This window comes from Mytilus trossulus, chromosome 7, assembly GCF_036588685.1.
Source record: "Mytilus trossulus isolate FHL-02 chromosome 7, PNRI_Mtr1.1.1.hap1, whole genome shotgun sequence".
Lineage (NCBI taxonomy): Eukaryota > Metazoa > Mollusca > Bivalvia > Mytilida > Mytilidae > Mytilus > Mytilus trossulus.
The window spans coordinates 69,104,777-69,248,955 of NC_086379.1; the positions used below are offsets into that span (position 1 = coordinate 69,104,777).

At 31.4% G+C, this 144,179-nt stretch overlaps 4 protein-coding genes across 6 annotated transcripts; 3 read left to right on the forward strand and 1 right to left on the reverse strand.

Moving 5' to 3' along the window:
- The first annotated feature begins 2,827 nt into the window (after nucleotides 1–2,827).
- On the forward strand, nucleotides 2,828–91,809 carry LOC134726624 (caskin-2-like). Its single transcript, XM_063591036.1, has 20 exons — nucleotides 2,828–3,157; nucleotides 11,502–11,553; nucleotides 13,539–13,636; nucleotides 14,376–14,521; nucleotides 23,129–23,224; nucleotides 23,989–24,116; nucleotides 24,543–24,651; nucleotides 25,460–25,568; nucleotides 35,049–35,143; nucleotides 49,474–49,582; nucleotides 50,510–50,650; nucleotides 52,645–52,688; nucleotides 70,264–70,440; nucleotides 75,827–76,021; nucleotides 77,549–77,659; nucleotides 81,739–81,840; nucleotides 83,553–83,691; nucleotides 84,772–86,841; nucleotides 87,245–87,287; nucleotides 88,151–91,809. Exons 1-20 carry the CDS (start codon nucleotides 3,061–3,063, stop codon nucleotides 88,245–88,247), a joined length of 4,158 nt encoding a protein of 1,385 aa, XP_063447106.1. The 5' UTR covers nucleotides 2,828–3,060; the 3' UTR covers nucleotides 88,248–91,809.
- Nucleotides 91,810–99,857: 8,048 nt separating this feature from the next.
- LOC134725684 (uncharacterized) lies at nucleotides 99,858–107,638 on the reverse strand. Of its 3 annotated transcripts, none has more exons than XM_063589702.1 (4): nucleotides 107,570–107,638; nucleotides 106,168–106,456; nucleotides 104,521–104,643; nucleotides 99,858–102,225 (listed from the first exon to the last, which is right to left on the reverse strand). In XM_063589702.1, exons 2-4 carry the CDS (start codon nucleotides 106,418–106,420, stop codon nucleotides 102,047–102,049), a joined length of 555 nt encoding a protein of 184 aa, XP_063445772.1. In that variant the 5' UTR covers nucleotides 106,421–106,456; nucleotides 107,570–107,638; the 3' UTR covers nucleotides 99,858–102,046. The 3 variants fall into 3 exon arrangements, with proteins under 3 accessions (XP_063445772.1, XP_063445771.1, XP_063445773.1); XM_063589701.1 differs by having other exon boundaries at nucleotides 107,512–107,605; XM_063589703.1 differs by lacking the exon at nucleotides 107,570–107,638 and adding an exon at nucleotides 107,181–107,201.
- An 84-nt stretch (nucleotides 107,639–107,722) lies between these two features.
- Nucleotides 107,723–122,236, forward strand: LOC134725685 (WW domain-binding protein 2-like). The gene is made up of 7 exons (XM_063589704.1): nucleotides 107,723–107,904; nucleotides 110,003–110,105; nucleotides 110,866–111,004; nucleotides 111,359–111,451; nucleotides 112,102–112,245; nucleotides 119,850–119,948; nucleotides 121,532–122,236. Exons 1-7 carry the CDS (start codon nucleotides 107,849–107,851, stop codon nucleotides 121,654–121,656), a joined length of 759 nt encoding a protein of 252 aa, XP_063445774.1. The 5' UTR covers nucleotides 107,723–107,848; the 3' UTR covers nucleotides 121,657–122,236.
- A 4,011-nt stretch (nucleotides 122,237–126,247) lies between these two features.
- LOC134725686 (transmembrane 9 superfamily member 3-like) lies at nucleotides 126,248–143,393 on the forward strand. Its single transcript, XM_063589706.1, has 16 exons — nucleotides 126,248–126,474; nucleotides 128,664–128,859; nucleotides 129,447–129,569; nucleotides 130,172–130,332; nucleotides 132,184–132,261; nucleotides 132,638–132,769; nucleotides 133,323–133,489; nucleotides 133,738–133,832; nucleotides 136,118–136,248; nucleotides 136,789–136,928; nucleotides 137,384–137,452; nucleotides 137,896–138,042; nucleotides 138,700–138,783; nucleotides 139,737–139,813; nucleotides 141,018–141,260; nucleotides 142,289–143,393. The coding sequence occupies exons 1-15, from the start codon at nucleotides 126,394–126,396 to the stop codon at nucleotides 141,083–141,085; spliced, it is 1,749 nt and encodes a 582-aa protein (XP_063445776.1). The 5' UTR covers nucleotides 126,248–126,393; the 3' UTR covers nucleotides 141,086–141,260; nucleotides 142,289–143,393.
- The last annotated feature ends 786 nt before the right edge of the window (nucleotides 143,394–144,179 follow it).

The window sequence follows — 144,179 nt, forward strand, 5'->3', positions numbered from 1 at the left end:
ATAACTCGAAATTACCTCTATTCCCATTAATTTTAAAAGCAATCAAGAAATCAATATAAAAATGGAGATGTGTTATGATTTGCAATGAGGCAGCTGTCCACAGAAATTCAAATGAAGCGGATGTAAGCAACAATACAGCCAAACGAAATGAGACAACAATGAGAAAACCACATAGAGTACTTTAAAAGACCGTCGACATGAAAACAATTGTAAAATAGAAAACTAAGGCTTGATTTATTAAAAAAATGGTTATTACAACAAAAATTATGAAAGGCAAGAACCAACGATAACCTTTGAACCACAGACTCCTGATTTGAGATAGTTACAGATAGGTGTTTCCAGCTTAAACATGGCTTGAGCGCTCAACTGTTTTCAATAAAGGCAACAGTAGTATACTGCTGTTCAAAACTCGGAAATCTATGGACAAAAAAAACAAATTCGGGGTTAAAATCTAAAACTGAGGGAAACGCATTAAATAAAAGAGTAGAACAACGACACAACATTAAAATGTAACACACACAGAAACGGACTAAGCATAAGACAAAATCCGATGAGAATAACAAATGTTAGATTTAAACCAAATGCATGAATTTGGGATAGGAAAGTACCGTGACACGTCTTATAGTAATGTGAATTCACACTCAAATATAAGAGAATTAACACAAACGACACAACGGAAACACAACGTTAAAATGTTACACACATGCACAATAACGAACTATAATATATCAATGACCATATTCCTCACTTGGGGTACAGGCCATTTTTAAAGAAAAAAATGGTGGGTTGAACCTGGTTTTGTGGCATGCCAAACCTCGCACTTTAATGGCAATATTAAATATAACATTAAAATGACAACATAATATTACAGGACTTCAATACAAACAAATAGGATAACATATTATATAAAGAAACAGACGAATAATAGATAACAAAAGGTTTAAAATTCAATACTCCAAAAACTCGTCTCGTCCACACAGGACTTACCAGTGACACCAGATATAAAGTTCGAAAGTAAAAAAAAGTACTAAGTTGTACAGCACTGAGGATTAAAAGTTGAAAAAGGTTGTTCCAAATACGGCTAGGGTTTTCTGCTTGAGATATGAACAACCTTATTATTTAGAACAATTTATACTATTTTATTGCAAACAGTAAATTTTATCAAATGAATATAAAAGATATATATGATAAAACCGTAAGTATTAACTAATTACAGAAAACAAAACCCGGATACATAATACAAAGACCAACACAAACATTAGACACATCCGACTTAGTCCAGGGCTCAATACTGTTTTAGAAAATTTTCTTTATGAAATACTAATAGTTGCTGGTGTTTAATTTAAAATTCAAAACTTTTTGGTTATAAAAAGACTCGAAGATGATGCTAAAAAAACTAGCATAGTGTGAAAAGTCAAATAAAGTACAAATTAGAAAAGCATAAGGCACCATGCATATTGTCAACTGAAAAGAAAAGTACATTTATACAGATTTTTTGGGAATCAGATATGAAAACAGTTTTTTTTGTATATTATAAGATACACCTTTTCCAAAGACTGTTTGCCCAACCTAAATTGTTTAGAAATATGCTGATCTTAGCAAAATTTAAATCAGAAGGGTAATATGTATTTGTTTAAGGTGGTATGGGAGTCTAAAATAAAAATGATAGAATTTGTTCATACTTTGCCAAAACGTAGTATCTATTGATACATGTTGAAAAATATAATAAAAATGATAGGTCACCGCGCATTTTCTCAAGCTACAGGACGGGACAAAATGCCACAATTTGTATGGATCATACAGGAAAAAGCACCATTTTGTTATAAGAAACTAAACAAACTGATAGAATTGTTGAATACTTCAGGAAAAGATAGCTTTCAGAATATTAATAGAAAAGATAGGGTCACCGTACGTTTTTTTTCCGGCTAAAATACAAAATAGGAAATTCCATGTAGAATCCTTCAAAAAATTTACTGTTTTAGAGTAACATCCCCTTAAAATGCTAATTAAAAAAAAACAAAAAAAAAAACAACCAAAAATAATTAACCTTTGCAAAAATATTAATATTTGTGAGTTATATTCTTATAAATTGGTTCTTATAAATGAAAATTCACATTAAATATCTGCATTTCTGCATCAAATTTTGCTAACTTGATGGAAAATCTGGACTTTTGGTTCTCTGTTTTTCAAAATCCAAGATGGAGGAAGACACCCACACCACCTTAAACAATAATGATTCCTGTGTGATATAATTTAATCATGAAAATGCAGGGGACTTGGTTCACCCTCATGTTCACCCTCATGTCCACCGGGCCATTCAATTTATTTTAGCCGTTGTTTCCCCCCCACATGTCACCCCATATTTTCGCGCGTGCTTAAATTACATATGAAGTTGTATCCCCTTTCTGGTTTCAGTGGCGGATCCAGAAATTTTCATAAGTTGGGGCCCACTGACTGACCTAAGAGGGGGTGCGTTTCAGTGATTCCCTATATAAGCAACCAAATTTTTTCCCAAAAAAAGAGGGGACCCGGGCCCCCTGGTCCCTCCCTAAATCCGCCTCTGTTTATCATAAAAACATAAAATATAGAAATAAATATATTACTGACATATCATAGTTTAGGTCCATAAATTTAGTAATTACGAATAAAATAGCGTTTCCGACACCAGAGATTGCTTTAAAAAAATATGAGACTCCCTGCACAGAACCCCTTATTGAACCTTACTGTGTGGAGTGATATCGGACGAGACATCAAAACCACACCCTCTGACCTTTTTGAAAAATCGCGCGCTTCTTATTGTTTACAACACATGCGCAATTCAGGTTAAAAAAAGGTCACTGCCAACTCAGGTGTGAAATTATGACTAAGGACGAAAGGTGCTACAAAATGATTTGTTTATGTTATGTGATGATTAGATAACGGTGGAATACATATAATTAATAACATTGATAATTAACTTAAAATTTGAAATTATTTTTCTCTAAGAAAAAAATGGATATGTGACTTTTAATGATGTTTAACTGTGTGAAAATGTGACACATTTTTCAACAACTCAACAACATGGGTAAAGATCAAGATTTCTTACAGGCTGTTAAAGATAGGGATATTTCTCATTTGCAGAAACTGCTTGCTAAAGCAGGAAAGCATGGAAAAACAAGTAAGTCATAAAAGTATGTCTACGGTTTAATTTAAAATGAAACATCGAATAACATAAAACATGTAAATTACTATTGATTATCTCCCCTGAATTACAGGTATGTAAAGGAGCTTTAATATCAATTGCAGTTTCATCATACACAATATCATGTATTAGGATTAAATATAAAGTTGCAATAACTTGTTTCCCTATTGACTATAACCTAATATTATGTAAAGTTAGAGGTGATTTCTTTATTTTCTAAGTTGTTTAAAAAGTTTATATTTTCCCATCTATAATTTATAATTGATAAATTATCAGGCATGGGATTAGGTTGCCCAATGTTTTTTCAAGTTATGAAATATTTATTTCATTTCACATTTGTATTCTCAAAATATCACATGCAGTACATGTACATATAACCAGAGACATATAATACAATTATATTTTATTGTATTATATGTCTCTGATATAACTTTAAAAGAAAAGAGTTTAATTTATTTAATCAGGAATTTTTTAAGTTACAAGCCTTAAAAACTTACCAAATTTGAAAGGTGATAAACTTTTTAAAACTGCAGTCAGATTATTTTTTTATATAAAAAATTTCAACTTTTATAATTCGTTTACTATAAGAATAAAAATTTATAAAACATTTTGAATGCTTAAAAATATATTGCAAATTACTGATACAGTTAGTTGAACTTTCTTCAATTGATAGTTACAATGATTATGACAAACCTGATTATGGTTTTGCAGCTTTTGCTGTATGTTTTTTTTTTATCAGGCTGAAACAAATTGACATGATCATGCTGATGGGATGAAATAAAACTTGTTTTGCAATATATATAATTACCAAAACAGAATTTTAAGGGATTTGAATAAAGTACAGGAAATTATTAAATATTTCAGAAAATTGCCAAAAGATTACTTGTGTATACACACAAATATAAGATGATTGCAAAAAAGACAACTCTTCAGATCATCATCAGAGACTAAATGACAAAGAAGTATATTAATAAAGGTCACTGTTCAGCCTTCAACAGTGAGCAAATCAGTTATCAGCATGATCCAAATAACTTTAAGTAACCTGACATGGGCCTGATCTAAGTATTCAAAATGTTTTTAAAGCTATGTATTGCCTTCAATAGATATTAGATAGGTAAAGAAAGGATATGGGGTATCCAATCCATCCATGACCTCAATCAATACATTTACAATGTGCAACAAAACACACAAAAACCAGAGGAACATCACTTTTATTGTTGTTCTCATTTCAAATTGAGAGTTTGATAGATCTTAGCCCAGACAAATTGTGTAGAAAATTAACAGATACCATCAAGTTTATCCCTTCAACACAACATAAACAATTTCTTATTTTGGGCAAACAACTCCAAACATAGGATAACTAGCATACATGTAGTTCTATAGCAACTTTGCATTTGGATAACTCCAAGATCTCATTAATAAAATTAATAAAGATGTATTCACAAACTTGTATTATAATTAACAATACATGTATTATTTAGCATTAGTCATGTTTACATACATGTATGCATGTTGTCATAAAGTACATGTATTAATTTTAATACTTAGATATAAATATATACATGTAGCTAATCAAATGTAACTTAAAAAAATGTTATTTTAATGATAGATAAATATATAATGTACCTTCAAAATACAATGAAATACATGTACAAATGTATGTACCAAAAATGTACTTGTAAAGATACATTAGACTGTGGTTTTTCCTTTTAAATTATTTTACACTAGTAATTTTTTAGCCCTTTATACATGTACATGTAGCTTGTTGTTCGGTGTGAGCCAAGGCTCCCTGATGAAGGGCGTACATTGACCTATAATGGTTTACTTTTATAAATTTTTATTTGGATGGAGATGTACTGTATCTTTACAAGTCACTGGTGGGACTTGTTTCTAGTCGGCAAACCGGCATGACACTTGTTTGTAAAAATATTTTGCACTGCGCATGCCCGGCTTACGCCGCTCGAGCTGGTTTGATTTGACCGGCTAAGCGGCGAAAAACATGGCCGACTGTTGTTAGAACCAAATTTGTGCATTTAAAACTATCATAAATCATCGTGAAGTAGCCAAAATGCGCTAAAACGGCATAAAACCTAACTAAACAAACTAACATGTGTATTTTTATACTGTACTAGAATTGCCGAGGTTTCAGGGAAGATAAGTATTTGTTCATAATTGAGCTTACTTTAATAAAATATTTCGTTTTTCGTAACTCATTGTAGTCACCCTTTATAAATAAATTATTTATTGTTATTATTATTATCATATTTATCCTGTTGTTAATTGTTAATAAGTTATCAACGTATATCTATGCTTTCTCGCTCTTGAGAATGTTTTTGTTAAAAGAAGGACGAAAGATACCAAAGGGACAGTCAAACTCATAAATCTAAAACAAACTGACAACGCCATGGTTAAAATGAAACAAACAAACAGAAAAACAATAGTACACATGACACAAACATAGAAAAATAAAGAAAAACCCCACGAACCCCACCAAAAACTAGGGTTAAGTTGCGAACGTTTAATAAAAATATCACAATTCAGTCTGTGAGAGATATAGTTGCAATTTTCCTTCTTCATCGTCTTCAAACAGCTGGAATAGGCCATTACCTATTATAGCTGGTAGTAATGGTCCTTGAGCAGCTATGTTAGATTTGCCGGTATATAAGCCGTTCCACTTGTTTCTCGCACAAATAGGCGTACGCCGTTCACATGAACGGCGCATGACCGGCTTACTAGAAACAAGTGCACCCTCAATTTGTAAAAAGTAAACTGTAAGGGGTCAAAGCCCAGCTTTCAACATGGAACCTTGGATCACACTGAAAAGCACCTTCTATACTAAATATAGAATCCCAAAATGACAAGTGTAAGACAATTTGAACAGAAAATGCATGTTTTGAGTCCCATTAACATTAGCAAATTGCCTACATATGTTTGTAGTCCTTATTTGTTCTAGTATACCATGTATACATGTAAGAATTTAGAGTTCCCTTTAATTAACTTCTCTGTGTTTTACAATTGTAGGAACTTTGATACACTTGAACATGTAGTACATCCCATTATTCAAATACAATGTACATGTATGCTTTCACGTACATGCATAGCATGTAAATGATAAAGGCCAAGTTATTTGTGGCTTTCAGCTTCATTATCATATTTGTCAGTCAACATACATGTTTGGCCTTAGTTTCATATACATGTAACTTCATTGAAAGGTATCTGAAATTAACATAACTATCTGTCCACTGATAGGGTGTCCAAATGTAGAAACATTAATTAGGTTGTATAACACAAAATATGTGATAAACTAAATGACTTAAGCAGTATAAGGTCTAGTGATATTTTCTAACAATATTTAATTGTAAGAAAGATGACATGATTTATAGAACTTTACCATATTTTCAACTGATATTTAATTGTAAAAGAGATGACATGGTTTATAGTTACAGCAATTTTTAAAGAAGGTAAGATATATGTACATTGTCAATTTTGTACCAAGAAGCTGCTGCAGGATTAATATTTTGTTTTGATTGCTTTAATATGGAAATGATTTTGTTAAAACCACTTTGAAATATATATATATGCAGTTGTTTTAACCAGTAAAAATGTTATAACCACTGAATAAACCTAACTTATTTTTGATGGTGCAGGGGGTATTGTGATATTATCTATTAGAGTGTGTGTGTCCAGTGGCAATTGAACAGTATATTCAGGACCAGCACATGTAAATGTGATATAAATATGGGCCGATACACTGGACTGGATTTTAATGTGCTTGCTGAGATTGCGTTTTTTTCATGGTAATTCAGCATAGGAAGACATGTCACACCACTCATACACATTATTTTGACTCCTGGTCTACCAGATTTTGCTCTTACTCTATAAGTGATAAGCACAGAAATAGCTAATTCTAATTTGATATGCTCTATAGACAGCACTTGAGAATTGTACTCTACCAAATGACCAGTGAGGTGGTAAAATTGAACTTGAAAAAGAAAGGCGAATGAAACTAGAGAAACTTTCAAAATCAGAAGTTGAAAACAACCAAACAATGCCACAAGGTTAAAAACAAAAAAGAGAAACAGACAATAAACAACAATACAAAAAACACAACTTAGAGAACTAAAGACTGAGCAAGGCGAACCCCACGAAAATGGAAAGTTCAAAATTGTGAAGCTAAAATCATCTCTTTTGTTTTAAACCTTTGATTTCAACTGACTCTCATGTGTAGTGTAACTGTATAAGGTGTTTAAGATTATTTAGACAGCAGAAATGTATAAGTAGATAAATCTAAGCTAGTTTAGAACCTTTCATATTTGATCAGTCTAAAAATCCTTGTCCATTCCAATAAATGCATTCATTGATTGTAACCATTCCGTGAATGCCAGTAAAAATGTAATATTTACCTATCTATTAATCTGATTGGTGCAGCAGATGTTATAACACACATCATCTGGTTTTAAGATTTTATGCCTTGCATCTGCAGTGCTTTTTCTTTATGATGCAATCATCATATTACATACTTTTTCATCTTTTAGCGAATTGTTTGAACTTTTAATTGATGAAACATGACGTTAATTGTGCCTTAGAATGTTTCAAAGTAGATTTCAAGTATGAATACCCTCATAACTTACAATATATTTCTTCATTTTGTTGATGGTTCCATTAAAATTCTTCACAAGATTCTCCTTTCTTTGCCAGATTGTTTTGTAAATTATTTAGCAACTGATATAGGTACACATAATTGCCCTTTACTTTCACACTAATTAAATATTGATGTTTTATATAGACCAGAAAATTGTGTATTATACTACATATATATCACATCCATAAGAAAATGGGATTTGTGCTTTTAAGGTTTATATAACCAAGGATTAGTATAGTTAGATTGTCAAGTACCCTTGGCATACCAGTCACATGAAACTTAAAAACTCAATATCAGAGACTTCATACCATGATTTTGTTGGGATCAGATTGATACTTTTGTGGTTTTCATGAACAACATCAACGAACTGCAACCACTGAACTTCAAACAGGTGCATTTAAATTCTGCAGGTCTTTAATGTTTTAATAGGTACCAACCTTCACCCTTACATGAAGCAATAGTGTAACAATGACATCCCAACATAGTATACTGATATACATGCATGTGTGATTTCTAAATGTCCTACCATGCACTGGGGTAAAGCTGATGACCGTAACTGCATTCACGGTCATCCCAAGATGTCAGCTGAAAAATTAGGTCAGTATTTTTATTGTCTGTTAAGGTGTTTCTACATCATTTTCTTTATAAAGCATACTTTGATATGATGTAGATTTATAAAAGATTTACACAGAAGTCACAAATCTCTACCGAGGAACGCGTATAAAACGGGAATTTGGATTTGAAAAATTCGCTAGGATGACCGTAAATCGTAATCGAGATGACCGTAACAGGATTAGCGATTCATAACAAGGCTGACCGTAATTGTTTAAAAGATGACCGTAAATTATTAATGATGACCGTAATTTATAAAGAATGACTAAATTTAAAAGGATGACCGTCAATTGAAAGAAATATCCATATATGTATGCATTGTTTTTTGGTGAGTTTGTCACGATAGGGGATCGGTTAGTTCTTTTTAACTATTTGGCGTATTTTGAGTTTATATGAAAATGATAGTAAATATTATAATCGATGTTCTGAGTAGTTTTGATTTAAATGGACACTATAGAAAATAGACACCTGCAAACAATATGTGATTTTAACTGTGTAACTCAGTGGACCGTATTAAATGAAACCGTATTAAATGAAACTCGTTTGTCTGTTTATTTTGCTATCTTCTGCATATTTAAAAAAAAATGCAACTCAAAAACCAGTTAAGTTAGTTTTTTTTTCTCAAACATAGACTTTATATAACTTTTACATATATAAAGGTCCTGTCATGCTTTAAGGTTTATGTACCCTTCTGTAGCAGTTTTTGTACGAATCTTTTTTTAAACATCAATTGTATCAAAACTAAAGATATAATGAATAATAGATACAGTCCATTTTAAACATATACTAGGGGGAAACTTGATGCAAAGCATTATTATTTACTGTTGCATTGCATTTAATAGAAAAATAGTACTGTCTGGCAAATAAACCATGATTTTTACAGAAAATCCACAGCCTTTAATAAAGAGATTTTTGTTGTAAAATTTGAAACATAGATTACTCACTTGCTTATCTATGATATGCTAGTGTTTATTTTTCACCAAAAGTTCTAACCAACCTGTACGGGAGGAAGGTAGAAAGACCAGTCACAATTGGTTTTACATTCGTCTTTTCTCTTTTAATTAAATAAAAATAATAATAAACCTTTTTGGACAAATGTAGAGTTCATAAGATAAAAATATTCCCTGTTGAACACCTCTCCGCCCCCCTTTTTGTACTCTGTATTTTCAATCCTCGAATTAAGCTTTCCAATCTAATTAAAATTAAAACCTTGCTTTCTAACCAATCTGTTCACGTACCGGACTGGCAACTTTCTTTATTCTATACAAAAATCTACAGTGCCGTTATACACATGCATGTTGTTTGCTTGGAGTATACGCCCCGAAGATACTCCAAGATACTATATTCCTGCATCACGTGATTTTTACCACGTGGAGCTAACATTAGAATAAATATTGAATATGGAAAGTGAAACTACAATTCAAAACATAAAGTCCGAAGGCACAAAAGAGAAAAAAGAGAAAAAAGAAGGGTGTTTTGGCAAAGGGTGTCGGGATAATTCTCTCTGTGTTCAAAATATACATGAAATATTTGCCAATGCATATTTTTTGTTCTATAAACTCTAACCCAGAGTTTCCTATCTGTTACTCCATGCCAAGAAATCCTCGCTAAAAATTCCGGTCGACCTCCTACGGCACCCATTAATATTTAAAGATTTGATTTCATTCAACAAATTAATTTATGACCTTCATGTACGTGTCGCTTAGAACACAGCCATATACCAAATGGTCAATATTAATCATCCATGTAATTTGCTCTATGGTGTGTTTGCAGAATTTCAAGGCAATTTCTTGGCATGAATTTCAAAATACCTCGTGCAGAGTAACGAAAGTCAACCGCACCCTAAAAGGTGTACTTGATTTGGTCCATATTTTTATTTGTTCTAACCAATAACTACATTAATAAAATTGTTTTAAGGAAATCAATGCTAGCACTGCATGCAATAATCCTATATCTATCGGTCATCAATTTTTTGTCTATCTTTATGATAATGTTGTCTGATAAATACGTCTTACAACAACACGATTAATTATTTGATACAAAAAAGTTAATACAATTAATACGGATATTTCTTAGAAATGACGGTTATTCTATGAAAGTTACGGTCATCCTTTATAAATACGGTCATCCTTTCGAAATTACGGTCATCATTTTACCAATCACGGTCATCCTTATTATATGTTACGGTCATCTTGAAAATATTTTAAAGATGATTTACGGTCATCTTGAAAATATTTTAAAGATGATTTACGGTCATCTTAGCGAATTTTTCAAATCCAATTTCCCGTTCTATACACCTTCCTCGGTAGAGATTTGTGACTTCCGTGTGAATCTTTTATAAATTTACATCGTATCAAGGTATGCTTTGTAAAGAAAATTATGTAGAAACACCTTAACAGACAATAAAAAAACTGACCTAATTTTTCAGCTGACATCTTTGGATGACCGTGAATGCAGTTACGGTCATCAGCTTTACCCCAGTGACCATGGTTAAATGGCAACAGAATGGAACCTGAAATGTTGCCGCTAACTGTGAAGCCTATTTTATAATTTTGATTACAAAATTGCTTCAAATCATAACACCATAGATGTGCATTTGAAGTTCTTTTTGTTAAAGTTACTACTCTTTATATATTGTTGTGGAAGGAAGCGAAGTAATAATTGTATATATATTAGTTCTCGGATCTAAAACAAATTTGACTAAACTTTAAAAATTTTAACAAAACGAAATCACACTGATTCAATGGATATGCATAGTGTTTATAGACTTATAATTACAAATATGTAAGATGTTAGCTACCTCCTTATTCTAAATAAATTAGACATAAATCTGTACATAATGTAAAGTACATACAAATGTATATATAAAAAGGTTATGGGTTCTGAACAAAAGCTAGACATTAACCATGTTTACATGATATGATATGAACATTGGAATTTTGAACTGGTACAATGTACATGTCTTAAAAGACAAACTATCTATTTTCAGAGTTATTTTGGTCCAGTAACTTTGGGATTTTGAACTTTTACCATGTACATTTTAAAACACCAACTTTCTATTTTCAGAGTTACTTGGGTCCAGTAAAAGAATCAACATTGACTACCAAGATAGTGATGGGTAAGGTCCATTTTATAATTAGACCAAATGAAAAATAAATAAGGCCCAATAAAAAATACATGTAGTTAGGATTTCTCTACCTACACTTTTTTTATGCCTAAAAAACACCTACCCTTAAGTTTTTATTGATACTCTTGGTAGTGAATTGTGACAAAATAGCAAGGCCTTCTTGATATACTCAAGGGGTAATAAATCTAGTTAACCGAAGGAGGAAAAAATGATTACACATGTATACTTCTTTTGTTTTGGCCTTTAATGACTTTAATACATGCAATGATGAATATTGATGAATAAAATTTATAATAGATGGTAACCTGCTTGTTACAAATGACTATTACTCTATAAAGAAAGTTCATGCAAAAATTAAATATTGTAAGGTAGTGCAAAGAACACAATGAATACTATAAAAATAGATGTGTCATTTATATCAATGACATCAACCCAAGAAGACATGAAACAAAAACTGATATCCGAAATATAGCTTTAAACAATAGACAAGTATTTATACCATATGTCAAGATTTAAACTTTCTTGAGTCAAGTTACAAATTGTGAAAGTTATACTTTGGGGTCTCATTAAGTACATGCTAAATGGTGTGTAGGCTCTATATTGAAAGTCATTGCAATGTGTTAAGTTATAGACAGTCTTGAAAGACAACCCTAGTTGAACTTTGTCTGTATACCAAATGAGTGAATGTAGATAATTTGTATACTAGATTATGCATATATAACAAGCAGAATTATGTCAGACACTTCAAAATTTTGAGGACAATTTCAATGTAGAACTTCAGCCTTGTTTCATTTAAATGTATGTCACAAAAATCTAAATCAACTTATATTTATCCAAATTTGTATGACTGATATTCTGTCAATACAATATGTTTATAGTATATTGTCAATATTATTTTTCACACATTGATGAAAATATTAATGGTATTTAGTTTGTGAAGTACTATACTGTTCATCAAGGTCTTTAAAGAAAACCTATAATATATACTTGATGAAAAATTAAGAATTTTATTTTGAAGTCAAATTAAAAAGAGAGAAAAAAGTATTCAAGAAAAATATACATGTAGATGCATATGAAACTTGCTATATGATCATTCTGTTAATAATCACTTTTTTCTTGTGGACAGAAGAATATCCATGTTATATTGTATAAACTAAAATATGGCATTGATATTTTCTTGAGAAGTAGGAGAAAGATCTAAGTGAAAGAAAAGTTATGAGTAGTAAAGTTATTTGTGAAGTGCACTCCTCTAAACCATAATTGATATTGGTGTTCACTTTTATTCTATACAATTATGTGTTTCAAAACATGTGTTTGCAGCAAGCATTAATGAAAATTCTGTTTAGAATAATAATTTTCTAGAGAATTCTGTATTGGAGCAGAAACATCATTACTTGTAAAACTTGAGTCGTAGATTGAAGTGAATTTTAATAACATGTAGTAAACTTTTCAAACCTACCTAAAGACCCAACAAAGGGTGCACTTTAACACTACTGTATAAAAAAGTCTTCTCCTTTCATATAGAAGTACAATGTAAAACAAAATTAACAAGAAAAGGGATCTCAAACAGGTGTTACAACATTCCACATCTGTTTTAAGGTTTATGTATATTTTGTATTATACAAATCAATAAAAGACTTAGACAATGGCTGCACCTGAAGAATCTTCAACCAAAAACAGGTCACAGTTACCTACAAAATGTACATGTCATGCTTTATAAATGTAAACTTTTAAATTAAGTCCAGTTCAGAAGTGAGAAATATTTGATTACTTACAAAAATATATTGTCTTGATCGCACTTGACCTATAAGAGAAGTTAAACAATTAGAGATCATAATAGTCCAACGGAAAAATATTAAAATTTACTACATTTTTGGTCACCCAATGTATATCCCTATATGATATATATTAGCTGAAGGAACTTCCTATGGAGTTTGTTTCATATTCATGATATTAATGTAAATTGTTGTTTTCAGAATGTCTGCTTTGCATCAAGCCGCCTTAGTTGGTAGTTTGGAAATGATGGGTATGCTGTTAGAGCAAGGAGCTTCTGTTGGTCTGTCAGACAATAAAGGTATGATATCAGCTGATAGGCCTTATGGATAAGTCTTTTTTAGGTATATCGAAGTGAGTGGATCACACTGAAAATAAGAATATTGTGACAAAAACAAAATACTGATATTTAATGCATTTTAAAAGGGGGCAAATCAATTTTTAACCTGAGAAAATCAAGAGCTCAATTGCCTTAAATGCAAAAATTATTTCAAGGCTTTTATTAATGTTAATAATGTAATTTCTAGAGTATTGCAATTATAAAAAAGATATTGATACCAGATACATATAGCTTTATGAAGTTTTCCTGAAATCCGAGGAATTATAAAACTCACATTTGTCTTTCATTCTTTAAAAACCGAAATAATGAAGGCACACAATAATTTCTGAATTAACATTTTTTTCAAAAAGTGAGATAAACCTGATTTAATCGCTAGCTAAGCGTTCTGCTTCTATGGTTGATGTTTATAGTCCCATTATATTTACAGAAGTATGTGAACAACCAAAGCAAGCCCACCTCTGGGTGCATGATTTCTCACTGTGTTGAAGACCCATTGATGGCCTGGGGCTGTTTCCAGTTCCTTGGTTGGCTTGTTGTTTCTTTGACACATTCTCCGTTACCATTTTATTCTATTATATACATGATTGGTTAACTAATTATTATTCTTCAGTTATTTCTATTAATGATTTTATTTTGGAAGCTGATTTTTCAATTGTTTTTGATTCATAAAATAAACGGCACTGCTATTATTATGTTCTAGGAATGTTAGCTCTTCACTATGCTTGTTGGCAAGGGAAAGCAGAACCAGTTCACATGCTGTTACAGTGGCGATCCCCAGTCAGTAACCAGTCGTATGATGGTGCTACACCTTTACATCTAGCTTGTCAACATGGACATTTTGATGTGGTAAGATTGAAAAACCTGCTGGAAAAAATAGCATAAAATTAATCATCATTCACCACAATATGTTAGAAATACAAAACAATATTGATTTAGGATGATGATTAATTATAAATAAGACAGTATGATTAAGAGATGAATGAAGTGATAGGAAAACTTGTTTTATTCAATAATTAAGTTTGTCAAATACAATGTAAAGGAAAAGCAAGATCACAAGTTGGACCAAATCTCAATACATGTTTATGATCTATATGCCTAAATCTTGTGACTGAGTATCTTTAAGTATATATTTTTTTGCTATTAAAGGAAAGATATTAAACTTTAACAATCTTATTCATAATAAACACATCATTTTGCGCAATTTAACAGCTGTTATATGCAGTTTAAATTGTATTTGCTAATGTAGTAAATATTGAAATATGTATATTCTACAAAAAAATTATGCATTGCATAAAATTGATCTTTTGCCAAATAATTTTTTGAATGTTTGCTGTTTACATTCCAGTAGTAAAGCCTTGTTTTTATTTTATCAAGTTTGAGAATAAAATTTGTATTGGTAAGCAAAGGCAGACAGCATGACAAGAAATTGAAATGGAGTGATGCATAAAATCTTTATTCAGTAGTGAAATTTGTCTAATCCAGTGGAAAATGAAGCTAAGATCAAAAGTTTGTCAAGTTTGCACAAAAAAAATAATCACATATATGAATTTAGAATATTAACAGACTTTCAAATTGTTTGCTCACAGAAAAGAAGTGTCATTGCTAATAAGATGTGAAACTTTATCAAAAATTTCACAGTATATTCAGTTCTACTGTCATAAATAGTAATAGATAATATTATCATACCTGTTCAGGTGAGAATCAATCATCAAAGAAATTAAATTGTCATTAAATCATGTACCTTGGCCTTACCTGCACAAAAAAATCAATGTAATAGATTACATCAAGTGATGGTCTTCTTTCTCTTGTATGACAATCTCAACTCAACTCAAGGGTTCTTTAGTCCTTCTTGTCAAGGATATAGTGAAATTTAAAGACTTTCAATCAGTCAAAATCTCCAACAAACTTAACAATTTATATTTGTTGTAATTGAACAAAGTTATTTTTAAAAGTATTTAGGAATTCAGTTTGTTTCTTTGTTAAAAATGTTTGTGTATGTAGCCTTCTAAGTTTTCTGCACACAAAAATAGATGACACAAGTGGTTATAGAAATTAATACAGTGACAGATCAAGAGGGTTTGGAAGGCTGGAACCCACTTTTTTTTTTTACGATAAATGCATTTGGGGGCATATGATTGGAACCCTCCTTTTATCCTGAGTTAGGAACCCCCATTAAAAAATTGGCTGAATCTGCCCCTATAATATTTAGTTATAGTTGTATTTGAAGAAATAAAATGAGAACATGTAAACTCCTTATTATGAATCTTGTTATACAAATCTTAGGCAGATTGTTTTGGGACAAATTTATGCTTGTACATGTCCTTCATATGCCTTTGTTGTAAAGGATGGGTTGGTTTTCATTAATCAATCCTTAATGAAACACCAAAAGAACGTGTATTGATACATCCTGACATAGATTGACAAAATAATTGACATACAATGTGTAAAGAAGTGTGATAGTTGTCACCTCTGGTTAATTAGAATAACAAAATTAACATCAGTTTTACATGCAGGTAATATACAATACATCACATTAATGTCACCGGATTCTCTTCCTTTCGGATGTCTTTTGTCCTGTGTCTTTTTTTTCTAAGTGAATGCTTGAAATATTCAATTGCATAACAAAAGTCATCATTCAATTATTTTCCAAAGATTATAAATGATTTTACTTAAAAGTAAATCCTTTTAGGAATAATATTTTCATATTATATGATTTTGCATTTCTAGTGTATATTCTTTAGGACCTCAGGATTTCGTGTTTTAAGCCCGGGATTTTGGTATCAGGACCCCTCCTATTCCTCCCTAAGTCTTCAATCTTTTGAACAATTGGTGTAATAAGTACATTTCTGTCTCCTCCTACGTTATGAGCGGAGGAAAAGAATGGTGACAATTAGTCATTACATTGAAATACAATCAAGATTAAAAGATTTAATCAATATAAAACCCAAGGATCACAGTTTGAAGCTGTTAATATCTGATAATTATACGCAATCGCACAAAATTGACCCATGTTACTTTCAAGTTCAGATGTGATTTTGCGATTAAGGATACTGTTGTGTTTGGAAACAATTGATTTTATTCTAAAATAAAGTATTAAATGCATAGAAACATAGATAAACATTGATTTTCTAAACTTAAGAAATATTATGTTTCAGCGTCAAACAAAAGATTAGTCTTTTCTTTGTCACAAAAAATGTAATGATTTTAAGATAAAAATGTGAGAAAAATATTTTTAAAAATTAAAATATTTATGATAAATTTTAGGTTCCTTATGTATGTTATGCAAAATAATATTTGATCAAATATCACAAGATAAATTTCCTTTTATTATGCATTAATGTTATTGACTTTATACTTGACGACTGTTTCCTTCTATCGTCATTAAGACAATCTGTGATCATGATACTAAATCCTTATAGGTGGTGATGACGTACTTTTTCATCAGCTGTACAAAAGGCTTTCGTTTCCTTTCATAACACTATTGTTGACAAAAATTTCATACAATTATGAAAATAAGGAGATTTTGTATGATTACCATTGAGACAGCTATTCACTAAAGTTCAAATGAAGTGGATATAAGCAATTCTAGGCCATCACATATCCTTCAACAATGAGAAAACATTGTAAGGTTATATTTTCTAATTACTTAAGAATCCTTTTAGAGCTTTGACCCCAATTTCACGGTTCACTGAACATACAAAAATGATAGTGCGAGTGGGGCATCCGTGTACTATGGATACATTATTGTTTGTTACTTAATACTTATGGCAGGGTATCATTAGTTAGCAATATCTCTCAGTTCAAATTGTTTATTTAGTTTTTCAATATTTATATTTAAAATAAAATTTTATGATCCCATATCAAAGTATTTCTTTCTTGAAGTATAAACAAGGTCTAACAATACACCACATAGTAATACCTAGACTTAACAATATACCTCATAGTAATAGCTACCAGCTTATTGCCAATAAAACAGTATTTTTATGTACGAACATCTGTAGAAGGGATTAAGTCGAGTTTTATGGTTCAGTATAACACCTTAAATATAGGCTCATACATTGTATACTTATTGTTACTTACCTACATTCTCTCCTATATTTAGAATAATAGGTTAATTTTTCTGCAGTTAATTTTGAATGAGGTTGTTGACATGTTTAAGAGTTTAGTATGACATCCATTTTTACTGAACTAGTACACATTTTTATTTAGGGACCAGCTGAGGCCCACCTCTGGGTGCAGGATTTTCTTGCCACATTGAGGACCCATTGCATGGAATCATTCAGCTGTTATCTTCTCTTTAGTTGGGTTGTTGTCTCATTGACATATTCCTCAAATCCATTCTCAAATTTATTATTTTAAATAGACATGTACTTTGACATTTATAATACGAAGCTTATATAAAGATGCTCACTACCTGTTATATTTTACATACTCATACAATTTATAATCTCAGTAAATTAGACATTTTATTGTCGTTAAAGTTTGAATTTAATGCTTCTGTGATTTGTATCCATCTCAAGTCAATTTATAGAATAGATGACCAAATATAAAAGGACAACATAATTACTGTGTTCAGTGACCATGGTTCTACCTATTGTAAACATCTCAGGACATGGGTGGATCAATACATGCTGAGTCATTGTTCAATACAGAATGCATTGATGGGTCAAAGATCATACACAAAGCTACACTTATTTTGTCTGTCACTCTGATGGCTTATTCAGAACAATCCTAATTGGGGGTCTTTCCTCAGTTAGTCAGTGTCATATTTTTTGGGGGTTTCAAACATACAAACAGTAGTTTTTGTGTCAAGTTACTGTTTATAGAGGTTTTTTTCAAGGTGAAAAGCAGCACTAATTTGGCAAAGTAAATAGTATATTTTGAGTAATTTTCATAAGATCATAATTGTAAATTGAAAATAAATTTGTTGCTACATTCTTAACAGTTCCATTACTTATTAGCAGGAGTCTTCATTTAGATTTAAGTCTAGAGAGAATAATTAAGAAATGTACACCTCCCCCCACAAAAAAATAAAGATCAGCCTACATAATCCTGGTCTTAAAATTTACTACAACTAGTGACTATCATTTTGATCTTACAAGTGGACAAAAGTTACAATAATGTCAATTGATACCTAAAGATGTTTAAATTTTGTATTTATCGACAAAAGAAGAAATTTTGTCCTATCTGATCTATTGTTATTAGGTATCCTCTGGGGTTATTTAACCCTTACTATACAATTTATCCTTTTCATATGCCTAGTAAAGGGAGTTTAACTGTAGGATTTGTTTAATAATTGCAATTAAACAGGTAATATATATTTGTCACACATTAAAGATTTTACGACAGTAATATATATATGCTTTATACGAATGATAACCTTTAAATATAGATGTATATTAAAGTCCTTGAAAGCCATTGAGCCATGTCCGAGGAGAAGATGTTATCTTTTGCCATTCATGGAGATACTTCACACAAATAATGTGTGGTCTTTGAATTTTCTTGTATTTTTTCCAAATTTTGGACCAGTTAAAAAAATGTGTCTTTTGACTTTAAATTGTTACAGAAAAGTGTTTTTTCAGGACATTTATTTTTGAATAGACACTTATCAATTGAGTCCATCATGGTCACCTCTGGATGATTTTTGACCTATTATATGACCAAGTCAATGTAAATTAACGCATTGATTTTTTCTGATGATAAATGGTTGCTATTTTAGAAAAAATATTTTTTAGACAGCTGTAATAAATTTGTTATATGATGTACGTCAATATAAGAATTACATTTTATTTGGCAAGAGTTCCATGTGACACACCCACCCTGTTATAACCATAACGAACCCTTACAACTTATTCTGTGGTGGTGCCTAATTAAACTCGTTCAGAGTAAAGGGTCTTTTACAATTTTTAATTTTATAGTGTTCATTAACATGATTAAAAAAATATAGATTGATGAAGCCAACTTTTTTTAAACAGATCTAATGTAGATTTAACATTTCATTCGGTAGTACCGGTTATCCAAAGGAAAAGATTTAATTTTTATTACATTTTTATAAGCATAATTTATCCAGTCGGTTGGTCAGTTTGCCTGTCTGTTATTCTCATGCTCATGAGGTCTTTTAAAGGTTTCATATTGTTGGGTAGCTGTCTTATTGACAAGCTTGTCTGTCATTCCCATACTCATGAGGTCTTTTGAAGGTTTCATATTGTTGGGTAGCTGTCTTATTGACAAACTTGTCTGTCATTCCCATACTCATGAGGTCTTTTGAAGGTTTCATATTGTTGGGTAGCTGTCTTATTGACAAGCTTGTCTGTCATTCCCATACTCATGAGGTCTTTTGAAGGTTCCATATTGTTGGGTAGCTGTCTTATTGACAAGCTTGTCTGTCATTCCCATACTCATGAGGTCTTTTGAAGGTTTCATATTGTTGGGTAGCTGTCTTATTGATAAGCTTGTCTGTCTTTCCCATACTAATGAGGTCTTTTGAAGGTTTCATATTGTTAGGTAGCTGTCTTATTGACAAGTTTGTCTGTCATTCCCATACTCATGAGGTCTTTTGAAAGTTTCATATTGTTGGGTAGCTGTCTTATTGACAAGCCTGTCTGTCATTCCCATACTCATGAGGTCTTTTGAAGGTTTCATATTGTTGGGTAGCTGTCTTATTGACAAGCTTGTCTGTCATTCCCATACTCATGAGGTCTTTTGAAAGTTTCATATTGTACGGTAGCTGTCTTATTGACAGGCTTGTCTGTCATTCCCATACTCATGAGGTCTTTTGAAGGTTTCATATTGTTGGGTAGCTGTCTTATTGACAAGCTTGTCTGTCATTCCCATACTCATGAGGTCTTTTGAAGGTTTCATATTGTTGGGTAGCTGTCTTATTGACAAGCTTGTCTGTCATTCCCATACTCATGAGGTCTTTTGAAGGTTTCATATTGTTGGGAAGCTGTCTTATTGATAAGCTTGTCTGTCATTCCCATACTCACAAGGTCTTTTGAAGGTTTCATATTGTTAGGTAGCTGTCTTATTGACAAGCTTGTCTGTCATTCCCATACTCGGGAGGTCTTTTGAAAATTTCATATTGTTGGGTAGCTGTCTTATTGACAAGCCTGTCTGTCATTCCCATACTCATGAGGTCTTTGAAGGTTTCATATTGTTGGGTAGCTGTCTTATTGACAAGCTTGTCTGTCATTCCCATACTCATGAGGTCTTTTGAAGGTTTCATATTGTTGGGAAGCTGTCTTATTGATAAGCTTGTCTGTCATTCCCATACTCACAAGGTCTTTTGAAGGTTTCATATTGTTAGGTAGCTGTCTTATTGACAAGCTTGTCTGTCATTCCCATACTCGGGAGGTCTTTTGAAAATTTCATATTGTTGGGTAGCTGTCTTATTGACAAGCCTGTCTGTCATTCCCATACTCATGAGGTCTTTGAAGGTTTCATATTGTTGGGTAGCTGTCTTATTGACAAGCTTGTCTGTCATTCCCATACTCATGAGGTCTTTTGAAAGTTTCATATTGTTGGGTAGCTGTCTTATTGACAAGCTTGTCTGTCATTCCCATACTCATGAGGTCTTTTGACGGTTTCATATTGTTAGGTAGCTGTCTTATGGACAAGCTTGTCTGTCATTCCCATACTCATGAGGTCTTTTGAAGGTTTCATATTGTTGGGTAGCTGTCTTATTGACAAGCTTGTCTGTCATTCCCATACTCATGAGGTCTTTTGAAGGTTTCATATTGTTGGGTAGCTGTCTTATTGACAAGCTTGTCTGTCATTCCCATACTCATGAGGTCTTTTGAAGGTTTCATATTGTTGGATAGCTGTCTTATTGACAACTAATGCTTTATCTAAATATGTTCATAGATAAAAGAAAGGTTTGAGTAAATTATATATTGAAAGTACATAATTCACATTTTGTGTAAATGTATTTAAAAATAAATAAGATATCAGCAAAAAACTTTATGGAGACATAGATATGAAATAAAGTCGTTTGAAGTGGTGAACAACAGAGCAATCTTTGATAATGGTATAGCTGGGTACAGGGTGGGTCTGGTGTTAAGTTCCTGTAATGTTTTATTTGATACTGATAGTGAGATAAATAAAGAAATAAAACCATAACAATGGAAAATAAGACAATCAAGGTTAATAAATAAGTGAATTTTGTATTTCTTATGAAGAGCTGGGTGTTTTTTAATCTTGACAAATGTATTGTTGACAGCACACATATTGAGAAAAAAGAAGTTACGTTTTCCCATACCCTTCTTACTGACCTGTTGTCCCAGAATGAATACAGTGTTGATTTGTCAATTAAAACTTACAAAAGATAGAAATTTTAGATCTACCTGCAGTATATAACAACAATGATCATTCCATCTCACAAAACGTGATGTTACTGCTTAATTCCAAGTTTAGATTAAATAAAAACTTCTTGAATTTTCAATTTAATTGTGAAAATTTAAAAAAAAAGATTGTCTGATTATTTTATAACCTTTTATGCTTTAACTAGTAAATAGCCAGAATGCAGGTTGTATTGAAAGCTAAAAACATGTAAGTGCATAGAGGTTGATATTGTTACTATTTTCCCATTTCAAAAAAACATATATAAATATGTACATTTATACCTATTTTATTGATTGACAAATCAATTCCTGAAATATAAGCAAGTCTTGAAACTAGATACTGTGTGTCATATTCTGATACCAAATATTGTAAACAGAATTATTTTTGTTAAATTTTTATATAAATAAGGCCGTTAGTTTTCTCGTTTGAATTGTTTTACATTGTCATGTTGGGGCCTTTTATAGCTGACTATGCGGTATGGGCTTTGCTAATTGTTGAAGACTGTACGGTGACCTATAGTTGTTAATGTCTGTGTCATTTTGGTCTCTTGTGGACAGTTCTCTCATTGGCAATCATCTTCTTTTTTATAGTTTCCATTTATGTGTTACATGTAGTACAAGGTTTATAGTAAACATTCATTCATTTGCTCTTCTTTGCTGACCAATTTGTGAAGTTGTCACTTATTTTCATAGCTTGTAATAGAGCCTGGTCCTAGTGAACATTGAACAGAATTACATATTATACAAGTAATGGACTACTGTAAATTCAGAAATTATTGTTTGCATTAATTATTGTGATTCTTCAAAACTGGACAAGAATGCGAGTTTAATTATTATGATTTAAAAAAAAATTACATACCTATCTATATTTTGGTTATCAAAATGCAAGTTCTTATTATTGCGATACTTATCTAGTCACATTATTCGAATTTATAAGAAACTCTCAATAATTCTGAATTTAAAGAATTATATCAATAAATTGGGCTTTTATATTGAATTTTGTTATGTTAATCTTCGCCGCTTGGTAAAGTTTAATCACATAGAATACAAGTTATTTGTCACATACATTTTGTATCAATAAACATTGTCATTACTTTTGTTTAATCTTTTTCAGGCAAACTTATTACTGTTACACAACGCTGTGCCTGCAATTCTAAACCATGAGAATAAAACACCATTAGATCTGGCCTGTGAGTTTGGAAGATATAGGGTAAGAGTATGCAACTTCTTGAAAGATATGTAGAAAACCAACAAATTATTTTAAACAATAATGAACAAAAAAATATACCAAAATAAAAAGAATCAGGCTAATGAACCCACTTGCCTATACCTTCACTTGTAGTAATTGCTAGAACAGCTGATAATGTGATTTCTTCAAATAAAGATAACAATCCAATTCTGGTACATGCAACTTTTGTAGCCTTATTAAACTTTTGGCAATGCAAGCTAAGGAAGATAACTCTGACTAATTGTACGATGATGGCACAACAATACTTGTAATTTATGTAGAATTGTTAGAGAGTTATGATTTCTTACAAAAATAAGGAGTTGCGGTATGATTGCCTAATAGATAATATATTTACTAAAGTCAAAATGATGTAAGCAGTTGAAGGTCTTTTTTAGAAAAGAAGTCTGCATAATTGACCATGAGGATAATTATAACTTTACATATACTGCTACATATAAATTGTCCTGGACAGCAGAACAGTTTATTATGGGTTCTAAAGTACTTTGGTGTACTCAGCTTAGGCATTCTTGGGAAACACTAGATACCCATTTTTAATGTATGATTACCGGTATTGTACCTCTTTTTATTTTTTAGTTAAATCTTATGAACAATATTTTCTAATCAGAAAATTAGATATTGATATAAATATTAAGCTTAGCAGTATGATATCGGTATACAATTATGATTGAATGTGTAAAGATGAACTGATTATTTCTTTTATTCAAAGTAACCTATTTCTTTTCCAGGTTGTAGATTTATTACTGAGAAGTAATTTATGTGCTTCTTTGCTGTTTGAAACACCTCTTGATATGGTAGATGGTAATACTACTTGTTTACATCTGGCTGCTAAGAATGGGCATGTAGAAATTCTCAGGTAGGTAACACAAGAACAATCTGAAATAAGAAACGTTGCAGATAAAATGGTCATGTAGAAATTGTGAGATACAAATTATTACATGAGAAATTTTCCTTCAAGTTTAAAACTGTTAGACAACATGCTCTCATAGATTTCTGAAAAAAAATACTTTTTGGATACTTGATTTTTTGGTTTCAACAAAGATTTTAATTTTGAATATTTGACAGATTGTGTAGTTTCTTTTCATGGTTCACTTATAACTTTAGAATCTCAAAAAATAGTTCCCCACAAATCATAATGAGTTTATTGAATTTGTAATATGTTATATGTGTTTATCATTTTATCCATTTTTTATGTGGAAAAATGTGCCTCTAACTTCTAAGTTGAGTAAACAACAATCAATCTATTTCTATCGGCTGATACTTTATTTTATATTTTCACTAGATTATTACTGCAAGCTGGTATGGATATAAACAGATTAACTCAACAGGGAACCTGTCTCCACCAGGCTGCATTGTGTGGAAAAGTAGATGTTGCTAAATTACTTCTTGATGTAAGTAATAGATGAAAAGTAAAAAAATAATGTAATCAAGGGATGCTCATTTCTATTTAAAGAAGTATCAGAAAATAAAGAATAAAAATTAACATGAAAATTTAAGGTTCATCCTTGACCTTATTTTCATGGGCCAGTGATCAATGTTAAGTGTTCATGATTCTTGATTGTTTGTTAAATACTTAAAGTAACAGGTCAACTTAATTTGGTGTATGGAGTTATTGTAATGTACACATTATTGTCTGGCTTTGGTACACATACATCAGATCTTGCCTTTATTTTCATCACTAGGATTTCTAGGTTAGGTCTGTTTTTCAGATATTATAAGAAATAGCTTAGCTATATTTGATAAATAAATGATTGTTTGACATGCCATCTTGTTAAATTCATTTGTCCTCAGTATTATGGATCATTGATCAAGGTCAAGATTTTTGTGATTAGGTCTGTTTTCTAAGATACAAAAAGTAAGTCAATTTTTCTTTGGTGAATGGAATGATTGTGTAAATGTCTGTCTTGCAGGGTTCATCTGACCTTGACCTCATTTTCATAGATCATAGATTATGTTAAATATATGTACCTGTAGTAAAACCATGATCTATAAAAAACATGAAAAGAACTCATGATCTGTTAAGTGTTGCTCAAAAGAAGTTTCTTCTTGTTGAAATTAAGCTGTCATTGAAATCTGAGCACTATGAAATTTATTATGGATCTTTTCTTACTTATCTGTTTGCTGTGTTTACAGGCAGTTATTCGCCAATAAGATATTTTTGGTAAATATAGTATTGTTAAAACTGAGTTTTCTTTACAGTGTGGTGTAGATGTAAATAGGACAAACTCTCATGGGGAGACTGCCTTAGATATAGTGCTAAAATATACACCATGTCGTGCTGCCAAAGAACTCAAACAACTTCTTACAGGTAGGTTTATATAGTGCTAAAATATACACCATGTCGTGCTCCCAAAGAACTCAAACAACTTCTTACAGGTAGGTTTATATAGTGCTAAAATATACACCATGTCGTGCTGCCAAAGAACTCAAAGAACTTCTTACAGGTAGGTTTATATAGTGTTAAAATACACACCATGTCATGCTCCCAAAGAACTCATAACAACTTCTTACAGGTAGGTTTATATAGTGCTAAAATACACACCATGTCGTGCTCCCAAAGAGCTCAAACAACTTCTTACAGGTAGGTTTATTTAGTGCTAAAATATACACCATGTCGTGCTGCCAAAGAACTCAAACAACTTCTTTCAGGTAGGTTTATTTAGTTCTTAAATTAATACACCCTGTGTCGTGCTGCCAAAGATCTCAAACAACTTCTTACAGGTAGGTTTATTTAGTTCTTAAATTAATACACCCTGTGTCGTGCTGCCAAAGATCTCAAACAACTCCTTGCAGGTAGGTTTATATTGTTCATTTGTGCTACACCCTGCCTAGTTTGCCTATATTTATAAGCCAAAATAGGTAATTTTTATTCAAATAATGTAGGCAAAAAGTTTTTGTAAGCTATGATTTTTTTTTTGAAAATATGAGTTATCTCCCTTTGGCTGAAACTTTAACTCTGGAAATGGAAGTTTGTCAACACTCTTATAGCAGCACATGAAAAAGAGTACCGGTATTCAAATATGCATAGATTAGGGCTTAAATAGACAGAGAGTCCAAACAATTTCATAAATTTGTTTTTGGAACTGTTCTTTCAACTTAACCTTATGAGATCTGTAAACTGTAGTAGTTGAGTATTTGGGTATTAAGTAGTCCTTTGTCTGTTTATCAGTTCATTCGTTTTATTGTCTGATGTTCCAGATTAATGAGTTTTTAGCCTTAAATTTAATTATATTTTACTCATATGACACACATATTGTTACCCATATCTATTGAAGATTTGTTCCAATTATTGTTTAACTAAAGTTTTAGCCTTTCAAAGGATTGGATGTAGTTGAAAAAAGAATTGAAAAAGCTTGCCAATGAATCAAATCTGTATCAAAGGATGTAGATGTGAGCAACTATAGGTTTTTTCACAGCATTCAAAAGCTTATACTGCATAGCAAGTTATAAAGGTCCCAAATCACTAATGTAAAACAATTAAAATAAGAAAACTAATAACCTGATAACACACATTACACAAAAATATATATGCTCTTTCCAATCACTCTTTATTTGCAGTTTAAAATAACAACTCAATGGGTCGTCTTCATCAGTGGTCAGTGGCGGATCCAGAGGGAGGGTTCCGGGGGTTCGCACCCCCCCTTTATTTTGGCCGATCAATGCATTTGTATCGGGACATATGTTTTGCACCCCCCTTTGCCCTGGGATAGCTCCCCCTTTGGAAAATTCCTGCATCCGCCCCTGGTGGTGTCAACAATTGTTATGTTTTCTGCTTAAATTAGCTTGTTGAGAACTGCTTGTGATACGTAGATTGATGATATTTTGTATCAAGTTGCATTACTTTTAGTTCCTATAAGTTTTATACTATTTGCGGCCTTATTCCTTGGGTCATGATCCAGTGACTTTCAATAAATGAGGAATTTTCACTGATAGTTTTCTGCTTTGTTCAGTTTGATAGGAACTAGTCCTGATAGATTAATGATATATTGCGTTACTATCACTACATATCAGTTTGAAAACATAGGTCATGGTCTTGTGACTTTCAATTAATAACCAGTTTTAAATTTTTTCTGCTTATGATAATTTGATAGGAACTAGTTGCAAAAGACAACAATATCTTCTTTAGTTATTTACTTCCTGGGTTGACTCTTCTGTAAATAAGATTTGTCTTAACTAGATATCGTAGAAAAAAACAAACACAGTATAGGGTTGTGCCTTCACATCAGTCAAATACACCTCAAATCTCCCTTATTTACTAACTGCTAAAATCGTCTGTGCAGAAAAGAATTTGATGGGTATTACCCCATCTCATTTAAATATAGAAAGACTGTTATATATAAAACGTATTTACATGACTGTCTGTACATCTCAGTTTGTTGACAATTTCAAGACCCTGCCCACTGGTTCATGGTCCAGTGACTTTGAATTAATTGGCAATGTTGCTGTCCACCAGATTGTCTTTTTGGGAGATTTCATGCAGACAGATGGGACACGTCTCTGTGTCAACAGTTCATTACATCTGCTGGGTATCCACTTCCTGTTTGCTGATAGTTGCGTAAACCCCTGAGGGTTTACGCAGTATATATTGGACGAGTGATGTAGTCTTTTGGAACACCGGATGTTATTCGGAACACTTCTGTTCTTTCTATGACCACCTTTCAAATACATGCGCAATAGCTATGACCACCTTTCAAATGCATGCGCAATAGCTTACTAATCTGTTGAATATGCATTAGCATCTTGAGTTGCTATAGAGATAGTTTACGTATGATCTGAAATTAATTATGATATAATATTTTCTTACACACGATAACAAGCTGCTAAATTATATTAACCTACATGCGTAGTATTTTAATTAGTCAAACGATGTAACCAGCTGTGTTTAGATATGAGATTAGAATTCATGTAAACAGTGCGCTTTATACTCTGAACGAGAATAATTAAAAATAAAATATTTAGAAAGAGTTTTAGTAGCATTTTATTTTAGATTTTACGTTTAGTGAAGATGTACATGTTGTAAAAAGCAAGCTATTTATTTTTGTTATACTGAAACTATATAAAGGGAAGTCTTTCTTGCATATGATTACATTACAGTTATTTTTTTTGGTTAAATATTGCAACTTTAATAAATAAAAAAAAAAGGTTATTAAAAATAAAATTAAATAGATATTGAATATGAAAAAATAAAATAATTTGAAGGAGAACAATTAAAAATAACATCTTTAAAAAAAGTATTAGCACTTTTTGAAATTTTACGTCTAGGATAGACCGAGGACATGTAAAATATAATCATGAATACGTGCCTCAAATAGGTGTAAAAACGAGGATTTTTCCAAAAAAATAATCGTTTATTGAAAATAACGTTAAAATTAATCATGAAAGTTATGTCCGTATTTATTTTCATTAATATTGCAAATTTAAAGTTATTTTCTTTGTTTAAATATTGCAACATTATTTACTTTTTTTTTAAACAAGGAGGTCACATAATAACCTCTGAATCCTTTTCGTCATTAAAATGCGACTGATAAGTATAGATATTCAATATGAAGGGGTAAAAAATAACCGTGACTGAAATCTAAATCTTAAATTTATTTTAAAAAAATACACATTTGACCATGCAGATGTAAGAAATGATACTTCAAGCAATGAAACAACGAATTAAAATGTGCCACTTTAATTACGACTGATAACCTAAAAATGAATCATGCATGCATTTTTAGCAGACTTAACCAGTTCGGCGATAAGATATCGAAATATAAAAAAGAAGATGTCAATGAGACAACTATCTACAAGAAACCAAAATAACACAGAAATACAAACTATGGGTCACCATACGGCCTTCATCAATAGGCAAAGCACGCACCGCATAGTCGGCTATAAAAGGCCCCGAAATGATAATGTAAAACAATCAGTCAAAAAAGAAAATTAACAAAGTCCGTATCATCGTATGCGTAACTTAATTGCTCACCAGAGGAACGCTACGCAAGCGTTTAAATCCGCGTTCCATAAGTTTGAAGTACGTCGAAATGCAAAGGTATACGCTTGGTGAACGCTTTTACTTCATGAAAATTTGAATGGAACATAAAAAATTTCATTCAGCTCGAGCGTCAAGTTGTCAAGCGTATACCTGTAAACTGCACACACATAATATACACGCTACACGAGCGTTGAAAACGTTACAGATAAGTTTGAGACACGTTAAGGGCACATTGCATACAAAAATACTCGTCGCCTTAAAGCTTTCATTCAGGAGAAGAAGTCCGATACGGGTGAAACTTCATCAAACCTACAGAAGATATTACACCCTCTCCAACCATGCAACATGGGACTAGACATAAAGACATAGAACAAGTTTAACGGAACTATTAAATCCTTCAGAAGCATGCGTTTAGACAAGGGCAAATAAAAGAAAAAGGGGTTGTAGCTAAAATCAGAGGCATGTAATACAGTGTTGAGAAAGAGCAAACCTAAAACTAGTAAAATGCTAGGATTCCGTGTCAACCGTTTCTCGCCTTGCCATTATCCTCTTAAATAATCCCTTCCAAATAATAGATATAAACTATATGGAGGTCCGTATCTACAAAAATGAAAAAAAAACCACACTATTTAGTCGGCTATTAAATGCCCCGACTATTAAGATTTAAAAACAAAAATCAAACAAAACTAAAGAGCCTTATTGATATCAAAAAAAATTACGAAAAAAAACTTGACCGACATGAATTATGAACAACAACCACTGTACTACATGTTCCTGGCTTTAGAATGGACATTTGCACATAAACAATGTGGTGGCCATAAACCCAACCCTCCCACATGAACCAAACCTTAAGGACAACACATCGCAAGAAAAAATGTAAAATATCAGTTGCAATTCGCGTCCCTCAAAATATGGGTACGGTGCACAATAATCGATTACATAAAAACAATAGACACAAATCACTGAAATAATCGCACTTACCGAAAGCTATTTCAAAGCTAGTGAACATGTAAACGAACCAGTGGACATAGACGGACTGGTAAACATGTAAACATACGGGCGAATGTGACAGACTTATTGACAAACATTCACATATCTAGACAGACCTGCAGTTGGGAATGTAGAAAGACTGAGTCTACGCTTAGGTACGCTTTACGCACATCCAATACACGCTTTAAGCTCGTTGTGCAGCTCGTTGAGCACACGATACATAATATGATTGACAGGTTGGATGCATCAAAATGACTAGCGTATTGGTAGCGTGCATGATTTTTTTTACCATGGCCGACGTACGTCGGATCTATACGTTAAACAATTGTCTTATATATATTTATAATACCAAACAAGCATTTGGGTTTACGATTGCATTTCTTTTTTTTAAAGAAAGCAACTTGTTTGAACTTTCTTTAGTTATTGTACAAGGCAAATTTTTCGTCTGTTTCCTTGGCATCAGTAGAAGCAAATTATTAATATATGCCCCAGTATACATAAAACCTCAATCAATTGTATGCAGAAATGCAGGTCAAGACCAGGTATTTGTCTTGTATTTACATGTGTCTTATGAATATATATTTCTTGTTACTTGTATTAATGTAAAGACAAAAGTTGGATTGATTAAAAAAGGCACGAATTAATTTTGTTTTTGGATAATATAGATAATATAAAAAGAGCTGTATCATACAGTGAACATAATGTTTTAAGCTTATATCAGTAAAATGTTACATTTTTCAATAAGAATTCAAGTGTAAAAAACACATTTTTGAATTGTTTTACACTAGTCATTTTTTGGGCCCTTTATAGCTTGCTGATCAGTGTGAGCGAAGGCTGTGTTAAAGATCATACTTTGACCTATGATGGTTTACTTTTACAAATTGTGACTTGGATGGAGAGTTGTCTCATTGGCACTCATATCACATCTTTTTATATCTAAATATTTATTGCGATCTGAAATAAATGATAGCAAAGGTGAATGGAAAAAAAAAGATATATCTATATCACCTAAACAAACTAATACAAAATTGTTGATGCCTACGCAAACACAAATATTTTTTTCTGTTCATAACCCCTACTGGCAAAATTAGGATAAATTGGTTTGGATGTATATACATATGTCTGCCCTCCTACTTTATGTCAGGAAATGTAAAATGTCATGTCAAAGTTCAAACAACAAAAAGTTCATTTCATTGAAATTATATGTAAAAGTAAATAATGTTATGTAGTTTATAAAGGATCAAAGAAAGGGGAGACAAAACTAAGAAACAATGTTATATCTTTGGGGAACCAATTGAATTATGATATACATTGTATCTGCAAGCAAATCTGTAAGTTGCATCTGTTTTGATGTTTAGTATAATACATTTTTTTAAAGAAAGTTAGGTCATAATGACCTACATTTCACCCTTTTGTCCTTTACTTTCAGTGATGTAATACTGCACAATGTTATTTTTGTTCCTTACTATGTGCATTTTATATGTTCATGTCATGATGCACGTACACTTTGTATTTTAATCATGTCTTCAGTAACCCATGTTTTGCAAAAGTGAGACCATTTTTATCAACATTTCATGATATGAATTGAATTAAGTTTGGCTTTATTGTCCATTTTTTCAGAAACCATTGGTGATACATGTATTGAGGGTGATTTTATTGCATAGTTGAAACATAAAACATGGGAAAACAATGGTTTGTTATTCACCCACCAACCAAAATATGTAATTGAACCTTCTTTAAAGATTTGTAAAATCATCTTCTTTTGAAAAAATAATTATTTTCCAGTGATATATTTTCATATTTTAGATTTATTCACATCAACTTAAGTTGAATTATTTGTCAAATTCACGACTTTGTATTTCTGAACAGCACAGTCATTGTAATAGATCTTTACATAGTTTTCTGTGGTTATAAACATATTGAATGTGTCAATTTAAATATCGAAATTAAAAGTGAAATATGTATCGGCATAAAAAATGTATATTTTATGGAACACCTACAGGCTTTCTAATACATGTTTTATTTCTGATCTAAAACATGAGCCTCTATTATAACAAACACACCCTTATACATAAAATATACCATAAACTGGGATTTAAATAGATCCATCAAAAAATGGCACCTATTGTATAGTATTACAAAAATAGTGTATAAAGATGGCAATTTAATTTAAACACTCCTAAAATCAAGTCTCGTCTTACTGACTCTTCGGCCTGGGAAAGTATTGAATCTCAATCACATATTTGACCACTTTGTCTAGCCTTAAAGTTTAATGTTTATTATAGATGAACATATTGCATGGTTATTGACTGAAAATGATATATATATCTTGACATTATGGACATCAGTTATTATGTTATTTGTTTTTTTGATAGATTTATTCTGCTGAATATCAAATTCATTGTTATGACTATGATCATCCTTTTACCAAGCATTCACCAAACCTCATGTATGTCATAATTATTCCACATTTTGTCAGAACAGAAATGGCAAAACTACTAAACTTCAAAGTATAGTGTATAAATCAATGTTCTTATATTCTGGCTAGTCTTGAGAAAATCTCTTGAAACTATCCATGTATAAGCAGTTGGTGATTGAATGCTGTAGTCATTTGTTAGTCTTTGAACAAAGTTTTCTTTAAGTATAGTAAACTTTGCATTTGTATTACAATCATGCCCATAATTTTAATAAGGGTAACTAATTTATAAATTCATATTTAATCTCCATTTAACATTAGTATTCCTCCATTTTCTCATTTTTAATAAGAAAAAGAGATTACAAAACATTGCATTTTAATTATTTCAAGAGTGATTTGGATGTAACATAGTCTAAAAGTTGTCATGTGAAATAAACGATAACATGACAATTAACTTTTCCACCTGTACTTCTTAGTTATCTCCCTTTAATAATTGTTTACATTGGAGAAGTTATTTAAATTAAAAAAAAGTCAATTCAATCCTATGTCTCTATAGTGGGTGTTCTGTATTTCAAAGATATTTTATGGTATTTACATTACAATAAAAAGTTTAGAATTTCAACCTTGTACAAAAAGGTTAGGTCAGGATAGGTCTTTAGATTACTATTTTCAATACAATTAAATTAAAAGTTACTAAATCCGAGAGTTAACTGATAGCTATATAAGTAAGAAAGTTGATGAATTTTTATCAGGTAAATACAGGTAAAAGTTTTCTCAGGTGTATTATCTATGTGCATAAATTGACTATTATGGTATGTAGGCCACTTTTACTTCATGACATAACCTTGTATAACAGGTAAATAATACTTTTATCTTTCAATTAAAAAGTTACATTGTCATCTGTGTATTATAATGTCATTTATTGAAGGGAACTAGAAAACAAAATTGAAAAAAAACCCCAAATAAACAAAGACGAATTTGTGTTTTGATGAACTAGCTAATGTTTGTTTTTCTGTAATATTTATAGCTGGGAGGAGATTTTCACATGCTTCAGTTATCAATTAAAATTTTGATCAGAGATTTCAATGTTAACATTTCTTTTGATGCTGTTAATTTATTTCGTAGTCAGGTGGGGAAATGTCCGTCTTATTCATAGGTTTTATTTTCTGTGTCAATCTTTTTATATCCTGAGATGTATGTTTTTTGTTTCACCTTTGCCTTTGTGGTAGAAAAATTATTTGATAAGTAAATTAGCTGAAGGTGTTGTATTATGTTAAAGACAGAAATGAAAAATACTTTATATGTAACATAAACTATAAAGTATATATATATATATATACTTGGGTATATATATATATATACTTGGCAAGTCCTTATTTGTAGAGTTATACAGCTATAAAAGGTTCTGTAATTTTAATGTTTGTGTAAATATACTAATGATGAGTCAAGTCCAAAGTTCATCAGAGATTTGTTTAGTGATTAATGAACAGGAATGATAATTCCTCAATTGTATTCATAAGAGTGGCAGGATTCCATGACAGTTTGTTCACACATCTAGTTTATTGATAGCATTCACAAGGTGGTTGTTCTGCACTAACAGTATAACTTGACAGTTGTTCACTCAATCCATCCATAGTGTTCCACAGGTTGTTGTGCACGTTCAGGGATAGATGATAGGTAGTTCACTGAAAGTGTTCATAAAGTGGCTGTTACTGGCACCAACAGGATTACTTGATAATTTGTTCACACATTTTGTTTATTGAAAGTGTTCATGTTCACAAGGCAGTTGGTTTAAACAATATTTATTCAGATAAATCAACTTTTAACAATATTATACAAATGAAATAATATTATGGATTCAGAAACAAGCAATTTGCAAGGCAGTTGTTATGCACTTGCAAGATTACAGAACAGATTGTTCACACATATTGCTCATTGATAGTGTTTATAAGATGTTTGTGAGCACTTACAGGATTACTTAATAGTTTGTTCACACATAGTGTTCATAAGATGTTTGTGAGCACTTACAGGATTACTTAATAGTTTGTTCACACAATGTGTTCATAAGATGTTTGTTAGGACTTACAGGATTACTCAATAGTTTGTTCACACATAGTGTCCATAAGTCTTGTTCATGATTAGTAGGATTACAGAACAGTTTTGTCTCTGGTAAAAGACTTGACATGTAGCTTTATACCTTATATTAGACAAGCTCAGTTTATAGGAAAACTGATACAATGTATGGTTAAAACACTAAAGCTGTTAAATCTTTATTAGCTGTGATATAGGATTTTTTGATAACCACTGATTTATTTGAAAATTATGTTTGATTTTATTGAACTATCTAATGTTTATTGTATACCAATTATTAAGTTCTTACAATATTTTTTTCCATTTTTTTCCAGAAGCTAGTTTTGCTGTACAAGCTAGAGCTATAAAGGATTATTTTAATGTTTATGATCCACAGTCATTGACGTTTAAAGAAGGAGATATAATACGGGTAAGTGTTCACTCTTAACCATGCATGGGGAAATCGTAATCAGTAATCATAATCAGCTGTAATCAATAAAAGTAATCTAATGTAATTGATTACTTTTAAAATAGGGTGTAATTGTAATGTAATCGATTACATTTTATTAGCAAAGTAATTGTAATTTGATTGATTACATTTTAAAGTAGTCGACCCCATCCCGGCTGTTAACAGGACAGGAATCCACTTTTTGGTTGTCATTAACTTAAGTCTTTTCCTACATGAAGGGTTATGTTGAAATTTATTATTGCAAACTAACTTTATTATTAATTCATCTGGCTAAGATGAACTATTGTGAATGTTTGTTGTCTGTTGTTGTCCATTGTAATCTTTTTCAAAGATCTTCTCCTAAACTACTCAAACAATGCATATATATATACCACATCTTCTTATTCTATATATGATTGATTAGAATGTTAAGATTTTCTGAAAGTTAAATTTCTTACAAAAGGTCAGCTTAAGTTGTTTTATGGAATGGTTTTAAGGTATAAAAGTCTGGATGGCAGGTTTTGTCCAACCTTGACCTCATTTTGATGTTGATTGGTCAATGTTAAGTCTTTGTGGTTAGATCAGCTTCTAGCATTCTATAATCTTTAAGGTTACAGTACTACATTTGGTGTACCAAATGATTGTATGGTGTACATGTCTTTTTGGTAGTGCTTGTCTGACCTTGACATCAAATTGAATCATTGATAATAATAATGTATGTTTATGTGATACTTGTAGTAAAACCTTTATCGTAAAGACTTTCAATATAGCTTCAATGATGATCAGTAAAGCAGCACTGTTGTGTTTATTGTTGGTTACTACTGCATGTAGAAGTGGCAGGGTAAATCCTCCCGTCAGTTGTAATTGGTTTATAATATATGAATATCATTGTAGAATAGAATTATATAGAATTGATACATGAAGTTTCCTTGAACTGTGATACTACCAGATTAGTGTAAGGCCTTTTGTAAATATCATTATAACTAGTTATCATACTGGACCGTAGTAGGCATCGTCTTAAGTGGTTGTTGTGTACCGTTCAAAAATAGTTTCCAATTTGAGGTGTTTATTTTTCAAGCTTGCAAAGATGAGATATTTCTGCCTAAGATTGTTTTGGATGATGAATTGAACCAGTTTTGCATTTTTTTCATTAACATGAAGAACTTCCTTTATTAAAAATGTTTGACAGTCTTATCAATTAAAATGTTAAAGGTGAACTTCCAGTTATTAAATAATGTAAATTGGTGAATTTTGTTATCTATTTATGGGATGTCTAATTAATATATAAGGTATCAGAGTAAGAGATAATTGTGGCTCCAATTGATTTAATTCATTTTTGATTCGTTCCAAATAGAACTAAATTATCTCCCCTTTGCTATCAAAATTTCATATATTTGTGTTTTATGTGAAATAGCTTTTGTAAGTTGTCAGGCACCCTCTTTTTTCAAGTGAATTAATCTTCTATGCTGATTTTCTGCCTTTTATCCCTATTTTCACTAAAAGATGCAAAATTCATTGGTATATTAGAGAAGAGATGTTAGTTTTTATACGACCGCAAATTTTGAAAAAATTTTCGTCGTATATTGCTATCACGTTGGCGTCGTCGTCGTCCGAATACTTTTAGTTTTCGCACTCTAACTTTAGTAAAAGTGAATAGAAATCTATGAAATTTTAACACAAGGTTTATGACCATAAAAGAAAGGCTGGTATTGATTTTGGGAGTTTTGGTCCCAACATTTTAGGAATTAGGGGCCAAAAAGGGCCCAAATAAGCATTTTCTTGGTTTTCGCACTATAACTTTAGTTTAAGTTAATAGAAATCTATGAAATTTTGACACAAGGTTTATAACCACAGAATAAAGGTTGGGATTGATTTTGGGAGTTTTATTTTCAACAGTTTAGGAATTAGGGGCCAAAAAAGGGCCCAAATAAGCATTATTCTTGGTTTTTGCACAATAACTTTAGTTAAAGTAAATAGAAATCAATGAAATTTAAACACAATGTTTATGACCACAAAAGGAAGGTTGGTATTGATTTTAGGAGTTTCGGTCCCAACAGTTTAGGAATTAGGGGCCAAAAAGGGACCCAAATAAGCATTTTTCTTGGTTTTCGCACCATAGCGTTAGTATAAGTATATAGAAATCTATGAAATTTAAACACAAGGTTTATGACTATAAAAGGAAGGCTGGTATTGATTTTGGAAGTTTTGGTCCCAATAGTTAAGGAAAAAGGGGCCCAAAGGGTCCAAAATTAAACTTTGTTTGATTTCATCAAAATTGAATAATTGGGGTTCTTTAATATGCCGAATCTAACTGTGTATGTAGATTCTTAATTTTTGGTCCCGTTTTCAAATTGGTCTACATTAAGGTCCAAAGGGTCCAAAATTAAACTTAGTTTGATTTTAACAAAAATTTAAACCTTGGGGTTCTTTGATATGCTGAATCTTAAAATGTACTTAGATTTTTGATTATTGGCCCAGTTTTCAAGTTGGCCCAAATCGGGGTCCAATTGAAAACTGGGCCAATAATCAAACATTGTTTGATTTCATCAAAAATTGAATAATTGGGGTTCTTTGATATGCCAAATCTAACTGTGTATGTAGATTCTTAATTTTTGGTCCAGTTTTAAAATTGGTCTAAATTAAAGTGCAAAGGGTCCAAAATTAAACTAAGTTTGATTTTAACAAAAATTAAATTCTTGGGCCTCTTTGATATGCTGAATATAAACATGTACTTAGATTTTTTATTATGGGCCCAGTTTTCAAGTTGGTCCAAATCAGGATCTAAAATTATTATATTAAGTATTGTGCAATAGCAAGTCTTTTCAATTGCACAGTATTGTGCAATGGCAAGAAATATCTAATTTCACAATATTGTGAAATAGCAATTTTTTTTTAATTAAGAGTTATCTTTCTTTGTCCAGTATAGTAAGCAAGAAATATCTGCAAGAATTTTTTTTAATTGGAGTTATCTTTCTTTGTCCAGAATCAACTTAAATCTTTGTTATATACAATATACAATGTATATTCTCTTTTTACTACCAACTGATAAATTTAAATAATCTTTACCATTCAGTGATAAGGCCACCCTTAAAAAATTGTTTGTTTGGCATTGCCGACTCACACCATCAGCAGTTGGGTAGGTAGGTAGGGATTTTATTTTTTTTATTTCATTCAAAAACTATATATATATTGCAACCATAATCATTTTGACTCTAGATCACAGCCAAAAGCAGTGCAGCATTTTGCAGTTGTGTGCCCAAACTGATGGTTTCTTTGATAGGGGATAATGTCACATTCTACAACATATGGGTAATTTCATGTCAGACGTTCAGTGTTTTGGGAGGAGTAAACCAAAGTACCCAGCAGAAACAGATCTGTGGTAGTGAACTGACATTAACCATATAACATGTTAGACCTGAAAATTGAATCTTAATTGTGGGACTTTCTATTGAACAGAGTCTCAATGTCACATCTTGAAGTTGCCTTCAGTTTGGTAAACTTGTCATATCTTAATCAGTTTGACCACTACAGCTCCCTGTAAAAATAGATGATTTAAGCTTTGATTCATTGTTTGCTTGTTTGATGGGATTTGAAATTAACTTTCTACACCATATTGGCAAGTTCATGACAATCAGTTTATTAGTGGATGAAAGTGTAGTGCACAGAGGAACCTTAATATCATAAATGTCTTTGACAATATAACCTTAATTTTGTGGTTGCAAACTTATACCTAGAGGTGATAGACTAGCATTGATACATGTAAATTTTGTCAAACTAGAAAACAATCAAAGCCACTGCAGCCCCTGATCAGCTTTTGAGGGTAGCAAAATATTACAAATTAAGAAGGTTGGCACAAGAACAGACATGAATGCCAGACAATATTTATAGATATGTTGCTTTCAGATATCTTTTCTGTTTTAAGTTTGTGATACACACAAGAGGTTAGTCTTTAAAAATATGTATGTTTTGTACCAGGCTAACCTCTACATGTACAAAATTTCTATAAACCTGTAAATCTGGGACCATACATGAATTGGTCTTTAAGCTTTGGTGCTTTCATGCAGCACTGAGTGAGTCACCTGAAGATTTCATAATTAGAGCAATTTTTAGTAGTATTAATTATAGTTATAGCGAAAAAATGGGGGAAATAAAATATTTTTAGAACTACGTATTCTACATAATAATTAATACTAATAAAGTAAAAATATTTTATTTACCCTATTTTGTTAACTATAATTATGAAATCTTCAGGCGACTGTGCATGCAGGTACACCTTTCAACCATCAAGCCAAGGTATCATTTTGAATAGATATAAGAAGAGTGGTATATGAGTGCCAACGAGACAACTCTCCATCCAAGTCACAATTTGTAAAAGTAAATAATTTATAGGTCAAAGAATGCATTGTTTTGGAATTTACATGGCAACATGCTTTGTTATCTGGTTCAAGAAAAATGATAGATTTCACATATTCAAGAGATCTTTCAAAGGTTAAAGCTACAGATGTTTATTCTGTCATGTCTTGGTGAAAAGCTTCTATCCCATGAAGTGAGGATGCAAAGCAGACAGCAACAATAGTGTCACTGTCTGCTTTACCAAAGACGACATTTATGTTCTCTAAAAGGCCTTTCAGAACATCAATCCATGTTGCATGTAAAGATTAGCTGAAAATATTATGTTTTAATAAAACACCCTCTCCATAATTAATGGAGCATTAGGGGATGCTATCCACTGCCTGTCTTTTTGACATTTTTGGCAGACTTTTTTCTAATCTATGTCATTCAAGCGCTTGCTCTGAATACACTGTACATCAAACACTTTAAAGATCATGATTTGAAAAAAGTAAAGTCTGGAAACAAACTCCGCGGATATGATCTAAATTCCTGGAATTTTCCGATTTTTTAAATAAAAAAAATACGAATTTTGAAACACCAATAAAATTATTTGGGCGGCAAGATTTTCAGTGGGTCGGGCGGCAATGCCAAACAAATGAAATTTTATTTTAGGCCTAACAAGCAGTTTTTTTACATCATGTATTTAAATGAGTAGTAATTGTTGCAAACTCCATTAGAATATTTTAATTGAAATTAGTTTTGGAATAAGGGAAAGGGGGATGTGAATAAAAAATTGGGTTAAATTTTTCTCATTTGAAATTTCATAAATAAAAAGAAAATTTCTTCAAACATTTTTTTGAGAGGATTAATATTCAACAGCATAGTGAATTGCTCTAAGAGAAAACAAAAATTTTAAGTTCATTTGAATACATTCATTCTGTGTCAGAAACCTATGCTGTGTCAACTATTTAATCACAATCCAAATTTACAGCGGAATCCAGCTTGAATGTTGTGTCCATACTTGCCCCAACTGTTCAGGGTTCAACCTCTGCGGTCGTATAAAGCTACGCCCTGCGGAGCATCTGGTTTGTGTTTGAATTATTTTATATTTGCCATTTCGTATCCTTTTAAAGCTTATTTTGCGGTATGGGTTTTGCCCAAGCTGAAGACTGTTCTGTGACCTATAGTTGTTTTAAATTTCGACATCACTTACTCTGCAGTGGATAGTTGTCTCAATTTGGCAAGCATCCTACATCTCATTTGTATACTTATGATATAATCTGATGTTGTTCAGATAAAAATGATTGCTTAGTTTAAGTCTATTTTAGTGACATGTCACTTATTACAAATGATATAAAGATACATGTTAACATTATGTCATGAACATTACTACACTTTTACTATGAGTAATACAACTTTTGACTGGTTCCCTGATGATGAAATCACAGAAGTTTTGTATGTCCAGTAAGTCTGGCTGAGATTTATTTGTTTATGGTCAAGTGTTATCACTTTTTAAGGTCAGTGTTCTATGTATGATAACTTTATGTATTGTAAACGTCATGTCAAGTCAAGGTCAAACTAGATAACTGTTAAATGAAGGACCTAGACCTAGTTTAAAGATGGACCTGTGTTTCATGTTTAGAGCATCTTGGTTGTATGTTTAGGACTATTAAGAAGTATGTGTTTTTATAATTTGGTTTTGCAAAGTTTACATGGCACTGTTTTATTGTTTAGATTAATTTATGCAGGTAAATTTCATCTTTCATTCAGATTTGAATAGAATAGTGACGACAATTTTTGAATACTTATTTCATAATCAGTGTGTTTTTGTATTGTGTCTTATAGAATTTGTTTGAGGCATCACATTGAGTTATTCTGTATCTGTATTAGGAAATCCCTCCTTCAAAGAAGCACTTCAGTGTTTTACATGACAAAGTTTGGTTTTAGGTTCAGCTGCTGTGTGACTGGAATTGTAATTAGGGCCCCAACTTTAGTCGGGTCGCCCTATAGTGATCAGTCTGTCCTTCTGTCTGTCCGTCCGTCCGTAACACTTTTACTTTGTGTCCGCTCCATATCTAGAAAACCATTATGATTTCATACTTTATACTTTACATGCTTATTAACCACCACCAGAGGGCGTGGCATGACGTATGTACAACTTTCTAGGTCAAAGGTCAAGGTAAAAAGAACTTTGGTTTCAGTTGACAACCCTGTGTCCTGTGGTGTGATCGTGTCCGCTCTATATCTGGATAATCTTTATGATTTCAAAGTTTATACTTGACATCCATTTTAACCACCATCAGAGGGCATTTCATGATGTATGTACAACTTCCTAGGTCAAAGGTCAAGGTAAAAAAAACTTTGGTTTTAGTTTACAACCCTGTGTCCTGAGTTGAAGATTGTGTCTGCTCTATATCTTGGGAACAGTTATGATTTCAAATATTATACTTGACATCCATTTTAACCAACACCAGAGGGTGTGTCATGATGTATGTACAACTTCCTAGGTCAAAGGTCTGTCTGTCTGTTGGTCTGTCCATCGCTTACAATTTTGATTCACACTATATTTATTTACCCAACGTTATTGACAGCGGGGCCCACAGAGATGGCTTCCATCTCAATGATATCTAGTTCTAATTGTTTCTAGAATTCCTATGAAGAGGCAAACTACAAATTTATGATTATTCCAAAGGCTTCTTAAAAGAGCAACACAGTATGTTTCAAATGAACATCTATAAGATTTAGACTGTTGGATGGGTTGAGGTGAGGTGGGGATGGAAGAAATTTAAACAGAATATTACTTCATGTAAAATAAACCTTAAAAATGATTCTAAGACTTAGCCACACAATTCTTCCTGATATGGCACTTTTATCCTTTCAGTACAACTTGAAGTGAATACAGAAAATAATCTCCACAAAAATGGAGTTTTAAAATCCAACTTTTTCTTAACATGAACTATGATGGTTATAAAATATTGAATCCATAGGTGTCTAAGTTGAACTCATCATTGTTTCAAATGCTCTTTTTTGTGTACTTTAAACATGAAAGAACAACTCCTGGTTTTAGTGAATCAGTAATTCTAAAAGTAAATATTGTCGTTGTACCAAAAGATTTTCAGTGTTGCTATTACTTTTGATGTCTGTTGCCCTTCACAGTATTTTAATATTATTGATTAAAGATTAGGTAATGCAATAAGGTTTTTTCCAAAGTCGTTTTCCTACTTGACATAAAATTCCAAAGCCATGACAAATTTTCTTTAACTATTGATAGTACTCAAACAAACCTTGTAAGGTTTTTTAAATGCACTAAATTCCACTGTACTCCAAGTTGAGTATATAGTGTTCAGTATTCCTTTCTATTTTGAATTAATGGAACAATTGTGACAAATTTTTAGGAGACCACCAAGTGTGATCAGGTTTTAATATTTTCGCACCTTCAGTTTCCTTATTTACATAAAAAGTTCAGTGTAAATATGCCATTCTTCTCACATTTTTCAAATTTATGTGTCTTTTAACATGTAATCAGTATCTTGACTGCAAATTCCTTTAAAATGAAATTTAAAGAAGTAACTGAGGAAAGGAACAAATTTGAATAAGGATCTGCCTTTGGACCAAATATTACTAAAATGTGTTACTTGTTTGTACGTTAACTGGGGTGTCATCTAAAAAATAGGATTAATTGATCCGAACAATAATTCTTGGAGTGTCCACAAGTAATTTTACAAGTTTTCTCCATTATAAAATCATTATGGTGAATAGATATTATACTACTGACTATGGGAAAGAACCAAAAAAGTCTGTTGAATTTAATTTTTGAACTAAAAAATATATGTGAGGTTAAAAAAAACCAAAACAATTGTAGTATATTTCTTAAATACTTCTTGTAAAATACAAATGATTAGAAAAATAATTAAAAGATTTTCATTTTTGTCTTCTTTTTTTTTGTGTTAAAACATATACAGTGCTCATCTTTTTTAGTTTAATTCCAAGACATTTTAAAACTAAGTTATAGCTTTGAAAGACAGTTCCAATTTCATCATTTTCGGACAACATTTTGTCCTTTATATCTTCAAGTAATTGAGAACTTTTCTGACCACAGAATTAATTAATTAATGGTTACCATGGGAAATCTATGTAATTACAATAAGTATCATATGCAGGATTAATTAAGTGTGGAATATAACACTATACAATGGTAAATGTGGAATATAACACTATACAATGGTAAATGTGGAATATAACACTATACAATGGTAAATAAACAGTCTAGACAAGGATAAACAGTACCACCATGGAGATGTATCTTATTTCAGGGTACACATTATAATGAGAAAAACAAATCTTTGTGGGAAACAAAAAATCAAATTGGGATAGCCTTACTTTACATTTTTTTTCTTCAGATTGTTGATTCAGAGTTTTATGCATAGGAGAAAGTGCACTTAGTCTATAAAGGTTCAACATTTAGAATCTTTATAAACCTTCAGCTTTCAGTGCAATGCTTCTTAATGAGATTGGATTAATTTAAAAATAATTTGAACATTTTTTAGTCTTTTCAAAAATAACTGGCTTTTGCATTGCTTTCGGTTAAAAAAAATTGTCTATATTCAAATAACAGAATATTTTTTTGAATCATATTTTCTTGTCATATCTAATCACTGTTTGTTTCTGATGTTCAGATGTATATGAGTATATATATACATTTGAAATTATACATAACATCATGAGATAGAATACAGGGCCACAATTACTTCTCATGGAATATTGTCCACATAAAGTTAGTTATCACACCTACCCTAACCAAACTTGCCACAGTTAGAATTGTTTTGGACTAAGCTTTATTTGGATTTGTGAATGGACATGAGAATTGTTTTGGACTAAATTTTATGACAGAGGTAGATTTGTGAATGGACATTACAGAGAACCATTAAGATGTACTTGACACCCACAGAGTGGCATGTGTATCTATAGTATGTGTAAACAAGAACCTGTTGTTTGTGTATGTAAACATTGGTCAGCTGGTCTCTAATCTTCTCATGCTGTTAAAGTCTACAATATAATATCTATTTCTTATTGATAAAAACTCTATTTTTATATTTTTGTTGTCTGAAAAAGGGGTCTTAGGATATGAAAACAATGTTGATATTTTAATAATAAACTTCAAAAATAATCTGTTAGAGTCAACAACCAAACAAAATCATATAATTTAATATTTTGAATTTTACAAAGGTATTAAAATACCTTACGTATGCCCCCACCCTACCCCCTCAAAAATTGTAAATAAAAAAGTTAACTGATAATTCACAGTACATAAGGAAAAATTGAAGAAAAAATTGAAAGATTTATTATTTTCACAACACAAAACTCTGAAATAAAATAAATTAATCAAGTCTTCACCCTTTATTTGGAACTATCATTTAGAATTATCTAAAGTAGCACTTTATAACACTTCAATTAAAAATTAATCGATAGAATCAAAATAATTTCTTTTTAAAGAAAAATTATCAAACACAGCCTTCACTTCTGTATTTAGAATTATTATTTAGTGTCCAAAACACCAGCATATAAATTGAATTTGTCTGGAATGTTTGAAGAAAAGTTGAAGTGTACCTGTAAATGGTTACATAACTGAATGTTTACAGTAAACACTTTATTAAGAGATAACTTTTAAATGTCCTCTCTGTTGGCACGATACCAAACAGTGCATTTCCTAGTTTATTTATGCAACAGTCTGTGCCTTCAAATGATGGGAATTCATAGTTTTTCCTGGACATAGATTGACAAACTATCATTTTGTTTCTGTACGTTTGTTGATTTTATAAGGAAATTTATTAGGTGTAACTTAAGTATTGGATAGTATTAGGATGTAAACAAATATATTTACTATATTGATCAAAAGGTGATATTTTTAAGGTCTTTCCCCTAGGTGAGGAAAGACCTTATTGTTTTTCTAATGTTTTTTTTTCTTTTTCTTTTTAAGGTCTTTCCTCTCCGTGAGGAAAGACCTTATTGTTTTTCTAATGTTTTTTTTTCTTTTTTTTCTTCCAGCATTTGTTTGGCTCGCCCTCCTACCGCTTCTATTGGAGTTATCAATACCAAAATTAAACCATCAATAGACCTCAACATGAACTTTTACCAGATGAACTTTTGTAGGATTTCACCTTCCCCTTAAGAAGTTATCTCCCTTTTGTTGATTTTTTTCAACATGGTCCCCCCAAAATGTGTTAAAAGATATCACGACTTTATTTGGACAAAAGGTAGATCTCATCATAATGTATTACCATATGAGGCTGCATAGGATTTCATCATCTACTTTGAGAGTTATATCCCCTTGAATCAATTTCTTTTATTTGCATTTTTTTCAAAAAGTATTAGAGATAGAATTTAATTGAAAATGACAGCATGTATTAGAACAGATGGCAATGTTTATAAACATAAACAATTTATTTGTTATTAACCCTTATAAGGAGTTATTTCCCTTTAGAAATTAAAAATATATTTTCAAAAATTTATATTCGAGAACCGGAAGTCATAGAGACTTGTAACCTTCACCAATAATCTTAAATTCATATGACCTTTAATATGCACCCAAGGTCAAAGGTCACCGAGTGCAAACAAAAATTACGCTGCAATTTCAAGCTTACATATTAGGAAAACGATAAGACTTTGCTGCATACATACAGCGTATGAAATGTTCTTCTCGACAAGCTCTACATTTTATACAATAAGCCCAAAAATGTCCGACCGTCTGTTCAAAAGTTACAACGGGATGATTCTTAAAAGTATAGTATTGTGTGAATATCTTTTTAAAGGTAACAGATATCAACCTACTATAAACTGCAAAGATGATCAGTAGTTCGAGACCTTCAATTTGAGGTCAATGTCAGGTCATGATGAAATTTCACCTTGACCTTCACAGTATACTATGACCTTGACCTTGTGATAGTTGAAAGGTTAAGTGGTCCTGAGTTGAATGGTGCTAGTCCCATGTTTCTACGACTTCCGGTTCTTAAGTTTAGTATTGCATCATATATTTGATGATAAATTGTGACCTTTATGAACTTTGAAATTGTCCCAATTCTTTTTCTATAATGTTGTTGTTCAACTGTATATCGTTTATCATTTAACATATTTGAAATATCTATAGTCCTTTTAGAGATAATGCAGTTTGAAGTTTTGCGAGCGGAGGCATGTATTTCTGAATCATCAAGAGTTTACCACTTAAAATGTCTTAGAAATTGAAGAGGTTGACATAGTTATATGTTTGACCAAATACCAAAAACATTCCATGGAAAAAAACACCAAAAAATCAATTTGAAATTTTCAAGTTTTGCATTGACTTTGTAAGTTTCATAACTTCTATTTATATAGTTGATATTGCATCATTATTTGCACTTTGTCAAATGGGGTCATCTGATATATCAAATTGAAGGTCTCAATAAACTCTACTTAAAAATGAAAATTTTAAACCTCCTTTTCATCCCAGGGGGACGGGTGGGGTCATTTAGTGCAAACATTCAAATTTCTCAGATGGTAAGGTTGTTGCATATCAAATGAAAGAACATAAAGCGTACATTTCAAATTTCAAATTGACGTCTCCAAAAAATTGGTTGGATGGGGTCATTGAGTGCAAAAAATAAATTTTCTTTTAAGGTAGGGTTGTTGTATATCAAATGAAAGGTCATGATGTGTACATTTGATATATCAAATTCCCGACCTCCAAAAATTAGTTGGATAGGGTTATTAAGTGCAAAAATCAAACTTTTTAGAACATGGTGTTGTCGCATATCAAAAGAAAGCTCATCTACTCTGTTCCATGTATCATAATTCCGATCTCAAAAATGTAGGCGGATGAGGTCATTAAGTGTAAAAAGCGAAAAGTTTCAGAAGGTATGCTGTCTTATATCAAACGAAAGGTCGTACAAATTACAATACGAAAACATCACTTTTACAGGAAAGACCTTTCAATTGTTTTACAAACAATTGAGATACTAGTTTTTCTTTTTTTTCTTCCAACATTTGTTTGACAAGGCCTCCTCCCCTTTCTGTTGAAGTTATCAAGACCAAATATGGACCATCGATAGACCTCATAATGAACTTTTACAAGATGAACTTTTGTAGGATTTCATCATCCCCTTTAGAAGTTATCTCCCTTTTATTGATTTTTTTCAACATGGCCCCCCTTAAATGTTTTAAAAGATATCATGACCTTATTTGGACAATAGCTAGATCTTATCATGATGTGTTACCATATGAGGCTGCTAAGGATTTCATCATCCGTTATGAAAGTTATGTCCCTTTGAATCCATTTCTTTCTTTTACATTTTTCTCAAAAAGTATTCAAGCTAGAATTGATTTGAAAACAGCAACATGTACAAGAACAGATGGCAATGTTAATGAACATGTACAATCATTTTGTTATTAATCCTTATAAGGAGTTATTCCCCTTGAAAAATTGTACATAATTTTAGAAAAATTGTATTTCGAGAACCAGAAGTCGTAGAGACTTGGGACCTTCACCAATAATCTGTAATTCATGTGACCTTTACTATGCACCCAAGGTCAAAGGTCACTGAGTGCAAAAAAAAATTACGCTGCAATTTCAAGCTTACATATTAGGAAAACGATAAGACTTTGCTGCATACATACAGCGTATAAATTGTTCCTCTCGACAAGCTCTACATTTTATATGATCAGTCCAAAAATGTCCGACTGTCTGTTCAAAAGTTACAACGGGATGATTCTTAAAAATCTAGTATTTTGTGTATATCTTTTTGAAGGTAACAGATATCAACCTACTATAAACTGCAAAAATGATCAGTAATTCAAGACCTTCAATTTGAGGTCAATGTCAGGTCATGATGAAATTTTACCCTGACCTTCACAGTATACTATGACCTTGACCTTGTGATATTTGAAAGGTCAAGTGGTGCTGAGTTGAATGGTGGTAGTCCCATGTCTCCACGACTTCCGGTTCTCAAGTTTGGTATTTCATCATATATTTGATGATTAATTTTGACCCTGGTGAACTTTGAAATCATCCCAATTCTTTTTCTATAATGGTGTCCTTTAACTGTAGATCATTTACCTTTTAACAGATTGGAGATATCTATTGTCGCTTTAGAAATAATGCAGTTCGAAATTTTACGTGCAGTGGCATATATTTCTGAATCAACAACAGTTTAACACTTAAAATGTTTACGAAATTTAAGAGGTTAACCTAATTATATGCTTAACCAAATACCAAAAACATTCCATTTAAAAAAACACCAAAAAAATCAATTTGAAATTTTCATGTTTTGCATTGACTTTGTAAGTTTCATAACTTCTATTTATATCGTCGATATTGCATCATTTTTTGCACTTTGTCAAATGGGGTCAACTGATATATCAAATTGAAGGTCTTAATAAACTCTACTTAAAAATGAAAATTTTAAACCTCTTTTTCATCCCAGGTGGAAGGCTGGGGTCATTTAGTGCAAAAATTCAAATTTCTCAGATGGTAAGGTTGTCGCATATCAAACGAAAGAACATAAAGCGTACATTTCAAATTTCAAATTGACGTTTCCCGAAAATGGGTTGGATGGGGTTATTGAGTGCAAAAATTATTTTTTCTTTTAATGTATGGTTGTTGTATATCAAATGAAAGGTCATGATGTGTACATTTGAAATATCAAATTTCCGACCCCCAAAAAAAAGTTGAACAGGGTTATTAAGTGCAAAAATCAAACTTTCTAGAACATGCCGTTGTCGCATATCAAATGAAAGCTCATCTACTCTATGTTACATATATCATACTTCCAATCTCAAAAATGTAGGCGGATGAGGTCATTAAAAGTTAAAAGTGAAAAGTTTGAGAAGGTATGCTTGTCGTATATCAAACGAAAGGTAGTACTAAGAACATTACGAAAACATCACTTTTACAGGAAAGACCTTTCAATTGTTTTACAAACAATTGAGATACTAGTTTTTCTTTATTTTAGGTTTTAGAACAGAGTGAAGGATTGTGGAAAGGATGTGTTATAACAGACGGACGGACAGCTAAAGCTGGATACTTTCCTCCCGATCATGTCGTGCTTATTGACAAAAGTGGTAAGTTTAACAGCTAGATTTTCTACAATCTGGATCACTTGGTGTTAGGTTACCTCTAATCTGAAAGTGGAGTGCTTATTTGACCCAATATTCTCAAGAAGTTGGGGGAAAATGTTTTTTACCTCTATGGCATTAATTTCATTCAAAGGGCTGCTGAATCCTATACTCTATGTGGGATTTAAACCATTCTTGGGTATTAGTTCACATATAATGAGATGAAAATCCCAATTGATTTTGAGGTCAATAACTCTCAGGTCAAGGCTACATTCACTTAATAACTCAAAGGTCAAGGTTACAGTCACTTAATTACTCTTAGGTCAAGGTTACAATCACTTGCTGTCCCTTCATATATTTTTTGTACCTCCAATATAAATAAGGGATGTATACTGGTTTACCTATAGTCTTCTTTCTGTCCATTCATCTATCCCTGACTTAATGTTCACCAACGTTATATATGTATACATGTACTACTAAGTTGAAATTTGGTTATAAACTTCACATTTGCTAAACATGTGCTTGTCTTCTTTCTCTTGTCTGCTACCACTTTGTTAGGTATATGTATTTGTATTCAGCAAAAATTATATGATATTAAAAGTAAACAGTTTATTTAAGGAAAATCATATTTAACTACAGCCTCTATAAAACACCCAAGTCAAGGCTATAACAGCTGATAGCAAAGTAAATAAATAACACATAACTTTCTCATTTTAATATAAACATAATTTAAACAAAGATTGTATCAGGTTAGACGTACAAGATCCTACATTGAAACATATTTATTTTATATCCAAATAAATTTGCCACCGCATATTTGATGCATTAGATACTTATGCAATGCATAGCTTTCAATGAAGTGTTTATATTTTGAAGGCAGGTTTTTTTGTGCACAGATTATTGAGTAAATAGTATTTTGGGACATTATTTCAGCTATGATGTCAAGTTATTCTCCTGGTAAGAAGGTGGGAATGCCACAAGTACCAGACGTTATAAGTCGTAACCAACATGTGTTTTCATCAGACGATGGTTTCCCGCCACCTCCACCATCAGTTTTCTTCCCCCCAGAACGAGGTGAGTTAAATTAAATTTATATCAGAATAATTTAATTTGGGATGTAATATGTTTTTTGATTGGCTGACATTTTTTTTGTTTATCAGCTCATAGGCATAATTTTATCAAATTGACCAAAGTTTTTTCGTAATTTATTCCTTAAAAATTGAATTAAAAATTAAAATTAACATATGGGATTGCTATAATATTTTTTATGTCTTTTTGCAATAACCTAAAATTTGTGGTGCACACTTTTAAATAACCTGCTACACAGATTATTCAGTACGCACCACATTTTAAGGTTAATTCTTCTTTATATATATAGAAAGTATACAGTCATTTCTTAAATATAAAAAATCAAACACTGATTAGTAAAAAATTTGGTTCATGCAGTATATCCTAAACAAAATAGAGGGGGATAAAGTGTAGGTGGGACTTCCTGCCTTTCCACTAAATTATAAAGTTTGTACACATCTTCATTGTTGAACAGGTATGCATTAATTCATTATCTGATGTCTGATATAAAGTGGCAATTATTCTAATATATTTGGGTTGTATTTTTAGTGCAATCTAGTGGTCTATTTATACTGTGAGAAAAACTCTTTAGAATGCATACCTGCACCATCGATCTATTTAAACATGATGTATTGGTTATAAAAACTAATTATATTTAGGTATTTCATTTTTCCTTTCATCTTAATTGCAGTTTTTATAGAATTTGATGTATTATTATGCCCAGTATAAAATATTTAATGATAAATCATAAAGATTTAGGTATAAAGTAAGCATTAAAGGGGGCAGTCTACATCAAATTCCAATTTATTCCTCTATTATATCACTTTCTTGGTTAATTAAATATTCACAGTATTATAGTGTATAGTGTTCTTGTATTACATAAATTGAATGTGAAACTGTAATGTAGTTATTTTATGGTTGAGTTATATTTAATGGGATTAGATATCAAACAGTGGGACCCCTTTCTAAGGGATTAGTGCGAAATAGACTCTGTAAAGGTGATAAATGGCATCACCTAAAATTAAATGATCAATTTATCAATGGATTGTACAAAATGAGAACAAAAAAGTATGTCAACATTAAATTTATTTTGACCATGTGGGTCTTGATTGAAACAAATGATTTTTGATGTATTATAATTTTTCTAAAAAAAAATATAAAAGGAAAAAAGCAACAAAATTGTGTATTATGTTAATTATTATCTTTTACTGTTATTAGAAAGATTTTAGACAAAAGTATTGTTTAAAACATTGTCTTGAGGTTGTATTTTAATGGGCTTCTGCTATTGATGTTGATCAAACCATTAACATTTGTACAAATTTTATGAATGATTTTTTTTATATATTTTTTTTTTATTTATTAGTGCATAAAATATTACATAAATTAAGGTAAATAAAAGTGACAAGTATAATTAAAGGTAAAAAAAAAACCACATAAACTTATGTTAAGATATGCCACATGTTTGGGAACATAATGATAAATTGTTCTTGCATTGTTATAGTGTAGATTCTATATATTTTTCAAATGATAATTATTAACTCTCTAATGTTTCATTTTTTTGGTGATTTATTTTCTTCAAAGAAAACATTAGTAACAGGAATTTTGTTAACTAGGTAAACATAACAATGCATTTATATTTGGCATCTGATAAAAATTAATATTGATATTAATGGAACATTAATGAATGAACCTCCTAGTCCTGATAATGGTCATTGGTAATTGTTCAGCTCTTCAGCTAGCAGCATTTAAGAAACAGACTATAACAACAGCATCAGTTACTTTGGAAACAGGCTATACAACCATCAAGTGTGTAGGTCATAAATATATTGATGGAATGTCTTCTCTTAGCATTGATCTTTTTTTCTGACCAGTTTATAATTGGAGAACTTTGTTAGGAATATTGATGCAGCAGTATTTAAAGTGAGAATATTTGTACCATACCTGTGGGAATATCAGTACATTTTTTTTCTTTTGATGTTTGGAATTTTCTTATCTTACAGACCATGATGTGAGGTATATATCACCACACTACAGTTCTTATGAGGTAAGTTGAATATAAAGCATGAAAAAAACATACATGTAACACAGATATTCAAATATTTGATGCAGAGTTGTAGAATAGATCTACCATGTCTTTGGTGATTAGATAAACCCCCCTCCATGATTGTAATCTGGACTTTAGGATGAGTACATGTTCTCTGCAGGATACCCAACCATTCTGACATTTTCAAGTTTTCTTTATGCTTTGTAGGTCTGAAGGAGAACCCTGGTAATTAATAGAAAGATAAATTAGCTTTCATTGCAATCTTTTGAAAAATCAATTCCTTTAAACTGCATCACTTGAAAAACTCACAAATAGATCACTTCACATGAAATCTAGCGATATCAGATTGTATTGTAGGCTGTTGGATTTTAGTAAACATGTCAGGTAGGAATTTATTTCAGGTCTGATGCTCAGAATGAATTAGTTGTTGATTTTAGCTTCTCCAAGTCCACATATTTATTAATCTTTGGTTCCAAACAAATACAGATAAGAACATGCTAATGACATGGTTGTACAAATTCATGAATTGAATTTTGAAGCTTTTTAGCATGACATTTTCCATTAATATATTGTATGTGTCTCATTTGCATTCAATCCATAGCTCCATCAATATGTTCATAGAGGACAGTAACAAAACGACATTCAGATTTCATATGGTTTATTGCATGTCGCCTTAGAAATGGGTTATTTATAAATCCTTTCTAGATATCTCTGAGATTAGCTGAGTCAAAGTATTTACATCAAATTATGCAAGGATCAGCAGAATTTTGAATTATTAATTGGTTTTATATTCATTCTCAAAGTTATGATTCTGAAGAGTCCAGAAGTATATTTACTCCACTTGAATCTGAATGCATGATTTTAAAACAAAAAGGTCAAGAAAATGATCTATTAAAAAATGGCTATGTTCATGATGTTGAAGTTTGTTCAGTAGATTGTTGTCTAAATGGAAAATCATACCACATCTCCTTATTTTTATATGGAGCTTTTGAGAACTATCTGTTTCAGTTCATTATTATTGATAATAATGGACAAGTAATTAACGTCCAGTGTCAAATATTTCATGCATATCAGGAAGAATACAAATTTAAAAATGAACATGAACCCTGCTTTGTACTATAAGGACACACTGAGATGGATTTTTAACTAGTTCCAAGTACATAAAAGGACAGGGCACAGGAAGACATGTCAACCTACCAGACGCAGTATTCTTGAACCAACCAGCCTTTGCTCTTACTTCAAAACACTGCATGCTTCCGAGATAAAAAGCAATACAATTTTTCAAGTCTTTGGTTTGACATGGCTAGGATTAAACCAAAGACCTCCCACACTTTAAGAAGCAAGCTTACCACAATACAAATACTTTCTTAGCAGTTTGACTTTTGATTAATCTCAGTTTCTAATATACAGGAACAAGGCTATATTCCCCCATTGCTTGTATTTTCACAAATACAACTTGTAAAAAGACAGTCAATGACGATAAAATAATGCTTTTCTTCATTGGACAGAAGAACAATTCTATCTTTTTCAGTTCTTAAATATTTTCTGCCAGGGATGGTAGTAGTTATATATATTAGTTTGTAGTGACTAATTTGTACCATCAATATAATAGTACAGTTCATGCCATGTGCTGACACTATTATTGGGCATTTGAACTATGCCATCTTTTTCTGCTGTGAATATTCTCTGTCTGAATGTTAGTCGTTACATTAGTTTGTAGTGACCACAAAGTACCTACAGTAATTGTTTGTGCACTGGTAATTAACTTTTGGCAGGTAACCAGATGACCTACTACTTATCGTATTAATTGTTACATGGTAATGTTCTCATCATGTTCTTTACCAATCTAGTAGGTGGTTGTATCTACACACCATGCTGTCTAATTTGATCAAATTCTACAGAGATCAACAAGTAGTTCCTCTAGTTAACAGTGAACTTTCTCTACTCTTATATCTCTTATATCTCAAGAGTAACTCAACTATACAAAAATGCCAGAATAAGAAGTTTAAGGTTGGTTGCTTGTGTCATCAAAAAGAGACATGTTTTTACCATATCCGATCTGTCCTTGTTTTAAAGAAATCATTTGATTAGCTCTTCATAGATATAGCATTATTCATACAACTTAGTTCTTAGTTCTCATCTTTGCAGTAGACGTATTTCACTCTTGAAGGATATGCCATATAACATACAATTTTAACTTGATCATTTCCAGTTCATTTAGAACTATACTACCCTAAATGTGAATTGTCCATATATGCCTTGTTGAATCTTGTCTTCCAATGAAACTTTTGAATGATTTTGTTATCCAATGCAGTTTCTTTCATTTTCTGTCTTAAAATATTTTATAGTCCTTTGAGCACTTTTCATTTCTCGCCTCAACAAAATTGCAGATGTGAGTCTAAAGTGTTGGCATCAACAAATCTTACAGTTTGTGATTCGGTCAGGTTATGAAACCACTAATTGTAAGTCAATGATTTTCAGTAGGCAGTTGCATTACCGATGGCCCATTCCATTTCCATGATGACAATATGACCCTGCCCTTTCTACCATGGTTGCCTTTGAAACTTTTATGTTTTAGTCTAGTAAGATTAAAAAGTCTTTACAAAACAGTATTTCAGGTCTATATTTTCTATGATTTAACTTTCCAGGTAGAGATATTTTCTCATTTTGGTTTGTACATTTTGTGTGTTTTCTTTAATAGATCATGACTCAGGGCTGCTTACTTAAATATTTGTTTCTCAAGACCAGTAGTTGATATAATTGATATTCACCTTTATTTGTATGTTGCATATTCAATGTTTCTGATAGAACTTTATGACTATAACTAGTCCATGTATTTCATCCATAATAATAGAGGAAAACTTTCTGAGAACCAAATAGCCTACTGCAACCTCTAAAGCAAGTATCATGACGTGTGACATTTTATGCAGCTAGACTAGTTCTTCCATAAAAGAAAGGATGTATGGGATATAATTCATTTATAAAGCAACCTAGCAACACAAAAAGAACCCCAGAAAAAAAACCATGTTTCACCTAAAAATGGCCTTGAATTCTAAGCAATTTGTAGCCTTTATATCTGCTCTGAATCTTCTAGTCAAACATCTGTTATTAGAAATTAAATCTACTCATCTTTCCTGAAGAACACAGTTGTATCTATGCAACTATTTAATATATAATGAAATTAAATACTTAAGATTATATTGCCTGGTTTTATTCTAACATAAATGTTCAAGTGTTCTTGGTAAATGTGTTGCTCCATAGATTTGGTAAAAAATTCAAAGCATGCATTTTTTCAAGGTTATCGTTTTTCATTAATGGCTTAGAAAGTGTTTAATTTTTGGTGCCTTGATGTTTACAATTAGATTATTCTATAAGTAAATGTAGGTATGATTGTTATGTAACACCTGTTTGATGATTGACATGTTACTAAGTAGAGTTCAGTCCCCTACTTTATAAACTGTCAAGTAATTAAAACTCCTTAATAAATTACACTAGGTACTAGGCAGATTTATAATATGATATTATTTAAATTTAGTATATTTTTTTCTCAAATAGATTACATTTTCAATTTATCATGTGTTGATAAAAACCTATAGAAATAGTTATCTGCGTTTATGTATGTTGTGACGAAAAGCATTGCATCTTAAAAAGTGTAAATTTCAGGATTCAATACCAATTTTTTGCATATCTATTTTCTCAAACATGAATATTAAATTCAACATGATGCTTACTACATGTTTTAACTGATTTACAGACAAAAATCTACTGGATATGTTGTATGAAATTTAATTGGTTCGTTAAGATTTTACTTCCTGTTGTCCAAATTGATTTGCATCATTATACACTGATGCCCCGATGACCACATCCCATAGTTGTGATAAGTAGAGCTAAAACAGAGTAAACATAAATCCCTAACTCAAAGTTTATACTATGAAACTTAATACACAATTGTTTCTGAATGTCTGTTAATGAATAGTGTACAATCATTACTCTCTCAATAGATCTTGTTTTACATCAATTAACTAATTGATAAAGATCTATCTAAAGAGAATCAATAGACTTTAACCATCTGTCACCCTCTCTGTCTCTAATGTAAATACAGATATTTTTACTCATATCATTTACCCAATTGATTGATTCATTAAAACCTATAATTTTACGCTCCATTGCACATATTAGTTTTCAATTAATATTTATTCATCATTTGTTTGGAGTTAAATGTGCCAATTTATGGCAAAAAGTGATTGATAAAACGATAAAATTCAGAAATTTTTTAATGTTTTTTGGGATGATAGTGGTGTGGGATGTTGACAACCATCTGAATCTAAAGAATGTTTTTATGAGTATGAAATTATCATTGATTGATAAGGATGTATAATGGCCTAGTATTGGTTTCCAGTCAGAATTAATCTCTCAGTTTAATTGTTTCCTCTAAATGAAACAGAAAATGTTAGAAGTGCAATTTAATTGGATTTGAAGAGATATTGATAGAAACAAAATTAGTTTAACCAGATTTAGCAAATATTGACACAGTAATTGAAACTGGTCAAACTAGAGAGGAAAATATTTTTCAAAACAAGACAAACCTAAATGATTCATGTTATGATATTGCAATTATAAAAAAAATCTTTTAAGTTAACAAATATGAATAAACGGAGATATTTGGTATTTGTCAATGTTTGCTACTTATTTATCAGTTGTCCACAAATTTCAGAAAAACCAAGTTACAGGATATATTTGAGACATTTTAGTTGGAACATATTTTCTGAATTAACCTTAATCAGGAACACTAAAAAAAAAAATGTAAGCCAATGACACATTGAATAACTAAACAGCTCAAAGAGGCGCAATTTATAACAAAACAATTTTCAAAAAGAAAATAATTATCAGATGGACAACCATAGTTTATTAGGGTTTCAGGGTTCTACCTTATTTAATGATAGTAACTTAGGAGATAAAATGGGAAACACATCAACACATGAAGAAACAAAGCTATTTTCTTTGAGAACAGTTCTGAGAAGAAATTATTGATGCAGGATATGTTTGCCTACAGTATAATATGAATGTATTCTTTATGGTAATGAACAGATGGCTGCTACTTCTATTATGATGAATCCATAATTCTGACTAACTCCATCAATCATAATTCTTATCATTAGTAAATTATCAGCAAGGGTCCTAGCTATAACCTTTGTGTATTAGGTTATCTGTTGGGGGTATTGTGTATTGCATGATCATAGTATAACAGAATTAGACTAAGTAATACATTTCTTACTATGAGTTATGATTGTTGATAGGAAAAATTTCTTTCATATCTTCATCTGTATAGTATATTTGATAATTGTGCATGCTGTGTCCTTATCTAGAAAAACATTTTGACACTTCCACCCCATGTAACTTGAAATTAGAAGATAACTTGGAGGGGCTGATCAATCCATTAAAAAATAAAAAGGGTGTGATGGTGTTCAAACCAAGGATAAAGGGGGTTCCAATCAATTTGTCCCCAGTTAAAAGCATTGATAGTCCCCCTGGACCCCCTGAATCAGCTACAGATTTATCCCAAATATTTACTTTGAATCATACATATTTTTTTATATTCAGTACCACCTTTTCCTAAAGGAACAGTTGAAAAACCTGATGATTCTGCAATAAATTAAAAACCTTAGAATTATAGCAAAAACGGAAATAATTACTACAGTAAATTCCCTTAGGTAAAATCAGTAAAGAAAACTATCAGTTTGGTCTTCAGAAGTTTCTTTTCATGAAAGCTTCATTTCCCCTCTGTGATCTCTATAGAAATTGGAATTAAATGTTCGTTAACGAAAAAAACTGTTAAATACATTGCTGATTCCTGTGCAAGATATTAAGACACTACAGCTGGTTGATAAACTGATTTTAGTGTATTGGTTTTCTATTGCCATAGATACAGAAAGATTCTTAATTTGTATCTGACATAATTTGCTTGGGTAAATCTGATTAAGGTTAAGCTGTTTGCCTTAATTTTCATTTAATGTTTTTGACTTACAGATTTTAATCGTTATCTAAGATTTGTTTCATTTTATGCACAATTTGCAGATGAATTATTTGTATAAGAGTATAAGCAGTATAAGCAATTGAACAGCAAGATTTGAGTTTACAGATTATGTCTGAGATTTGTTATAGATGGAGATGGTTGATCCTTTATATATGAAGTTCATTGCCATCAGTCATATTTATGGCTCTTTTACCGCTTTTCTTAAAATGTCTTGTACCAAGTCAGGAATATGGCAATTTTTTATCAAATAGTCTATTTCTATGTACCGTATATGTTTGCATTTGTTTTTTGTAGCAGTTCAGTGTTTCTGTTGTTCACTTGTTTCCCTCAGTTTCGATTTGTGAACTGGATTTGTTTCATTCGATTGATTTATGACTTTTGGACAGCGGTATACCACTTCTGGCTTTATTTACTTCCAACATGGTACATTGTACACAAGGAGTCCTACCCCATTTAGCAAGATTTAAATCACCCAGAGTCTATAACGTTTGTGAATCAATTTTACAGAAATCAACTCAGAGACTATATAAACCAAACTGTCTTTACTAAAGAGACAAAGAACATGAATGTCATCCAATATATTGAAAACACCAAAGTCCCTGAAACATAATGCAAAGGGTATAATTCACCATCCTTCTTTGCATCATCTGAGACACTTAGCCCACTGATACTGGAAGGATGCACAGGGAACATTTTCTTACTTCTTCTCTGTCACCTGAAACACCAAGGCTAACTATATTATTGAAACAGATTGCATATTTTCCAATTCTTTCTCTCAATATCAACTTATACAGAATCCATGGGTTATATTTTAACACTTTTTAACTGGATTTTTGTGACAAAAATGTCGGTAATTCATTTGGGGATGTACGGCGGTTGGCCGGGCAGGCTGGCGGCAATCAAATGTTGTCCATGCACTGTTCAACCAAAGCTTTTAAAATTTTAATATGTTGTTACTGACTAGTCTACTAACTGAAGGTCAAGTTCAATAATGGAGATTTTGACTTTTACCGTTCAGGAGATATGGTTCTTGAAAGATTTAAAAATGAAGTTTCCAGTTGTGTCCGTGCATTTACTCATGAACTGTTCTGCCAAAGCTTCCCAAATTTTAATATGTTGTTACCGATGACAAAATGGAGGTCAAGTTCAATAAGGACCATTTTGACTTTTACCGTTCAGGAGTTATGGTTCTTGAAAGATTGAAAAATGGAGTTTCTAGTTGTGTCCATGCATTAACACGTGAACTGTTTTACCAAAGCTTCCCAAATTTTAATATGTTTTTACCGATGACAAAATGGAGGTCAAGTTCAAAAATGACGATTTTGACTTTTACCGTTCAGGAGATATAGTTCTTGAAAGATTGAAAAATGGTGTTTCCAGTCATGTGCGTGCATTTTCTCGTGAACCATTCAACCAAAGCTTTTAAAATTATTATATGCTGTTACTGATGACAAAATAGAGGTCAAGTTCAATAATGACAATTTTGACTTTTGCCGTTCAGGAGTTAAACAGTTATGGTTCTTGAAAGATCGTAAAATGGCGTTTCCATTCACGTTGTTGCATTTACTCATGAACCATTCAATCTAAGCTTTTCAAATTTTAATATGTTGATACTGACTACAAAATGGAGGTCAAATTTGATATTGACGATTTTCACTTTCAGCTTTCATCAGTAATGGTTCTTGTGATATTGCCAGGACACAAATAAATGTTAATAAATCCGGTTTGCTGTCGTTGTGACAGCCTCTTGTTCTCTGTCACCTGACACACCAAAGCCCTTTAAACAGAATTTCTAGGGTGCATTTTAAAACTCGTTATGTGTGTCTTCTGTGATAAAAAGGCTACAGAAACAGCATGAATGTACAAGTTACATTTTCACTCTCTTTTTCTCTTTTGAATTCCTGATCTACCATCTCTTTTCTTAATAGTGTTTGACTCTGACCTCCAGTGTTTTCCTATACAGTTAGCTGAGGAAGGTAGTTATAACTCACCCAGACATTCCGATCTTTAATCTTAACTTTATAAAGAAAACAACATGTAAAGGAATAACATATTCAATAGTCTCATATAAGTTTTAACCTGCAGATTTTCAAGGAGAAATCATAAGATATCATTTGTTTCACTCTAGGTACCAGGGCAGGTGGTACTTGTAATAATCGTTATATTTATATCATTGCTACTAAGATCAAGCTCCTTACAGTCAAGGACTCAGCATATGGCTCAAAATTAAAAAAATATATATAATATGCAAGTAAATTGTGTCATGTTTATTTATCTTGAAATGAAGCTCTATAGAAAATGATGTGTCAGCAAATCTTCAGTTTTGTTTTAATGGAAAATTGATTATATTACTTTCTTTATTATTTTGAATGTAAATATATTTAACCACTAGGAATATCTAATTGGATTGTAATAGCTTTTCATTACATGCCATTGAACTAATTGTATGATGGATGGAATATTTACATGAATATAAAGCATCATGGAGATTTTAGTCCCAGACTATCTCAATACATGTATAGGAAATGGAAAATAGGAGAACTGTCTCAAATTCAAGTAAAATGTTGGTAACTTACATTATTGTTTGGAGGGAGGGAATTATTTTCACACTATTTAGGTTCTTGAGAGTCTCTTTTTGTTAAAAACAGTGGTTTAATTTTTTAAAATATGGTCATTTTCACCTTTATTTCATTAGATCTAGTTACTGTCAAATCAGAAATTATTGCAAGGCTTTTATTAATGTGATTAATTGTTATCAAATACATATACATGTGTAGATGAATGGAGCTTTTCCTAAATTCTCAAAAATTAAAATCAAACTCATTTTTTTTTCAGTCTGTATGTTTGTCTGTCAGTCTGTCCCACTTCAGGTTAAAGTTTTTGGTCAAAGTAGTTCCTGATGAATTTGAAGTCCAATCAACCTGAAACTTAGTAGACATGTTCCTTATGATATGATCTTTCTAATTTTAATTACAAATTAAAGTTTTGACCCTAATTCCAAGGTCGACTGAACATTGAAAATGATCGTGTGAGTGGGGCATCCAGTGTACCATGGATACATTCTTGATATTCATTCTTCAAAAATCACAATAATAATTGCTGAGTTTGCAATATGTCTTTTATAATGATAAACTTTTTTATGCAGTTTTGGTGCATCAATTGTCAGGGACACCTTGCTTTTGTCTGATCTTCCATATGTTGTGGTCAGACTCACCTTATAAAAAATTAGATGGGCATGTTTTGAACTATCCCTAGAGTTCATCAAGCCACATATCTATAATTAGCATAAAACATTTCTTTGATCACTTTACCTGAAGCAATCTAGTGCATTGAGCCATTTGTCATTTGTAATTGGCAATTAAACCCCAGTCCCTTTATTATCTTGAGCCTGTATCATTTAAGATAAGATCTTAAAAGTACACCTTGACTGCTGAGGCTAATAAGTGCATTTGGGAATCAGATTTCTGCATATGAATTGATCATTTATAAAGTAAAGCTTGTGTGGGTATAGTCAGCTGATCATAGTGCAAAAATAGTCGAAGGTAATTTAGCATTCCCATAATGCATTATTTCAACAATAAATTGTACATTACTGTAAAACATAATTAGAAATATGGAAGCTGTATTGTTACTGGGTATTTTCAGCTTAATCCAAAGTTGAATGCCTTTTGCAATGTTGCATAATTTTCCTTGAGAAGAAATGAGAAATGTTCTATGGATTCATCATTATTGATGGGATAATAATTATTATGAATTTCAAGGCTTAACCATAGAGTTAAATGTTCAATAAAATACAACTTTTCTGTAGGTTAGTATGCAGAATTTGGTCAAACAACAAAATAAAATATTCACAGAAATACATTCTTTTCAGAATACAAAAATGTAAGAACTCACAGTATGTGAAATGTTCCCTCTGTACTGTACAATTTAAAGAAAAAGATCCTCCATACATACATTATGAAGTAGATTTTGTCATTTTATGAAATACTGAATTTTATATCCAACAATGGAGCTATTTACTACTAAGTAGTATACTGCCAAGTGGAAACCAAAACCTGAAAAATGCTAAAATTACAGAAATTTTCCCAAGTGACTAACATTGAAGTAGTCTACTTTCTTGTTGCATGTTTAGTAAAATATTGGGAACCTCCCTTTGTTAAGTACCTCATTATATTTATGTTTCATATGCAGTTTGTGGATCTCAGACGCTTCTCAGCACTGAAGTCAAGAGAAACAATGCAATATAAATAAACTTTGGTATTTGTCTCTTTCCATGTTTTTCCTTATTTAAACTGACATGAATTTTTGTAGATTTTTATTTTTTGATAAAAGACATTTTATGATTAAAGAGACCAGCTTTCATTTTTAAAGAAAATTTGTAACAGTTATGTGAATATAAAATAATATTCTAAAAAAAAAGACATTAATAAGTCAAAAAGATAATAAAGGCTTAATTTGTTAGCTATGAAGCTATCAGAAATAACCAAAGATATAACAACAGTATGAAACATGAACACTTATATAGATCATAAACAGTCATATAGATGGTAAATAGACGTCACATTGCTGATGACTTATGTAATCTAATGTTTTATTAATAGGTTTGTATTAACTAAAGCATAAGATAACATAAGACCTTTAGCTATAGGATATACAGATAAGACCATATTGTTATTGTAGATACAAGGAAGAGATGCTGACTTCAGGATTTATAAGTGAAAATCAATCTCAAGTTATTAGTTTTCTAAATATAGACATGGAACATATTGTCAATTCCAGCAACAATTGTTGTATTTGTAAAACAGAATGACAATTTTTCTTTGTTCAGACTCAGTTTGGTTAAAACCAAGTTGCTTTTAATATTGGTGAAAACTGATTATCTTCTGTGTTTTCTAGAATTTAATCTTTTCATTCTGTTTACTTATTTTCTATTCTTTACTGAATGTTATAAACACACTTTTCTCCTTTAATATGAAGGCCAAGTGGTCTAAATAGTTTAACTTCTGTATCACTATCTGTCAACACAGGGTGTGAGTTCTAACCTGCATGTAGTGCTCCACTCAACTCTTAATCAGCAGTGTTTCTGCTGTCGATGATGGTTCATGAATCTTTCCTGGCTCTTTGTTTCCTCCACCAACAAAAACTGACAGTCACGAAAAAACCAACAGGGCTGAAAGGGGCATTTAATACAAATACTATCAATCAACCATAGGTTTTTTGTTGGAACATCCAGATTTTTAGCTCACCTGTCCCGAAGGGACAAGTGAGCTTATGCCATCACTTGGCGTCCATCGTCGTCCGTCGTCTGTCGTCGTCGTCTGTCGTCGTAAACTATTTCAAGAATCTTCTCCTCTGAAACTACTGGGCCAAATACTTTCAAACTTTAACTGAATGTTCCTTAGGGTATCTAATTTATAAATTGTATCCGAAGTTTTGATCTATCAACAAACATGGTCGCCATTGCTAAAAATAGAACATAGGGGTCAAATGCAGTTTTTGGCTTATAACTCAAAAACCAAAGCATTTAGAGCAAATCTGACAAGGGGTAATATTGTTTATCAGGTCAAGATCTATCTGCCCTGAAATTTTCAGATGAATCAGACAACCCGTTGTTGGGTTGCTGCCCCTGAATTGGTAATTTTAAGGAAATTTTGCTGTTTTTGGTTATTATCTTGAATATTATTATAGATAGAGATACACTGTAAACAGGAATAATGTTCAGCAAAGTAAGATTTACAAATAAGTCAACATGACGGAAATGGTCAGTTGACCCCTTTAGGAGTTATTGCCCTTTATAGTCAATTTTTAACCATTTTTCGTAAATCTTAGAAATCTTTTACAAAATTCTTCTCCTATGAAACTACTGGGCCAAATACTTCCAAACTTTAATTGAATGTTCCTTAGGGTATCTAGTTTGTAAATTGTATCCGAAGTTATGATCTATCAACAAACATGGTCGCCATTGCTAAAAATAGAACATAGGGGTCAAATGCAGTTTTTGGCTTATAACTCAAAAACCAAAGCATTTAGAGAAAATCTGACAGGGATAATATTGTTTATCAGGTCAAGATCTATCTGCCCTGAAATTTTCAGATGAATCAGACAACCTGTTGTTGGGTTACTGCCCCTGAATTGGTAATTTTAAAGGAATTTTGCTGTTTTTGGTTATTATCTTGAATATTATTATAGATAGAGATAAACTGTAAACAGGAATAATGTTCAGCAAAGTAAGATTTACAAATAAGTCAACATGACGGAAATGGTCAGTTGACCCCTTTAGGAGTTATTGCCCTTTATAGTCAATTTTTAACCATTTTTCGTAAATCTTAGTAATCTTTTACAAAAATATTCTCCTCTGAAACTACTGGGCCAAATACTTCCAAACTTTAACTGAATGTTCCTTAGGGTATCTAGTTTGTAAATTGTATCTGAAGTTATGATCTATCAACAAACATGGTCGCCATTGCTAAAAATAGAACATAGGGGTCTAATGCAGTTTTTGGCTTATAACTCAAAAACCAAAGCATTTAGAGCAAATCTGACCTGGGTAAAACTGTTTATCAGGTCAAGATCTATCTGCCCTGAAATTTTCAGATGAATCAGACAACCTGTTGTTGGGTTGCTGCCCCTGAATTTATAATTTTAAGGAACTTTTGCTGTTTTTGTTTATTATCTTGAATATAATTATAGATAGAAATAAACTGTAAACAGCAATAATGTTCAGCAAAGTAAGATCTTCAATTAAGTCAATTTGACCAAAATTGTCAATTGACCCCTTAAGGAGTTATTGCCCTTTAAAGACTTTTTTCACAATTTGTTCATCATGTTGACTTACTTTAAAAAATCTTCTCCTTTGAAACTGCTGTATCAATTTCAGCCAAACTTAGGCTAAATGAGTTTCAAAGTATCTAGTATAAATTTTATATTTTATTTCCTTTTATGTCAAGAAACATAGCTCCTATGGCTAAAATAGAACATAGGAGAAAATGATTATTTTTTTTTTGGCTTTTGAAGCAAATAGGACGATCCAAAAAACATTTAAATAAATTGAAAAGCCAAAATAATCATTGATGAGAGATTTAACCAAAAGAATTAAGGTGAGCGATTCAGGCTCTTGAGAGACTCTTGTTTTTGTACTTTTGAATTTCATATGCACTTAAAATCACTGGTTTCATGTGATTGACATAGATTTGAACATGAATCATATGGGAAATTTTCTTGTTTTTGCTTTAAAAAGAGGTTTTTAAATGTATAAACAAATTTTAAAGCAGTGTTCAGCCTTCTTTAAGTTTGAGAACAAATCAGAAATTATCCATTTGTATGTATGAATAACACCTGATAATTCAATGTTTAAATTAACATTTAAAAAGACTAAACAGAGAGTGATTTTGTGAATTATCTGAAACTTTTAAAATGATGATATGCAATTATTCATTAAATGTCTGCATGTGAGAAGAAGTATAAAAGTGAATGCATTTAAGTACATACTTAAGTTTTATTGGTCTGTGGTTTACCAGAGATAGTGATGTTTTATCTGTGAGCTGGTGAATAAATCCACCCAGAGATGTGTTATCTATTGATACAGATGGTATTACTACAGATATCTTACAAACACCTGGATCAGGTCTGCGCAATGTGCACATTTCCCAGGTAATGAACTTGATGAAATAAACAGGCTTTCAGTTTCATAAAATGTTTAAGATGCTTCTATAAAAAGTTACTAAAACTTCCAAAATTCATTGTTTTGGTAGCTCAAACAGGAAAGTTAAATGACAGGGGCAAACATTTCATCAGTTAGTATCTTCTTATCAGCTGATGGCATTCATCCTGAGTTTCTTTTTCTTTACTCATTTATACTGCTGGTAATCCAGAAATGAGTTTTTTCCAGTTGAATTGAACACCTTTTTTGAAGGAGGAAAGCAACTATTGTGATTTTTTTTTGGATGACTGATGTTGCTATGCTTGTTACATAAGTGTTACGTAAATAGCAGCTGTATATGTTATTGCACTATTTATCACATTACTGTACAGTACTTAAGATAAGATATAATAACATCTGATAGAAGTAGATTATTAACTATACACCTACACTTTGTTTATCATTATATTCTCTGTAAATATCATCTGGTTCCTTGTTATTCATCTGGTGCCTCTTCTCATCTTCAAAGTCTTTAAATTCAATCTGTTTGTCAAAAAAAGTAGAATTATTGCAACAGATTGCCAAGAATCGTCAGCTCAATGTAATAATTATTATTTCTTTAACCATTATAATAACAGATCCACAGTTACTTCCCAGAGTAAGCTAAACAACTTATTAATTCTAATCAGTAGACATAGTAATTCTTCTACACCATAGTAGATACAATGGTTTCCAAATTCTACAGAGTAGACCTCACTATTTCTCAATTTCAAAGATTGTAAAGTATATACAACTTGCAGAGTTCATCTAACATTGACCTATTTAACATGGTTCATTGGTCAACCTAAAAATTGTTGCATTTAAGTCTGACTTCAGTTCTATATTAAGAAACTGGTGAACTAAAGTAGGGTATGGAATGATTGTTTTGTGTACATGTCTGTCTGGTAGGGTTTCTCTGACCTTGACCTCATTTGCATGGTTCATCAGTCAACATTATGTTTTTGTGATGAGGTCTTTTCTTCAGACCCTGACCACATTTGCCTGATGAGATCTGTTCCTCATTTGCATAGTTCTTTAGTCAACATTTTCGTGATAAAGTCTAACTTCCATAGATACTACAATGTATAGCAAAAGACTAACTATATTTGTTGTACAGAATAATGGTCAGGTGCACATGTCTGCCTGGTAAATTCCAACTGATTGTGAGCTGGATTACATGGATCATTGATAATCTTAAGTGTATGTGATATTTGTCGTAACAACTTCGTATTAAAGACTTCAACCTCTTCAGTCATGATTTGGCAAATCAAAGATCAGAGGGTGTTTTTTTATTTAAAGACTTTCAACTGCTTCAGTCTTGATTTGGTAAAGCAAAGATCAGAGGGTGTTTTCTTGTTTAAAGACTTTCAACCAGTTCAGTCATGATTTGGTAAAGCAAAGATCTGAGGGTGTTTTCATGTTCAAAGACTTTCAACCCCTTCACTCATGGTTTGGTAAAGCAAAGATCAGAGGTGTTTTCATGTTTAAAGACTTTCGACCGCTTGAGTCATGATTTGGTAAAGCAAAGATCAGAGGCTGTTTTCATGTTTAAAGACCTTCAACAGCTTCAGTCATGATTTGGTAAAGCAAAGATCAGAGGGTGCTTTCTTGTTTAAAGACTTTCAACCAGTTCAGTCATGATTTGGTAAAGAAAAGATCAGAGGGTGTTTCCATGTTTAAAGACTTTCAACCAGTTCAGTCATGATTTGGTAAAGCAAAGATATGAGGGTGTTTTCATGTTCAAAGACTTTCAACCGCTTCACTCATGGTTTGGTAAAGCAAAGATCAGAGTGTGTTTTCTTATCAAAAGACTTTTAACTGCTTCAGTCATGATTTGGAAAAGCAAAGATCAGAGGGTGTTTTCATGATTCACTGTTTACACAATGAGTAAAAAATAGCTGCAACCAAATTAGGCATAGATATCCATGCTTTTCTCCAAAATGCTTATATATTTTGTTGTTGTCACTTAAGATTATTGACAGGATCATTGTACTTAGGAATGGAAAACAGTAAACATCCGTAGAATGTAACAGCTAATTTAATTTTAAATTACCATAATTCCTTATATTTATATTGTAATTAGTGTTTGTATTTTCATGGAATATAACCTTCAAACCATTAGAAAGACAGGAAAAAGTCAATAACAGAAGCACTTAGAAATTTACGTGGTTCATAAAAATGTCAATAAAGAATTGTTTCTTTGTTTTACTTTCCATAGATAGAGTTGAACTGTACTTGAATGTGTAAGAATTTATAAAAAATAAATCAATGATTAGACAGTATTGTTTACTATTAAGTTTAGCATACATGTCTGCTAGACTATGGCAGAGATTGACACCATTGTCTCTATGTAAAGAAAACGTGCATATATTCAGGCTTTCTATTGTATTAGTCAGAGCTACATTCCATACGACATATGTAATACATTGATATCCAAAAGATAATTCTGTATAAACAATATTTAAAAAAACATCTTTTTCAAATCTCGCAGTTAATATGCATTTTACCATATGGAAAATATGCATTGCATTTCCTATTCTCTGCATATTTACACAGTAAACATGACATAAAAACACATGTTAATCATAAATAGTGTTTATGATATAAAACCTTTCAATAAATAATGCATGAATTGATTCAGTTGCATAGTTGCTTTCTGATGTTGTTTGAAAGCCAGCCATTTATTTGAAATATAGTAATTACTTGTAATTTTGCAGAAAAGGCTTATCTTGTTGTGCAATAGCAGTTTATCTTTTCATATTATGATTTAGAGCATAACTTTTGCCTCATGCCTTTGCAATTTTCTAAAGAACAGATCTTCCTCTGGTAGAAGGGATGATAAAGATTTTGCGGTTATACCTCAGTTGAGATAGTCCATTTTTGTGTGTTTGATCTCATTTCAAACACAGGAGTCAAATCATTGCTTCAAAATTCTTTGCTGTGTTGGGTGAAACATTTGCCTGTATGAAATTACTGACTTAATATACCTACAGTGTCACCTTACTGTCAGTTTTAATAAGGGTTAGGGGTCAATATAGACAAATGTGTTGAATAATTTAAGTAGTTCTATTAAAATCATTCCATTTGCTAAATTTACTTTAGTGAAAATGGAAAGAGAAATATGTAGGGATACAATTTTACTTAACTTTCACATTGAAACAACTCTCTTAGAACTCTCCTATTAGATTACACTAGGAGTCCCATTGATTCACAAAGTTTGAACTGTTTCCTTTGTGTTATCATGCCCGTAGCCAGGAATTTCCAAGGGGGGTTCATTGGACTCACAAACTCGACTTTAACGGTCACAATTTGAACAGAACATTGACTTTAACAGTGCTTAATTTTTTTCTAAGGGGGGGTCGTCTGAACCCACCCCCTTGGCTACGGGTAAGGTTATATTCTTTTGTACTTCATAAACACTCTGCAAACAATTGCATAGAGTTACTTATACATTGATCCATAAGTAACTGTGGTCATATATTAGTGACAGAAACTTGTCAGAGTAGAAATAATGATACAACTTCCTCATATCACTTACGACAATATAAGCATTATGGGCTAAATATAAAATAAGAAGATGTGGTATGATTGCCAATGAGACTACTCTCCACAAAAGCCCAAATGTCACAGAAATTAATAGCAATAACAATCATACCACATCTTCTTTTTCTATATAAGTCAATGTTCTTTGTAGGTGTGTGAATCATTTGAAATCTCCACACAATTTCTAACTAACTGAAGATCAGTATGAATGATAACTTATCATTAATGATAATTTTCTTAGGAAAATATAAACAAACAGAACCGGTAGGTAAAAAGTACACACCATCATATTTATCAACCAATTTCTTCTTGTTTTGTAGAACCTGAATGGACGAGTGCCTCAATATAATGGAGAAGATTCTAGATCACCCGTGCCTTATCACTTAGTTAATGATATGAAGACTGCTAATTCTATCAGTCCTACCAACTCCAACAGAAATAGTGCTGCCAGCAGTGATTCAGGGAGAGGCTACAGTACAGGTCATACAGAACCTAGGGTAGGTATATATAACAATGATAGACATGATTCAGGGAGAGGCTACAGTACAGGTCATACAGAACCTAGGGTAGGTATATATAACAATGATAGACATGATTCAGGGAGAGGCTACAGTACAGGTCATACAGAACCTAGGGTAGGTATATATAACAATGATAGACATGATTCAGGGAGAGGCTACAGTACAGGTCATACAGAACCTAGGGTAGGTACACATAACCATAATGGATACTACTTTTTATAGCTCACTATTTCATGGGGTTTTGCTTATTGGGTTTATATCTCTGGATGAAACAATTATGACAGTTTTCTTGGAACTTAGTGTAGATAACTTTGACAGGAGGATTGCATTCAAAAACTAAGAGCATCATGTTTATAAAAGAACACAATAACACAAAAAAAGGTCACAATAACACACAAAAAGAACACAATAACACACAAAAAGAACACATAACACAAATTTTTTTTTTAACACAAAATAGAAATTTGAGTCAGGAAAAAAATAAATTGAAACCCAACTGAAAAGTATGGCCTTTTCCTACTTGAAGGGTAAACATATCCTGATCCTAGAAATGAATAAGATTTGATATCGATGCATAGCATCCACCTAGGAGAAATATTGCATATTTAGAAAGGTAACATTAATAATGTGATATAATCCTGAACAGTGAAATTTTAAATAGTTTCTAGATTTAAGTATATATTTTTAAAAAGAGTCCACATTGCACATTGAGAACATGAATTATAGGATTTAGGAAATTTTGACTATGAACCTAGTTAAAGTCAGAAGTTTCAGGACTACATTGTTTAAACAGTCAGGAGAGTGTTTGCTATATGTGTGTATAGTCATGAAAGTATTTGGAATACAATGTATTAGAATTCAGTCAAGAAAGGGACAAAATGAAAACCATCAGTCAGTTTCTAATATACATGTACTCACATTTAGATAAAAGATGATTTTTAGCTCACCTGGCCCGAAGGGCCAAGTGAGCTTTTCTCATCACTTGGCGTCCGTCGTCGTCGTCCGTCGTCGTCCGTCGTCGTTAACTTTTACAAAAATCTTCTCCTCTGAAACTACTGGGCCAAATTGAACCAAACTTGGCCACAATCATCATTGGGGTATCTAGTTTAAAAAATGTGTGGCGTGACCCGGTCAACCAACCAAGATGGCCGCCACGGCTAAAAATAGAACATAGGGGTAAACTGCAGTTTTTGGCTAATAACTCAAAAACCAAAGCATTTAGAGGAAATCTGACATGGGGTAAAAATGTTTATCAGGTCAAGATCTATCTGCCCTGAAATTTTCAGATGAATCGGTCAACCCGTTGTTGGGTTGCTGCCCCTGAATTGGTAATTTTGTGGAAATTATGCAGTTTTTGGTTGTTATCTTGAATATTATTATAGATAGAGATAAACTGTAAACAGCAATAATGTTTAGTAAAGTAGGATTTACAAATAAGTCAACATGACCGAAATGGTCAGTTGACCCGTTTAGGAGTTATTGCCCTTTATAGTCAATTTTTAACCATTTTTCGTAAATCTTAGTTATCTTTTACAAAAATCTTCTCCTCTGAAACTACTGGGCCAAATTGAACCAAACTTGGCCACAATCATCATTGGGGTATCTAGTTTAAAAAATGTGTGGCGTGACCCGGTCAACCAACCAAGATGGCCACCACGGCTAAAAATAGAACATAGGGGTAAACTGCAGTTTTTGGCTTATAACTCAAAAACCAAAGCATTTAGAGGAAATCTGACATGGGGTAAAAATGTTTATCAGGTCAAGATCTATCTGCCCTGAAATTTTCAGATGAATCGGTCAACCCGTTGTTGGGTTGCTGCCCCTGAATTGGTAATTTTGTGGAAATTTTGCAGTTTTTGGTTGTTATCTTGAATATTATTATAGATAGAGATAAACTGTAAACAGCAATAATGTTTAGTAAAGTAGGATTTACAAATAAGTCAACATGACCGAAATGGTCAGTTGACCCGTTTAGGAGTTATTGCCCTTTATAGTCAATTTTTAACCATTTTTCGTAAATCTTAGTTATCTTTTACAAAAATCTTCTCCTCTGAAACTACTGGGCCAAATTGAACCAAACTTGGCCACAATCATCATTGGGGTATATAGTTTAAAAAATGTGTGGCGTGACCCAGTCATCCAACCAAGATGGCCGCCACGGCAAAAAATAGAACATAGGGGTAAACTGCAGTTTTTGGCTTATAACTCAAAAACCAAAGCATTTAGAGGAAATCTGACATGGGGTAAAAATGTTTATCAGGTCAAGATCTATCTGCCCTGAAATTTTCAGATGAATCGGTCAACCCGTTGTTGGGTTGCTGCCCCTGAATTGGTAATTTTGTGGAAATTTTGCAGTTTTTGGTTATTATCTTGAATATTATTATAGATAGAGATAAACTGTAAACAGCAATAATGTTTAGTAAAGTAGGATTTACAAATAAGTCAACATGACCGAAATGGTCAGTTGACCTGTTTAGGAGTTATTGCCCTTTATAGTCAATTTTTAACCATTTTTCGTAAATCTTAGTTATCTTTTACAAAAATCTTCTCCTCTGAAACTACTGGGCCAAATTAATCCAGACTTGGCAATCATCATCTTTGGGGTATCTTGTTTTAAAAATGTGTCCGGTGACCCGACTATCAAATCAAGATGGCCGCCACAGCTAAAAATAGAACATAGGGGTAAAATGCAGTTTTTGGCTTATAACTCAAAAACCAAAGCATTTAGAGCAAATCCAACACGGGGTTAAATTATTAATCAGATCAAGATCTATCTGCCCTATAATTTTCAGATGAATCGGTCAACCCATTGTTGGGTTGCTGCCCCTGAATCGGTAATTTTAAGGAAATTTTGCTGTTTTTGGTTATTATCTTAAATTTTATTATAGATAGAGATAAACTGTAAACAGCAATTATGTTCAGCAAAGTAAGATTTACAAATAAGTCAACACGACGGAAATCGTCAATTGACCCCCTAAGGAGTTATTGTCCTTTATAGTCAATTTTTAACAATTTTCATAAAATTTGTAAATTTTTATTAACATTTTCCACTGAAACTACTGGGCCAAGTTCATTATAGATAGAGATAAATGTAAGCAGCAAGACTAGTAAAGTAAGATTTACAAACACATCACCATCACCAAAACACAATTTTGTCATGAATCCATCTGCTTCCTTTGTTTAATATTCACATAGACCAAGGTGAGCGACACAGGCTCTTTGGAGCCTCTAGTTTAATGGTGGTGAACATTTTACGTCAGAATTATAATGTTGAAATAAAACATGAATGAGTGGTAGATATAATGTCATCATTCTGACAGAATTATCAAATCTTTTTTAAAAATATGACTTTAGGAAGTTACAGATATTATTGGCTGACATATTACATCTTGTAAGATCTTGAAGTCTATTTATATCTGATATGAATCATGGATGTCCCACTGTTGTACTCTAGTAAGATGGGGGGCACCTGTTCTCATTCAGGAGGTTGTGTTTGATGACTGTTTTATTATTACTATGTTATCATTCTATTACATTAATCCATAAAACACATCTTAGAACATGTCTATAATTCAATAATCAACAGTCTCACTTTGGCAGTGCATGTTATTGTAAGTCTTTGGAAACACTCAAAACTTATACTGAAGGACATTTTTTTATATCGGTTAGTTTTAGCTGGTAAGTGTTTTGTTTTCTTTGAAAATTTGGAATGAGAAATATAGTTTTTGATGAGTTATGTGTTTTATCTATTAGCTATCTTGTTTAAAAAAGAAAAGATTGTACTGCAATTAATTGTGTAAGAAATTGGTTAATGTATTCACAAGTGGTTGTAAACGTTGCGAAGTTCAGAAAGTAAGCTAATTACGGTGCAGTTGTAGTGCTTTTACTGTCTACTCTCAAATTAAATTTCTTTTGGTAAAGTTGTGTTTAATACTGGTAATTTTCTACAGCCATGATTTGCTGATGAATCTTATAATTGTAGCTTGATGAAAATAAAACAAGATCAAAGTTGTATATTTTTCCATTAGTTTATCCTGCTATGGGCAAAGTTTTTAAAAGGATTATACAGAATATCTTAACACTTGAACAGCTAGGGCAATAAAAAAAAACAACAACCAAAAAACCAAGTGCTTACTACCGATGCATAAGCATTAGAATAATAGCAATAATAAGATGTTATTAGACGAGAAAAGAAATGAGAATTACATCTTAGTATCACATCAGTCACAAGACTATTTATAGAGGAAACTAGAAATGTGTTCTCTATGATCTGTACAAGTTATAGATAGCACAGTTTTCTATGGGACCGGTAAATTAAAGGAAATGTGGGTCATGCATCAATTAGACAGCAACCCAATAACAACAAAAAACATCCATAGAGGTCAATCATGAACTTTAACTTTAGGGGGAGGGTTGGGATCCCGCTAACATGTTTAACCCTGCTGCATTCTGTATGTAAGTGTCTGTCCCAAGTCAGGAGCCTGTAATTCAGTAGTTTATTGTTTGGTATGTGTTAAATATTTGTTGTTCGTTCAATTTTTTGTACATAAATTAGGCCGTTATTTTTCTTGTTTGAATTGTTTTATATTGTCATTTCCAGGCCTTTTATAACTGAGTATGTGGTATTGGCTTTGCTCATTGTTGAAGGCTGTAGGGTGACCTATAGTTGTTAGTTTCTGTGTTATTTTGGTCTCTTGTGGAGAGTTGTCTCATTGGTAATCATACCACATCTTCTTTTTTTTATTTAACAATGGCAACCAGTATCTATGCAATAAGTCAAACACTAAATCGCTACATTTCTAGAAAACTTGTTTATAGATTGAACATAGACTATCATTAATCTGCCATTATCATTAACCACTTATATCTTTTAAGTAACAAAAACACTATGATTAAAGACACCAACTGATTCATTTCTTTTGTTATAAGTGTGTTGTCCATTTACAATTTTGCAAGTTACATGCATTTGTATTTTATCTTTCTGAGCAAATATGTGTAGTTTCCATCTTTAGACTGTAGGGAATATTCATATCTAGATTGAGGGCATTTTACCTTTCAAAGAGCTTTTATCATCTTTAAACTGAGGGCAATTCACATTTGAGGACTAAGAGTTTACTTCTTTTAACTGAGGGCAATTCACATCTCTAAACTCAACTCTAGACTAAGGGCATTTCACTTCTTTGAACTAAAAGAAATGCACTTTCTATGGTCATATGGTTTTGAAGTCCACATGACATAATATTGTAGTATTTACTATATATTTTATTCGTTTACATGTCTAGTTTCCACTAATAGCTTCAAATTGAAATCGGTCTCATATTTGAACTTGTCTTAAATCTAGATTTTATTTTTATTTTTTCAGTCTCCACATAATTATGTAAATGTACAGATAGTAAACCAACACCGTTTATCTGGTCAGAGTTATGAGTCTGGAGTATCATCACGACAGAGTTATCACAGTAATTCTAGTTCTAGTGTAGGAAGTCTTGACAGACTAGAGGAATCAGGACCCATTTCTAACATTAATGTAGCAGAACTTTTCCATTCCGGCATGCAGGTATGTTCATTCAGTCTTTTATCCCTTTTACTTTTTAGTTCTACAAGGAAAGAAAATGTTGCTGTCCCTCATCTTGTAACTGTTTTAATTTTGACTTCATTTAGAAATCTTTAAAAAAACATGTTCAGAAAATATCTGATATTTTAATCTTAAAAAACAACTGTAAATTCAGAAATTATTGCAATGTTTTTATTATTGCAAAATTTGCAACATGGTTATAATCGCAATAATTAAAATTCTCATTTTCAAGTTTTTTACATGAATCAAACAGGATTTTTCTTAATATTGCAAAAAATGAAATTGCATTTTAGTCTAAAATGACAAAATCGTAATAATAAATGCATGCAATAATGCATATATTGAATTATGATTTTAAGGTCAAATGACCTTGATCAATACAAAAAAAAGGAGGATTTGTTTGTGCAGCAGACACCAGTAAATTAGGGCAATACAGACTGGTGGTGTTAATTTAATTCAAACCATAGTTCTATGTGGTCAGACTGCAATGATTGAGTTCAAAGTAAACATGTGTATCGCAATATGTAGTAATTGTTTTGATGTTTAGAACAGATACACCTAGATAATCTTACCTGCCCACACATGCATTATCTCACAAAGTGTCAGGTTTTTTTTCAGGTTTTTTTGGTTGTTTCATGTTTATCAAACATTAAAAAAAAGTTAGAAAATAGTTGGCAGAGATTCTGTTATTGTTCTAAGATCTGGCAGGAATGCTACTGTATAGAAAAAATGTGGCCAAGCTGACATAGAAAGTGAAAACATTGCAATAATTAGAATGTGCTTCATGGCACCTATAGTTGATGGGAGAAATCACTAACAAAACCAACAATGACCACTTCACTATGTCAAGTTTTAAGAAATGTTTTCAGTTTATGTTCAATGACCATGTCTTGACTTTGAAATCAGCATCTTCTAACGGGCTGATGGTGAAAGTTAGCTGTCAAACATCCTCGTCCTTTAGATTCTGATCAAAACTTGTCTCATTTGATATCATAACATAAAAAAGAACATGTGGTATGATTGCCAATGACACAACTATCCACAAAAGACCAAAATGACACAAACATTAAAAATTATAGGTCACCGTACGGCCTTCAACAATGAGCAAAGCTCATACCGCATATAGTCAGCTATAAAAGGCCCTGATAAGACAATGTAAAACAATTCAAGCAAGAAAACTAACGGCCTTATTTATGTAAAAAAAAGTAAGCCATCTCCTTATTCTTATATTGTATATAATTGTTCTTTTTTAATGAAAGTCATTTTGATGCTGATGTAATCATTGGCCAAACATTGATCTGGTACTCATTAGAAACTGTCACAGTAATGCAGTCTGTATTACTTAGATGTCACATGGACTAGAGACATCATAGAACCCTGTTTATCAGGAACATGACATTGATATTTTAAGATTTTTGTAATTGTAATTTATCTTTTACATTTTCAGGACCATGATGACATTGATATTTTAAGATTTATGTGATTGTAATTTATCCTTTACATTTTCAGGACCATGAGATATTGAAGACGTGGTTAAGGGACCTGAGATATGAGGAATATTTTGGTCTGTTTATAAATGCTGGATATGATATGAGGACAATTTCTAGGATGACCCCAGAGGTAAGGTCAAGTGAATAGCTTGGTAAAGTCTTACAGATAACTGACATAACATTAGACTTACTCAATTGTCATACAATGAATCTTTTCAAAGATCTCAGTTACATATTCTTTCACTTTTATAACACCATAGTCCACTTAAAAGACTCTTCACATGTATCGTTCTAGTTGAGGAGTCACTTGTTGTAATTGACCATTTGTTACTCATAAAGAATTCTGAAAATAAGACTACATTGTACAACTTATGACAAGTCTTTCCTTAACAAACTGGTACAAATATTATAGGTCACCAGTAGACGGGAATCCACCTTGAAATCATGTTCCTGTATAATTGAGACAAAGTTGTATGAACAGTTGGACCAACTTAAAGAAGTCAGTCCTAGTATAAAAAAAAGATGTGGTATGATTGCCAATGAGACATCTATCAACAAACGATCAAAATGACACAAACATTAACAACTATAGGCAACTGTACAGCCTTCAACAATGAGCAAAGCCCATACCGGATAGTCAGCTATAAAAGGCCCCGATAAGACAATGTAAAACAATTCAAATGAGAAAACTAACCGCCTTATTTATGTAAAAAAAAATGAAGTAGTATGCCTTAAACCAAGACGTCATTCAATGAGATTGATACTAAGCATTTATCATGCTTTTCATAACACATTATCTAATTGTTGTAAGACCCCTCCTAAATTATTGAAAATAATTATTCTGCATTGACAGTAGTATTTTGTTGTGAATTAGGTACACCCATCCCTGCTAATGCCCTCAAGATCTATCATTATAGACCCAATCTATAGAATAAGGGAGGTATTTGATGGAAATATGATAAGTATTCCTTCTTAATGTCAAACTTTCATCTGATGTTTCTGTATCATCCCTTCTCCACTACCAATATTTGTACAAGTTAAGATTTCTTCTTTTTTTTTGTAATTTTTTTTTGAAGTTTTTATTAGTATTTTATTTGCAACAAATAACTGCTACAACTCAAATTAAAATCTAGAAATAATTTTTTGGATGTTGCTGTCAGGAACTGTTTGAGATTTGATGATAGAATGAGCAGTTAAATAGCTATCTTTCAGTATGTTTTTGTTATTTATTTATTTTAATCTTTTTGAAGTAAAGATTAGTGCTTATTTTCTAAAATAAAATTGAACCAATAAAAGTAAGATAACATTTAGGTTTTTACTTTTTCTATGTAACTCTATTGTACATTTTGAAAAATTAGCAATTAACGAAATCAAAATTTCCTATAAAGTTATCTTTATATTTATTATGCATTAGTTTTGAATTATAACTATTGCTAACAATTGAAATTGAAGAATTAATTATTTCTTAAAGATGATCACAGTGACTGACCTAAAAAAATAATTTCAAATTAGATGTTCATACAAGTTTTTAGGCTAAGCTGTCATTGGAAGTTTAACCTACATTTTATTTGAATACAACAGATAGAAAACCGTGGATATTTCATATATTGTAAACAGGTGCCCTTCCATTTGGCGCATTATGTGCATTGTGTTTGACCTCATTTTCATAGTTCATCAACTGCTTAAAAAATATAGTTCTTTTATTATGTTATTTTCTCACTTCTTATGAGTAATAGGATACAATATTTGGTACATAAAATCATTGCTGGGTCTAAATAATTAATAGGGTTCACCTGACCTTGACATTTCATGGATCAGCATTCAACATAAAAGTTTTGTGGTGTAGTCTGTATTTGATTTATTATAGTTGATTATAAGGTGAGTCTCTGTCTGTCTGTCTGTCTGTCTAACTGACTATGAACTTAATTTCCTGGATCTGAATAAAATTTAATAGATTAATTTAATAAAAGTAAAGTTTGTGTGAAAAAAGTTATAGTAAAACCTTATTACTTTTAAAAAAGTATCGACATTAAAAATATAGTGCAACATTTCAGCATACATATTTTAAAGCAGTTACATTTTTCTTGTTATTTTATATAATTTAAAAATTTTGATATTCTGCGATGAAAATAAAAAAGGAATGGAATTATGGAATAAAACAAGACTGAATGACTGAATAAGACATTAAAGTACATGTATTTTTGATATTTTATAACAAACATTTTCATAAACATTTGAATTTACTGGTGGTACTGCCTCATCAGAGCAGATATTTGTAACCATCAAATAAAAACTTCATAGCTTCAACTTCAAATACAATTTAATGTATAGTAATCTTAATAATTATAAAACTGATATATAAAACACTTGTTAAAACATGTCAAAATTAATTACGTGATTCTGTGCTATCTCTTATAATTACAGACTATCAATCATGAAATTGATGTTTTGAAATTTGTGGCATATCCCATAAAAATTAATGAAACATTTCAACATAAGAATTCTAGCTAGCAATGTTATTCCAGCAAACTACTCTATCTGACACTTTGATTCAAGTTCCTTATTGCATTCTCTTGAAAATTAACAATTCTATTAACATATAATACTACAAAACACCGTTAAAGATATATGAAGAAAACGAAGCTTAATGTTAGTTTTGGAAAATTCTCAAACTTACGAACAGTTAATTTTTAAGGAGAATGTATGATATATTTGATAAATTAGCAGTGGGCATATGTTTTTGTGAAAAATTACAACGCACTTAACATCATCCATGCTATTAACTATTATCCTGTTTATACAACAGGTGTTTAGGTAACAGGTTAATTACATGAAGATATGCACATTCTTATCCTGCTTATAAATATTCTTCTGTTATATAACCAAGATTTATGGCCTTTTTTTTGTTGCTTAAGGGTGTTTTTAAGTAAACAACTAATATAGGGAACCTGGTGTAAACTCAATGATAAAAGTATCACGTGAAGGTAATCTAAGAATAATTTAGTGAAGTTTGTATTTGTAGTATTATTTTCTGCACCTGTTTACTGGTCCATCTATTGACCCTCATGTTTTGTCATTGTCTATTTGATAAATGACCAATCCCATCATTGAAACAACCTATCATTCTTATTGAGGAACTTTTTCTCCTTTTCCTGAGATTTTTAATTACAAAATTATCCATAGTAAATGTCTGTCTAACAGGTGTGACATGACTTTAGGTCTGATTTTAGTGTTTCTTTAATCATGGAAACAACCTTTTTCTCATGGTGAAGAAATTTTTCTGCTTTTTCTGCGATTTTTAATTACAAATCAAAATGTTTGTTGTCAGTATAATATAATTGGTTAGGCAGCTGAGATGTTAAACTGAACCAATTTTTTTGGGGCTTTTTATTTTTATGCCAAATGTGTTATCTTGATATAGGAGGGACATTTACATGTATCCAGTATTGTCATGCCGAGTTACCGTATAGCGGGTTATTTTCGCGGGGTGTAAATTTTCGCTTATTTTCGCGGATAGAACAAAATCGCCAAAATAAATTCCGCCAATTTAAAAGTGTACATGCAAAGGTATTGATAAAAGTTTCGAAACCGCCAAAAATAATAACCGCAAAAATATTTCGTATACCTTATTCAATGAAAATCGTGAAATTTTACACCCGCGAAAATAACCCGCTATACAGTATCTTTCCACTAAATACAAAAGGTTTCTAGAAATTTGAAAGAATTGATACAACTAGATGCACTTTGCTGGTAATCATGGCAATCTTTGAAGAACATAAACTTTATAGTTTGATATTTACTTATTTACTTAACCTTTGATAATTGTCTCATTGTAAAGGAATTTATAGGTTTTTTACATTATTTATTTTGAATATTTGCCAAGCCCAGTAATGACCACATAATATCAATAGGATGTTAGGAGGACTTCTGACTTTATTTATCAAAAAGCAACAATCCTGACAACTTATCTGATAAATCATAAAATCGGAGAGTGATTAGCAACATTAAACTAAGAAGAGGTGAGAGGAAGGCTATTTTATACATTGATTACCATAGGGATTTAGACAGAGAGGCTGATGTATTATCTCAACCAAAATTATGGCAAGCATGGCAATGACCCAGGTTATTATTTATAAATCTTTAACACTTAAGTTTATGTTGTATGCTTATAAACCTTCAGGTGATGATAACTTTTTGATTTTTTTTCAGGATCTGACTGCTATTGGAATAACTAAACCTGGTCATCGGAAGAGGTTGAAAGCTGAAATTGCCAGACTTAACATCAGCGATGGCTTACCTGATTATAAACCTGTACGTTTTTAACTTAAAAATAATTGAATTTGATATAGAAATTAGCTGTCTTATTACTTAAAATCTCTACCCCGTTGTTCTTGTCAAAGTATACACATTTTTTCTGTTATGGTTAAAATTTGATGCCACTTACCTGTTAGATTACCTATAAAATAGATTCAGGGAGCCTATTCTATTATTAAAGTTGGCTACTAGAACCTGTAATAAGCAGCATCACTTTTACAACTCATACGATTTCAAGCAAAAACAAAAGTGATGAAGTGGTCCTTGGGGTTGTATCCTATTTGATGTGTAATACTGGGTAAAAGAACATGGATAGTAAACATCAGTGAGACATCAGCCAAACATCAAACATAAACTAAACTAAAAGGCATCTTTGTATTAGTTAATGTTATTTTATAGATCGTAACCTTCTGCCAAGCCTTCCTTTAGCGCAGAGAAGCAGTGATAGAATAAAACATGTTAAAAAGGTTGACATTATCACTAAACGTCTGCAGAGTAAACCAAACCATGTCTGTTTTCACTAACTTTCTAACTGTATGGAGAACAGTTTGACAATGAAACAAATAAGAGTTAACAAAGTAAATGCTTACAATAAAACAACCTGGAGGATTTGGAAATAAATTTAGATAATGAGTTTTTAATTGCTGAGTTTCAACTGTGCATACTATTGAATAAACATAAAGTTTCTTCTTCACACAATAAAACTCAATTACATCGGTTTATAAGAAACAATGGTTGCTTTGAAAACATCAAAATAAGTTTGATGGAACAGAGGTAATACCATGTGACATTTATAGCTCTGTTAACGCTAGTATTGATATTGTACGTGTTTTGTACATGGCACTAGAATGATCAAAAATAGCATATTCTAATAAGCAACTAGTTATAAATCTTCTAATTAACATTTATAAAGCTACTAATTAGCAATCATTGAACATATGCCAAATAGTACTTAGGAGAGAAAATATTGATTATGGTTAAATTTTTGCTCTTTAATTTTGTCATTACACACAGTGTAACATTGATCACAATGTAAAACTAGGAACTGTGATGTAATAAGACAGTAAAAACTACAAAAACAACTTAGGTTTCATAGCATAGGTCATATTTGCCATTCAATTTATATTGAAAGAACCGTATCGTGAATATGAATTCCTCAATAAGAAAAAGGTATTTTTTATTGATTTTGTCACATTTTCATGCGTATAAATTGTCTATGATTTTGAAGACAGATTATTTGGTGAAGAAATTAGTGACAGAATAAGGAGATGTGGTATGATTGCCAATGAGACAACTGGTCATAATAAACCAAATGGCGTAGATGTATTCAACTGTAGGTCCCTGTATAGTCTTCAACCATGAGCAAAACCAATACTGGATAGCACACTATAAAAGGCCTGACATTACCAAATGTTAACAATTCAAACAAGAAAACCAACAACCCTATTTATATACAGAACAGCAAATCAAAAACAAATGGGATAAACTGTTACAAATGACAAAGACTGATTTTGATTCCTGACTTGGGACATACACATGCAAAATGTTTTGATAAAAAAATAAAACAGCACCGAGAGTTTCCATGTTAAATGAATAAATACTTCAACCAAGTCCTGATTGGTATTTTTTCTTACATCTTTTAGGTCAAAATTTGAGGTCAACTATCCTATGCACATTTGTTATATGTTATGGTTGATTTTCTTTTGTAGACTACAGTAGAAGAATGGCTTCACTTGTTACATTTAGAGCAGTACTGTAAAACCTTAACTAGTCAAGGCTATGCTGATATGGACAGTGTTACTGATATTAGTTGGGAAGATTTAGAAGAAATTGGAATTTCTAAGCTAGGTATGTCTTGTTTTTGGTGATTGATCATGAGTAAAATTTTACTGAAATTTGTTTTGTCTGTGTTTTAAGACTTATGACACTTTTTGTTGGTATCCAATCTGCTGAGTTAACTTATATATTAGTCTTTTGTAAAGGAAATGCTCATTTAGCTTTCAGTTTGATATATACAAGATGTATTGTGTTAAAAACAGTTATATAAATAACCATAAAATAAAATTGGGAACGGAAATGACGCATGTGTCAAAGAGTTGAGAAAACAACAGAGGGTCACCAATGGGTTTTCAACTCAGCAGGAAACATGCATATATCTTGATTTCAAACAATATACAAGTTCTTCCTTTAGATTTGTTGTTCTTTATATCTGTATTGTGCAGTTTTTACATTTTTGAAAGATAAGATTTCTGATAAGTAATGAAATAAGAAGATGTGGTTTGATTGCAAATAAGACTTCTATTCAACAAAAATAGTGACAAGGGTTCAAGATACTACAAATCACTATAGCATAAGATCTGCAGCAAGGAAAAAAAAACATACATGCATACTGTATAAAAATTTATATAGATTTCACAATGACAAAATGTGAAACAATTATGAAAAGGAAAACCAACAGTCTGATTTAAGATAATAAAATTAAACAAAAGACAATTATGGCAGACAGAAACCAAAAACAGCCTTGATGTATTTATAAGAAATTACTTAAAATAATAAATTTAAATTAAGTATGCCATTACATGACCTTTAATGTTTTATATTAGTTTCCAGATTACCAAGTACTCACATGATACCTTGTCTGAGTGTATCAACTTTTTAAAGTTTGTGCATGTTGTCTTTTTAGTACTGGTAATGTTTTTTTGAATTTGTAGTAATTATTTATTTATTCTCTTTATATTATATACAACCAAATATTCATTATAATAATAAGGAAGATATGGTCTGATTGCAATGAGACAACTGTCCACCAAATGATATAGCACCTATAGCTCATTACTTTGAACATTCGCTGCAATGAGTTAACAATATTAATCTAAAGATAAAGATTTAGCTGTAATATCTTCAATATTATTTTCTTGGTATTTATAGGTCATCAGAAGAAAATAATGATAGCTGTTGATAGATTAAAAAGAGTAGTATCTAATGCTAAAAGACAATCCACTGTAGATGGCAAACGAGGATCGTCAGAAATTTTAGATCCACCACATAACAATATTTCAAATCGTCATTCTGGAGAGGCAATGTATAATCATAGACCTAGAAAATCTTCTTCAGGAGAAAGTTTGAACAATAGTGAACAAATGTATAATCATTCTCCTGCCAGACAGAGAGGTAGTGATGGTAGCTTGGACTCTTGTTTTTTCCCAAACAGTCCAACTACCAAAGCATTTCAGCCAGATGTTGTGGCAATTCAAGTTAAACGTAATCAGTCGTCACCTAATTCTTCTCTGACAAAAGATATGGCAGGCCAAACAATTACGTATCAATCTTTTCAAGGACCTTCTAGACGTTCAAATGAATTTGATCGGGATAGCACACCAACAGAAGAGATTGATAATGGATATAGGGCACCACTGCCTATGGCTCCTATTGTTCCTAAAGTGCTCAATAAGCCTAAGCCGGTTGCTAAGATTGTTGCGAAGGCAAAACGTTCAAGTAAAGAGTACTCACCAGACTTTGTAGAGGCAGAAAAATTAAATGAGTATTTAGAAGATCATATTGAAAAATCTGTGATTACAGGAAATGGAGGCTTTAAACGACAGAAAAGTGACCTTGGATCAGAGACTGTATATGATTCACCGAAACACTCCCCCTACAATTCTGGCCTTAATAACTCTATGTCTCAGTCTTGTCCACCAGGTGTAAATGGACCTCTTCATTCATCAACACCAATAAAGAAAGTCCCTCCTCCTCCCCCTCCCAAACGAAGTAATTCTATATCTAAACAGAGCCAATTAGAATATAGTAAACAGATATCTCTTGAGAATTCACCATATGCTACAAGTGTGCCAAAAACTGGTAATAATTCACCCAAAACTATTGACAGTTATTATGTTCAAAATTCCAATAGAAATTCTGGAGGAAATTCTCAGAACAATGTGAGTAATGTACCGCCAGTCAGTGTTTCATCAAGTTCAGGGAATTTTCAGTATGCTGGTAGTATACCTAAGTCAGCTGTTCCAAAACTACAACCAAAACCGGTTATCTCAACAAAGCCTGCTGTTTCGCCTAAACCTAAAAAATCAGTTAAAGTGGCCTCAGAGACAAACTCCTTTGCTAGTTGTGTACAAAGTCTGTCACAAAAATTTGGCAGTAAATGTGGTGAGGTGATCAGTCCTGATGATATGGTTAATTCTGATGGAGAAGATTTCCCCCCACCTCCCCCACCAATAGCTATGGATATTATAACACCTAAACTTCATAATTATGGAATACCCAGTAAAGAGGATATGCACGGTGAAGAATATAGACTTCAGTATCAGAGACAAGTTAGTGCAAATAGTGTGCAAGGTTCTGAAACAAGAACATCCACTGGTAGTGCTGTTCAGTCTATACGGGGAAACCAAGGGCATGAGTCAGTGGCAAATATGTCAGACAATCATGGTGTTCATAACAATTCATTTTCTTCGCCTGTTTTAAGAAGTACCTCATTACGAACAAGTCCGAATAAGGAGTTGCCAATACTGTCTCACATGACAAAAGATTCTCATGTTGGGTCTCACGTGCCTGTCTCTTCACACAATACATCATCATTTAGACGATATAATGGTAGTCTCAGTGATTCATCAACTACAATGAGATCAGAAGATAATGTAGTAAAACATTTAAAAAGTGTAGGATCACCTCAGATTAAACCAAAACCTAGACGAGAATTTTTAAACCAAGAAAATCATGCATCAGTAGGTGGTAGAGAAAAAACACCACCATATGGAACTCTTAGACGGAATGATTCTACGTCAAGTCATGATTCTAATATATCAACATCTAGTGTGGAATCTAATACCTTACCGTTTGCTAATGAAAATGTAGGAACAATAAAACAACGAGCACCTCCTTCTAAAACATCTATAGTGCAAATTAACGAGGGTGAAAATGACCTCAATCCAGCCTTATTTACTCAGAGGTCTGAAACTATGACAGCATCTCTACAAAAAAGGGGTAAGCATTTATGAAAAGTTATCATTTATCTATGGTAAATACTATTGACAATTCAAAAAAGACAATCAAGGGTGAGAGAAACATAAAGTTAAAAGTTAAGGAAAAACACCCAGATTTTTTGGTTAACTATTTTATAAAAGACCTTTCATGATAAGTTAACTCTTTCTGAAAAGATTCCTTTCATAATGATCTGCTGATTACTACTGTAAAATGATATAGGTTTCAGTGGTAATTGTTGTCTCTTAAAGATTTTCATACCGTTTAAGGATACTATTACCATGTGATCACATACTACCTACTGGTATGTTTTCATTGCATTATTTAGCAAATTTTTTTAAGGAAATTCTAGGCTTTCGCAAGATTTAAATAAAACATAGATCAAACATACTGTATTATTTTACAGATGTCATTCATGAACAAACAGGAAGTAACGGTGTAAATAAAAAGTAAGTAATTCATGTCTACTTCAATTTCATAATCTTTATTAAAAAGCTATCCTATTCAGGATCCTGTTCACTGAGAAGAACTTTAACATGTCAGATCTTTGTAAACTCCAAAAAAATAGTTTCCTTTCAACACTGAAATTGTGCTAACACGTTGTATAGACAGATGTTAATAAAAAAGTAATGTCACAAAAGTATTGAACTTAGAGGAAAATCAATTCGGAAAGTCCATAATCACATGGCAAAATCAAATAGCAAAACGCATCAAAAACAAATGGACAAGAACTGTCATATTCCTGACTTGGTACAGGCATTTTCAAATGTAGAAAATGCTAGATTAATGATCAATTATATGTTTTGTTAACTTACAACCTTCAACATTGAGCAAAACATTATTGAATAGTATTTATGGTGTATTCCTTTAGAATTTGTAAAATCAAGATATAACATGATAGCCAATGACACAACTATCTACCAAACACCTTGACGTATACCAGAAATTTGTTTGCTATTTGAGTTCTGTAGATGTTATTATGATATTGTAAATTTAAGATTATTTTCCTAAGAATTTTATCAAAAAGATGGTTCATGCATATTTTGTCTCTGTTTACTTCATATTATAAGAAATAAATGATGAGCTCCGTGCTATGCCGAAAGAAGAAGCTAACGGTATATGCAATGTATGACCTTAATATAAACCTTAGCTCTGTAGATGTTGTTATGATATTGGAAAAAAAAACAATTTTCCTAAAAATCTTATCACAAAGATGGTTCTTTCATATTTCATCTCTGTTTGTGTTGAGTGACTTTTTATAATAATTTTTCAAGAATTAAATCTTAAATATTTTGTATTGTTTGTTTTATAGTTCAGAAGATGTTCTAACGGATATTGACTTCATGTTACAAGGATTAACTGATGAACTTGATGCTATGTTAGAAGATGAAGCCATGTGTAATGGATGACCTCAATATTAACCTTAGTGTCACATGTCTGTCACATGTCATCAGTACTGGTTCCTTGTCTCATTTCACCTGTGCTTATTTCTTCATTGGGTGCTTTACTGATTACTACCTCCTAATCAAGTAGTTTTATGGTCCTGTAATTTGTCATCAATAGTAATACTACTAGAGAAACAAGATAGAAAAAGGAGTATGATATGTGTCAAAATATCATAGGCCACAGTGTACTGTATAGCGGGTTATTTTCGTGGGTGTATAATTTCGCGATTTTCATTGAATAAGGTATACGAAAAATTTTGGCGGTTATTATTTTGGCGGATTCAACATTTTTAACATTACCTTTGCATGTACAGTTTTAAATTGGCAGAATTTATTTTGGCAATTTTGTTCTATCCGCGAAAATAAGCGAAAATTTACACTCCGCGAAAATAACCCGCTATACGGTATGACACATTATCAGTGACCAAAACACATCATAACATCAGTGACTACAGTATATGTCAATGACGGTCAATGAGTGACCACAGTATATGTCAATGACGGTCAATGAATGACCACAGTATATGTCAATGACGGTCAATGATTGACCACAGTATATGTCAATGACGGTCAATGATTGACCACAGTATATGATATACTATCGATGACCACAATACATGTCATAACAACAATGACAACGAGAGAAGTAATACCATTGATAAGAGATCTGGAGTCAATGAAAGATACATTACATTACATTACTTTATGTGTATCTGAAGGATATATTTAATTCTAAGGTGCTGAACATATTCACATGTTTAATATCCTTTAAAAGACATCACAAATTTTTATCATAAAAGCCTTGTTTTAAATGACATATACCCGGTATAACGATCAGACACTGTACAAATTTTGATTGTGTTCATTTTAGTCACTTTCTTGCCTTGGACAATTAGATCATAGAAACTGTGATTTGTACTATGTAAATGAGTTTTGTGATGTATGACAATTAATTATCTGGTAGTTAGATAAGGTAGTGATCATATTTTAGAGCAGATTTCTTATTTTGCAGTTTGTATGTTAATCTGAATTATTATTAAAACAAGGTGCTCCCTTATATTTTAAAGTCTTATTACGTTATTGGAAAGACCTGTTTCTATTTTTCCATTTACTTTTAGACATTGGATAATTCTTTGTGCAGTGTTAAAGTTAGTTCCAATGTCAATTTTAGAAAAAGACAATATCAAAGGCTATTTTTTTTTTTTTATGAAATATAATGTTTGAAACAAGTCTTAAGTTATGAGAAATTATATTTGCAATTATAGCCTATTACAGAAATATAAAAATTGTGCTTAGCATATATCTGAACTTACAAACTTGAATTAGAGACAGACCCTAATGTCTTACTTTGTGCAAACCTGATGTACAAAAATAACTTAATGAATATCTGTTACTAGTACTTGTAAATGAATTTTAAAAACTGTTATTGCACTTACTTCTAAAAGTAATGTTGCTGTTTAAGTAAATTTTATAATGAATAAACATTGTTAGTTTTCTTCCACAATGGCACAGTATTGCTCTCATTGTGATATAATACATAATAACATATTTTATGATTTTGGCATTTTTCAGGATTTTATTTTCTTTGTCATGCTTTGCACATTGCTGCAAAAATCTCTCAAAATCTTCGCTTTTCTTGCAAGGGTTTATTCTATCTAAAGGTGTACAAGTTCATCACCATTATTTAACTTCAAGGAAATTCCAACATTACCTCAAAACAAATCCTGCTTAACCAAATCTTAACGAAAGATTTAATATTTATTAATGGGGAAGAAGATATATGTAACATATTATATAATGTTGCAACCAAGCATATTCTTCAGTCCAGATTTGAACACACAATAATGACTTTTTAAGAAATTTTGTTGTGCTTCATATTTTAGTTAATGTAAGTGAAAAGCTATGAAAAGTGATGTAGGTCTTAGATGAAATTATTTGGATATTCAAACGTTGTGAGAATGTTATGAATAAAGTTTTTGGAAGAAATAAAAGCATGATCAGAAATTTACAGATATAATTTAGGAGATTTGTTTGATTGTACTCAAGTGCCTGTTTATTTTCTACCTCTTTGATACTTTATTTTAAGGGAGGTAATTCAATACAAATACTATTGTGATATGTGGTTGTGTGATAATTTTTCTGACAGCTTTTTGTATTAGATTGTAAAATACTTCAAACTTGCACTGTATATTTGAACAGTTAAGCCTTAATGTAGAAAAAAATACATAGTATTATAATATATATAAATGTTCTTGTAGGTTATCACATGTCTTCAATTGTCTAATTGGCCCTCCTTGGTCCATAGTATCAATTATGGAAAGTTTAATTATTCTTTAATAATTCACAGGTATAGAAAAAGGTTGACTGGTACTTTGATGGTATATAAAAATATTTGTTTTGGTCTTATTGGATAAGATGGACATCAAATACTGGGAAAATTAATAAAGATACAATTCTTCTGTCCTATTTTAAGAAGTAATTATATGTTAAAGGTTTTGTTTTTACATCAAATAAAAAATTTACACAAGATTATCTAAAACAAAGAATGTCAATCATTGATCGTCTGAATACAAAATTATCTTTCTTTTAGAATTTAGTTTTCGATTTTTTTGTAGAATGAAAGAAGGATAATTTTAGTATTCTCGATGGAATATGAGATCTATTTAGTTTGTAAAAAAAATATATATAAATGGTTGTGACAACTTTGTACTTTCCCACCAACACCTGTTTTTAAGGTGAAATATTTATTAAGTAAAGCTGTTTACAACTTTTAAGTCTCTTCTTTCTCATTGAAAATTTTACCACTTTACAGTGATATTATATTCTGTAAGGACAAATTGTTTTTGATCATTTTCTGTAAAATAAATAACAGACCCTAAAGTTTTTTTTGTGCCTTTTAAAGAGTAAATACCAAGTTTACAACAAATGTGTTTATTCTGTACACAGTTTTGTTTTTACATCAAATAAAAAATTTATGACTTTTGAAAATAAAACATATAAATTAAGTTTAATAAAGATTTTACACTGATATAAATATACTGTAAAGTTCATATAGGTTTCATGCAAGAAAGAAAAAATAGCATTTGAATATAATCAGTAGAATTATGATAAAAAAAAAAGATGGTGATATCTTGGTTATTTTGAAAGTGTCCTTTTGACAAATCGTTAACACACGGAAGCTTTCATAATGAAGTACTTGTAGTAAAACAAGATTTTTCATGTCTTTTTTGTTTTATTATTTAACTGTAGTTGGTTCTCATGATTGGGTAATGAGTTTTCTACTACTGTTAAATGAATTTCTCTTAATATGTTGACAATATTTTGTTTAAAGTGGCATTTCCAGAGAGTTTCTTGAACAATAAGTTGCTATTAATCTGTCCACCAGATCTTTCAGAAATTTCATACAGCATTTAAACTGTTGTGCTTCAGTTTGTGAATATTCATGAAGAGTGCCTTTGTCATATATTATATTAAACATTGATTCACTATGAAGAAAATCTCTTTGAATGAGATATTTTACTATATACATGTAATAAAATACATACAAAGAAATTAAGCATAATATTTTGCTTATAAATCTGCACTTGTGCTTGGAGGGTTTTATTTATGCATACACAGCAATTTTTGTGCTCTTTTGAGAAATTTTATGATTGCATGTTTGATCTGATGTGAGCTTTTCTATAGTTAATGAAGACATAATTAATTATGTAATTAAGAAAGTTATAATTAATTATGTAGTTGTTCTGTTATTGTTTATTTATTTATCGTTACATGTTTACAAACTATTGTAAATATTAAAATGCCAAAAAGATGTATGAAATTAAACAGGAAATAATAAAAAATGAAAGTATACAATTCATTGTTTATTGTCTCTTCAGCAATAGAATTGAGGATGGAAATGGGGAATGTGTAAAAGCGACAACAACCCCACCATAGAGCAGACAACAGCTGAAGGCCACAAATGTAGCAAGAAACTCCTGCACCCTGAGGCGTCCCTCAGATCTAAACCCTCCCCCTATACCTCTAGCCAATGTAGAAAAAAAACAATGCACAACAATACACACAGTAAGACTCAGTTTAAGAGAAGTCCAAATCCGATGTCAGAACATGAAACAAAAGAAAATAAACAAAAGGACAATAATACATAAATAACAACAGACTACTAGCAGTTACTGACATACTAGCTCCAGACCTTAATTAAAGTGATTGAGAGTTTATGTCTTCAACATATGAATATCAGGCACAATCCCTCCTGTTAGGGGTTTAGTATTATACCATCATGAAATATATAAGAAGAACATAACCTGTGTCATGCCAACCACTGTTTTTAGAATAAATGTGTTTAATTGCGATGCAACGACTCTATTAGTGAATCAATATTAAAGCCAAAATAGTCAATCTATAATGACCTGACAACAGTATCATAACTAGATCCCATCTTAATAAGTATGTTTAAAGGTATTTGAGGTGGATACTGACATTTTTGTGCTTTGTAAAGAATATTAACATCAAATTGGAATGTCCAGATGGCGCAAAATAATACACCTTGGGTAAAAATGGACACGATATGATGTGTTTGTAGATCTTACTTTACTGGTCATTATTGCTGCTTACAGTTATCTCTATCTATTATCTATAATTAATTTGGCCCAGAAGTGACAGTTGTAAATACTGTGTAAATATTTATAACAAAAATTTAAAAAATGGTTAAAAATTAACTTTTCAGGGCAAAAACTCCTTAGGGTGTCAACTGACAATTTTGGTCATGTTGACTTATTTGTAGATCTTACTTTGCTGTACATTATTGCTGTTTACAGTTTATCTCTATCTATAATAATATTCAAGATAATAACCAAAAGCTACAAAATTTTCTTAAAATTACCAATTCAGGGGCAGCAACCCAACAACGAGTTGTCTTATTTGTGTGAAAAATTCAGGGCAGATAGATCTTGACCTGATTAACAATTTTACCCATGTCAGATTTGCTCTAAATGCTTTGGTTTTAGAGATAAGCTAAAATCTACATTTTACCCCATGTTCTATTTTTAGCCATGGTGGCCATCTTGTGTTGGTTGGGTCACCAGACAATTTTTTTTAACTAGGTACCCTAGTGATGATTGTGGCCAAGTTTGGTTAAATTTAGCCCTGTAGTTTCAGAGGAGAAGGTTTTTGTAAAAGTTGACGATGAAGACAGACGACAGTGGCCAAGTTATGCAAAAAGCTCACTTGGCTTTTACGGCTAGGTGAACTAAAAATTAACTCAAAATCTACATGAAGGACTGATTGTGACAAAGTAGAAAATTGTAGTTGAAGTGAAATTTTCTAAGCAAAAGTAGGTCACAAACAGATATCCTGAATATACAAAATGAATTATCAGTTGTCTTTGTTCCATGCAGTGTATCACTCTGCTCAGCTCTTCATTCCTTGTACTGTCTTTTACAGAATTTATGTACAGAAAACCTAATATCTATTCTTCCTCAACCATAAAGCACAACTATTGAACTTTTAATTTCCGGGTAAACATCAAATAGCAGCTCAATATCAGATAAAGAAGAATCACAACTGAAAACATGTCCAATATAAACTTTAATTCATGTGGCAATAATAAAGTCAGTAATTTTATAACCACATGTAAAAAACAATGAAAAATCTTCCATAAAAACTAAGTATTATATGTACCAAATATCACCTCGGATGAAAAAGATGGGAAATGGAAAAGAATCATAACCGTTAATCAAATCAAAAGAAGGTCAACCTGATTTATTACTGCTAACAAAATAGCATGCAACTATATTATTATTAAGCTTCCATTTTGTTGTCTCACCTGCATCAAAAGTAGTATGAATGACAGGTACAACTATCCAGCAGGGGCAGCATGAACTATGCGTATAAAGCTTTATATTTCAGAAGGTAGTGGATGCTTCATATCTTACCTGTAAGATACCTGTAAGATCGTTGTGGGGCTCATATGGAAGGATCCTATCCTTTTTAGCCCACCATATTTTGGTACACTTTCAAAAACTGATACAATCATCAATCCTGCATGATTTGGTGCATTATTTCACACAATTAAAAGTTATATATAAAACTATTTGTGTCCTCATCAATTTCCTAACTGATACATGACTGACTCCCAATGACGGTCTATACTAATTTTAAAGGCTTCCACAGTTTTAGATGAAATAACTTCAACTGGTAGGTTATTCCAATCATTAATAATACGTTGTGAGAAATGTCTTAATCGAAAAGAAGTGTTACATCTAGGTTTTGCTAATTTCCAATTATGCCCACGGGTATTAGTACTGATGACAGTAAAAAATCTTTCATAAGATATATCTTCGATTCCTTTTAATATTTTGAACGCTTGTATCATATCACCTCTTCGCCTTCTGTGAGTTAGGGAGGGTAGTTTAAGTACTTTTAATCTGTCTTCATAGCTTAAATGTCGTATATCAGGAATTAATTTCGTTGCTCTCATCTGCACTTTTTCTACAGCATTAATATCTTTCTTTAAATGCGGATACCATATTGTATTTCCATATTCCACATGTGGTCGTACCAACGCAACGTATAGTCTTAAAAATGTATATTGATCTTTAAAGTTAAAAGTTCTGTTAATCAGCCCAAGTATACTATTGGCTTTATTTATTTTACTTGATATATGTTGCGAAAATTTAAGATCATTTTGAAAAATAATTCCAAGATCCTTTTCTTGTTCATCTTTAGTAATATCAATATTGTTCATTGTATAAACATTTTCAGGATTATTTCTTCCATAGTGGATTTGTTTACATTTGTTCACATTAAATTTCATGTCCCATAACTTGGACCAATAATAGAGTGCATCTAGATCATTCTGTAAGACATCAGATTTAGAAGTAGGTGCATAAATTTTTGTATCGTCTGCGAAAATTTTTACTATAGACTTCACAACATCTGGTAAATCATTTATGAATATAATAAAAAGAACAGGTCCTAGTACACTGCCTTGGGGCACTCCACTTATTACATTTTGCCATTCAGATTTTTCCCCTTTCACCGCAACTTGTTGTCGACGTTCAGTTAAAAAGTCAGTTATCCATTCTAATATAGATCCACGAATACCGTATGAATACAGTTTCTTTAATAATCTTTTATGTGGCACTTTATCAAAAGCTTTGGCAAAATCAAGATATAATGTGTCCCAGGATATATTATTATCCATATATAATGACCAGTCTTCCATGACATCAAGTAATTGTAATATACATGATCTTCCAGAGCGAAAGCCAAACTGTGAGTCTGATAACAAATTATTTGTTATTAAATGATTAATTATTTCTTTCCGTATAACCTTTTCCAAAGTTTTGCAAACAATTGAAGTTAGACTGACCGGTCTGTAATTTCCTGCATCCAGTTTACTACCTTTATTCTTAAAAAGTGGGGTAACTCTAGCATCTTTCCATTCTTTTGGAATTTTTCCAGTGTCAATGGACTTTTGAAATATCAAAGTCAAAGGTTTTGAAAATATATTTGCCATGCTCTTTACTATTAACGGATGAATATTATCTGGACCCATAGACTTGCTTCCATTTAATAAAAGTAGATATTTTTCAACTGTGTCTTGATTGATCACAAAGTGTTCTAATGATGATTCAAAATTTCTCTCTTCAATATTAGGTATATTATTTGGATTTTCAGCAGTAAATACACTGGTAAAAAAGTCATTTAATACAGTCGCTTTTTCCTTGTCGGAAGTAGTTAAGTTCCCATTTGGTTTCATAAGGTTTGATACTGCTGATTTTGATTTCACTTTACTTTTGACATATGTCCAAAAATGTTTCGGCTCAGTTTTAGCCTTTGATGCCACTAACTTCTCATATTCCTTTTTTGCTTTTCGAACGTTCTCGTTAGCCCTGTTTCTAGCAACTTTGTAAAAATCAAAATCTACTGTTCGTCTAGTAGCCAAGTATCTTGACCAGGCCTTTTGTTTGCGTTTTATATTGCTCAGACAATCAAATGTTATCCATAATGGTTTAGGTTGACAACCCGGTTTAGGATAAGTTTTTGGTACATACTTTTCTACACATTTTTTTATATTTTTCAGAAAATATTTTCCACATCTCGCTTATGTCTTTATCTTCAAAAGAACTATCCCAATCAAAATTGCTAAAGTCTTCAGAAAATTTTTCAAAGTCACATTTAGAATATTTATATTTCGATTTACCAGTTTCATATTCATTGAAAGAGTACAAAAAGTCAAATGTTATGGTAGCATGATCACTTAGTCCAAGTGGAGCATCAATATTTATATTGTCAATATTGCTCAGTTTCATCTTTTGTAATAATTAAATCTAGAGTTCTACACATCTGATTTTCCCTAAATCTTGTAGGTTTATCTATATGTTGATATAGAAAATTGTCTCGTAAAGCTTCAATAAAAGTATGTTCATAATGGTCCTCAGAGTGAGGTGTAGTCCAAAAGTTCCAATCAATATCACGCATATTAAAGTCTCCCGTTATTAAAATATTGTTAAATAATCGAGCTGCTTCATTCAAAAGTCCAATAATATTTAAACATGAGTTTTGATTTGATGGGCTTCTGTATACTGAGCCTATCAACACAGTCTTATTGTCTTTACCCAATTGCACCATGAAGCATCATCATAAAGCGAATTCATATGTTCATTTGGTGAGACACAGAAATGACTTTTTGCATAAATAATAACTCCCCTTCCTGTATTTTTACTCGGATAAGCTGTATAGCCTTCAATGTTAAATAATGGAGAAATGCAATCTATATCAATATTTGCTTTTGGCAAAATTTCTGTTATAAAAATAAAATCTGGTTTCACAACCTGTATTTGCGCTTCAAGTTCATCAATTTTATTACGTAATTGATCAGCATTTGTGTACATACACTTAACTTTGTTTACGATTAAAGGGTTAATATTTCGATCTAAATCATCAATATTATTTTGCCTGTTATCGTCCATACTTTCGGAAGTACTATCACTTATCACACTACCATCATTACTTATAATATCACTTGCTGAATCAACATTAGAGGTACTTGCATTGTCATTTTCTGCATTATCAAAAAAATTAACTGTAACATTTGAACTGTAACAAAAACCAACTGGAATTAACGTATTTACATGTTGTTTGATCTTTTCTGTAGAAAATCTAGTATGGTCGAAAATTGGCAGTCTGACCTGAACCGCCACTTTCAACACTACCATGACTACTAGCTGTATTTGTCATACTAGCAGACTGACCAGAAATGTCTTTTCTTTCAACGATTTTCCCCCGGAAAATTACAAAGTTTGCATTGTTTGATGCTTTTTTTTGCCTCTCAAGCTCCTTTCTCAGCTCAGTGTTAATGTCCCTCTCCTCTTTTGTCAAGTCAGGGGTAATATAAATATTGTTCCATTTATGTACAGTATACCCATCACTGTTTTTCCTTCTTAACAATTTAGAGTTACCTAGAACTTTATGCTTGTCTACAACTGAACCAACAGTTACTTTCATCAGTCTTGGTTTACTCTCATTTGGTTTACCCAATCTTATAAATGATTTAATTTCAACTTCATCACTCTGAACAGTGTGCAATATATCTTTCAATGAAATTTCATCATCTCTTTTCTTATTATCAGTACTATTATCTGGTTCTGGGACATTATGTATTATTAAATTGCATTTTCTTTCTTCTCTGTCCCTAAACGACTCAAAGGCTCTTTCTACTCTTTTGTCAATTTTCATATCCATGCTGGATTCAACAACTTTCAATTTTGTATCAAGTTCTTCAAAAAGTACCCTTTGTCTCTCAATGTGTAACCCTAACTCATTTAGTTTTGGTAATACGCGGACACATCCATCACAGTTAAATGGCAAATTAGGGGTGGACTCAGTTTTCAGTAACTCATATAATTTTGCTGAAACATGGCTACACTCTATGCAGAACCAATATCGGCATATATTACAGTTCATACATTTTTGGTTTTTCTTAAATGTTTCTTCACATTGGGCACAAGATTTGTTGTTAATTGAGGTCGGCATGGTGCCTGTCTTTGGAGTTGCTGTTTTACTCATTATGTTTTTTCTGAATGAAATGTTAGTTAAAAAGATATGTCAATGTTGTGTTTAAGCTTTCATGGCGAAAATGTTAATTTGGTCACCAAATTTATGCAGGATTGATGCAGATTTTTCAAAAAAAAATTAGGGGCACAAAAAAGAACCCTTCTGTTGTCTTCGCCGGAACCGGAAGAGCTATACAGAAGTTTCCGTCTGTCATATGTCCATTGTCCTTGACTTTGCTTTCATGATTCAGCAACTGCTTGAAAAAATAAATTTCTTTTGTCATATGAATATGTCACCTATTTTGAGTGATAGGATATATATATTTGGTAGTTGGGTTCCTTATATGATTAGGAGAGGTGCATGTCAGACAGTCAAGTTCTGTCTGAATTTGACCTCATTTTCATAGCGCATTGGTCAATGTTAAATTCTTGTGTTTTGTTCTGTTTTTCAATTACTTTAAGCAATGGGGTCAACTATATTTGGTGCATGAAATGATTGTACTTGGGGGTATATATCAGTCTGGCAAGTTTCAACTGACCTGAATCTTATTGCATGGTTCATTAGTTAATTCTAAGAAATAGGTGAACTTGATATGGTGTATAGAATAAAAAAATAAGTGTACATGTCTGTCTGTTTTACATGATTTATTCTTTCTTGACCTCATTATCGGGGATCTTTAAAAAAGTCAAGTTTATGTGATTCTTGCAGTAAAACCTTTTAATGTATGACTTTCAACATAAATCAATGGTCAGAAGAGCAGGCAAGACATTTAAGTGTGTGCTTTTTTGTTAAAACTCCTCATTCCTACAAGACAATAGACAAACATAAAATAAAGAACGCACCACAGCATCTTTATGGCTTAATTTAGTTCACAGGGTTCAACAGGCCAGTTTAAAAGAGCGAACAAATACAAGGATCTATATGAGATTTAAATATATATACATGCACATGGAGTACCAGTTTTATCATGGGGAACAACCAGTTATGGTCAGGAACCTGTTGTTCAGTGGTTGTTGTTTGTTGATGTGGATCATAAGTGTTTCTATTTGCTCATCTTTTATATAGATTAGAGTCATCATTAAACCCTTGGTTTTCCCGTTTGAATGGTATTACACTACTCACTTTTTTGGCCCTTTAAAGCTTGCTGTTCTGTGTGAGCCAAGGCTCTGTGTTGAAGACCATATTTGACCTATTATGGTTTACTTTTACAAATTGTGACTTGGATGGCAAGTTGTCTCCTTGGCACTCATACCAAATTATTATTCGTTGGATACCAATTTTCGATTTTGTGGGTAAAGGTGAACTTCAAAATTAAAGGTTCAACGAATAACAAATTTTCTAGAAGCCTGTATGCAGACTTGGGCAAAACCTTGAAATTAAATATCCATGGACATGATAGTTGTTGTCCTTAATCCACAAAAAATGGTACTCAAGAATATAAATGAATCCTCATCTTTTATTGAACATTTTCTAAATGGTCGAGTGGTGAGAATGAACGATTTAGAAATACCAAAAATGAGTTGTTCACTTTATTGTAAATAAAATCTTCTTGAATACACTAATATATAAAACCAATAACAAAAGTATCACAACTTTATAACAAAATTAAATCTGATGACAAAAAATCAGGTTAAGAATTTACATAATACAGGTACATATATATATATATATATATCATGAAGAATAAGCATTGAAAAAATATCACAAGTCAAGATAGGAAAATATTTCTTTGTAGAATTGTTGTAAATCATTTTTTACAATTTAATTAGAAGTATTATACGTAAACGAAATGAGATGCAGGTAAAATCAATCAGACAGCAACCCACACACAATAATAAACCCAAACAACATTTGCTTTATTTCTCTTAGAAAAAATGCAACAACTTCAAGGTTACTTAAATGATAAAAAAATAATTATAGAGTTTTAAAAACTGCTTTAACCAATTCAATTAATAATGAAAAATGATTGTGCTCTTAATTAGACATTTTACAACAATAATATACACATTTACTACCTACCAATATTGCAACCACTGGGTCAAAGCCAATGCTGGTGGATGTTAACTCCCCGAGGGTTAACCAACCCAGTAGTCAGTACTTAACTGTCAACAGGAATTATCATTGATATGGTTGTTGTTATACATTGACTGATTATAAAACTTTATATAATTTTCAAAATACTAAGGTCTTTCTACCTTAGGAATAGATTATCTTAGATATAATTGGCAATTTTGTTAGGGATTTGGGTCTTAAATGCTCTCTAATTTCATACTTTATTTGTCCCTTTTCACTTTTTTTACTCAAGCTTGACAACTGGGTATGTTGTACAAAATTGTAGTCCTAGTATCTATGATGAGTTTGTTGTATATAAATAGCATAATTATAATTGTTTGGATTCTCTTTTTTTGTGAATTTTATATAGGTATATCTGAACCATGAATTCCAGAATCAAACAGGAAACAAAACACCTGAAGTCTTGCATGTAGAATTTATCGAATTGGTAAACCAAGTATTAAAAAAGATGTCCTGATTCAATGCAAATTAGTAGCCAAGAAATAATTGAATAGACAGTTAGTATTTATTACAGGAAGTTTCCTATAACACAAAAATGACATTGAAGAAACCAGACTTTAAAAAGTTACCCGAAAGGTCAAGTGTAATGAGAGTAGAAATTTATTATAATTGCTGGCTAGTGAAGATGTACAAAAAATAGTTTCTATAAAAATTAGTCATTATTTATCATGTTTATCACTGGAAAAATAGTCATGATGATGACTAAAGTACAAAACCTGATTAAAATAAATAAACATGCTATTAAAAAAACTGTGCAGCACAACCACTTAAAAAGTAAAATATTGTAAGAAAAAAGTATTTTAAATCTGCAAGCTCAAGATATCACCCTTTTTAATAAATGCACTTGGGTTCATTAACATAAAGCTCCAGAATCTGATATTCTCAGAAATGCACAAGATCTTTTATCATATGCATACACATGTTATTAACTTTGGCATCAAGCCCCCTGCCTTTCTCATGCATAATTAAGCTCTTTCACTTAACATGAGTACTCACAAACATTGAATATAGAAATATGATATAAATTATTTACAAAACACAGATCTTGTTAAAGTATATTATTTTTTGGATTGAGAATATACAATACAAAAATGTGGTACAATCTGCAAACAAATCAATTACGGAAAAAACCCATCTAAAACAATAACATAATACACATGTACAATTCATTAAAAAATCCTTCTAAATCTAAAATTTTTAAAAGTACCACAAATAACAATGTAGCTTCAGAACAGTAGAACAATTAAATAAGTTACATTATTCTCCCCCAACTTAGTAAAAAAAATGGAGATAAATAATTTTTACACAATACATCTGGTGGTCAGTTGTTGATCTAAGATTTGTTTCTATAGTAAAATATCATTATGATTGAGATTTTGTAAATTTCAAGAGCTAAGAAAACATGTGAATTAAGTTTGCATTACACGTTTCAAAACAACAAGACCTTCTGTGCTTATAAAAATGTGCTTGCATTCATAACATGTACATGTACAACAACATTTATGATTCATTAACATTAAGTAGTCCTTATTTCAGGTACAACATTAAAGCAAGTGATAAAATATATAGTACATTTTGTATAGAGACAAGAACAGGAAGAACTATAAATACAATGCCCAGTCATTTAAATATCAAATAGAATCTCCATATTTTGGTAGTGGTGCAGAAATATCATGATAATTAGGCGGAGCTGTCATTATTATTGGTCCATCTTCAGTTCCTATTTCTGCCATCATAATTGACTCATAAGCTGGCGGTGGATCAGGTCGTGTACAGGTATTCAGCTGATCATTGGAAGGGGTGTGGATCACTAAAAAGATGAAAATATTAGTACCAAAATATAACCAGATGCTCCGCAGGGCGTAGCTTTATACGACCGCAGAGGTTGAACCCTGAACGGTTGGGGCAAGTATGGACATAACATTCAAGCTGGATTCAGCTCTAAATTTGGATTGTGATTAAATAGTTGACACAGCATAGGTTTCTGACACAGAATGAATGTGTTCTAATGAAATTAAAATTTTTGTTTTCTCTTAGAGCAATTCACTATGCTGTTGAATATTATTCCTCTCAAAAGAATGTTTGAAGAAATTTTCTTTTTATCTATGAAATTTTAAATGAGAAAATTGAACCCAATTTTTTTAATCACATCCCCCTTTCCCTTATTCCAAAACTAATCTCAATTAAAATTTCTAATGGAGTTTGCAACAATTACTACTCATTTAAATACATCATAAAATATTAAGATGTAAAAAAACTGCTTGTTATCACTGAATGGTAAAGATTATTTTAATTTATCAGTTGGTAGTAAAAAGTGAATATTGTATATTGTATATATAACAAAGATTTAAGTTGATTCTGGACAAAGAAAGATAACTCCAAATAAAAAAAATTCTTACAATTAGATATTTCTTGCTTACTATTCTGGACAAAGAAAGATAACTCTAATTAAAAACAAAATTGCTATTTCAAAATATTTTGCAATAAGATATTTCTTGCCATTGCGCAATACTGTGCAATTGAAAAGACTTGCTATTGCACAAAACTTAATATAATAATTTTAGATCCTGATTTGGACCAACTTGAAAACTGGGCCCATAATAAAAAATCTAAGTACATGTTTGGATTCAGCATATCAAAGAACCCCAAGATTTCAAATTTTGTTAAAATCAAACTAAGTTTAATTTTGGACTCTTTGGACTTTAATGTAGACCAATTTGAAAACAAGACCAAAAATCAGGAATCTACATACACAGTTAGATTTGGCATATCAAAGAACCCCATTTATTCAATTTTTGATGAAATCAAACAAAGTTAAATTTTGGACCCCGATTTGGACCAACTTGAAAACTGGGCCGATAATCAAGAATCTAAGTACATTTTTAGATTCAGCATATCAAAGAACCCAACCGATTAATTTTTTGTCAAAATCAAACGAAGTTTAATTTTGGACCCTTTGGACCTTAATGTAGACCAATTTGAAAACGGGACCAAAAGTTAAAAATCTACATACACAGTTAGATTCGGCATATCAAAGAACCCCAATTATTCAATTTTGATGAAATCAAACAAAGTTTAATTTTGGACATTTGGGCCCCTTATTCCTAAACTGTTGGGACCAAAACTCCCAAAATCATTACCAACCTTCCTTTTATGGTCATAAACCTTGTGTTTAAATTTCATAGATTTCTATTTACTTATACTAAAGTTATGGTGCGAAAACCAAGAAAAATGCTTATTTGGGTCCCTTTTTGGCCCTAATTCCTAAACTGTTGGGACCTAAACTCCCAAAATCAATACCAACCTTCCTTTTGTGGTCATAAACATTGTGTGCAAATTTCATTATTTTCTATTTACTTAAACTAAAGTTATTGTGCGAAAACCAAGAATAATGCTTATTTGGGCCCTTTTTTGGCCCCTAATTCCTACACTGTTGAAACCAAAACTCCCAAAATCAATCCCAACCTTTCTTTTGTGGTCATAAACCTTGTGTCAAAATTTCATAGATTTCTATTAACTTAAACTAAAGTTATAGTGTGAAAACCAAGAAAATGCTTATTTGGGCCCTTTTTGGCCCCTAATTCCTAAAATGTTTGGACCAAAACTACCAAAATCAATACCAACCTTCCTTTTGTGGTCATAAACCTTGTTATAAAATTTTATAGATTTATATTCACTTTTACTAAAGTTAGAGTGCGAAAACTAAAAGTATTCGGACGACGACGACGACGACGCCAACGTGATAGCAATATACGACGAAATTTTTTCAAAATTTGCGGTCGTATAAAAACAATTCTATTCTAGTAAATGAATTAATCTACAAAGTGAGAGCACTTTCCATTTTCATCAGCTAAGAGACGACTAGCCCTTTTTGTATTCAAGTTTTGAGGCGTTATGTAAACAATAGGCAACGTAAAACAATAGGTAACATTAGTTACTTAGTAAATGTACAGTGGCTAATACTTCACACCTTTAGCCACTTTGTTGCTTGAGATACACATATTTCATTTAAGTTACAATCTATTTACAGGTCAGAAATTAGTAAAAATTGGAGGTCATACAGTCTTTTGGTTTTCAGTGGATAATTGAATATCTGTATATTTACCTGAACAAGTCTGCATACACTGCTGAGGTGGCCGTCTTGGACGTCCTCTAGATATTCTCCACTTTCTTGAGATAAATAATTTTCCCAATATTATAGCAGTGACTAGTATAATAAGACCACATACTGAAATGACAAAGTTGGATAAGGTTACAAATTTTGTTACAGAACAGACTCATCGTTTGTTCTTGTTTACTATTGTCATGTTTTAATTGTGTGGACATTTATGATAAACACTTTAAAATTTTACGGTCAGTTTTTTTTTTATGTATTGTTTGTCCTTGAGTCTTCTAAGCCATGAGAGGTAAAGATCGGAAACCTTTTGATAAAAGCTCCTCATTCATTGATATTGCATCTTACATGTAAGTCAAGATCAGATATCAAGGTTATGCCATAAAAATTTGTATGTTTGAATATGCTCTAAAACCTAATGGTAATAAAAAAAAAACTGCAATTCAGCAATTTTGAATTCATGCATACATTAATGCGATTTTTAAATAATTCAAAACAAATTAAGATTAATCATTGTGAATTCAGGAAAAAAAATTACACTTGTTAATAGCTTTTTTCAATTGATACCAAGTTTCCATCCATGTCATTTGAAATTAAGCGCTGTTCATGGTCTCTTGATCAATTGTTCTCTATCAAATTAGTTTACATTTAGTTTTTCCTTTTTTTTTTTACTTAACCTTATATATAATTACCCTTAATTAAGTCTTCACAATTTTTATAATAGAATCTTACCTATTATGCCCAATACACATAACATGATAGTTATTGCAAATCTTACAGTAGAATCTTACTTATGCCTATTACACATAACATAATAGTTATTGCAAATCTTACAGTAGAATCTTACTTATGCCTATTACACATAACATAATAGTTATGGCATATCTTACAGTAGAATCTTACCAATGCCCATTACACATAACATAAAAGTTATGGCATATCTTACAGTAGAATCTTACCTAGGTCCATTACACATAACATAATAGTTTTGGCATATCTTACAGTAGAATCTTACCTATGCCCATTACAAATAACATGATAGTTATGGCATATCTTACAGTAGAATCTTACATATGCCCATTACACATAACATAATAGTTATGGCATATCTTACAGTAGAATCTTACCTATGCCCATTAAACATAGCATAAAAGTTATGGCATATCTTACAGTAGAATCTTTCTTAACTATGCCCATTACACATAACATAATAGTTATGGCATATCTTACAGTAGAATCTTACCTATGCCCATTACACATAACATGATAGTTATTGCATATCTTACAGTAGATTCTTACCTATGCCCATTTATACACATAACATAAAAGTTATGGCATATCTTACAGTAGAATCTTACCTGTGCCCATTACACATAACATAATAGTTATGGCATATCTTACAGTAGATTCTTACCTATGCCCATTACACATAACATGATAGTTATTGCAAATCTTACAGTAGAATCTTACCTATGCCCATTACACATAACATAATAGTTATGGCAAATCTTACAGTAGAATCTTACCTATGCCCATTACACATAACATAATAGTTATGGCAAATCTTACAGTAGAATCTTACCTATGCCCATTACACATAACATAATAGTTATGGCAAATCTTACAGTAGAATCTTACCTATGCCCATTACACATAACATAATAGTTATGGCATATCCAGATTTGACAGCATCACCAATAAACACACCTCCAATTACTAACATTATTAAACCAAACAAAGCAGCACATGAGAAACCAATCACCATTTGTCGAACCAATTTGGGTCCATCATGACCTTCAAGTTTGTCAACTTCATCATTAAGATAACGTTCTCTGTACGGTCTATGTGATGGTCTCACAGTCACTGGTGAGAATGAACCATCTCCTGCCATTTTTGTATTTAAAGTATTTTCTGATCAACTCATCACCTGAAAATGGAAAATAAATAAAATGACGGAATATATTTGAAGCAGTGGTAATGTTACTTACCAGCTTTCCTTTTCAGGACTATTTTTTTTGCACTTATAATAGTATAATGTTCCATTATTTCTACTGAAGACCTGTTTTTAGACTAGGTTCACGTTTTGACTAAAGACTATTCTTTTGACAGTTTTTTTTTTTTTATGAAATAAGTACTTTAGAAGTGGGATGAACTATTTTGAGAGTTATATATACATTTCTTCGAGTTCTGAATTTATATTTGTACATCAATAATCAGTTGTAACTCATCACATTTGCATACCATTCAATTTGGATTTAAACAATTTCTAGTATTGCCACAATTGTCTAGAATTTAGTAATGCTTTGTAGTTCAAATAGCTGACGTGTTTTGCAAGACTGACACCTGTATGCAAATTTGTTTACGCTGTAACGTACATTTGTAAAATCACACAGGTTTCCATAAACTTTGACATTATAATTCAAGACATTTGACATCACAATTAAAAGTGAGTGTTGCTTGACGTCAAAAAGGTGATTCAGAGTAGATCTAAGGTCATTCGGTGGCAAAATACAGCTCAATACCAAAAGTGTTAATACATGTACGTGTATTACTGTTGAACCTAACAATATCTTTTTTGTTTTCACATGTAAAATTCCAGGTGATCTGTCTTTATTATCGTTCAAGAGAAACCTGGCTGCCTTATGCTGTACCTGCTCAACTTTTAACCTGAGTGATGTGTTGCTTTTTTGTACAGATTCCAGACAGGGGAAGAGTGTTCACATATTTACATGTAGCATGACATCAAAGTACAAATAGAAAATTACAACAAAGTTGATCTTTAATTTAAAAACTTGAAAAGCTGGTCGAAATTAACACTTTACTGTGCATCCCTTGATGCAGTGATGATTTAAAATTATTTATCTGTTAGCTCATACATCATATTAAACTGGCATAAGGCATATTAATTTTTGGTCATAACTATTTTTAAAGGACAGTGAAAGCAGAGACAAGTTGCTTTATTTAGTTTTCATGGTTTATTACTTTTTTGAAATGCACCATTAAAATGTTTATTTTTTGGGTATTTTTTTTATTGGCCTACTTGGTTTTATAAGTCATGACTTCTGTTTACATTTTCCCGGAAATGAAAATAAATACGACAAGGTTGAAAATATACTTGAAACTTAATGTATTATTAGGCATATGTTAAACGTTTCAAAAACCATAATATTAGTTTATTCGGAGTTTTCTAGATTTTATATCTCTTTAAATAGTACACTCAAGAGACTTTTATATTACGTCAACTGACAAGTGATTCTTATTCATTACTTCTTGGTGAAAACAGCGTAGAACGCAATATAACATTATTTGAAAGGAAATAATGTCATTGAATACAGCACATGCACATGGAGGCGTTTTAATATATGCTGGCGAACGGTAAATTGACTTACAGTAAACAAGAATGGAATTACAATCATATGTTTTTATGAAATTCAGAAAACAATTTATTTTATTCTACCAATACCAAAGATAAAGGGGCAATTATAATCATTAGTCAAAGAAAAAAAAACATTTTACAATATGGGTTGGTGGTTTAGTGCTTTAAACAGATGGATACAGTGCTGACTTGGGGCGTTGGAAATTATTAAATCATATACATGAGAGTTTGATTTCAACCTCCCAATCCCATACAAATCTCTGGTACGCATAGCAAAGTTAAAATTAGAAATTTATGATTAATTTTGGGGGCTTTGGAACTGTAGAAGTTGTCCAGACTTTTACCAGGAGATCAGATATCTCTACGCATGCTACTGTTTGTCTGTTCCCCAAAAATCCTGTTGAACACAACAGCAACAACAATTTTTATTTGTCAATCAAGACACCCCGAGGAGCAGTACAATTACAGTTCAAATTAAAGTGTACAAATATTTGTGGTAACTTTTTCATTGAAATTACAATACATGACAATAAAACTAAAACTATATTATATAAGAGAAGGGAGACAACAAACAGTCTATATTCTCAAAGACAATGAGTGAGTGAACACAATCAGTACTGTTTTATAATTAAAAGAACAGCTGTGGGCTACTCATTTATTAATACTTAATTTTACTCTTCTTGTCTTTATTAAACTATATATCTATTAATTAACTACTCCTAGTGATTTTTTCAAAAACTGGTATAAAATTTCATGCAGCTATTAAAATAATTGTCAATATTCATGATATTTCATAACTAATTTTATTCTACAGTATTATTAAATTGACAGTTTGAATTAAATAATCCTGACTTTCAAGTTCATAACAAATTGTACATATTACTATGAGAACAAATATTCCAGATCCCGTGGAATCATAAGCAAAAATCGTTTAATCCTTTTAACAAATACATGTATCTAAACCTACCAAAAACAATGAAAAAAGGAGATAAAATTGAGAATGGAAATAGGGAATGTGTCAAAGAGACAACAACCCAACCATAGAAAAAAACAACAGCAGAAAGTCACCAACAGGTCTTCAATGTAGCGAGAAATTCCCACACCCAGAGGCGTCCTTCAGCTGGCTCCTAAACAAATATATACTAGTTGAGTGATAATGAACGCCATACTTATTTCCAAATTGTACACAAGAAACTAAAATTAAAATAATACAAGACTAACAAAGGCCAGAAGCTCCTGACTCGGGACAGGCTCAAAAATGCGGCGGGGTTAAACATGTTTGTGAGATCTCAACCCTCCCCCTATACCTCTAGCCAATGTAGAAAAGTAAACTCATAACAATACGCACATTAAAATTCAGTTCAAGAGAAGTCCGAGTCTGATGTCAGAAGATGTAACCAAAGAAAATAAACAAAATGACAATAATACATAAATAACAACAGACTACTAGCAGTTAACTGACTTGCCAGCTCCAGACTTCATTAAACTGATTGAAAGATTATGATTTCATCATATGAACATCAGGCACAATTCTTCCCGTTAGGGGTTTAGTATCATACCATCATAACATATATGAGAAGAACATAACCCGTGTCATACCAACAACTGGTTTTTGATTAAATATGTTTAGTTCCGATGCAAAGACCCTATACACCATGTAAGTATATCAATATTAACGCCAAAATATGCAATCTTAAATGAACTGACAACAGTATCGTAACTATATCCCTTCTTAATAAGTCTATTCAAAGGTTTTGTTTGTTTCTGAGATGAATACTGACACCTTTGTGCTTTATAAAGAATATTTCCATAAAAAATTGGATGTGAAATACCTGAACGTATTAGAAGTCTGCATGTTGAGCTATATTTACGAATGATGTCCTTATACCGATGATAAAATTAAGTAAATGTTTTGACTAGTTTGTGATATCAAAAACCCTGGTGTAATAATTTTTCAGTAATACATAAATTTCTCTTGTTAAAATCGTTAGAGAATACTTAAAAAGGGTGTAAATAAGATTAAAAGAAACAAGTAATTTTACCAATAATTTTACATAAAACTTCTGATTAAGTAATAAATTATTACATACATTGCAGGATTTTACTATATTGTGATGGAGTGGAGATGGGATTTGATGGGGTCAAATTACCACATTTTAAAGGCAACAAAAAAGGAACAGTTTATTTAACCACTCACAGAGTAAGTATAACATTTTAAATAAGGCTGAAGAGTCATTTTAAAAGTGCCTTAGTGGTAGAGTGTACTATCATTATCAATTTATCACCCATCATAAAAGGATTTTATCTTTTTCTGTTTAGTAATCCAAATAAACACTATTTATAGCCAATAATGCAATTTCCAAAAGGATAATATTATGGTAAGGAGTTTCTCAGCAGAACTTGTAGAGTCTTGATAATATAAGTTATATGGTTCGCTACTGACCCCCTACAGATCCATAGAGGATTTTTTCACCCTCTATGGATCTGAATTATCGCACGCTGGACTTTTTCTGCTGCATTTTGTTAAAAAATAAACAATGAAACAGAATAACATTAATAGATGACATCACTTTAACGCATCATGAACCCCCTATGAAATTTACTACCCCCCCCTACGGTCTCATAGGGGGTCACCAAGCAACAGCTTTAAACCAATCATAACATGATGATTTACACGTGGTGTTATAATACCACTTGTGTCCATTTTATCTTTTCCTTATCTTCTGGACTTGAACTACACACTGAATTAACTGATAACAATAAGGTTTTTATAGTCTAGCTATCTGGACTATGTGTTTTATTTATTTTTTGTCATACATATTTTTTTTTCTGGTTTGATATTTCCTGTTATTCTTTTACAGTATTATTATATCGGTAAATAACTTATATTATATTCAAAAATACTACTAAAGGCCATTTAAAGATTCTAAAGTTTTAGGTTTGTTTCTTTATGACTTCAGGTAATATTTAACAACAACAGTTTATCAGACATGTTGAAATCCTTCAGTATACCATTTATGTGTATGCGGGAAGTGGAGCTAGAACAACCTATATTTGGGGCCAATTATATAAAAGGCAAAGTAAATGCAGAACAGGGAGGTAGGTATCAATGTCAAGTACACTTCAAAGGTTAAAAGGTTTCATTAATGCATTTTAAGAATATAAAAAAGGAATGGAAAGGTAACCTTTTCTTGTTAAACGTTATACAAAAGCTCTGATTTAAAGTTTCTAATGAGATTTTTTAGAGATGTTGTTATGATCCCAGAAGCAAACATTTTTGGTAAATGTCAAACTTTTCCAAAATTTGATAACATGTCACAAAGTTAATTTGTATTTTTGTATGTGTCAGTTTCTATTCTATAAACCATAAATCAAATTGAATGTGACCATACTTGCTTGAAATTAAAAAAAAACCAACAATATAACATTTTTAAAATTATTTGTATTCTCTAGGTAATTGGGAAGGTCAAGCAAAGATAAAGTTATGGTTTAACAATGGAGGTGCAATAGAATTTGGACAAGCTATGTTGAAAGCTGGACAATTAGGTAAGATAAAAAAGGAGATACCTTTTTTCATGCCTAAGAGTTGGGACAACCTGTATAGAGAACAATTTGTGTGGAGTTATGTTTGTCAAAGGGAGATAAATGGGTAAAATGCTGCTGATTTAGTCAACTTTTGAGGAGGCTGGGAGCATTAGTTCAAAGTGCAGGACAGCACTTTTCTGTATGTCAACATGGTTAAAGGGAGATAAATAGGTATTAAGTTGCTGAGTTAGGTAAATTTTTGTGAAACCTGCGACCAATATTTCCAAGTACAGGACAGGATAGTTCTGTTTGTCAAAGATAGATAAATGTGTGTTAATCTTGTCAATAAAAGATTTGAATCTGAAAAGAAAAAAAGCAATACTTTTTCTTCATCAAATAGTTATGAGAAACAAACAAGTTGCTTAAGTGGTTTCATTAGATTACATGGTTTAGCCAAAGTCTGCATATTCATTAAAAAAAATGTATTTCATTTTAAATTCATGGTTCCTTTGTACACATGAAAGCTATAAAAATTGGTATCCAACGAACAATAATGAATCCATAATATATCTATAAATATCTTTAAATCTCTGGTGGAAAGTTGTCTCATTGGTAGTCAATCTACATTATTTTACTTTATATAACTATGAAATGTAACAATTTCTTTTCAGCATCAAGGAATAGAGTACAACAACCTCCACCATATATGCCACCCCAGGGCAATTTTTACCAAGCCCCACCCCCATCATATTCACCTCCACAGAATGGATATTATGATTGGGTGCCCTACCAGACATTCCCAACAGCTCCACCACGTAAGTATTTGTATTCTTTAGCTCTCTCTTCACCATAACAGAAAGATTAACTCTATTGAATGCTGTACCATTTATTTTCTATAGCTTAAAATGAAGTAGATACTATGCTGTCTTATTTTTCCTGCTTCATGACCTAATTATTTGGAATAAGTCATCATATATTCTTACTATGATCTGATACTTTGATGATCAATAAGTCATCATATATTCTTACTATGATCTGATACTGTGATGATCAATAAGTCATCATAGATTCTTACTACGATCTGATACTGGGATGATCAATAAGTCATCATAGATTCTTACTATGATCTGATACTGGGATGATCAATAAGTCATCATAGATTCTTACTATGATCTGATACTGTGATGATCAGTAAGTCATCATAGATTCTTACTATGATCTGATACTTTGATGATCAATAAGTCATCATAGATTCTTACTATGATCTGATACTGGGATGATCAATAAGTCATCATAGATTCTTACTACGATCTGATACTTTGATGATCAATAAGTCATCATATATTCTTACTATGATCTGATACTTTGATGATCAATAAGTCATCATAGATTCTTACTACGATCTGATACTTTGATGATCAATAAGTCATCATAGATTCTTACTATGATCTGATACTTTGATGATCAATAAGTCATCATAGATTCTTACTATGATCTGATACTGTGATGATCAATAAGTCATCATAGATTCTTACTATGATCTGATACTTTGATGATCAATAAGTCATCATAGATTCTTACTACGATCTGATACTGGGATGATCAATAAGTCATCATAGATTCTTACTACGATCTGATACTTTGATGATCAATAAGTCATCATATATTCTTACTATGATCTGATACTGTGATGATCAATAAGTCATCATAGATTCTTACTATGATCTGATACTTTGATGATCAATAAGTCATCATATATTCTTACTATGATCTGATACTGGGATGATCAATAAGTCATCATAGATTCTTACTATGATCTGATACTTTGATGATCAATAAGTCATCATAGATTCTTACTATGATCTGATACTTTGATGATCAATAAGTCATCATATATTCTTACTATGATCTGATACTGGGATGATCAATAAGTCATCATAGATTCTTACTATGATCTGATACTGGGATGATCAATAAGTCATCATATATTCTTACTACGATCTGATACTTTGATGATCAATAAGTCATCATAGATTCTTACTATGATCTGATACTGTGATGATCAATAAGTCATCATAGATTCTTACTATGATCTGATACTGTGATGATCAATAAGTCATCATAGATTCTTACTATGATCTGATACTTTGATGATCAATAAGTCATCATAGATTCTTACTATGATCTGATACTGGGATGATCAATAAGTCATCATAGATTCTTACTACGATCTGATACTGGGATGATCAATAAGTCATCATAGATTCTTACTATGATCTGATACTTTGATGATCAATAAGTCATCATAGATTCTTACTACGATCTGATACTTTGATGATCAATAAGTCATCATAGATTCTTACTACGATCTGATACTGGGATGATCAATAAGTCATCATAGATTCTTACTATGATCTGATACTGTGATGATCAGTAAGTCATCATAGATTCTTACTATGATCTGATACTGTGATGATCAATAAGTCATCATAGATTCTTACTACGATCTGATACTTTGATGATCAATAAGTCATCATAGATTCTTACTACGATCTGATACTGTGATGATCAATAAGTCATCATAGATTCTTACTACGATCTGATACTGTGATGATCAATAAGTCATCATAGATTCTTACTATGATCTGATACTGGGATGATCAATAAGTCATCATAGATTCTTACTACGATCTGATACTGGGATGATCAATAAGTCATCATAGATTCTTACTATGATCTGATACTTTGATGATCAATAAGTCATCATAGATTCTTACTATGATCTGATACTGTAATGATCAATAAGTCATCATAGATTCTTACTATGATCTGATACTTTGATGATCAATAAGTCATCATAGATTCTTACTATGATCTGATACTGGGATGATCAATAAGTCATCATAGATTCTTACTACGATCTGATACTTTGATGATCAATAAGTCATCATATATTCTTACTTTGATCTGATACTGTGATGATCAATAAGTCATCATAGATTCTTACTATGATCTGATACTTTGATGATCAATAACTCATCATATATTCTTACTATGATCTGATACTGGGATGATCAATAAGTCATCATAGATTCTTACTATGATCTGATACTTTGATGATCAATAAGTCATCATATATTCTTACTATGATCTGATACTGGGATGATCAATAAGTCATCATAGATTCTTACTATGATCTGATACTTTGATGATCAATAAGTCATCATAGATTCTTACTATGATCTGATACTTTGATGATCAATAAGTCATCATATATTCTTACTATGATCTGATACTGTGATGATCAATAAGTCATCATAGATTCTTACTATGATCTGATACTGGGATGATCAATAAGTCATCATATATTCTTACTACGATCTGATACTTTGATGATCAATAAGTCATCATAGATTCTTACTATGATCTGATACTGGGATGATCAATAAGTCATCATAGATTCTTACTACGATCTGATACTTTGATGATCAATAAGTCATCATATATTCTTACTATGATCTGATACTTTGATGATCAATAAGTCATCATAGATTCTTACTACGATCTGATACTTTGATGATCAATAAGTCATCATAGATTCTTACTATGATCTGATACTTTGATGATCAATAAGTCATCATAGATTCTTACTATGATCTGATACTGTGATGATCAATAAGTCATCATAGATTCTTACTATGATCTGATACTTTGATGATCAATAAGTCATCATAGATTCTTACTACGATCTGATACTGGGATGATCAATAAGTCATCATAGATTCTTACTATGATCTGATACTTTGATGATCAATAAGTCATCATAGATTCTTACTATGATCTGATACTGTAATGATCAATAAGTCATCATAGATTCTTACTATGATCTGATACTTTGATGATCAATAAGTCATCATAGATTCTTACTACGATCTGATACTGGGATGATCAATAAGTCATCATAGATTCTTACTACGATCTGATACTTTGATGATCAATAAGTCATCATATATTCTTACTTTGATCTGATACTGTGATGATCAATAAGTCATCATAGATTCTTACTATGATCTGATACTTTGATGATCAATAAGTCATCATATATTCTTACTATGATCTGATACTGGGATGATCAATAAGTCATCATAGATTCTTACTATGATCTGATACTTTGATGATCAATAAGTCATCATATATTCTTACTATGATCTGATACTGGGATGATCAATAAGTCATCATAGATTCTTACTATGATCTGATACTTTGATGATCAATAAGTCATCATAGATTCTTACTATGATCTGATACTTTGATGATCAATAAGTCATCATATATTCTTACTATGATCTGATACTGTGATGATCAATAAGTCATCATAGATTCTTACTATGATCTGATACTGGGATGATCAATAAGTCATCATATATTCTTACTACGATCTGATACTTTGATGATCAATAAGTCATCATAGATTCTTACTATGATCTGATACTGGGATGATCAATAAGTCATCATAGATTCTTACTACGATCTGATACTTTGATGATCAATAAGTCATCATATATTCTTACTATGATCTGATACTTTGATGATCAATAAGTCATCATAGATTCTTACTACGATCTGATACTTTGATGATCAATAAGTCATCATAGATTCTTACTATGATCTGATACTTTGATGATCAATAAGTCATCATAGATTCTTACTATGATCTGATACTGTGATGATCAATAAGTCATCATAGATTCTTACTATGATCTGATACTTTGATGATCAATAAGTCATCATAGATTCTTACTACGATCTGATACTGGGATGATCAATAAGTCATCATAGATTCTTACTACGATCTGATACTTTGATGATCAATAAGTCATCATATATTCTTACTATGATCTGATACTGTGATGATCAATAAGTCATCATAGATTCTTACTATGATCTGATACTTTGATGATCAATAAGTCATCATATATTCTTACTATGATCTGATACTGGGATGATCAATAAGTCATCATAGATTCTTACTATGATCTGATACTTTGATGATCAATAAGTCATCATAGATTCTTACTATGATCTGATACTTTGATGATCAATAAGTCATCATATATTCTTACTATGATCTGATACTGTGATGATCAATAAGTCATCATAGATTCTTACTATGATCTGATACTGGGATGATCAATAAGTCATCATATATTCTTACTACGATCTGATACTTTGATGATCAATAAGTCATCATAGATTCTTACTATGATCTGATACTTGGATGATCAATAAGTCATCATAGATTCTTACTATGATCTGATAGTTTGATGATCAATAAGTCATCATAGATTCTTACTACGATCTGATACTTTGATGATCAATAAGTCATCATATATTCTTACTATGATCTGATACTGGGATGATCAATAAGTCATCATAGATTCTTACTACGATCTGATACTGGGATGATCAATAAGTCATCATAGATTCTTACTATGATCTGATACTTTGATGATCAATAAGTCATCATAGATTCTTACTACGATCTGATACTTTGATGATCAATAAGTCATCATAGATTCTTACTACGATCTGATACTGGGATGATCAATAAGTCATCATAGATTCTTACTACGATCTGATACTGTGATGATCAATAAGTCATCATAGATTCTTACTACGATCTGATACTGGGATGATCAATAAGTCATCATAGATTCTTACTATGATCTGATACTGGGATGATCAATAAGTCATCATAGATTCTTACTACGATCTGATACTTTGATGATCAATAAGTCATCATAGATTCTTACTATGATCTGATACTGTGATGATCAATAAGTCATCATAGATTCTTACTATGATCTGATACTTTGATGATCAATAAGTCATCATAGATTCTTACTACGATCTGATACTGGGATGATCAATAAGTCATCATAGATTCTTACTACGATCTGATACTTTGATGATCAATAAGTCATCATATATTCTTACTATGATCTGATACTGTGATGATCAATAAGTCATCATTGATTCTTACTATGATCTGATACTTTGATGATCAATAAGTCATCATATATTCTTACTATGATCTGATACTGGGATGATCAATAAGTCATCATAGATTCTTACTATGATCTGATACTTTGATGATCAATAAGTCATCATAGATTCTTACTATGATCTGATACTTTGATGATCAATAAGTCATCATATATTCTTACTATGATCTGATACTGTGATGATCAATAAGTCATCATAGATTCTTACTATGATCTGATACTGGGATGATCAATAAGTCATCATATATTCTTACTACGATCTGATACTTTGATGATCAATAAGTCATCATAGATTCTTACTATGATCTGATACTGGGATGATCAATAAGTCATCATAGATTCTTACTACGATCTGATACTGGGATGATCAATAAGTCATCATAGATTCTTACTATGATCTGATACTTTGATGATCAATAAGTCATCATAGATTCTTACTACGATCTGATACTTTGATGATCAATAAGTCATCATAGATTCTTACTACGATCTGATACTGGGATGATCAATAAGTCATCATAGATTCTTACTACGATCTGATACTGTGATGATCAATAAGTCATCATAGATTCTTACTATGATCTGATACTGGGATGATCAATAAGTCATCATAGATTCTTACTATGATCTGATACTGTGATGATCAATAAGTCATCATATATTCTTACTATGATCTGATACTGGGATGATCAATAAGTCATCATAGATTCTTACTACGATCTGATACTTTGATGATCAATAAGTCATCATAGATTCTTACTACGATCTGATACTGTGATGATCAATAAGTCATCATAGATTCTTACTATGATCTGATACTGGGATGATCAATAAGTCATCATAGATTCTTACTACGATCTGATACTGGGATGATCAATAAGTCATCATAGATTCTTACTATGATCTGATACTTTGATGATCAATAAGTCATCATAGATTCTTACTACGATCTGATACTTTGATGATCAATAAGTCATCATAGATTCTTACTATGATCTGATACTTTGATGATCAATAAGTCATCATATATTCTTACTATGATCTGATACTTTGATGATCAATAAGTCATCATAGATTCTTACTAAGATCTGATACTGGGATGATCAATAAGTAATCATAGATTCTTACTATGATCTGATACTGGGATGATCAATAAGTCATCATAGATTCTTACTATGATCTGATACTTTGATGATCAATAAGTCATCATAGATTCTTACTATGATCTGATACTTTGATGATCAATAAGTCATCATAGATTCTTACTATGATCTGATACTTTGATGATCAATAAGTCATCATATATTCTTACTACGATCTGATACTTTGATGATCAATAAGTCATCATAGATTCTTACTATGATCTGATACTTTGATGATCAATAAGTCATCATAGATTCTTACTATGATCTGATACTGGGATGATCAATAAGTCATCATAGATTCTTACTATGATCTGATACTTTGATGATCAATAAGTCATCATAGATTCTTACTATGATCTGATACTGTGATGATCAATAAGTCATCATAGATTCTTACTATGATCTGATACTGGGATGATCAATAAGTCATCATATATTCTTACTATGATCTGATACTGTGATGATCAATAAGTCATCATAGATTCTTACTACGATCTGATACTTTGATGATCAATAAGTCATCATATATTCTTACTATGATCTGATACTGTGATGATCAATAAGTCATCATAGATTCTTACTATGATCTGATACTGGGATGATCAATAAGTCATCATATATTCTTACTACGATCTGATACTTTGATGATCAATAAGTCATCATATATTCTTACTATGATCTGATACTGTGATGATCAATAAGTCATCATAGATTCTTACTATGATCTGATACTGGGATGATCAATAAGTCATCATATATTCTTACTACGATCTGATACTTTGATGATCAATAAGTCATCATAGATTCTTACTATGATCTGATACTTTGATGATCAATAAGTCATCATAGATTCTTACTATGATCTGATACTGTGATGATCAATAAGTCATCATAGATTCTTACTATGATCTGATACTGGGATGATCAATAAGTCATCATAGATTCTTACTACGATCTGATACTTTGATGATCAATAAGTCATCATAGATTCTTACTATGATCTGATACTGTGACTGTGACTACAATCATTCAAGATATTAATAAAACATAATGTTTTGTAAAGGCAACAAGACAGCAAATTATTTTCTATGATACAAGCAAATTTGATGTAAAAAATATAGCTCAATCTATATAAATGAATGATGTGACATTGGATAAAACATCAAATTCATTCATATTACTATCTTGAAAAATGATATTTTATTTTAGCGGAGTATGTGTATATGACTGAGGCTCCCCCACCATATCCAGGAGTTGACCCAAGTGCACCACCACCTCAACCATACCAAGCCAACGGATACGGTACAGGTATTTATAATTTATAATTAACCAGTCCAGTGCAATGGTCTAATAATGTTCTGATTATGAGTAACATGATCTACTATAATGTTCTTTTACTATAATGATCAATTTAATCATTGAACTTTGTGAAGTGGATTTGATGTTTATACTCTTATTATAAGTAGCCTGTCAATACTTAAGTTGTAAGTTCCAACATTGCTTGTGCAGGTATGCTTGACTCCAATTCAATTGACTCAGAATGCCAGTTTTCCTGCCAAAAGTTTGTGGTTCTCAGTCTTGGGGTACTTTGGTTTCCACCAATAAAAACTGACTGCCATGATACAGCAAAGTGTGCTGAAAGTGACATTAATCACCAACAATCAGTCGAAATCTTATTATTTCGATATTTTAAAATATTACAATCTGAAATAGTAAACAAACATTTTTTTATATTTTCAGCCACTATGGCCTTCTTCAAACTTTTGTTATCATGGTTATCATGGTTATCATGGGTATCATGGTTATCATTTTCACTTGCATGGTGGAGAAGTTACTTTTCCCAAAGCATAATGATTCATAGATATTGAAATTTTAGATTATTTAGGAAAAGTTATTTGTCTTCCATGTAGTTAAGAAAGATATCAGATGAAACAATGTAGGTCTTCAACAATGAGCAAAATCATTTAAATAATAAGAAAAAACAATGACCTGATTTATGGTAAAGTCTTAAATGAATAACATGGCAGATCATTGGTAGCCTTCAGTTGTTGTCTTCTCTATGGTCGGGTTGTTGTCCCTTTGGCACATTCACCATTTCCATTCTCAATTTTATAAAACAATGATCATCACTGAATTGCAGGATACTGACTTGATACATAGACAATGTGGCAGTGTTAAACATTAATTACAGGATACTGACTTGAAACATAGACAATGTGGCAGTGTTAAACATTTTGTGTGTATATTTAGATTTGTCAATTTTTAAGAATCATTGGACAGTGCCTTTTACTTGAAACTGATTGATATGTATTATCAAATATTTTATATCAAAGGACAGATGTTATTATCTCCCCTGTAATATAAAAAAGAAGATGTTGTATGATTGCCAATGAGACAACTATTCACAAAAGACCAAAATGACAACAAACATTAACAATTATAGGTCACCGTACGGCCTTCAACAATGAGCTAAGCCCATACCACATATAGTCAGCTATAAAAGGCCCTGATAAGACAATGTAAAACAATTCAAGCGGGAAAACTAACGGCCTTATTTATGTAAAAAAACAAAAAAACAAATATGTAACACATAAACAAACGACAACCACTTAATGAAGGGCTCCTGACTTGGGACAGGCACATACATAAATAATGTGGCGGGGTTAAACATGTTAGCGGGATCCCAACTCTCCCCCTAACCTGGGACAGTGGTATAACAGTAAGTCATGTTATTATCTCCCCTGTAAGTCATGTTCACCTGGAATAGGGAGTGTAATTAAAGGCCTTAAATTGCAAGCTATCCTCATCAAATTCTAGCTTAACATGTTAAAACACATACAAATGTACTAATGCATCATACAATTAGCATTTTTTTCCCCTTATATTTACAGATGAGAAAGCTAGAGAGGCTGCTGCCAGTGCATATTATAATCCCAATGCACCACATAATGTCCACATGGTAACACCACCATCATGTCCGCCTTCATATGATGATGCCACCAAGAAATATAATTAATATTTGAAATTTAACATTCTCTTCTTACTACACAATGTATAAGTTTATGTTCTTCATAAATGAAATAAAACAAATGAAATTGAACCATAAAACTCTCAAGGTTTCAAAATGAATTTATAATTTCATTAAATTGAATACTGTGGATTCATTTATACTTTTTTGTTACCAATTTTCATGGATTTCGTGGGTACAGGGGAACTAGGAATTTAAATATTCAACAAACTGCCAATTTTCTGAAGGAATGTATTTAGACTTTGCCAAAACAACAAAATTAAATATCACAAATATGCAAGTTTTACTGAAACCATGAAAATAAATTAATCCACAGTATGATGTATAGATACATTGTAAGAGAAGTGAAAGTTGTTTGTTCATCTAAAATTCATAAAATAAAAATACTGAAGTATTATAGGTGCCGTGGGGGTGGAATGAAGTCCCTATATTTTGTGTTTCCTTTTTTTTCTGTGAAATGCAGTATTCAATAAGATTTATAATTGATGAATGGATAAGCTGATTTTTTTGGGGTTAAATCCAAATTTTTAAACCCCTGAATATTGGAATTGACATACTGTAAGACACAACAACACTTCATTTCATTATTTACTTCATGTTGTTAATTCACCATAAAATATTGTAAGTGTATTTATATAGTATAACTTGTGTAGTCCTCTCCTTGTCTTTCTAAATCTCTGCAACAGAAATTTCATAAATGGGTAGAGAAATATGTGATATCAATATATATATAGTCAATTCTATTGTGATGTGATGGTATCAAACATATTTTAGAGAGGACTTTTCTGTGTTGAATTTATTTGTTGAAATATTAGTCTGGATGCTAGTTTATTTGTTATAGATATACTATTGTTGTTAATGGATGTTATAGTTTTATGTATGTTCCTTTACACACAGCAAATGCCCTTTTCATGCAATTGCTACATTTTGACTGAAAGAGAATGATGATCTTATATTTCTTTTTTTTTCAACTTTAAAACATTTCATGTACATTTAGCTTTGAAATTTATCTCAAAATTGTAGTTACTTAAATATTTTTTTCAATTTTGTACACCAAATATTTAACTTTTCAAACATCATCTTTAAACAGTTATTTTAGAGTGATTTTAATATCGTATTTTCGAACTTTGAAAGCTAAGATTGAGCAAACATAAAAAAGATAAAACAATAACTTATATTGATTTGAAACATTAATTTCTGTAAGCAGGTTTTCTGCTTAGTTTTTTTCCTTTGAACATATAATAATGTTTATGAACACTTTTAATTTATTGACGGATGGAATTTGTTGTTATTTCATTCTGTGTAATGTATCATGAATAATAAAAATATAAAACAAAAGTTTTGGATTTTTGTCTTATCTGTGACGAAAGTTGCATTATGTTAGACGTAGATATTATTATCCAGCAGCTGCCACGTAAACAATTTGTATTTAGCAAAATATTTCAGAAAGTAGATGATCTGAATGCTTCATATCTTGTATGCATAGAACTCAGTTATGTTACCAAGTTTTCATCAATGAGGGAGGCAATACCTTTTAGTGTTAACCTGTTAGGGGCGACATCAAAAGATCGATATAGGATAAAAAACTAAAATCAAATAGTTTGGGGTTGGGGGATTGAAAGTGCTGCAAGTTTTATCAATCCAAAATCGATTATACATATATACATATTGGTCAATCAATTTTTTCCCAAATTAAGTTTAGAGAGGGTGTGTGTGGGGGTCAGTGAAAAAACTATGGGAATTAAGTTTCTAATCCTTCATTGAACTTTTGATATCGTCCCTTATGTCCCTTCTCAAGATGTTGTTAACTGTTATCTGAGATCAATTTAAGCGGTTAACTGTTTTTAACCCACTTTGTAAACTGTTATCAGCATTTTGCATTTTTTATGCGCCGGTCTTTTAGATGGGACATATTATGTATACCATTGTCCCTGCGTACGTCTGTCTGTCTGTCCGTCCGTCCGTCCGTCCACACTTCGGACAATAACTCAAAAACACTTTCACCAATTTCCATGAAACTTAAGTGAATTGTTTATAACTATTGACGTAAGCTCCCTTTCGTTTTTTTTTAATTTCAGATTTTAAGTTTTGGATTTATGGGGCTTTATTCATAAAAAAGGGTGGATTTTCAACACTTCGGACAATAACTCAAAAAGGCTTTCACCAATGTCCATGAAACTTTGGTGAATTGTTTATATCTATTGATGTAAGCTCCCTTTCAATTTTTATAAATTTCAGATTTTACATTTCTGTGTTTATGAATTTTTATGCTTAAAAAAAGGGGGATTTTCCAATTTTGGGACAATAACTAACACTTTCACAAAATTTTATGCAACTTTGATTAATTGTTTATATCTATTGACATAAGCTCTCTTTCCATTTTTATAAATTTTAGATTTTACGTTTTCTTAAGTAATGAATTTTTATACTTAAAAAAGGGGGATTTTATGCAACTTTGGTGAAACTTTGGTGAATATATTAATGTAACATCCCTTTTGATTTGTATAAATATCAGATTTTACATCAACTAAATTCATTTAAAGCATAAAAGACAGGTTAAAAGAGGAAAGGGTTTACATGCGCTAAAGCGCAGCCCTTTATTGTGAACTATTTTTTCCAAAATCGAGGTGTTGTTTACATGTTAAGGGACACCCTATTGCCCCCCCCCCCCCCCCACCCCTCCTCAATCATATGTCCATTGTCCTTTAACTCATTTTCATAGTTCAGGGACTGATTTTTTTGTGATGTGATTTTCTCACTTATCATAAAGTAATAGGATAACTATATGTGGTATATAGGTTCCTTGCAACCTGTTCATGTCCATCAGACAGAGTTCACTTTACATGGAACTCATATTGTGGATCAGTGACCAAGGTTAAAGTTACATGATTAGGTCTGTTTCTCAAATACTGTAAGCAGTAGGTCAACTATATTTGGTGTATGGAAAGATTGTAATGGATACACGTCATTCTTGTCAGTTTCATCTGACATTGACCATATTTTCATGATTCATTGGTCAATGTGAAGTTTTTGTGTTTTGGTCTCTTTTTCAAGTACTATGAGCAATATGTTAACTGTATTTGGTTTATGGAAAGCTTGTAATGGGTACATTTCTGTTTGGCAGATATCATCTGACCTTGACCTCATTTTCATGGTTCATTAATCAATGGTAAGTATTTGTGTTTTTGTATGAATCAATCGACATACCCAATTGGTATATTTGGTGTTTAAAAAAATTGTAAGCTGTACATTTCTGTCTGAAAAGATTTCTCTCACCTTGACCTAAATGTAATTAATCTTTATTTTTTTAAGTTTCCTCTTGTAACCCATTTAGAAAATATTAATCTTAAAGACTTTCAACATAAAACTACTAGTAATTGTTGGTAAAGCACATGAGACATTTCAGTGAGTGCACTCTTTTTATTGTCATTAAACATTTTAAGTTTAACTACAGGATTAATAACTGTTTGAGCACTCAAAACATTCTCCCTTGCTGAGGACAGTGATTAATAACTCAGCTTAATAAGATACAATAAAAGCATAAGTGGGGGCCCACTGACTTACCTAAGAGGGGGCCCGCTCCAGTCACGCTTCAATAATTCCCTTTATAGGCAACCAAATTTTTACCTAAAAAGGGGGGGGGGCCTGCCGCACCCCCCCCCCCCCCCCCTAAATCCGCCTCTGAAAAGTCATTTAATCGGAAATGGATTTACTTAACAATTTGGTATTTCACCCCAAAACAATAACAACGTGACTAATGACACTTACCATAATTCTTAGCATACTGGCAGTTACTGAAAGTTATTTCAGAGCCCAACTGCAATTCATATGTAAATTTATATGTTCTCCAAGATTTAAAGGTCAATCAGTGCACATCCAACAGGTTTCACGACTTTGAAACTTATGTTAACAACTAAAGCTTGTGAGGAGAACTTAGTTGTCTCATTTGCAATCAAACCACATGCATCTTCTAGATCTTATATTTCAGTGGCGGATCCAGAAGTTTTCCTAAGGGGGGGTGGGGGCTCCAATCATGCTTCAATGATTCCCTATATATTCAATGTGTATTGCAAATTTTATATGCAATAAATGTAAAAAGTACCAATATTGGTAATATTTCCATAAAAAAAAAGACACAACTAGTTTTGAGTTAAAAAAAAAAAAAGGCTGGATGAGTTACTTGTAAAAATAATCAGGATAAACTAATAAAAAAAAAGAGAAGACAGAACTGAACAAACATTTAAGGTCTAAGGCTCGAGGGTAAAAAAAAATCAGCAACTTTTTTTTATTTATTTTTTATTACAAATTTTTTTCTTACACTATTAGTTTTTATTTTATGATATGGTACCAAAATTATCCAAAAAATGAAATCTAGGTTTTGGTCCTAGATGATTTTTAAAATGTTTATATCATCGAAAAAGCTCCAAATTATTTCTCTTTGGTGAAAAAGTGCAATTTTTTATAAATATTTTTATTATTATTATTATCATTCTAAATAAATTATTATTATTTTTATTATTAAAAAAAATCGTCTGTCAAGGAAGTAAATGGTATGTGACGGAATCGCAATCTCTCTTGAAACGCGACAAAAATCAGGAAGTAGTTTCCCCTGATTTGACGTGGCTATGGTGGCCGCCATTTTAAGCGATAAGCAGTCGATACCGGCTTTTAATCCAAGAATATCTTCGTAATTAAAGGCCATCGTGATAAAAGTTAAACATCAATATGTTAAAGAGGATCATTTCACTGCTCCTGATTTCTCTTAATTGTTTTAATGGAGTCATAGGGGATGAACATAATCATATGGTAAGATAACCCCAAATCTGTCAAACTTGGTTTGTTGACGTTTACACAAAAACAAGATAAAATGCCAAACAACATTGAATATTATACGAAATTGTTAATCCTGTTTAAAACGAATTACACTGAGCTAGTCAGTATAAGAAATTTGAATAGAAAAACGATTATGTGTAAAAACAATCATTGAATCAAACATAATAATTTCTGACGACGACTGTCGCATTTAAATTTGAATGTTGCAGTACATTCAAGTCTGTCACTGTCTGTTCACATTATGCTCACCCTGTGATATCTTTTTCTCATTGGTTGGCTTTTACTGGACACTCCAATATAGATGTTATCAAACCGGTACTCTGGGTGCTCGGTTGGTCAAAGTGACTGGAGTGGAGGGGTATTAGGGTCTGTTTGCGCCAAATACTCTTTTGCACCCTACATGTTCGCATCTCACACATTCACACCCAAGGTCTGTACGCACTCTACATGCACGTCCAATTTTAGTTCAAATTCCAGTTGAATACTAGACAACTTTTCGAGTCCAATGCATTTTCGTTGAAAACTTTGCGTTTAGGTGCATCATGACTTCCTTTTCAATGTTGAGCGAGTGGTTGAACCGTTGAAAAACTATAAAGTTATATTGCACGAATAATTCGACAAATCAAACTCTCATAATTGACAATCTGCACTGCTGTCATTAGGGAATAGTGATTAGTTACCTACGGAACAAATATTATTTCTAGTTTATACTGCAGAAATACGATCACTTAGACCCTTGATGAACGTTTATAGTGCAGGGATACAGGCGAGCACCTCTATCTGGTAAATGATGTCACAAAGGTGCATCTAATTAATGAGTTTTTTCGGTGACGGATGAATTCAAAAGTGGTCTAGTGGAAAATTCGGATTGTTGTTTTAAATTGCTTAGGTTTAAATACTGAATGTATTTATTTAGCTTGGTATGAGTAAAATATTGAAGATTTTAAATGAAATACACAAAAGATAATTGTTTTTAACAGCTTGGTCCCTTTGATCTGAAACAATGAAACAATAAAATATAGCAATACACTATTATAACCAAAACATGATAAAATTTATTCAACACACAAAAAAAAATAATCTCACTTTATTATGAAACAAGTCAATGATTGGAACAAAGTTATAACGATAAACTAACCAAAACATGATTAAAGAGTTATTCAACACAAAGTAAAACGTTGACAGAATCCCACTTTATTTAGAAAGGATTGTTATTTTTTTTATTAATAATACACTATCCAAAACTTAAATAAGATTTATTCAACACAAAAAATAATGCTGTCTCACTTTATAATGAGACAGTGACAACAAATATACTTATAGGAATACACTTGCCAAAACTTGATTACAAAGTTATTGAACACAAAACCAATAAAAATTTGGCGCAACATGTAGGGGGAGAACCTGAGAGGGTGCGAACAGAACCGGATTCGAGTAGAGGTCAATCTTCAGATATCACTCAATTTTATCTGTTCCAGGGGAGTTGCCATGTTCTCATTAAGGCCTTCGCCTTCCTTTGAGCTTTCTATTGGTATCTTTATTTGAAATTGTACTTAAAATGTTAGTGACACATCTCCAATTATACTGTTATGGAGTAAAAATAGAAAAAAAGATTACCACTGTACCCTCAGAGCTTTCAAGAGGAGCTATGAGTATCGTAGGTATCTGCATTTTTGTACCAGTAAAATAATATATAAAGGGGAGCGATATGAAATGTCATTAAATACTTCAGACTACAACTGTACAACAAAAGAAGGCCTGTCTAGCAAATATAAGTGTCATTAATACAGATAGTAACTAACACTCATCTTATGAGTCTAGTATGTCCATTTGCGTTTTACATATTTTATGCAATGTTGTGCAAGGGGCTTAATGTATAATGAATTTTCATAAACCAAACAAAACTGGCTGGGGGAAAGTAACTTTTTGATCCTTATGACATTTTTTGACAATTTGCGGACCACTGTGCTAAACATTATTTTTTTTTGAAACGTTCATTATTGCAACCTAGGTTCAGGTTGCACTTTTTTCCTAAATCCTGTATCTTACATGTCTTACTAGCATCTATAATTTGTTTCATTAAACATTTTTCAATGATATATAATATTGACTTGTTGTGTACAATGTATGTCTTAAAATTGATTGATTTATGTATTTTTCAGTATGATGAAAGTGAAGAGGTTGTATTATGGATGAATACAGTTGGCCCATACCACAATCGACAAGAGACGTACTCATATTTCTCTTTACCATTTTGTGCTGGTAACAAGGAGAGTATTGGTCACTACCATGAAACACTGGGTGAAGCTTTACAAGGTACAGAACTGGAATTCAGTGGACTGGACATCGACTACAAAGGTATATATTAGATTAAACAGAAAAGTTGTATGGCTGCCCCTTAGGGTCATCTCAGAGATGTCCGCTACTGGTATGACTGGCTGAAATACTAGTTTATTATTTAAGTCCAATTTAGCAAACAAAGTTGGGCTAAGGAAAAAATCCATGATATTTCTTTTCTTGAACAGCATGGCCCTGTCAATGTCATGTTTCTTACATGTGACGTGTAAAATAATTTTGTGTGTGATTAGTCACTCTTTGGAATGGATTACATGTATATATTTTGTTTTCTGAGCATGCGCTCATTGTGTTTGATTCAGAGTGAACAAGTTGTTCAATTAACCTTACTATCAAATGAATACATTGCAAGTACGTGTATGTTAAAATGGAATCCACATGTCCAGTCTTCACGACGAACTGTTAAATCTACAGGCCCGGAGCTCAATTTTAAATTTATTTTAGTTAGATTCTGTTGGCCTGTAGATACGATTTTTACAGGCCCGAGAGCAATTTTACAAGCCTGGGGCTGCTGGGCTGCCACTCAGCGCGAAGGCTGCATGTCAGCTGGGTATTGAGGTAAAAGCAATAATGTAAACTTTTAATTTCAGGTGATGTGAATAGAGTTAAGTATTGTGAAGTAACATTGACTGAAGAGAAGTATCAAGCCTTTGTATATGCTGTCAAGAATCATTACTGGTACCAGATGTACATTGATGATTTACCTATATGGGGTAAGTATACTGTTATAATACAGGATGTATTTATATCTTAAATATTAAAACACATATAATCAAATTATCAATAATCCTTAGAATGCTCTCATGTCTTGTTGACTTCTTTGAGGGGGAATTTATTTAGTCATAAAGTCTGAAAACTGTTAAAGATTCTCCATGAATCATTAATTCTTACCTAAGAACATTTCCCTTTTATTCACCAGCTACCCATTTGAAGCACAATTCAAAGCTTCATTCCCCTATAGTTAATTTTTGGAGAAATGCTTGTATTTTTAAACATTTTATCACTTAACATTTTTTCAATCCCTGTAAATACATGACAAATTGCATGAATTGTGGAGTTAATTATTCCATATAACCCTGTTAATGCATGGTTAACATATCCTTAAAAGAAAATAACGTCACAACATTTGTTGAATTTTAATTGTTTTAAACGTTTTTAACCAATCACAATTAGGTGTTCACTTTTGAAAATATTACCCAGAATGCATTAGGTTCTGAAACGACAAATTAGTAATTAGTGTTTGTATAATATAAAACAGTGAATCCTAATAGACTGATGACAGAAGGCTTTTATAACTTTATAAATGTTTCTACAGGTATTGTGGGTGAGATAGATGAAAAAGGTGATGGCTATTATCTCTGGACCACAAAGAAGTTTGATATTGGTTACAATGACAAGCAGATTGTGGACGTTAACCTGACCAGTGAGGAAAAGGTCAAACTAGAACCTGGTGCAGTTATAGCATTCAAATATGAGGTAAGAGAAACACAAATAATGCTTCCTTAGGGAGGAAGAAGATTCACAACAAATTATCATTCAGTTATAGGGCTTATGTAACACTAATATAGACTATTAGATCATACTCGTAGCCAGGGGGGTTCCCCCTTGAAAACAAATAAACACTGATAAAGTCAATGTTGTGTTCAAATTGTGACTGTTAACCCTTTCAACGCTATACACGGCATATGCCGCGATGACATACGCCGTCCGCCACTGCTATTCGCGGCATATGCCGCGATGACAACGGATTTTTCGTAAGGACTCTTAAACCATTCGGTTTTCATTCGGGTCCTCTCTAATTTTTCCTTGTATGAATCGAGGATATACAAGGTCTCATTTGCGCTTGAAATCCCGGCAATTTTTATTGTAAAATCATGCAGTAGAAGGATAATTGAAGGAAAATAAAAACAAATATTTTGACAAATGCAAATGGCGGAAATCAGAAACGAAGCTGTAAATATGGAAATATTTCAGTATTTCTATGGGGAAACTTACAACGAGGATTAGTTAATTGGTTTCTTGTTACTTCAACGTGTTTAATACATTCAATTCGTGTGGGAAATATGATTTGATCGATCATTACGAGACGTAGAAAAAGGGGGGAAAACGGAGGTTGACTGAAAATTTTGAGAACGGAGCCACTGATTTGTGCCACGATTACATAATCCGTTGTGTATGGTGCAATGCGCTACGAAATCGAGCAATTGATGTCTTCTTTATTATATGGCAGATAAAACAACAAAATAGATGAAGACTAAATGTAGTTTTTATTCAAAATTCAACACAAATGTAATAAATTACACCTTTTACCTGTTAATTACCTGAAAATGCAGGTAACCTGATAAAAATTTTACTGAAATAACTGCCTAACATTACAGTTCATACTCTCCTGAGCATTTTTCATGCAATAACTTTCTCTGTATCTTTTATAATAAAAAAGATACAGCAGTCTGAAATGGAATATACTGTTCTAATGAATGAACACACAAAAAATGCAGCAGCAGCAACCATTTTTCTAATTTTTTGTGTAGCGTTGAAAGGGTTAAAGTCAAGTTTGTGAGTCCAACGAAACCCCCCCTTGGAAATTTCTGGCTACAGGCCTGTAGATTATATAAAGGGTTGATATTGGAATTTTATTTTATTTTGTAATTAACAAAATTTTCTCAAGGTATATAGCCATCGGGTAATTTGCCTATGCATGTTTATAACATGTATTATTTTAAATAGTCTTGACAAGTTCTGCACTTTATATGTGCATTTAGCTAAATTAAAAAATTGAGTGGATCATCCAATGGAAATTGGAATTGTAGTCAAATAAGACTGCTGTCGCTGGCAGAGACGATCATATATTTTATTTTGACTGAAAATAAAATACGATTCACCTTAAAGAAGTTTAAAAAGGGCAAAAAACAAATGAAATAGAGTACATGTTTACATTATTTAAAAGTTGAAATAGCTTGCAATAAATGTGCTCCAAAGTTTTTTATGGTTAACCCTTTCCTCCATAATGACGCCTTTTGATGCCACCCCCTTTACTCCATAATGACGCCTGCATAGTTCCTCACTTGAAATGTTTCACCTACGAAAAAACTTGATCAGACTTAATAAAAGTTGTATTTAATAGCAAGAGGATATTTATTAGAATCTATGACTGGAATTTCCTTGATGAAATATTTGTTTATTTCTGACCAAAAGGAAAGGTTCAACAATTATTTGATACTTTAGAGGCTTAGCAGAAGAAAAATGATATATTCTGTTGACATTTGACATTCATATACAATTATTGATCCTTTTGATGATGATGTTTGTATTTATTTCCTTTTTCAGGTGAAATGGTCGCCATCAACCATCAAATATGAGAAGAGATTTGATAAATATTTGGATCCAAACTTTTTCCAACATAGGGTAAATTTAATTTCAAAAACAACACTTATTCATGAGATATGAACTAAAAAAAGTCTTTAGATTAACTTATGGACTTCTGTAGTGCTTGAGAATTTTCAACAAATCAGTAAGGCAAACAAGGGAAGTAAATGCTTAATTCCTGGTAGGTGTCTGATATATTCAAAATAATTAACTGTAAATGTTGTTATTGGATTTGAAACAGTAAGAGTTGTCAAGCTTATAGTTATGATTATTAGATTTTTGTGTAGAAGACAATTTCAGTATTGGTGTAAAAATATAATACTTGTCAATAGTAAATACCAGTCAACCATCAATATGGTTGTACATTATATTGAAGATAAATTTTTGGGATTAAGTATAATCTCTATTATTTCAGATTCACTGGTTCAGTATTTTTAATTCGTTTATGATGGTTATATTCTTGGTTGGTCTTGTGAGCATGATCTTAATGAGGACATTGAGGAAAGATTACGCCAGATATAGCAAAGAAGATGACCTAGACGACATGGTTAGTGTCAATACTATGTTCTTTTTCATTTGTATTTTATATTTTCTTACAATCTTCATAAGATTCCGTTTCAAATTATAAAACAGAAAACTAGAAATTAAAAAAATTTCAGCACAGTTTAAAGAACACTTCAAACTCCTCTAAAATGTGACGGGAATGTCATGAGGAAATTAAATTCCAAAATTTCATTTCACGGCATCACAAAAATGTAACATTACAACTTTTTTGTAAATCAAACATGTAAAAAAAAATTCAATGTACTTAATTTTTTTTGATGCATGGTACTCTTAAGAATATGAAACATATTTATACTCATAGAAGCCTGAATATATTGCTTCAAGTTTTGTTAATCCAAAATAGATTTTACATATATCCATATAGGTAAATCTATTTTTCCCAAATTAAGTTAAGAAGGGGGGTAGGGGGGTCAGCAAAAAAACTCTATGTGAATTAAGTTTTTTATCCTACATTGAACTTTTGATGAATGTCGTCCCTAAATTCCTACTGCTAGTTTTTTATTTCAACTGAATTTTTTTATTACCTTTAATTGTAGGAGAAGGACTTAGGAGATGAGTATGGTTGGAAACAGGTACATGGAGATGTATTCAGACCAACATCATCATCCATGTTATTCTCAGCACTTGTTGGCTCTGGTTATCATATTGCAGTTGTCTCCCTTTGTGTCATCATATTTGCCATACTTGGAGATTTATATACAGAGTAAGTAGGTTTATAAACACTGATAATCTTAGCAGTTGATTGGGATTCTTTTGAATGGTGTCTTCAATTTGATTTTATATAATATGAATTTGAATACAATATTTAATTTTTATTTTTTTATTGACATCATTCTTCTGTATGTATAAAGAAAGAATAAATACATGTAGTTTTGAGGACATTTTTCCTATTCTCTGCAATGTCAGATATAAATAAAACCAATTATAAGTAAATTCTTTATTTGATTACAGGAGAGGTTCTTTATTAAGTACTGCCATATTTGTGTATGCTGCAACCTCACCAGTGAACGGATACTTTGGTGGTAGTCTGTATGCTAAGATGGGAGGTAAATAATTTAAACAAAGGGAAGCAACCCCTTGACAGGAACTGTAATTGGTTAAATTGTCTGTGCAAAAATAAAAAAAATTATGCAGATCTCTAGTTTTACAGTAATCAGCAATACTACTTTTGATAAAATAATATATTCTTTCAAGTACAATTACAGAGATTTTATAATTGCCTTTTTATACGACCGCAAATTTTGAAAAAATTTTCGTCGTATATTGCTATCACGTTGGCATCGTCGTCGTCGTCGTCCGAATACTTTTAGTTTTCGCACTCTAACTTTAGTAAAAGTGAATAGAAATCTATGAAATTTTAACACAAGGTTTATGACCATAAAAAGAAGGCTGGTATTGATTTTGGGAGTTTTGGTCCCAACATTTTAGGAATTAGGGGCCAAAAAGGGCCCAAATAAGCATTTTCTTGGTTTTCGCACTATAACTTTAGTTTAAGTTATTAGAAATCTATGAAATTTTGACACAAGGTTTATAACCACAAAATAAAGGTTGGGATTGATTTTGGGAGTTTTATTTTCAACAGTTTAGGAATTAGGGGCCAAAAAAGGGCCCAAATAAGCATTATTCTTGGTTTTCGCACAATAACTTTAGTTAAAGTAAATAGAAATCAATGAAATTTAAACACAATTTTTATGACCACAAAAGGAAGGTTGGTATTGATTTTGGGAGTTTCGGTCCCAACAGTTTAGGAATTAGGGGCCAAAAAGGGACCCAAATAAGCATTTTTCTTGGTTTTCGCACCATAGCGTTAGTATAAGTGAATAGAAATCTATGAAATTTAAACACAAGGTTTATGACTATAAAAGGAAGGTTGGTATTGATTTTGGAAGTTTTGGTCCCAACAGTTAAGGAAAAAGGGGCCCAAAGGGTCCAAAATTAAACTTTGTTTAATTTCATCAAAATTGAATAATTGGGGTTCTTTAATATGCCGAATCTAACTGTGTATGTAGATTCTTAATTTTTGGTCCCTTTTTCAAATTGGTCTACATTAAGGTCCAAAGGGTCCAAAATTAAACTTAGTTTGATTTTAACAAAAATTGAAACCTTGGGGTTCTTTGATATGCTAAATCTAAAAATGTACTTAGATTTTTGATTATTGGCCCAGTTTTCAAGTTGGCCCAAATCGGGGTCCAAAATTAAACATTGTTTGATTTCATCAAAAATTGAATAATTGGGGTTCTTTGATATGCCAAATCTAACTGTGTATGTAGATTCTTAATTTTTGGTCCAGTTTTAAAATTGGTCTAAATTAAAGTGCAAAGGGTCCAAAATTAAACTAAGTTTGATTTTAACAAAAAATAAATTCTTGGGCCTCTTTGATATGCTGAATCTAAACATGTACTTAGATTTTTGATTATGGGCCCAGTTTTCAAGTTGGTCCAAATCAGGATCTAAAATTATTATAATAAGTATTGTTCAATAGCAAGTCTTTTCAATTGCACAGTATTGTGCAATGGCAAGAAATATCTAATTAGCAAATTTTTTTTTAATTAAGAGTTATCTTTCTTTGTCCAGTATAGTAAGCAAGAAATATCTGCAAGAATTTTTTTTAATTGGAGTTATCTTTCTTTGTCCAGAATCAACTTAAATCTTTGTTATATACAATATACAATGTATATTCACTTTTTACTACCAACTGATAAATTTAAATAATCTTTACCATTCAGTGATAACAAGCAGTTTTTTTACATTATGTATTTAAATGAGTAGTAATTGTTGCAAACTCCATTAGAATATTTTAATTGAAATTAGTTTTGGAATAAGGGAAAGGGGGATGTGAATAAAAAATTGGGTTAAAATTTTCTCATTTGAAATTTCATAAATAAAAAGAAAATTTCTTCAAACATTTTTTTGAGAGGATTAATATTCAACAGCATAGTGAATTGCTCTAAGAGAAAACAAAAATTTTAAGTTCATTTGAATACATTCATTCTGTGTCAGAAACCTATGCTGTGTCAACTATTTAATCACAATCCAAATTTAGAGCGGAATCCAGCTTGAATGTTGTGTCCATACTTGCCCCAACCGTTCAGGGTTCAACCTCTGCGGTCGTATAAAGCTACGCCCTGCGGAGCACCTGGTTGAATTTGCAGAACTGCTGATTTCAATAAAAATGAAGGAAAAATTACTCAATTATAAAATACCATGCACTACTTGTGAACTGAAGTTTGAACAGAGCTTACAAATTAATCTTGAATCACTTCTTATTTCTGCTACTATATCAGTTTAAACAAAACAGTAGTGTTGGAATATTTATTCTTTATGTTCTAAGGGAAAGTATGGATAAGACAGATGCTATTAAGTGCCTCCTTGTTGCCAGCTTGTGTTTGTGGAACAGCATTCTTTATCAATTTTATAGCCATATATTATCATGCTTCAAGAGCCATACCTTTTGGTACAATGGTAAGTATCTTGTAATGTATGTTGTACATGTTTAAGAAAAAATTCTGTACCCACTTTGCAAGGTTGTTTAAATAAATGTTATCTGTTGTTTGGTATTAAAATTCACTAGTAGTAATAACAACATATAGGTGACAAGCAAGAAACCAGTATAATTTGAATACTTTATTACTTGTGATACTAATATTTGTTGAATTTTGGTACCAACGTTAGTGTGAACAATGTTTTTTTTGGGCATATTTGCATAATCTGTACAGGTGTAAACAAAAAAAATCATGTTACAATGAATATGCAACATATGAATGGAATCTTTGTAGCAATTTGGTTTTTAAGCCAAGTCAGCCATTCCCTAAAATTATGGAAAAATTGCACAAAGGGAGACAATTCACCAGTATTACAGGATATGGTTAAAAAAAATAAAATTTTTATGTTATTATTTGATAGGTATAGGTAGATAGATGTTGGTTTTAAAATGTATTAGGTTAATATTATATGTAAGTAGATATTTATGACAATCACTGATGTGTGAAATATTTGTTGTAGGTTGCTGTAACATGTATATGTATATTTGTGATATTACCATTGACATTAGTGGGCACAGTTCTAGGGAGAAATTTGGCAGGCCAGCCTAATTATCCTTGTAGGATTAATGCTGTACCAAGACCTATTCCTGAAAAGAAGTGGTAAGAATATAATTAATTTACTACGTCAACAAAATGTCCAATGCATTCAAAATCTGCTTTTATTATCTAAAGAATTTTGCCATTAAAAACTGAACAAAATGCTTGGCTAAGTCCATTGCTGTCTTCTTTTCTAGATTTGTACTTGAATCAATAATTTTTTTATTGAAAATTGTAAGATGAAAGTTATTAACCATGTATTAAGAACTTTGTTATTATAAGTAATTTAGATGTATTAGTTCATGATTTTAGAATCAGTGATTCCTGTATTACAGCGTAAGTTGTGATTTAATTTCTGGTTCATGCAGCCTTAAAAATCCTAGTTCACAATTTTAGAAATAGGGGTTTATGATAACATGAGCTGTGACTTTATTTCTGCATCATGGAGCCTTGAAAAATTGCATTCTGATTTAAGCATTAGGGATTTCATGCTAATATATGCTGTGATTTTATTTCAGGTTCATGGAGCCAACTGTGATTACTGTATTAGGAGGAATTTTACCATTTGGCTCAATTTTCATTGAAATGTAAGTGATCTAACCGAACTACTAGTAAAGTCTGTTGATTATACTCAGTATCATGTACTGATCTTTTCAAAAGCTAATAAGCCAAGGATTCAAATATAGAAAAATAATAAAGAGTGACTCAACAACACATTAATTCACAAATGTATAGCAAGATATGTATAATTTCAGGTACTTTATTTTAACATCATTCTGGGCCTACAAGATATATTATGTATATTTTCAGGTACTTTATTTTCACATCAGTCTGGGCCTTCAAGATATATTATGTATATTTTCAGGTACTTTATTTTAAAATCATTCTGGCCCTACAAGATATATTCTGTATATTTTCAGGTACTTTATTTTTACATCATTCTGGGCCTACAAGATATATTATGTATATTTTCAGGTACTTTATTTTTACATCATTCTGGGCCTACAAGATATATTATGTATATTTTCAGGTACTTTATTTTTACATCATTCTGGGCCTACAAGATATATTATGTATATGGTTTTATGTTGCTGGTCTTCCTGATTCTAATGGTGGTTACTGTGTGTGTTACAATTGTTTGTACCTATTTCTTACTAAATGCTGAAGATTATAGATGGTCAGTGATTATATAATAGTAGTTTTATATGTTCATGAAGGGGCAGGGCATAAATGGTTGATATGGGTCTATATACCTGAAAAACATAATAGAACATGATGGAGGAAGCTTCTCAAGTTTTTTTTTTAATGATTTTTACTTATATAACGTTTAGGGGCATACGATTTTCATTAATTGTTCTGTTACAACCACAAATTTGTATATCTGTTTATCTGTAGAGAAAAAAATAACATGCAAAATCTTAATATAAAAGCCAATAATCAAAATAACGTAAGATATGGTACATTTCATTAGATACAATGTCCCAATATTGGTTTAAAACAATACAGAAACTTTATTTGATTATGAAGAATTGACTATAAAAGAAGTATAATGATGAAATAGGTGTTATACTGCACGTCTAAAAACTAAAACAAAAACAAAATATTAAACAAAACAAGAAATATCAGATATGAAGTCATTTATAAAGAATTTTATTGGTAAAATATACAAGACTGCATAATTGTGCAAGTATAAAAAAAAAGCATTGATTTTAAATATGTGTAGATCTGTTTTTTGAAAAGAAGGATTTTTTCTTAACAAAATCATACAAGGAACACAAATTGTGCTACACTATACTAAACTATGTTTATTTACAGTTTAGTTATTATTTTTCAGGCAGTGGACAAGTTTCCTTGCTGCAGCATCAACAGCAGGATATGTGTATCTCTATTCCTTTTATTACTTTTTCTTTAAAACAAAGTAAGTAAAGTAAAGCGATTTTGTCCTTGTAGAATATTGAGAATGGAAAACTATATGTATATAGATGTTTGTTATAAAGTTTGGTTAAAAAACAAAGAAGTGAAAGAGGAATTGAACTAAGATGTAGTCGTTGATATTTTGGTAAACTAGATTAACATGTTCATTTGACAGTGATTCTATTTATTTTCATTGATTAGTGTTCGGTAAGTGACATTTCAATTCTTAGCTTTTGGAAATTATTATGTTGCAAGTATTAATTTGTCTTATATTTTTTTTTCTACCAAGACGCACATCAAGTTTTAGGGACTATTCTAGCAGACATTCTTTTTCAAGTTTTCCATTCTCTTCATTCTTTGTGCTTGGTTATAAATGTAAAGGGATACTATCTATATGCTAAGTAATTAATGTGAAGAGAGATTAACCAAGTTTTCTGTACTTCATAATTTTTATAAAAGCAGATTATCTTTGGTATTTTGTGATATCGAGAGAGCTTTTGAAGGTTGTGCTTGTTGCTCAATCCCTTTCATATCTTAATGAATAAAATATGTTTAATATCAAATCATTGTATTTTCTCTGTGATTAGTAATTACTGTAAAGGGAGATTAGACAACACTTACATTCAAGTTGTGATGTTGATTTTCATGAAACTCCAATAATATTTAATACTGGAAAATATTCATATACAGTCAAATAATACAGCCAAATTCAGAAAGTTTTCTGTTGTACATTTACTCATAAATGTTAGTTAAAAAGTTAAAATCTTTGAAAAAGGTTGACAAATTATATGAGTTATCCATCCCATGGAAGTCCTGACACAAATAATGTCATTACACAAGTGAAATGATTATTTGATTTTACTTTGTAAGGAAGATTTGGTATAAATGCTGACCAAAATGAACTAGATGAGCATGATTATAACTTCTTATTTATTGTTTTGTGTATTTTTTTTTTAGAATGTATGGCTTGTTTCAAACAACCTTTTATTTTGGATATATGGCCCTATTTAGTATGGCCTTAGGCATTATGTGTGGTAAGTTTCTATTTATTTATATATTTATATATATATTTATTATTCTATGATCCGTTCATCCAATATTGACTCTTAAAATTCAAGAGTTGATCTAAAATTGAGGGTACTTTTTATATGGCCTTCCAAATACCGTTTCGATCCCTAACATCACTGAAGAGACATTTCTTGTCGAAATCCGGATATGGTGTACTAAAGAAATATTGACACCGAATGTTTGTGGCACAACATCGTGGCCACAAGTTCACAATTTTTTTTTCTGTTTAGTTTTAAATTTATATTAAGATCCATTTTGTTACATCTTGTGATCAATTTTATTTGGCAATCGCCAATGGCAGTCAGCAGGGTTAAAGAACATCAGTTGTTGGACCTGTTAGTCAAATGCGTTTTGTTTAAATATATTTTTTCTTTTTTTTGGTATTTTGGAAAATGTTGTTTGTGCTGTTTTTAGACCCTTCTACAACAAAATTTGTTTGACATGCACATGTATAAAAATTGTGGTTTTTATCCAACGCAATCATAGGTTTGAACGTCGTTTTCAATTTAGACTCGTTTATATTTTTTGTTAGGGCATGTATCATATTTTCCCTCCTGTTTATATGATCCGTTCATCCTATATTGACTTTTAAAATTCAAGAGTTGATCTAAAATTGAGGGTACTTTTTATATGGCCTCCCAAATGCCGTTTCGATCCCTAACATCACTGAAGAGACATTTATTGTCGAAATCTTGATATGGTGTTCTAAAGAAATATTGACACCGAATGTTTGTGGCACAACATCGTGGCCACAAGTTAACAACATTTTTTTCTGTTTAGTATTAAATTTATATTAAGATCCATTTTGTTACATCTTGTGATCAATTTTATTTGGCAATTGCCAATGGCAGTCAGCAGGGTTAAAGAACATCAGTTGTTGGACCTGTTAGTCAAATGCGTTTTGTTTTAATATATTTTTTCACTTTTTTGGTAATTTGGAAAATGTTGTTTGTGCTGTTTTTAGACCCTTCTACAACGAAATTTGTTTGACATGCACATGTATAAAAATTGTGGTTTTTATTTTAAACATGAGGAACCATGTGTCAACTCTTCCCAGCTGCAAAAAATATTTTGTACATATGTTTTATTTAATAAACTAGTTTGAGCTCTTGCCAGTTATTAAATTCTAATGGCATAATTTTTAAATACTTGTACATTTTTATTATTCAGGCACGTTTGGGTACATAGGAACAAGTGTATTTGTGAGGAAAATCTATTCCACTGTGAAAATAGACTAAGTAATAATTAGATATATGCTACAGCTGAGAATGCATATAGACTAAGTAATAATTAGATATATGCTACAGCTGAAAAGGCATACTGGCTGTGATGTGTGGGACTATATATATATACCATGTGATGGGATAACAGAAAGTGCTGGTCCAGAAGGTCTTATTTATGTTATTTATGTATTACAGTGAAACTTCTCTAAACCGGTCCCTCTTAATACCGGTTCTCCCTTCATACCGGCCAAAACCGCAAGTCCCGGCCGGCGTGTATGTAAATAAACGGTCAGGTAACCTTATAAAACCGGCCACCCCTTTAAACCGGATACCGGCCGTTATTTGTGTATTTGTGTAATCAAAATCAATAAAATATCACCTCATAAAACCGGCCTTCTCATTTGTAATCATTAGTCCATATATAATACTGTATATAAACAAACAAGTTAATCCGGTCAATTAGACACCTGCATGGCCACTGAGTAGTGTTCACCTGTCAATGTCAAATCAATACCCGAATAAATTATCGGTTGAGAGATTTTGATCTTCACCCACGCTAATCAATGATGAAAGTTAATTATCATTAAATGTTTTAGCTTGGCTACTTTATTTCATCATTCAAAAAAAAAAAAAATGGGCAAATTATTAAAATTAATCACTCACTTTGACTTTTGCATTTAAAACGTAATTCGTTATCGTCGGGATTTTTATTGAATTTTTTTAATCCTTTATAGTTTATTTAATGGTTATGTTATTGGATATGATGATAGATTGAGGGGTGATGTCTAAATGTGTATGCATTGCTACTGAAGTCTTATATGAACATCGTATGGTACCGATGAGTGGAGCTGTAAATTTCAATGATATCAAATATTGATATTAAAATTGTTTTGTTATATAGTTGCATTTTATTTGTTATTCCTGCAAAATAAAAAATAATAAAGATACAAATGATGTTTTAATATTTATTTCATAATCAATTTAGAATACAAAGCTAAATTTACACAACAAAACAAACTTTATGATTGAGGTACAATACATGGTAAAAAAAACAAATGCACACATATTGAAGGGAAGTAACTCTTATATTGAAGGGAAGTAACTCTTATATTGAAGGGAAGTAACTCTTGTTAATTTCAAATTCATTAAACCGGCCACCCCTGAAAACCGGCCGAATCCCGTGGTCCGACGGGCGGCCGGTTTTGAGAAGTTTCACTGTACTACAACAGCACCATATCAAACAGTCATGACACTAAAATAGTACAGGGTGCTTAATTAAATTTGAAAATAAGTAGATATGGTAGAATTATGACCGTAAAGCATTGAAACATCTCAATTTGAAGATCTGAATATCAGTTTTGGTCCCTAGCATTTAACACTGTTTTAACATTGATTGAAAGAGAGCAACATTACAATAAAGTTAATTTAAATTATGAAAATTGAAGTTAAATCTTCTAAAAAATGTAATTTTAATTTTTGAGAAAGGCTTTTAGAAAAAGGATTTCCCCAGGTTATTTAAAAGTCATTTAATGCTTTCTTTATAATTAAAAAAATATATATTGAGATGTTAGAAGTTTATTGAGTAGTAGTACAAAGTGATGGAAGATCTATTCTAGTCCTTATTAGTAAAAAAAAACATGGATTAAAAAGTAAAATTCAAACTTTGTTTGTTCATATCACATCATTACAATGTATTGCTGATAAAATGTGCTTACATTCTATTTGTTGTACAGTTTATTGAAAGAGGATTATTTTTTTTTCTATATCTGAATGTTTTGAAAGGATGTTTGGAATTTTTATAAAATAAATTCATAAAATGTATAATTTATTATGGTGTTTCATGTGTAGTGAGGTTTCATAGTGAGTATAAAATCATGTTGCTTTTTTAAATCCAGAATGATTGATACTTTAATTGTTACAGCATTCATTGTTACTGAGAAAATAATTTAAAGTTGTGATTGTATCTTGTTAAAAACAAATTTGTAATGTGACATTTTTAATACTTATAATTTATACTGTAGTGATATGTTTTTTCATATTATATGTTGATTTTGCGTATTGGCAGGGTGTATTATGGTATACTTCTGTCTGTACATACATACTTTGTAAAATACATCGGACATTTATGTTACAATCTTAAAAAATATCTTATTTGTTGTTTAAAAAGACTTGAGGGACCTTCATTATAAAAAAGAATGCAAGAAAGTCTCTTTACTTGCATCATTTTTCAAATTAAGGGTCTTGACTTGTTGGAAATAAAGCCCATTCTTTAGTTTGATGATGTTCTGATTTTCTCTGAAGTAATGGGACTTTCCCCTGATAATGCCACGTATCATTTGCTGTAGTTGTTTATCTATAAATATAACAATATTTCATTTACTGAATTACTCCCCTTGAATCATCATTAACATTCCAGTAATATGTTATAGATATTGTTTTGGTGTCAGATATGTATTAATTGTGCTTCTGTGGGTTAAATCAAATCTTTTTGTTTGTTTGTCACAATATCATTTTAATTTGATTGTTGATTGTTATGACTGACTGATTGTTGAATGTGAGATTTGTTCATATCACTGATTTACATCTACAAAATATTATATTGAATGGTAGGTAGTGCGAGGTTTTATGACACAGTGTTAACATAGTGAAAATAGAGTTTGCTTTTAACTAAATAATGCAAATTTACTTAAATATTCATAGTAATAGACAAGTTATTTTTTCATTTCATAAACAAGACTGTATATTATTACAATTTATATTTGTTCTCATAATGAAAAAAAAAGAAGAAAATACATCCGTTGCACATATCTCAAAGTTGAAGAATTATCTAGCAACTGTTGTTTGAAAAAATGAAGCTGGCAAGATCAGTGATAATAAATGAATTGTGTTTTCACTCTAAGTATGTATACACTGTTGTTTGTTTTGATTCATCAGACTTGATATATTATCTATGTATTATATCTGTAAATAAGAATAAAATATTTAATAATATTATGCTATTAGTCTTTTATCACTGCTGTACTATTCAAGGTATAGCATTCATTCAGTTTTAAGTGACTATAGATGATAATACAACAACTGTTCAGCCATTACATTTAATATACAAGTA

Coding starts and splice junctions, on each gene's coding strand:
- LOC134726624 (XM_063591036.1), top strand. CDS start 3,061: ATGGGTAAAGATCAAGATTTCTTACAGGCTGTTAAAGATAGGGATATT. Junction 25,569..35,048: donor ACTCAAACAACTTCTTACAG/GTAGGTTTATAT, acceptor ATTTTTTTCCAG/AAGCTAGTTTTGCTGTACAA. Junction 49,583..50,509: donor CGTGCTTATTGACAAAAGTG/GTAAGTTTAACA, acceptor ACATTATTTCAG/CTATGATGTCAAGTTATTCT.
- LOC134725684 (XM_063589702.1), bottom strand. CDS start 106,420: ATGGCAGGAGATGGTTCATTCTCACCAGTGACTGTGAGACCATCACAT. Junction 104,644..106,167: donor GTTATGTGTAATGGGCATAG/GTAAGATTCTAC, acceptor TTGTCATTTCAG/TATGTGGTCTTATTATACTA. Junction 102,226..104,520: donor GTGTATGCAGACTTGTTCAG/GTAAATATACAG, acceptor TCATCTTTTTAG/TGATCCACACCCCTTCCAAT.
- LOC134725685 (XM_063589704.1), top strand. CDS start 107,849: ATGTCATTGAATACAGCACATGCACATGGAGGCGTTTTAATATATGCT. Junction 111,005..111,358: donor AGTAAATGCAGAACAGGGAG/GTAGGTATCAAT, acceptor TGTATTCTCTAG/GTAATTGGGAAGGTCAAGCA. Junction 119,949..121,531: donor AGCCAACGGATACGGTACAG/GTATTTATAATT, acceptor TTATATTTACAG/ATGAGAAAGCTAGAGAGGCT.
- LOC134725686 (XM_063589706.1), top strand. CDS start 126,394: ATGTTAAAGAGGATCATTTCACTGCTCCTGATTTCTCTTAATTGTTTT. Junction 136,249..136,788: donor CCATACCTTTTGGTACAATG/GTAAGTATCTTG, acceptor TATTTGTTGTAG/GTTGCTGTAACATGTATATG. Junction 138,784..139,736: donor TACTTTTTCTTTAAAACAAA/GTAAGTAAAGTA, acceptor TTTTTTTTTTAG/AATGTATGGCTTGTTTCAAA.